At 44.8% G+C, this 144179-nt stretch overlaps 3 protein-coding genes across 3 annotated transcripts; 2 read left to right on the forward strand and 1 right to left on the reverse strand.

Annotated features, from left to right (window-relative positions):
• Nucleotides 1-15193: 15193 nt before the first annotated feature.
• On the reverse strand, nucleotides 15194-86467 carry TBC1D22B (TBC1 domain family member 22B). The gene is made up of 13 exons (XM_021684614.2): nucleotides 86356-86467; nucleotides 69760-69816; nucleotides 59929-60236; nucleotides 57538-57717; nucleotides 56928-56998; nucleotides 55418-55546; nucleotides 54151-54216; nucleotides 50374-50488; nucleotides 36082-36188; nucleotides 35314-35389; nucleotides 32608-32735; nucleotides 32227-32322; nucleotides 15194-15412 (listed from the first exon to the last, which is right to left on the reverse strand). Exons 1-13 carry the CDS (start codon nucleotides 86409-86411, stop codon nucleotides 15284-15286), a joined length of 1518 nt encoding a protein of 505 aa, XP_021540289.1. The 5' UTR covers nucleotides 86412-86467; the 3' UTR covers nucleotides 15194-15283.
• A 30710-nt stretch (nucleotides 86468-117177) lies between these two features.
• TMEM217 (transmembrane protein 217) lies at nucleotides 117178-117756 on the forward strand. The gene has a single exon (XM_021684644.1). It carries the CDS (start codon nucleotides 117178-117180, stop codon nucleotides 117754-117756), a length of 579 nt encoding a protein of 192 aa, XP_021540319.1.
• Nucleotides 117757-127955: 10199 nt separating this feature from the next.
• On the forward strand, nucleotides 127956-128510 carry LOC123325482 (transmembrane protein 217-like). Its single transcript, XM_044917221.1, has one exon. It carries the CDS (start codon nucleotides 127956-127958, stop codon nucleotides 128508-128510), a length of 555 nt encoding a protein of 184 aa, XP_044773156.1.
• Nucleotides 128511-144179: the final 15669 nt, after the last annotated feature.

Here is a 144179-nt window from a genome sequence, read left to right on the forward strand (position 1 = left end):
TTTAAAAAATTGATTTTACTTTATGACGAGTTCCATGTTACCTAAAACTATAACTTTTAAACAACTTTAAACTTGTGATTTTAAAATATGTTAAGTCTGGGGGCGCCTGGCTGGCTCAGTCAGTAGAGCATGAGACTCTTGATCTCGGGCTGTGAGTTCAAGTCCCACCTTGGGTGTAGAGCTTACTTTAAAAAAAAAAAAAAAAGAGGGGCGCCTGCGTGGCTCAGTCGTTAAGCGTCTGCCTTCGGCTCAGGTCATGATCCCGGGGGTCCTGGGGTGGAGCCCCGCATCGGGCTCCCTGCTCGGCAGGAAGCCTGCTTCTCCCTCTCCCACTCCCCCTGCTTGTGTTCCCTCTCTTGCTGTGTCTCTCTCTGTCAAATAAATAAATAAATAATCTTTAAAAAAAAAAGCGAGAAAGAGCACAAAATGTGTTGAGACTGTTCCTAAATAGCATCTGTTTTGCATGACCTTTTACTACTGAATTTTTCAAAACAGGAGACAAATCTATGGAGGCAGAAATCAGTTACCTGGGGCTAGGTGTGGGAGCCGGGACTAAACACAGACATGAAAGAATTTGGGGAGGTGATAGAAATGTTCTGAAACTGGATTGTGGTGATGATTGCACAATTGTGTACATTTACTGAAAAGTCACTGAAGCATTACATACACTTCCATTGGACAAATTTTATGGTATGTAGATTATCCTCAATAAAGCTATTAAAAACAACAACAATATCTGAAATTCTTTTCTTTGATCCTCCAGTATAGTGTGGTAGCCCTTCCCTGCAGTGAGTACATCGGTGATAACTCAACACCCCCTCTTGTCTTTTCCATTTTCCAATACCTGGTTACCAATTTTCTTAAATTCTGTCAGGGGAAAATATATACACTAAATGAATCATACCAAGCGCAACAGCACAGGGCTAACATTTATTGAGAACTAAGTGCCAAGTACTAGGCCAAGCACCCTACATACTTTATCCTGTATGCTCCTCACAAACACTATGATAGTGGTTATAATGATAATTCTTATTTTAAGCTTGATGAGAAAAGAGGCACAGAGAAGTTTAGCAATCTTCTCCAAGTAACAATTTCAATGGTAGGGTAGAATGCCAATTCAGTTCTAATTTCCTAACCACAGTTGCAACCCCAGCCTGGAGTTTTATCTGTGTGGCATGGTCAGATCAAGAATTTCGGCCTGAGGGGTGCTCAGTTGGTCAAGCGTCTGACTCTTGGTTTTGGCTCAGGTCAAGATCTCAGGCTCTCCGCACTGGCTCTGAGCTCAGCATGGAGTCTGCCTGTCCCTCCCCCTCCCCCTCTACTCCTCCTCCGCCACCCCCTCAAATAAATAAATAAATAAATAAAATCTTAAAAAAGAAAAAGCATTTCAGCCTGTGATGTAAAAGAGGGTCAGGAAAATGGGTGGGAGCCACAACTGTACTCATGCAGGTGCTTCCCCAGGCTTTGGATTATATGCATGTTGGTGCCTCCATCCTACCTTAGCATTCTGTGCTGGGAACAGCAAGGGCGTCTAGAGGCCATCCTGACATTTCCTTGGCATGTCCCCTTAAGCTCCTCTTGGCTGGGACAGTTTCTCAGACTTGCCTTGTTTTTGATGACCTTGACAGTTTTGAGGAGTACTGGCCAGGTATTTTGTAGAATGTCCCTAAATTGGGATTTGTCTGATGTTTTTCTCATGCTTAGACTGGGGCTATAGGTTTTAGGGAGGAAGACCAGAGAGGTAAAATGTCATTCTCATCATATCATAGTGAGGGTACATACTATCAACATGAATTATTACTGTTGATGTTAACCTTGATCATCTGGCTGAGGCAGTGTTTGTCAGGTTTCTCTTCTGTAAAGTTCCTCTCCCCTTTTGCAGACGGTGCCTCTTGGAAGGAAGTCACCCCGCACCACCTACACTTAAGGAGTGGGGAGTTATGCTCCACTTCCTTAAGAGAAGGGTATCTACATATATTGCTTATAATTCTTCTGCATGGGAGGGACACCTGGGTGGCTCAGCCAGTTAAAGCGTGTCTCACTCTTGGTTTCAACTCAGATCATGATCTCAGGGTTGAGATTGAGCCCTGTATCAAGCCCTGCATCAGGCTCCATGCTCTGAGGGGAGTCTTCTTCCCCTCTCCTTTTGCCCCTCCCCCCCACTCTCCCATTCTCTCTCTCTAAAATAAATAAATCTTAAAAAAAATAATTCTTCTGCATGGGAGATTTGTCTCTTCTCCCCCATTTATTTATTGAATCATTTATTCATATTGGTATGGACTCCTATTCATAGTGGTATGGACTCACTTATTTTATACTTTGCTTTATAATCCAATACCACTTTATTTTGTTGCTCAAATTGTTCCTACTTTGACGACATTGTCCCTTTGACATACTTCCATCACTGCGCTTTATAGAGCACATCCTTACTTTCTGGCACAAGATGCTCTAATCTAGAGTCAGCCAGTTCTCCAAGGAGCCCCGCTTCCTTTTATTGGGAAATGGTATTAGAAACCAAGACCTGGACACTAACTGTGCTTGTTGCAACTGTTACTGCTTCTAGGTTCTCTCAGCTGACAGGGAAGTAAATATGTGTATGAATACTAACTCCTCCATATCCCCATATCTATGAATATTAATAATGTATGTATGCACTTGTATGTATGTATGTACCATGTATGTAATAACACATATATCTCCATTGGTAAGCTGAACGTGTGCATAATGATGGCTTACAACTCGAATGCATTACCACCTGGCCCCTGGATCTTTCCAGTCATCCCCCGACCCTTGCTTATCTGTAACCTTCCACTCTAAAACTGAAAAGCCTGGCTCCTACCATATGCCATCCATTTATTTGATCGTCATTTCCAGTATACAGATAGTGTTCTCAGAATTGTTAACCCATATACCCGTGGGAAACACTTTATCAACTAGACTACACTACTTATGCACAAGTCTTTGACTTTTAGTCTTACAGACTTCACTCATTTCCAAAATTCCTTAGATCGGCACCCTTTTCCCCACCCCCTTCGAAGAGGTTATTTCATAGATGCTTTTGTCACAGTCTGTATTCTATCTAGGATCCCCTGACCTCCTATAATGATCTTTTATAATTCATAGACGTTAAGGCTCACTTCATAAAGTTCCATGAGTTTTGGCACATGCATAGTGCCATACATTATAGTATCACAGAGAATAGTTTCATCTCCCTACAAAGTCTCCTGTGCTTCATCTCTACTTGACCCCATACCTTGTTTGTTTTATTTTACAACATATCCTGGAGATCACTTCATAGCAGGATAGATCTATATTCCTCCTTCCTCTTTACAGCTGTGTATTAATCCATTGTGCAGATGTACCTTTGTTTCTTCAACCAGTCCTTGAATGATAACACAGTTTGGCTCTTTCCAGTCTTTAGTTATCACTAATGGCCCTACAGTGAATTAGTAGGTACCATTTATGAGTACCTATTTTATGCTTTTCATATATTATCTTACTTGATCCTCACTACCATGCTGCCAGATATCTCCACTTACCTATGAGGAACCTGAGACTGTTGGGTTGCTCAAGGTCTCCTCACCATGAGCTCCTTGAGAGTTATGTCTTGTTTTCAGTTGTATTCCTGACATTTTTACTGATTGAATAAATGTAACTCAACTAGTAAATGGCAGTGCTGGGAACTGAAGCCAGGGTTGTGAACTTGGACCTACCTAGCCCCAAAGGCTGTACTCATTACAGCCCAGCAGTGGTCTCTAAGGTGGAATGGCCATACCCCAGGGAGTACACAAGATGACCCATTTGCTTGTGGGAAAAATATTCGGATATCTACTTAGGTTTTTATCCAATCCTTCAAAAAAAAAAAGTCTACTTTTGTGGATATTTTATACTTACATAAAAGGACAACACAGAGGTTATACATAGACTTTATACAAATAAATATGCATATGCTGGGCTGTATCCTCAGCCCTTCTTTTGTTGCTAAGAGTGCATGGTCGAAACAGTTTGGAGATACTGACTTCTAAGATTTAGGAATTTTATTATCTCCATCTCCCCTGTTTATTCCCTTATAACAGTGAATCTCAACTGGGGGCAACCCCCCCCCCAGGACATTTAGCAATATCTGGGAGGATTTTTTGTTGTCCTGACAGGGGCAGGGGTGCTACTGGCATCTAGTGATTGATTAGAAGCCAGGGATGCTGCAAAACATCCTACAAATCACAGGACAGCCCCACAGCAATCATCATCCAGTCCAAAATGCCAGTAGTGGTAAGGTTGAGAAACCTTGCATTAAACCCATCTCCAGAGGGAAAAATGGAGGGGGATGAGAGAGCGGATGCAGAAAAGGAAGTAGGGTGTATCTGTATCTGTAGATCTGACACCTGTCTCATTACATATGCTCAATTAAACAGAATTGAAGGGGCGCCTGGGTGGCTCAGTCGTTAAGCGGCTGCCTTTGGCTCAGGTCATGACCCCAGGGTCCTGGGATCGAGTCCCACATCGGGCTCCCTGCTCCGCGGGAAGCCTGCTTCTCCCTCTCCCACTCCCCCTGCTTGTGTTCCTGCTCTCGCTATCTCTCTCTCTCTGTCAAATAAACAAATAAAATCTTTAAAAAAATAAAAAATAGAACAGAGCTAAGGAATGTTAGAAAGGGTTGACAGTGGAAAGGCTTGGGAAGTAGGAAAGGAAAACAAGAAGAGGAGGAGGAAGCACAGGGCAAGAGGAAGAAAGGGAAAGGGAGGAGAGATCTATGGAAAGGAAGTGGGGCAGACTGTTTTCCAAGATGATTATAAGATCTCCCATCCCACACACTCTTAAAACAGGACACTGACACTCCTCCCATTGAGAGATGGCACCGACATTTCCTCCCTTTGGAATCTAGGTGGGCATGCGACACCAGAAGAAGTGATGTCATGCCATAAAAGATAATACAGCTTCCACCCAGGCTTTTTGGGAAGCTCTTGGAACACAGTCCCCACAAGGAAGTGGAGAGAACAAACACATGAAGAGAGCACATGTAGATCTGGCCAACAGCTCCAACTGAGGTCCCAACTGATACCCAACATCAACTGCCAGACATGGGAATGAAGGTGCCCCTAGATGATAGTGGCCCCCAAGAGTGAGTCACCCCTAGCCTTTGAGTCTTTCCAGCCGAGGCCCCAGGCCTCATGGAATAGTGATCCCTGAATTGTCACCCCTGTTGTGCTCCACCCGAGTTCCTGCCCCAGAGTCTGTGAGCATAAAAAAATGGTTGTGCTAAACCACTTAGTTTTGGGGTAGTTTGTTCTACAGCAATGCAGAACTGGAACAGGAAAGGTGTGGGGGAGGGTGGTTGGACAGTCATGGGTTTCTCTGTTTCTGTATTAGGGTAACATACAAACCCCAAGTTTCAGTGGTTGAGCGCAATAGAAGTTTATTTCTTACTCACATAATTGTCCAATGCAGTGTTCCTGCTTGGTGGACAGGCTTTCATTGAGTCATTCAGGAGCTCAGACTTCTTTCATCCTGGAGGGCTGGGAGTCCTCTCTTCCCCAGGGCTTGGAGTCTTCTGCATCTACAAAGCAAACCAGGGGAAGAAGGATCAAGAAGGCACACCTGCTTCTTAACTGTCTTGTCCCCAGTGTGACATACATTTCCCTCTGCTCACACTTGTGTGGAGAGAACTGGTCACATGACCCCACCTAGCTCCAGGAAAGGTCGGGGAAATGTAATCCCTGGTTGAGCAGCCAGTTCCCAGAAACTACTCTATTCCATGGGAAGGGGAGCATGAATTTTGGTGGACAGCTAGCTGTCTCTGGCAGACTTTAGAACCCAAGCTTATGAACTAAAATGATGATCATGACAAAGCTTTCTCTTCCTCTCTCCCATTTCCTTTCTTTTTATCTCCCTGGAATAGCGGCGGGGTGAAAGGATGGAGTACAAGTGATCACATTTTGCCCACTCTGTGGCTTTTGTGTAAGGTCAGCCCTTAATTCAGTGGGAAACTTAGAGGCTACTTAGTGGCATGGTGGTGAGGCACGTGGAGTTCGGATGAGTTCAAATCCTAGCTCTGCTACTTGCCAGACGTGAGACCTTAGGCAGGTTACTTGACTTCTTCAAACCTCAGCTTCCCCATTTATAAGAGAAGGGTGATGATAAGGCTAACGCTCGACTTACAGGATTATTAGGAGGATTAATCCGGTGAATTCCTGTAAGACAGCTTTGCTTGGTACACAGTGAGTACCCAATCACCGCGAGCTACTATCGTGGAAGAATGGGGTGTCAGTGCTGCATAAGGTACTCCCAGCAGGTAGAAAGTCTCTCTCCCTGGGCCTTCTCTATGTTCTCTTGTCTAAAAGACCAGAAACAAGATGTCTTCTCCTCTTTAAATTGGTTTATTATAAAGTTAGAAATCCCTTCAATCAGTTTTAGACTTCTGTTACCCATCTCCAAGCAAGATGGGTGTTTTAAAACGTCTAAAGCAAATAGTTCCCTCTGGGAGCAAGGGTTGATCCATTCTGGAGACACAGCTCTGCCCACTGATTTGAAGCGTGGTTCCCCTCGGTGAGGTTCAATAAGGGTAAGGCTGAACTTTTTTTTATGTTTTCAAAAGATTGAGCAAAGAAAGGGGTCTTGATGTAGCATCTCAAGCGAAGTTCTGTGTTTCTTCTTCGGTACTCTCTGATCCTGAGATCACAGGCCAACATTTCAATAGACTGCTGCATTTAGTCATCTGTGTTCACTAGACTTGGAGGATTGCAGGGTGTCTGGGGGGAGGTGAGATCCCAGATGGAGTGATCCAGCCTTGGGGTGTGTGTGTCAGGAGTGGGGAGGTGGGGTTCTTGGCTCCACATTCTCACTCTTCCTTTTTTCTTACTCATTTATTCTACCATCTCTTCCCTGCCCACCCCCAGCTGTAAGACTCTATGCTGAAGGAATCAGGGAAAGATGCCTTTTATTTTTGAAAGGGAAATGTTTTAGAAAACCAGAAGTAAGTGAGGAGGGAAAAAGGGACCATCTGCTTTGGACAGCTTGTGTATTAAGTGCTATTTTGTGTAAACATGGCATTTTAAGTATACAATTGTTAAGATATTTCTGATACCTTTAATCAAGTTTATTATATTTTGGAAGTGTGTATAATGAGTCATCAAGTTTATTATATTCTGGAGGTACCTTAATCAGTAATTAAGGTGGGTGTTTCGGAGGTCTGTGAAAGTAGTTCTATAGGAAATTACCACATTCCTTTTTGGTTGGGGCTCCGGCTGTTTCTTTAAGCGTCCTCATCCTTTAACTTGCCAAGGATCAGTACCCACTTCAAATATTTATTACCCGTCTGATTTTATTGAGGGGGAGAGGGAGGGAGGAAAGGAGGAGGTAGGCAAGACAGAGGGAAAGAAGGCAGTGAGAATCAGGTATCAATAATTACTGCTTTGTTTTCTTCTCCTTACAGAGTTAGCTTCAGGCTGTTTATTTTGCAACTAATACATGGTATCAGGTGCCTAATATAAAATAGGCTTGGGGTGACTTACAATTGAATCCTATCACTCTGTGTTGGCTATTTTTGGACTACAAAAAAACTCAGAAATCCCTAATTCAATTCACCTTTGTCTAGGGTTGGGGAACGGGGAGAGGGAGTGGGAGTGTTCCTCACACGGAGAACCTTGAGTTCTATAATCCAAGGTTATAATGCAATTCTCATCACATTTTTTTTACTTACAAATTTATTGCATTATCAGCTGTGATATTTATTATTCAGGACTTGTTGAAACGTGCTCAAGTTTATTTCAGCTAGCAGCAGGCTTCTCTCTCCCATTTCAGTAGTCACATGCAGAGCTGTGTTTTTCAAATTCAAGTTAACACTCAGTAATGACTCTTGATCAGCATTTTTGAAAAATGAAATAAAAAATAGAACAGGTCATAGGCCATCACACATAGGAAGGGTACATACTGTTCGTGAAATGTTCATTATTTGTGTGTGTGTCTGTGTTTGTGTACTGGGCTCAACGTAAAATGTGTTTTTTACTGTAGGTTGTGGACGAAAACCTTTGGAGGATTTCTGGTGCTAGACAAGATGGCGTATGCCCATTGCAGTCTCTCTCTTCCACTTATGATGACTAAAAATGCTGGACAAAATAGAACTACCTGAGAACTCTGAAAAGTAAACAAGCAGGCAAATTAGGGAGGGAGTCAAAGCTTGAAGACGCTATCCGTAGGGGGTGAGTTTCTCAAAATTTTTCCATCTTTTCTCTCACAGCTTTGACCTGAGAGCCTCGAGGTCCCAGGTAAGGGGCCTCCCAGCAGCAGAGGCAGCAAAAACTGAGAGAAACCTAAAAGAAAACAGCTCTCGTTTCTTCTACTCTACTCGGCAACACTTCTGACACCAAATGTGTGGGGCTTTTTCCCACATCAAACAATTCTCCAGCTCTCTGGATGCCAACCGGTCCAACTGGCGTCCAATTGGACCAATTCTGACACCACCTGGAACTAGCACAGAACCCACAAGTTAAGGGCTCAGTCCCCAAAGACTGCTCCTACTTCAGACGTCAGTCATATGCCCCAGGTTGTCACTGGGATACTGACCAACTGGCTATAAATTGGGGGGTTCCCTTAACCCCTTCCTCGGGTTTGATAATTTGCCACAGTGGCTCACAGAACTCAGAGAAACACTTATTTATATTTATTGGTCTATCATAGAGGAACATCCAGATGAAGTACATAAGGTGAGGTCTGGAAGGGTCTTGAGTGCAGGTGCTTCTGTCCCTGTGGAAGTTGAGGTGCGTTACTCTTCCTGGTGCATGGATGTGTTCACCAGCCCAGAGGCTCTGTGAACCTTTTTGGTAAGGGTTTTTTTTTTTTTTTAAAGATTTTATTTATTTGAGAGAGAGCATGAGCAGGCGGAGGGGAAGAGGAAGAGGGAGAAGCAGACTCCCCACTGAGCAGGGAGCCCGACCGGAACTCGCTATCAGGACCCTGGGATTGTGACCTGACCGCCTGACAAAAAGCAGATGCTTAGACTGACTGAGCCACCCCGGCGCCCCTCTTTGGTAAGGCTTTTTAAGGGAGGTTTCATCACATACCATATACCATAATCATTAACTCAATCTCCAGCCCCTCTCCCCTGTCCCAGAGGATGGGGATGGGGCTGTAAGTTCCAAGCTGACAATGATGGCTTGGTCTTTCTGGTGACCAGCCCCCCATCCTGAAGCTATCCAGGAGATCACCATGAGTCACCTCAAAAGACGAGGTGAACAAAAGATGCTCCTATCACTCAGGAAATTCCAAGAATTTTAGGAGCTGTGTGTCAGGGACTGGGGGCAGGGACCAAATATATATTTCTTATGTCACAAACTACATCTCTCTGACCAGAGGACTTGGGAAAAGTGTCCCTGCGAGCTGGGGCGGGGGTGGGAGGGGGTGGGGGGGCGGAGATTACAATTAATTCTTTTTCTCTCTCTCCCAGACCTGCCCCAAGGGCAGGACTCAATTGTGTAGCAGTCAGCTCTAGTATGGCCAGCAGCAATTTCCAGAGAAACACTGTCATTCTGGCTAACTGACTAGGAAACAGAGCGCTGGTAAGCCAGAGAGTATAGGGGGAATCCTGGAAAGAAGCCATCTGGAGAAGGGGAGCCCAGTTCTGTGTATGAACTGGCACAAGTTTTGCATGGTCAAAACTAACCCAGCACAGCAAAGCCTCTGAAAAACTGAAATGACCTTGGAACAATGGCCCACAGATGAGAGAAAACTTGCAGCTTGGAACCTAACTGGGTAGATTGCCTACTAAACCGAAACAAAACAAAATGAAGTCAGTGTTTTCTAGAGCAGAGATTAGATAATTTTTTCCATAAAAGGCCAGATGGTAAATATTTTGGGCTCTGTGGGCCATACAGCCTATCATGACTACTCAACTCTGCCGTTGTGGTGTCAAAGCAGTCAAAGACAAGGTGTGAATGAATCAATATTGTGTTTCAATGAAACTTTATTCACAAAAAGAGGAAGAGGGTTGGATTTGGCCCACAAGCCATAGTCTGCTAACTCTTGCTCTAGAGGCTTTTAAGAAGACTGAGATTCTCACAGGTAATATTCAAAATGTCTAAGATATAATCTAAAATGACTCAACACCCAAAGACTTAGAAAAAGGTGATCCATTTTTAGAGGAAGGACATGAAAGATGCCAACCCCAAGATGACCCAGATGTTGGAATTGCCAGACAAAAATGTAAAACAGGTATTACAATTATGCTCCATGAGGTGAAAGTAAACACACTTTAAATGAAGGAAAATAATAGAAATTCTCAGTAGAGAAACAGAAACTATAAAAAGAATCAAATGGAAATGTTAGAACCCGAAACCACAATATCTGAAATAAAAATTCACTGTGTGGGCTTAATAGTAGAACGGAGATGACAGAAAAGGAGTCAATGAACTTAATGAGAGATGAAGAGAAAGTCCCTAATCTGAAGAACAGAAAGGAAAAAGAATGAATAAATAAAACACAATTTGAGGAACTATGAGTCCAACATTCATATCATTAGAGTCCCAAGGGAGGAGTGAGATTGGTGCAGAGAAATACATATATATTTGAAGAAATAATAGCTGAGAGCTTCTCAAATTTGGGGAAAGACATAAAATTACAGATTCAAGAAACTCAAACCCCTAGGGTGCCTGGGTGGCTCAGTCAGTTAAACGTCTGCCTCCGGCTCAGGTCATGATCCTGGAGTCCCGCATCAGAGTCCTTGCTCAGTGGGGAGCCTGCTTCTCCCTCTGCCCTCTGCCTGCCACTCCCCCTGCTTGTGTGCTCGCACTCTCTCTGTCAAATAAATAAATAAAATCTTAAAAAAAAAGAAGAAACTCAAACCCCAAACAAGATAAATGCAACAAAACAAAAAACCCGCCCAACTCCAAAAACAAAACCCACACTCAGATACACAATCAAACTTCTAAAACCCAAAGAAAAAGAAAAAAATCTTTAAAGCAGCCTGAGAAAAACCATGGTGGTTTCTCAGAATATCAAAAATAGAATTACCAGATGGCCCAGCAATTCTGCTTATGGGTATATACCCAAAAGAATTGAAAGCAAGGTCTCTAAGTGATATTTATTTATTTGATGTATTTATTTTAGAGAGAGAGAGAGAGAGTGAGCACAGGCAAGTGGGGGGAGAGGCAGAAGAAGAGAAATAGACTCCCTGCTGAGCACAAAGCCTGATGTAGGGTTCAATCCCAGGACCCTGAGATCATGAACTGAGCTGCCCAGGTGCCCCTCTAAGTGATGTTTATATACCCGTGTTCATAACAGCAGTATTCTCAAAAGCCAAAAAATGGAACTCATCTGACCATCAACAGATGGATGGAAACAAAATATGGGGTGCACATGCGCATGTGTGCACACGACGTAGTATTACTCAGCCTTAAAAAAATGGAAGGAAATTCTGGTATATGCTACAACATGGATGAACCTTGAGGACATTATGCTAAGTGAAATAAGCCAGTCCAATTGGCAAATACTGTATTGTTCCACTTATTTAAGTTACCTAGAATAGTGAAATTTCTAGAGACAGAAAGTAGAATGGTGGTTGCCAGGGGCCATATGGAGGAGGAAATGGGGAGCTGTTATTTCATGGGTACAGTTCCAGTTTTGCAAGATGAGATGAGTTCTGGAGATGGATGGTCGTGATGGTCGCACGACAACGGGAATGCACTTACCACTACTGAAATGTACACCTCAAAGTGATTAAGATGGCAAACTTTGTTATGTACATCTTGCCACAATTTTTTAAAAAGCAGTCTGAGAAAAATAATATAGAACAATGGGGCGCCTGGATGGCTCGGTCGGTGAAGCGTCTGCCTTTGGCTCAGGTCATGATCTCAGGGTCCTGGGATCGAGCCCCACGTCGGGCTCCCTGCTCAGCGGGAGCCTGCTTCTCCCTCTGCCTCTCACCTCGCTCTCATGCTCTCTCACTCTTTCTCTCTCAATTAAAGTCTTAAAAAAGTAAAAAAATGTATAGAACAATGATTTCAAGGACTGTGGAGTGCTCATCAGAAACTGTGGAAGAGAGAGCAGAACAACAGCTTTAAAGTGCCAAAAGAAAATAACTGTATCTAGGGAAAATATATTTGGGACTGAAGGCAAAACAAAGACCATTCTCAGATGAAGGAACACTAAGAGAACTGCTCAAGAGTTTTTCAGGCAGAAGGGAAATCAGTTTCAGAGGGGAAGCTGGAGCTGCAGGGATGAAGGAGAAACATACATGGTAAATGTCTCCTCTGAAGTTCTTTAAAATACATGTAACTGTCAAAGCACCTGGGTGGCTCAGTCGTGGGGCGTCTGCCTTTGGCTCGGGTCATGATGCCAGGGTCCCGGGATCAAGCCCTGCATCGGGCTCCCTGCTCAGTGGGAGGCCTGCTTCTCCCTCTCCCACTCCCCCTGCTTGGGTTCCCTCTCTTGCTATGTCTCTCTCTGTCAAATAAATAAAAATAAATAAATAAAATACACGTAACTGTCGAGAGCAACACTCGTTGATCTTGAGCCAGGCATATGGCTGCCTGGACCAGACTAATCCTCCAACCTCCCTAGCAACTAGGTGTGACCTACCAAGGGACTAAGTTCTGGTGAGTTGTATGTAAAAGGAGGTATTATGGGGCAGCTTTTTGGAACATTCCTTAAAACACTGCTGACACATTTCCTTCATTCTTTTTTCTTGGTCCCTTCTGTCCCATCCTATTGCTTGGAAGAGGACGCTGTGGCCGGAGGGCCAGCTGCCATCCCCCCATGAAAACCCAGAGGAGTCAGGTTCCTAAAGATTTTGTGAATCAGACCCATCTTTTGGGAGGCCTACTTTTGGATTTTCATGGGAGGGAGAAGTAAATTTCCTTGGTTTTCTTTTCTTTTTTTTTTTAAGATTTTATTTATTTGAGAGAGAGAGAGAGAGAGAAGCAGACTCCCCACTGAGCCCCATACAGGGCTCGATCCTGGGACACTGAGATCACGACATGGGCTGAATTCAGATGCTTCACCAACTGAGCCACCGCCCCGGCGCCCGGTAAATTCCCGTTGTGTAAGCCACAGTTATTTTTTGGCTCATGCAGCATGTTGCTGAATTTAATCCTAATCTAGCTCCTAATTACTGAAACCAAGCAACACTCTCAAATGAATCCTAGGAAGAAGTTCTGGGTGAAGAAACCACTCAAGTGTTTATCACAGGGCTTGCCTGGCACATGGTGAGGTGCTCTATAAATGTCTGGGGTTAGGCACCGTGTTCCTCATTTCTGTATTTCCCACAGGATCCATCACACAGTAGGGGCTCCATCCTCTGAGACTGCCTGCTGATTTTCTGTTGATGCCCCGCTTGCCCTACAGAAGATGTGTCCCCCATACTTACTAATACCAGCAAGAAAAAGCCGAGAAAGGGGGATGAGTTAGGTTCCAGGTTACACAAATCCATGGGAGAAAAATCAGCACTGGAGGAGGAAATACACTATTTATTTACAACTCTTTCACTTTATCCACAATTTCCATACAAACATAAAAACTAAAAAAATAAAACCACCACTTGGGAACACAAGTGTCTTTCTTTAATTAGTCCGGTTGAGGGGAGGGTCACAGCCCTCTCGCTCTGTGAAGGAGACTATTGAGGCACACTGAAGGGGAAGAGGAGGGGGTTAGGAAGAATGCCTGAGAAACAGCTCCAGATGAGAAATGGAACAGCGCGGTGGAGCTTCACCGGCAGAAACTCAAGGGCGTCACCCACCGGGGACACTGACCGGCTTCCCAGGAGAAGGGCAGCTCCTCGCCACCATCGCCCCCGCCCCTCCGCTATGGAACTCCCCAAATCCAACATGTCACCCATCTCATGAGCTGTGTGGGGTATGGTGGTGACAGTGGGGGACACTGGATACCTCTCTCTGAGAAGAGCGCCAAACCCCAGGGAGACACAGAAAACCCCTTTCCTTGGCACTGATGAGTCAGTCACAGCTTCTGGCTTCAATACGATGCTGACTTAAAGGGAAAAACAAAAGCTCTCCCCCAGCCTCCTGGGGAAAGGGAGGGGCTGAAAACATGCAGGAGGGCTTCTGCCTCTGGGGGGTGAGAGGTGGGGGGCTCTGTCTGCCCACCACGGGGAAGGAGTGGGGCAGATGCTCCACAAAGACCCCGGGCGGGGTGGGGAGGGGCGGGGAGGGAAGAGAGAAGACTCGGAGACACTGATGCTGGGACAGCTGCCACCAGTTGTCAAAGCAGGTCCATTTGCTCGGCGACACTCACTCTGGCAGACTCCCATCCTCCCCCTCACAGGAGGGCGCCCAGAAGCCAACCTGGAGATGCCAGACCCCCTGCCTGGCAACTTCATCTGAGCTAGTGACCGAGATTGCTTGCACACGTTGATGCACATTATAAATATAAAATCATATCTGCTACAAAGAGGACATATATTTGTACATCTTTACCCATATACATAATAACACAATTTACACATAATATCTTGGAGTGGGTCATCATAGGAAAAGGGCTTGGAGAGGTATAAAGCCCCTTCTCCCTCCCCTGCCCTGATCCTTCTCAAGGGACGCCTGTATACTTGGTCACCGGGGCCCTTCCCAGCTGGTGGTGACGGGGCTAGTCTGGACACATAAATTCAGACACATAACTAAATGCTGACGGGTGTGTATACCCACATACACACACAAACGCAGGCGCACATACAGACATCGGATGAGAAAAGGAAAAATAAAATTCCTAGCCCTTGGGTGTAGGCCTCTTCCCAGAGTTATAAGCATCAGTACCTCCTCCATCTGAGAACAACAGTCTCAAGCTGCTCCTCACTGGCTCAGACCAGGGCAGAAGGGGAAGGGCTAGGAACTGGGGGGAGGAAGGGCCAGGAGTCTTCTGAAAACATAAGGCGTTTTTTGACCTGTGATCAAATCAAACTATGTCACAAAAAGCAACGGCATCAGTTGGGGCCGGGAGGCGAGAGACAGTCAGTCCATGTAGGGACAATGTGAGTTGAGACCCTGAGCCTTCCCCTTCTTTTGTCCAGTTTCTTTGAAAGGGGCAGACAACCCTGTACCTCCTTTCCTGTCCTCTCCCAGAGCCGGGCCCATCCACATGTCATGGAATACTGATAGTGGTCCGAGAAACACATCCGGAGACATGGAGTGGTGGACAGGCACGCCAAAGAGTTAAGACCTGGGCGGCGGATGTGAGCTTTTTACAGCAGGAGTGGTTCCTGGCCGGAGTCCACGGCTCGCACAGTGGCCACAGTGATCAGATTGCCATCAGAGATGGGGACAGTCTGGGTCCCCCGGGGAGACAGCACCTATCGACGGTAGTGATTAGGGGCATCAGCAAACATGTACTTCAGTCTGTACGCCTCGGCAAGAAGCAGCCCGATCTCTTCGTTGCCCCAGTGTATCGTAGGTAGGTTTTGTAGCAGCATCAGGAGACCCTGGAATGCAAGAAAAGAAATTTTATCATCCCTGGACTACAGACCAAGGGACGAGCAGGGCCTGGAAGGGGGTCCCTTCGTCCTGGATCACACATCCCGTAGGGTCGGGCTCCCTCCTCCCAAGCAGCACTCAGCCCCCAGCTCCCAGTTCACTTTCAGGAAACCTTGAAAAGCCTCTGTTGATTCTCTCATATCCACTAACACCTGCCTCTTTTAAAAGTATTATAAACAGAAAATGACACCAACAAATAAAAACATTGAAAAAGAGAAAAATAATCACTCATCATCCAAATATACCTCTCTTTATTTCCAAGTTTTCCTTTTCAGTCTTTTCACATGCGTATTTCTTTAAATAGCTGTAATCATTATGATTTTTATATGCTTTTTAGTCATCCTCTTTTACTATAATTGTAGTGTTTTTCCATGCAGCCTTCAAAAATGACTATTCTCAGTGTTAGTATTCCATCATGTGGCTATACCCTAATTTACTCAACCATTTGCCTTTTGTTAGACACTTAATTTGCTTCAAGAAAAAGAAAACCTTTATTAAAAAAAAATCCCTTTCTTCATATTCATAAATGAATATCCTTTTTTATTTGCTGTATGTCTCCTAATGCCAGTGTTCACTTCTAATCACCGTATTTAGCCTCTGCCCTGTTCTCCAAAGACCATTCTCGACCTACCTGTCCAGCTTATTTCCTATGTTCCCAATGCACATGTCTCTCCAGCTAGGTCCATTTCAGCCAGATTTATTTGTGCCTCTGGGGTTTAATTTATGTTGTTCCTTTAACTTGGGAGACCTTCTCTTTTCTCCTCTACCTATCTCAGTCCTATTCAGTTCTCAAAACCCAGGTCCCTCAAACAGCTCCAGAGAGACAGTCTATATTAAAGAGGATATTAGAATAAAAAGAGAATGAGAGGTTGTCTCTGTAATTTAGTTCCCCATGCTGTTGCTGCTGCTTCGTGTTTTTATCTCTTCCTCTCCCCTCTTTTTTTAAGTCTACTTACTTATATTTATTTTTAAGTAATCTCTACCCCTGGGGGTGCCTGGGTGGCTCAGTCGGTTAAGTGTCTGCCTTCGACTCAGGTTGTGATCCCAGGGTCCTGGGATTGAGTCCCACATTGGGCCCCCTGCTCAGCAGGGAGCCTGCTTCTTCCTCTCCCTCTGTCCTCCACTCGTGCTTGCTCTCTCTCTCTAGTGCTCTTTCTCAAATAAATAAAAAATCTCTAATAAAAAAAAAGTAACCTCTACACCCAACATGGGGCTTGAACCCATAACCCTGAGATCAAGAGCCACACGCTCTACCGACCAAGCCAGCCAGGTGCCCCGTCTCTCTTCCTGAACTGGATATTCTTATTTTTCTGATTATAAAAATTATAATAGCAAGACAAAACCCAGGGACATAAGGAGACAGGCAGACTTTATTACATATAACTTCAATATGTCAAAAGGTGCCAAAAACCCGGTTAAAATCTAAGAAACTGACTATAAGAAAATATTTTGTAACACCTTCAAAAGACCAAATTCATAATCAAAATACTATCCATACTCTAATACTATCCATAATCAAAAAGGAGCACCTACTAATCAGTAAGAGATAAAGAAAACCACCAGAGAGAAAAACAGGTAATACGAATAGGTTATGTGCAGAAGGCCCATGGCCCACCCCCATGCTGGGAGGACTTTTAAAAAGCCTGCTTTGAGCTGGACACTCCAGCAGTGTTTTGTTGTTTTCAGTGGAAAGGTCTTGCAAAGCTGTTATGAGATTTCTTCCTCTAGAAACAGACACTTAGCTGTGCACACACAGCTGCCTGGGGCACATCACTGCTAAGGACGGCCAATAGGATTAAGATCCCAATTCTGGGACAGTGTAAGTTCCAGCTTCTGCCCTAGACCTCTCCTTCCCCACTTCGCAGAAAGTGCATATGGATGGAGGAGTGGACGCAGCCATCTCAGACCGTAAGATGAAAGCCATGTGTTGGAGACGGCAGAGCAAGACAGAAGAGAGCCGCGTCCCTGCCACTCTGGAGGCGGAATGTTAGCCCTGGACTGCTTACACTTAGACTAGGAATTAAACAACAAATAAACAACTATCTTGCTTTGAGCCACTGCTGTTCTAGGGTCTTGGTTACAGGAGACAAGTTTATGTCATCTTAACACACATAGGCTGTAACTATCAAAGTCAGAAATGCGCATGCGTCCCTGTCCTAAGGGAATATCCACAGTCCTGCGCAAAGGTTTTCGCCACATGCACCACGGCTTCAAATAGTGGGGAATCGTTAAGACAAACCGCGGTTATCCACATCATGAAATGCACGGAAGCACAGAGAACAAATGAAGTAGGACTACACGCACCGCGGTGGAAAGATAAGATATTTTTAGGAGTAAGAAAGAAAAGCATTGTAGAAAAAGACTTATAGTATGATCCCACTTAGGTAAATGAGAAAACACAATATATTTGTATATGTATATGCACATATGTATATAAAAAATTAAGAAGTTGAGGAGGTAAACTGTTAACAGTAGTTACCTTCGGGGATGAGAGATTTTCACTTTTCTCCCATTATACTTCTGTATCATTTGAGCTCCGTGTTTTCAATTTTTACAATAAAGTGTTTTTTTTTTTTTTTTTTTAAGATTTTACTTATTTATTTGACAGAGAGAGACACAGCGAGAGCAGGAACACAAGCAGGAGGAGTGGGAGAGGGAGAAGCAGCCTTCCCGCGGAGCAGGGAGCCCAATGCGGGGCTCGATCCCAGGACCGTGGGATCATGACCTGAGCTGAAGGGAGACGCTTAACGACTGAGCCACCCAGGCACCTCAGTGGCTTTTTATTTTTTATTTTTTTTAAGACTTATTCATTCATTCCAGATAGAGAATGAGGACATGGGGGGGGGGCAGAGGGAGAGAATCCCAAGCAGACTCCCTGATGAGTGCAGAGACAAGGGGAAGGGACACTATCTTAGGACCCTGAGATCATGAGCCAAAACCAAGAGCTGGATGCTCAACCAACTGGGCCACCCAGGTGCCCCAACAATAAAGATTTTATATATTACTTGTGTGGTGGAACTTTTTCTCCATAGTAATACACATTCTGTGGTAGTTTTGTTTAGTAAAAAGTAAAAAAGCAGAAAATAAATTACCTATAACTTCATAATCAAGAAGTCACTTTTAAACATTTTTCGCATATTTCCTTCCACTCCCTTTTCTGCACATTTTCCATAGTTGAAACGATTTCTCTATATAATTTTGAATCTATTTAGCATTTATCATAAGCATTTCCTCTAATAATAAAAACTCCTCATAGATACTTCCACGGCCAAACAATTTCTCATGATACAGACGTACCATAATTTACTTTCCATCTTCCTGTTTTGAGTAATTATTTGTTTTTTCATTATAATGAAATTATAATGAACAGCCTTGTGCATAGAGCCGTATTTTTTTTTTAAGTTTTTTTTTTTTTAATTTATTTGACAGAGAGAGACACAGCGAGAGAGGGAACACAAGCAGGGGGACTGTGAAAGGGAGAAGCAGGCTTCCTGCAGAGCAGAGAGCCCGATGCGGGGCTCGATCCCAGGACCCTGAGATCATGACCTGAGCTGAAGGCAGACGCTTAACGACTGAGCCACCCAGGCGCCCCTGCATAGAGCCATATTTTAGATGACCTCCTTGGGCTGAATTCCTAGGAATGAAATTACCGTGTCAAAGAACATGAACATTTTAAAGGTCCGTAACACTCATTCAGAAAATGCATTCCAGAAAAATGCTCATTTCCCTAGATCTCCACCAGCACTGAATACTCTTATCAGACAAATTTTGTTAATTGTAAACCTTTCCCCTGAGATCTCCAGGCCTGAGAACAGAACTCAAAAGCCTTAAGTCAAAATGGTGGTGAACTCCCAGGAAGAACACAATGAGAATCACGCTGTATGCTTTTCCCAAACCTGTAGGTAACCACCCCTTACCATCCCATCGTTGTCACTGAAATTCATTCAACCAGACCCATTACTCAACCAGTTACTGATACTCACTCAACCCACCCAGATGCTAACTTTGCTTTTGAAAGCCCCATTAGCTGATCTAAACATCTCTGGAGCGCTCTTTTCTCATGGTTAACAATTTTCCATGGGTTTCTTGGCCTCTGTTCTATGTATACCTTGTTTTTTTGTTTTTGTTTTTAATCTCAACTTAAAAAAAAATGTTGCCCTTGGAATACAATACCCTCCCCCATGAACTCCTGGCCTCTGGCCCCTCTGATTCTTCCCTCCTGCTTCCTATCCCTTCCCTCCAAGTGTCTCCATCCCCACTGGAACTGGAAATGGTACCCCATCTTTTTGCCAGCATCCTCCCCAGGGAGTCAACTTTTATTCTAATTCTGGCAGACTCTCTACGACAGAGGTCCTCACTTTTTCTGTACCTCAGACTCTTTGGCTACCTGGAGAAGCCTACGGATCCCTTCTCAGAATGATGGTTTTAAATACATAAAATACATACTGTCACAAAGAAGACCAGCTAAATTGAAACAGTCATCAAAATATTTGTAAACAAATTTATGATACCACCATAGATGTCCTTTATTAATATATTCTAGAACACCATCTAATGGCAGATTAAAGAACTACCATTATTTCAAAGTAGTAATGAATACAAACACCGTTTTGAGACATCTGTAACAACTTCATAGGATATGAAAACTTTAGTAATAAGTGACAAAGGAAGGTACTGCAAATATTACTGTGCTTTCTTGGCTACATCACTATTGTAGGAATTGCTAAGTTTGAGTTTGGGGTTATTGAAAATAAAACTGAAATTATGTTTCCATTCATTTCTAGGGATCCCCTGACTTATAAATGTAAGCCCTAAGTTAAAGTCCCTTGCTCCTATAGCTTGCCCTTCTCTTGATTCACACCACAGCCAACAAGAATTCTTATACTTCCGGGGCACCTGGGTGACTCAGTCAGTTGGGGGTCTGCTTCGGCTCAGGTCATGATCCCAGGGTCCTGTGATCAAGCCCGGCATGGGGCTGTTTGCTCAGCGGGGAGCCTGATTCTCCCTCTCCTGCTCCCCCTGCTTGTGCTTGCTCGCTCTGTCAAATAAATAAATTAAAAAAAATTTTTTTATACTTCCCTTTGGAGGGAAGTTTAACACCCAAGTATCCATATTAAAACTAATATTACATTTTTAATTACTTCATTCATTGGAAAACATTTTTCTTTTTTTTTTTTTTTTTTTTTGGTACAAATTGCTTTTGTCATTATAGAATTTCAGTCCCATTTTCAATCAACTTGCTGGGTGAGGTCAAATTGCTACCCTATTTCCTGAGGACATACTTCATTGACTCAGAACAACCCCTGCCTTCCACGGAGTTTCCATGGGAGCTGAAGGAATGGTACATGCTTAGCCTCATCCAGAACATAAGCAAGAAAATTCTCTGGGAACTTGGGAGTCTCAGTGAAACCCTTGGGTTTCAAGTGTTGGTCCTACCTGTCCAACCAGGCTGTAAAAGCTGAATCAACTGTAGGAACTCTCAGAAATACCTGGGCCCAAGCCTCATCCCTGGAGTTTTGGATTCTAAAAACCTGGGTGGGACCTGGCAACCACACTTCTACAAAAATTCCAGTAGGCAACCAGGTGTGGGGTTACCACTAGAGGGATTAAAAAGCTCTTCAAGGAATAAAAGCATTATTTGGGATGCAGGCCTAATAGTGAGATCCCAAGGAAGGAAATCCCTAGATGTTATGGAGACAGTGGCCTTTCATTAAATAAATTAAGGTAAATCTATAAAATAAAATACCCTTTTTAAAAAAGATTTATTTTATTTTTTTAAAGATTTTATTTATTTATTTGAGAGAGAGAGAGAGCACAAGCAGGGGGAGCAACAGGCTAAGGGAAAGGGAGAAGCAGGCTCCCCCCTGAGCAGAGAAACCAACATGAGGCTCAATTCCAGGACCTTGAGATCATGACCCGAGCCGAAGGCAGAGGCTCAACTGACTGAGCCACCCAGGCAACCCAAGATTTATTTATTTTAGAGACAGGGAGAGAGAGCACGGTAGGGAAGGGTGGAGGAAGAGAGAGAGAACCTCAAACAGACTCCATGCTGAGTGCGGAGACTGGTGTGGGGCTTGATCTCATGTCCCTGAGATCATGACCTGAGCTGAAATCAAGAGTCAGAAGATGCCCAACCAACTTGGCCACCCAGGTGCCCCTATAAAATAAAATATCCTGTAGCCAATTCATTATTTTAATGTTTTCACAATTTTTGTACAAGCATGTACTCATGCAACGTGTAAAAAGTACAAAAATGGGGGAAACACAGATTTACAGTTTTTGACATGATAGAACATCTACCATATTTTGTAAAGTCATAAAAAGAGGTCATAAAACAGAGCATATAAAATAGTTGCATTAATGGTTATACATACAGAGCACGTATTTATTTATGTAGATTTGCATGGCGAAATGTCTGGAAGGAACTCTATCACCTGTGTGTGGTAAGATTTCAGGTACTTGATTTTCTTTTTGCTTATTGATGTTTCTAAATTTTCTATAATGAATGCATATGTTTGCACAATTGATAACAAAGGAGTGATCTCTCTAGAAGACTCTCCTCTTCTTTGCTGGGATAGCATCTACCTATAATTGCCAGGTTCTCTAACCTTGCTAGAAACCTCCTGGAAGCCTTGAAATAATTCTAACCCTGGCCAAGGTAACATCCCTGTGTGCCCCCAGGCCGTGAGGTGTAGCGTGAGGAAGCACTCTGCCACCTAGTGGCTATTTCTAGGAACTGCATCCTTTATCATACTGCCGCAACAATGGGAAACCCTGCCTAATGCATTGATAAACTTGGGATAGTAGCAAAGAAGTAAAAACCAAATGGCTGTGGGAAGAAAGCGTTAATAAAAAATCAGGTGCTTTTATATAGGGATAGAGAAGAGATACCGTTGGGGCAGGGAATAACTGAAGATTTGTTACAAAGCCAGCTCATGGGAGCACTAGGCATGACATGCAGTTGGATGAAACACTATAGCGATGACAAGACAGCTCATGGGGCAAGCAGCAGAGAGCAGCTCCAAATTAATGAGAAAGGAGCAAAGAAAAGCTGGAAATGGCTAAAATCACAGGAAACAGCCTGACATAGGTACTGGCTGAGAATCCATAGATCCTAAAGGAAAAGGAATATGGCAGAAAAGGAACTGGAGGCATGGGGGTGGGAGAGACAACAATTAGGTAAGGGGTCCAAAGGAGAAGGGATAGAGGTTATAACTAAAGAAACTCTGTAAGGAAAAGGTACAGGGGAAACCCATTAGAGAATATTCAATAGATGGAGGAACTGAAGAGGGAGAACATCAAGGATAATAATCATTACAGTGATAGCTATCATTTATTGAGCACTTACTACATACCAGATAGGGCTCTAAGTGCTTTACATATGCTCTCTATTAACTCATTTAATCTTCACATCAACTCTATGAGATGCATAATATTCCCTCCATTTTACAGATGAGGAAATCGAGGCACAGAGATTAAGGAATTTGCCCCAGGGCCATAGGGCAGTGCTGGGCTGGAATGTGGACCCAGGCACTCTGGCTCATAACCACTGTAAAACATACTGCTTGCCCTGGAGCAAGAAGACAAGTGGGGCAGAACGCAATAGGAACAAAAAGAAAGGAAGTCACAGCAGAGGCCGTTTGAAGGAAAAGTGAAGAGTTGCTTGATTTTACTCAGTGATGAGAACCAAGCACAACCAAAGATAGGACGTGTAATGATTAACAGCAAAAGAACTTAAAGACCACATAAAATATACATCACTAACTAAGATACTGTGTGTAGAATCACTTAGCAATATTGGAACAACTTTGCAAATGTAAAGTGTATTCAGGCATGTAAAAATATTTTCTTAGTCAAATAAGTAGTACTTTAAAACAAATCCCAGTTTTGACAATCAATGAGGTAGCAAAACAATTCCCCTGGTTACAATATAAACTTTCCAAAACATGTCCCTGAATGTAAACTTTTTGAGAATCGAACTTATTCCTCGGTTTTCTCCCCAAGTGCATTTAGCAAGTTTCCCATCAGAGAAGTCCTGGCTAAGTCCCCCTTAATGGCTTGTTTTACGCCTGGGGACCGTGCCCTGTCTCACGCCAGCTTGCTTAGGGTGAAAGATCTTCAGTTCCCAGTGTTCCCTCTGAACCTTTCTTCTGGGCAGGATTCAAGCCGACAATTCATGGGATGTCTGTTAAAGATGGAGCCTGCGCTGGACAATGTTCCGAAAGCCTACATTTGAGTTCCTGCAGAAGTGGTGGGTGGATGCCATCGGGTTCAAGGGATTTACTTATGGTTAATTATTTAGGCCTGGGACACCTCGTAGGCTTAGTTAGCACTGCTGCACTGAACAACTCTGCCCTGCCTCCCACAAAGATACTTTCAGAATAGGAGTGTCTCCAAGGTTTTCTTCCACAGGATGAAAGCAGAAGATTCTCAGATCAGCCGCCACTTTGCTTTGCTGGCCCCACTGACTCCCTTACAGGTTCCCTTTTTATGTAAAGGAATTCTGATTATTAGCCCTTGCAGTCCCCCTGGCACGGTGCTTCTCGAAATCAGTTCGGAGCCATCTGAGGCCTTGTTGGCACCTGCCTGACATCTTGCAGGGTCCCATGCTCTTCTGGCCTCTCAGAGATGCTGCTTTTCCTGAGATGCCTTTTTAGACTATGGGGCGAGTGAACAGGCATTTATTTACTCAGGTGCCTGCCCTCTCGGGCACACACACTTTTCCTAGATACACTACTTACAGTGGAATAGTTTTCAGGCTTCCTGTGGGTTACTTTACTCAGTACAAATTTTTTTTCTTCCTTCCTTCCTTCCTTCCTCCCTCCCTTTTTCTTTCTCTTTCTTTCCTCCTCCCTCCCTTCTTTCTTTCTAATATAAATTAAGGGTTTATTACAAAATACAAAATGTTGGTTTCTCATTGTCAGGGATTCAAGAATCCGAGGCCATGAGCCCACCCTGGGAGGGGCTGGGGGCCAGAAGCCAGGCTCAGGAGCAGGCCAGAAGTCACTGGTGTACAAACCCCAGCAGATGGGTGCTCTCCAGGGTCGCTGCCACCTAGTTCTTATCTTACTGCCTGTACGCTGCGTGCTCCAAGGCATGGATCCCCAGTGTCATGTGCATGCCCCTCCTGAAATGCTGGGGTAGGGATCACAAAAGCCAGACCTTGACGGACAGGCCAATACGGGTAGCCGTGCTGCGGTGCGGGAGGGAGGGTATGAAGGCCACAGCCACCATGTTCTCAGGGTGGCTCACCTGATTCCGGGCTCACTCTACTACATTCCATTCTTCTAGGGGCTGTGGCAGCTCTGGGACATTGATGAAGCAAATCCGGTCAAAGACCCCATGTGCACACCCCTGCTGCTGGGAACCCGCTTGTCTTCTTTGTCCACAATCACCAGGTGTTCCCAGAGTGCTCACAGACGAGGAGGGGACCAGTCTCCAGTTCTCCAAGAAGCTGCCTCACCCCCTGCTGCCGGCCCGCACAAGCGTTCTGCACATACTTTTCCCCCCAAGTACCCGCAATTCAGCATAACTCATGTTCTTCCAAATGCACACTGAATTTTTGATTTTTGGAGGTGTTGCCCTTCTCCCCTGCAGCAGCCCCTTGTTTTGGTGTCACGATGTGGTGGTGTGCTGCCCCACACAGGGCCTGCCACACGTTCCCTCACTCACAGAACTCACTCGACCATCTCCTGTCCTTCTGGGTTTGACAGGTTACCCTGCTCTGGGAAGCCTCTCCTCAAGTCTGCCGCCCACGACCTGCCTGTCCTCTGCCACCGGGTGACCAAATTCTGAGGCTCTCCAGGCTCATGTAACATTCCAGGTTCAGCCTTGGCCAAGGGGCAGGAAAGTCTACTCTCACTGCTACGCTTCTGTCATTGAACAGTGCAGCATGCAGCCCTCGACTCCCCAGCTGACTCTGCTGGCCTTCTGGGGTGGGACCGAGGCGTCCGTCCTCATCCCGTCTCCACAAAGAGCTGGCAGCGCAACTGAATGCCCAGACATTCCCGGGCCAGGCTTTAGGGCTGGGGCTGTGGATACGACAAGGAAAGGGGGCCCAAGTCTCCCCGTGATCTCGGGTCAAGCGCAGTCTCCTCACAGGCTTCTCCAGAATCGGGTCTTGCAGCCCTATCCTCTCCCCTGTGACACTCCAGCCCCATTGCCTTCTCTCTGCCTCTTCCCTCCTCCAACACCTCAACCTCCGACCTCTGCAGGGCCTTTGCTCTGGCTGCTCCTTTGCCAGGAAAACTCTTCCACGGCAGATCTCTGCGTGGCTGGCCGCAGCTGCAACAGCATCTTGCTACCTCACCCCCAGGGAGACGGCACCCAGCAAAGTGCGGGCCAGTGCTAGGAAGGGCTGAGCAAGATGGCGGCCCTCCCAGCTCCCACCTGCTCACCTGGGGCCCCCGGACGGTCCCCTTTGCTCACCTCCTCCTTTGAAGGCCTGCGGTGGCAACAAGAGACCTCCACGGGCCTCCGTGGGCAGACAGAGCTCTCTCTAGGCTCACAGCTGGGGGGGAGAAGCACCCAGTCCCCCCGTCGGCAGGGCATGGCTGCACGGGGAGATCTGCCAGCTATGATGAGGGTGCTCACATCCACGGCAGACCTCACTCCCTCCAGCCACCACTGAACGGTGTGCCACCGTCACCACTCACGCCCCTGACACCCGGTGTCACACAGCCTCTTCTGCAGGCCACCGCCCTCACAGCGGCAGCCGTAAATCCTATGGTCACCCTTTTCCCTTCAAGCACCCAGGAGGCAAATAACATCAAGATCCTCAATTAATACCAAGATTCCTATGTGAGAAAGGAAGCATGTATCCATTTCGTTTGGGGTAATTTTTACATGGTCAACTGTCTATTTAGATTTTTTTTTTTTTTAAGATTTTATTTATTTGCGAGAGAGAGAATGAGAGACAGAGAGCATGAGAGGGAGGAGGGTCAGAGGGAGAAGCAGACTCCCTGCTGAGCAGGGAGCCCGATGTGGGACTCGATCCCGGGACTCCAGAATCATGACCTGAGCCGAAGGCAGTCGCTCAACCAACTGAGCCACCCAGGCGCCCTCAACTGTCTATTTAGTAGGCAGATTTTAGTGTTTGTGTGTTTTCCTCCATCATTTACTTTCCTCTCAACCTTTCAATGGTGGAATGGTGGCCTCCCAGCAAACTGAACCACGTGCCCTTCTCCTATCAAGCACTCTGCTGTTTTGTTTTGTTTTTTTTTTTACTTTTTCAGTGAGGCATAACTTGCATACAGTAACTACACAAATCTCAAGTGTACAGCTGGATGATTTTTACGTATGTTGCCACCACCCAGATCAAGATAAAGGACACTTCCTGGGCCCCAGAAGATTCATGTTCCTCCCCAGTCAATACTCCCTCCACAACCAGTGACCGGATATAAACCATGAAAAAGTCTGCCTCTTCTTGAACTTCACATACATGCTTTCCCACCATCTTATTACCAAAGTTATCATGATACCTCTGAATATTTTTGAGTGGCAAGATACTGGTTTAACCGGGGCTCTTTGGAGAATGGTTGATTCCAAGGTGGGGCAAAGAAAATACAAGCTGGGAACATGTCATGGCACCAGAAACTAAGGAACTGCTTTAAAAATGATGGGATCATGGCACCTGGAGGGCTTAGTCGGTTGTGTCGGACTCTTGATTTCAGCTCAGGTCGTGATCTCAGGGTCCTGAGATCAAGCCCTGCGTCAGGCTCTGTGCTCAGCATGAAGTCTGTTTGAGATTCTCTCTCTCCCTCTACCCCTCCCCCTGCTTACGTGCACTCTCTCTAAAATAAATAAAATCTTTTTAAAAGATTTTATTTATTTATTTGACAGAGAGAGAAAGCGAGAGCACAAGCAGGGGGAGTGGCAGGCAGAGGGAGAGGGAGAAGCAGGCTCCCTGTTGAGCAGAGAGCCCAACATGGGGCTTGATCCTAGGACGCTGGGATCATGACCCGAGCCAAATGCGGACACTTAACTGAGCCACCCAGGCACCCCTAAAATAAATAAAATCTTTAAAAAAATGATGGGGTCAAGAAGACAACTTTAAGGAGCACCCAAGGGCCAAAGCTGGGACAATCTGAATAGCAAAATAATGACAGTGTCAGATAACCCATGAAATAAAATAAACACCCATGAATCTATACTGATATAAATAAATACTTGAATAAATAAAAGGGAGAGCAGGGACTGCTCTCCCTTAGAGTAGAATGGCAATTAATAAATGCAGAAGAAGTGGTAAAAATAGAAAATCGCCATTAGGCAAACATCACAGTAATGACTGTTACAGGCAAGAACCATTAATGGATGTTAAGATTAGTGGGTGAAAGAATGATGAGAAACAATGGAATTATATAGTATCAAAGTGTTAATAGGTACCAGAAGGTACCTATTAATTACCAAAGGAGAAATAGTAACTTTACAGTGGGGAAGCCTGGTAGACCCACATAAGGCAAGTGATCGAAAGCATTGGGAATGAGACATGCTTACCTTGTACCTCCTGACAGGATATCCTGAGGACGTATCACCTCTGTGGTTTCTTCCCCAAAAGGCATGACCCTCAATTTCATAAGAAAACATAGGACAACCCCAAAGTAAAGGACATTCTATAAAATAACTAATTAGTACTCTTCAAAAGTTTTGAAAATTTTCTTTGTCAAGGAAGACAAAGACTGAGGAATTGTCCCAAATGAGGATCCTGAATTGGACCTTGGTCCAGAAAAAGAACATTAATGGGAAAACTGGTAAAATTTAAATAAGGCCTGTAGATTAGTAATATTTTATCAACTTGAAGTTCCTGGTTGGTTAATTATAGTATGGCATATAAGATGTAAACATTAAGTGCATATGGGTGGGCTATTTGGGAACTCGACTATTTTTGCAACATTTTATAAGCACAAAATTAGTTCAAAATAAAAGAGAGAGAACACGGGGCACCTGGGTGGCTCAGTTGGTTAAGCGACTGCCTTTGGCTCAGGTCATGATCCTAGAATCCTAGGATCAAGTCCCACATCGGGCTCCTGGCTCAGTAGGGAGCCTGCTTCTCCCTCTGACCCTCTCCCCTCTCATGCTGCTTCTCTCTCTGATAAATAAATGAGAGAGAGAGAACACTTTTTTCAAAACCTGGTTTGAGTGGGGTCCCTCCTCCCCAGCCCCTCCTGAGGCTGACATTCAGCCCCTAGAGTGCTGGTGGCTCTGAAGTCTGGCATCTCTCTCGGAGCCTGGGTGGGCTCCAGGACTTTGCAGACAGAAGCCCACACCCTCTGCCCCAGCAACTTGCACCCATGCCCAGAACTCCCTGTTGCCTTCAGGCCTGGTGGTCATTCGGGCCCTATATTTCCACAGAGACAAGAGTGGGTGGTTCTGAGCCCCAGGGAGGGAGGGCATGAAAAGGAATGAGGAGGTCACAGGTACTTCAGGCAGTAGAAGGAGAAAAACCCAGGAGCCAGAATAGTAGATCAAAAGGAGGACCCTGGAGCACTTGTTTCTCAGTCTTAAAACAACCAATTTTTTGTTAAACATTTACTTTGTGAGAAGAAAGTCTGCAAGGGATTGTCAGTGAAAGGTGAGGAGCGGTGGAGGGCAGAGGAAGCCCTGAGAGGTGGAGGGAGAGGAGGGGAAGGGGAAAGGGGAGGGGGAAGGGGGAGGCTTGGGAACGGTGGCAGACCCTTGCCTGGGATCCTTGAGTAGCTACTGTATGAATTCGGCTCAAGTGCCCCAGGAGGTGCCCGGCCAGGCTCCAAGGTAGAGGCAGCAGAGCGCAACGCATGTGTGTGATAAGGATTCTGGCTATCTACCACTTACTCCCTAGGTGACCAGAAGAGGGAGAGGGAGATTCTCAAGCAGACTCCTCGGTGAGCGCAGAGCCCGACGCGGGGCTCGATAACCCAGGACCCTGGCATCATGACCTGTGCTGAAACCAAGAGTCAGACGCCCAACTGACTGAGCCACCCAGGTGCGCCAAGTCATCGCAGTTTTTAGCCCTAAAACTTCTCTCATCCAGGCTGGGCCAGTCTGGCTTCCTGGGATCCCGGTATTCATTTCGAGAGGTCCCGTGGCAGTGACTTCGTTACAAGTGGCCCGTTAGCAGTCAGCCTTCGTCCGCCGCAGAGCTCACAGGCAGCCTCACACAATCTCGCACGATGCCCCTGCACCCTGCTCCTCCAACCTGCGCCATGCTTCTGTCCCCTAAGGGACACTGCCTGCCTATCTTAACACCACCAGGCACATGTTTTCTTTTCTTAGCCATGCAATTAGGGAACTGTGGGGCTAGGAGGCACTCTGCAGATCATCGAGTGTAACTGCCCATTCTGTTTTGTCTAAAAGGAAGAGGTGACACCCCTCCGGTAGGCCACCTGAGGTGTTAATACCTACGCAGCAGGCACAAATCCACACTGTCCTTCCGTGGGTTATGGCACAAAGACCTCAAATCAGTCAGATAATCAAATGTGCAACCCAGTGAAGAAGAACATCTCTGTGTCTAACATAGGTTTAAAGGCATCGACTATTATGGTCCTGTGCTCTGCCAATATTGTGAACCGCTAAGAGCCATTCCAGGAATCACCTCCACCTCTGTGAGCTAATCTGGGAAGCACTTTTATCACATATGACAAGGCCCTCTGAGCCTGGCTCATGAGAACTAAGTTAGACTTCATGCTCTTGATAGCCTGCTGCACCTCAACCACATGATCAAAACTGATAGCTTAGCCCAGCACATGGCCGTTCCAGCCCCCCGTGCTCATTTATCCTAGGACGCCGCACACACGGCTGGCTGGCAGAAGCCGTGGCTCTTCCTCAGCTGCCCGCGGCCTCCGCACCACAGCTAGTGTCTACTTCCAGAAGCCCACTCTGCCCTTTTCTGCCCGGAGCCCTAACGTGGGCAAGTGGGGTCCTGCCTCTCCATCCATCCGTGGACCAGACTCTGCACGGAAAGGCACAGCGCAGAGGCTCAGGGATCACGGGGAGCTGCTGCTCTTGAGAACACCTACGTTATTAGTTAGAGCTCAGAAGAACGTTCCACCTTCTCTGGCATCCCCCCCCCGCCTGCTCTTAAAAGACATATCTGCCCATTAAGAAAGAAAGAAAAAGGAAACCCCTCAGTTCAGAAACATGCAAAGCGGAGAAAGAAAAGCCCCCAGCTGTCCCCAGACAGAACGACCGTGAGCAGCTCCAGGCCTGTCCCTGCAGACTGCAGAGGCTCGCAGTCCATCTCCTCGATCCCCCAGTCCCCATTCCCCCCTTCCTGGGCCTCCTGGAGCAGCGGCCTGGCTGTCCACCACTAACACGTGCCCTCAGTCTTCTTCACATCCCCAGCCAAGGCTTCCAGGACAACACCCCACTCTCCCTGGCCGCCCCCTCGGCCTCCTCGCGAAGATGTGCCAGGGCTCAGGCCCGGGCCTCTCCTCTCTTCTGTCCACACCCACTTCTTTAGGGGGTTCACCTACTGTCCCGGCTTTAAGGACCGTCTAGCCAAAGGCTCCTCAACATACGTGTCCAGCCCAGACCTCTCTCTCTCTTTTGAGCTCCAGACTCGTTAACATTTATTTGCCTACCTAGATCTCCATTTGGGTGTCTAATGGCATTTCAAATTCGCCATGTCCAAAACTGAACTCCTGAAAGTCCTCCCTAAACCTGCTCCTCCTACAGCCTTCATAGAAACTCAGTCATCTTGACTCATGCCTTTCTGTCCTAAGCTACACCCAGTTCATCAGGAAATCCTGTTGGCTCTATTTACAAAATATATGCACGATCTACCCACTTGCCACACCTCCACTGCCACCATGCGGGTCCAAGCCACCCTCGTGTTTCCCCTGGAGGATTCTAACAGCCTCCCGCCTGGTCTCCCTGCTCCCACCTGTGTCCATACCCACCATCTCTGTAGAAAGCCAGAGTGAGCCTTTGAAAATATAAGTCAGATCACGTCCCTCCTCTGCTTAAGACCCTCTTAGGGCTCCCTGTCCACTCAGAGTAAAAGCCCAAGTGGCTACAAAGTCCTCTATGATCCGGGTCCCTTGTGACTCTCTGGCCTCACCTTTTCCTCTTCTTCGTCTGGTCCCCTGTGCTCCAGGCCACACTGGCCACCGCCATGATTCCGCAAGTAGCCCAGGCACACCACCGCCTTCAGGCCTTTGCACTGTCTGTTCCTTCTGCTTGGACACTCTTGCCCCAGATGTCCATGACTCACTCTCTCGCCTTCCCCGAGCCTTGGCTCAAATGTCACCTCAGTGAGCCTACCCTACTTTTTTTGGAATTGTAAACTGTCCCTTCCCTACCACCTAATAATCCCTTTATCCTGCTCTACTTTGGGGGGGAAAAAAAAATCACCTAACATCCTGTTTAATTTACTATGTTCTTGTTTATTGTTAAGTCTCTTTCCCAACTAGCATGTAAGCTCTGTGGGAATAGAGATCTCTGTCTGACTTACTTCTCAATATATGCTATGCCTTCAATAGTGCCCAGCACAGGGCAAGCATTCAGCAAATGCTTCTCAATGAATGAATGAAACATCTCTTAGGCCTGTCTACATGCTCTGCAGCATCTCTGGCCCTAAGACCCTTTTTCACACCGAAGAACTCTGGGGCCCGCTGACTTGGCCATTCTGCCAACCAGGAGGGGCAACCTCTTCTGAGCAGCCTGTCTGCTTCCCTCTTCCCGGCCACGTACCTGCCGTGGCCCCTTCTATCTGTACAGCCCCACGGACGGGATAACTCCCACTCTGATGCTCATCCTGGCCCAGGCTGGGCTCCTGGCCACTCACCTGAAAGTCCTCCTCATCCAAGATCTCTTTTCTCCACTTGATCAAGAAGGCTGCACACACGTAGAGATGAAAGTGGGAGAACCCTTCTGGTTCAGACTGGGAAGGGAAAGAACTGTTAGGTCTCCAAGCCCTGACAAAGAGCCAGCTCTAGGCCTCTCGGTTCCAATCCTGCTGCAAGGTGGGCACACAGCACAGCATTCCTTTCATGGCTGGGCACACAGAGGCCTGAGCAGATTCTGCAGCGGCCCTGCCCACGAGACTGAGGCAGACACAGAAATAGAAAGCGGGCGGGGGGGCTCTTGAGCAGTACACTCCAGCAGGGCGGGGAGCTGGGCGCCTCAGGGACAGCCTGGCATGGAGCGGGCAGGGGTCCCTTCATACCTGGTATGTGTCCCATAGGCGGATGGTGCAGCGAAGGGGAAGCTCCCGCATGAGCAGGTTGTTCATCCAACGAAAGGCAAACTGTAGGTATTCGACCTCGTACCTCCTGAAGTGATTATGTACCTGCTCTGAAACAGGAAGCGTCATTGGCCCCAAGGGTTCAACCTAGGGGACTGGTCCCTGAGAGAGTCACATGAGCCACAAAGGCAGTTTCCATCTCTTTCTCCCCCCTCTTCCTGGGGAAGCCAGGCATAGACGGGCCAAACAGGCATCTGGCCATCCTTTAGGCTTGCTTCCACCATCTCACAGCCACACTGCCTGGCTAACACAGCCCCACACGTAGTGAGACTATTTTAACATCCGTGGTGATGTTCTAGGTACCTTTCTTCCCTCACAGGCCTGCTCTCACCATAAAGCGGCAGACGTGAGGTCCACTTGGCTGCTTGACCCTATTAACTCTTGAGAGGAGGAGCCAGAATGGAAAAGAACCATGGGGGTCACCTTGGCCATCCTCCCCCCGGTGAGGACTTCCTCCTCAGCATCCCTGACAGATGGCAGCCAGCAGGGACTTAAACACTGCCGGAGAATGAGGTTCACTGACTCCAGCAAGGGCAGCCTCTCCCACTGATGTATTAAGTGATTCACCAGAAAGTGCTTCGCTGTATTCAATAGAAACTAGCTCCTTCCTGACTCCCACCCTCGGTGTTTGTGTGGTGCTCTGCAACAACCCCAAACCAACCGGATCCCTGTTCTACATGACAGCCCTTTAAACAGTGCTTACTAGCATTTTTAAAAAATTATTATCCTCCTCAGTCTCCTAATCTATAAAATGCAGATAATCATTCATACCTCAGAAGGTTTGGGGGAGGATAAAATGAGAAAACAAAAGTGCGTACAACAGCACCTGGCATGTGGTAAATATATAATTTTTTGAAAGAATAACTAATAACAATGGTTATTTCTGGGGAATAGAATTTAAGGAAGGGGAGGATGTTTATTTTTTATTTTGTGTTTTTCCAAATTGTTTTAATTTTTCTAATGCATATTATTTGTATAACTGAATGAAACAATAAGGCCACAGACATTTATAAATCCCCTATCCTCAAGTACTATGCCTTTACTGATCAGGTATTTGCGAGGGCAGAAAAAACAAGGATGACGCAGATGGTGGCAGAAACCGCAGCCTCTGCCCTCTGGAACCTGGGATGAGGGATGCAAGAGAGCTGCATGTGGGCCCCACACTGGGACTAACAGCTGGGTCAGGGCAATGAGACAGAGAGGAAAAAACATCCTACGGATGATGTGTCGGAAACCACTGTAAATCAGCAAACAAGATGGGAAGACTGAAATCCTAAGTCATAAAAGGAAGCTGGAATGAGTGGTACAAATCAGGGAAGGTTTTCAGGAAAAGAGAAGCTGGGGAAGAGAGAAAGACATGCAGTTTTGGGCCGGGGGGTGGGGGGGGGGGGGCCGGGGAAGGCATTGCTCTGGTGAAGCGCAAAATCCCTGATAAAAAGCCAGGAATGGGGCGCCTGGGTGGCTCAGTTGGTTGAGCGACTGCCTTCGGCTCAGGTCATGATCCTGGAGTCCCGGGATCGAGTCCCGCATCGGGCTCCCTGCTCGGCAGGGAGTCTGCTTCTCCCTCTGACCCTCCTCCCCTCTCATGCTCTCTGTCTCTCATTCTCTCTCTCTCAAATAAATAAATAAAATCTTTAAAAAAAAAAAAAAAAGCCAGAAATGAGATTTCTTAGTTGTGCAGTTTCTGGCGGAGTCCTAAAAAAGCTTTACAACTTAGCTGGTGCTACAGAGCCCACTTAGCAAAAGACTTCGCTGTGAAGTGCTAGGCTTTCTTTATGAAGCTTAATTCCGACGTCTCCTACTGGGTCTCAATTTCTTTATCAGTAAAAAGCAGGGCTTCCCGAGTTGCCTTTTAGTTCTAGAGTCTCGGGTCCCAAGCCAGAGCCGAGGAATGACTGCGAGGCTCCTGCTCCTCAAAGACATCCTGCTTTAGGAAGAGCCATGTCTCCCTCCTTGCCCCCCGCCTCCCTGCCCAAACAGGTCCCAGGGAACTGTAGAAAAGCCCTCCCGGGGTATCAGTCAGACCTGAGGACTGTGCATCAAGCCCAGGAGTCCCGAGTGACATCACCACGTCAAGGACAAGGTCGGACTACAGCTTGACGCTAAAAGCAATGGAGAGCCAGAGGAGGCTTCCGAGCAAGAGAGGGACGTGACCAGGACAGCGCTTTAGAACGATGCAGTTGAGCGACAGAAGGTTTGGAAGAGGAAAGAATATGGAGGAGGCAAGTCTTTCTAGAAGGAAGCTGCAGAAACCCAGGCATGGCTGGACCAGAGCTGTGGCTAGGGAAATGGAGCAGAAAGGGTGAATTTGAAAAGAAAAGAAAAGGGGGTGGTGGTTAAGGGAGAGGTAAAAAAGAAAAAAAAAGGTGAATGTGAAGGGAGACGCTGAAAGAGAATTGGTAGAACTTGGTGACAGAATGCAAAGGAGAAAGAAGAACTTGAGGTGCCAGCAAAGCTCTCCCCTCCCCTTCCTGCCAAGACGCCGAAGGACGTGGTGCAGTCAATGGCACAGAGTTGGAGAGGCTCGTGGCAAGGCAGGGGGCTGAGGAAAGGCCCCACCAGCACCCCTGGCTTGTGTCAGAATCATACTGTGCTTTATGCCAGAGAATTCCTCTTCCCTCCACCTACCATCAATCCGGCTAACAAGCTCTTCCAGCGCCTTGACCTTCTTCTGGATCCCTGGTTGTGCAAAGGTGTAGTTATCCTGCAAATGACAGAGAGCCCAGGATGAACACAGACTCCAAAGCTGTGCTACCGCTCTCAAGTTCACTGAAACACGTTTAAAAGCACAGGCGGTTTTGGGGCACCTGGATGGCTCAGTCATTAAGCGTCTGCCTTTGACTCAGGTCATGATCCTAGGGTCCTGGGATCGAGGCCCGCATCAGGCTCCCTGCTCCGCGGGAAGCCTGTTTCTCCCTCTCCCACTCCCCCTGCTTGTGTTCCCTCTCTCGCTGTGTCTCTCTCTGCCAAATAAATAAATTGAAATCTTAAAAAAAAAAAAAAAAAAAAAAAAGCACAGGCGGTTTTTCCAAAGCTGCTACCAGCATTCTAAGAAACAAAGGAATAAACAGAACAGCAGAGTGTGGGGAGAGTCTGACAGAGCCTTGCAATGTGGGGCACACCACCTGGCTCCGGGTGTCTAGTGGAAAGGAGCGGCACACTCTGAGGACAAAGCCAGGGGAACACAGAGACTTCCTTAGACTCCCGGGGATGCTGGACCACTGCCTTTGGAGGAAAACTGTAAAGTTAACAAAAGAGGTGAAGATGGATGGACCGAAACGAGGAAGAACCATGCTGGGTGGGGGACCCTGCATGATGCAGAAGGGCAGGAAGGGCCTCAAAGGCCTGCGGGGAGCCCCTGGACCCAGGCCACCCACAAGCGCAGATCTGGCTCACCTGGATCCCATCTAGCAGCTTGCTCATGCACCAAAAGCTGTCAGCTTCAATGCTTCGAAGCATGTCCTGAGACAAATTGGTCACATCAAAGTTCTCCACATCCTCTTCTGTAAAACAAAAGGAGAAGAAAGTCCAGAGGTCTTCTCTAAAAAATGGAGAAAGACAGAGTCTAGTAACTTCAACAGGGTCCTTAAGGCCAGGGGAGAGCCCAGCTAACCTGATCCCCAGGGACAAGGGCCTGCCCTCCTCCTCCCCTGGTCAGGTGGGCAAGCGTGTCCCAGGAAAGTGCTTGAGGACCTCATTACAACACGGAACAGGCCATTTCTCACGCCAATTCCCCTGGGTCCAACATACCCTTCTCTTCTGCATTTGTCATTCAGTTTTAGAAAAAGGTATTTCAGGCCTCATGCTCAGTGAGCTTTACCCAGACCCTCGGAGATGGTCTGGAAAAATTCTTTGATTTCAGAAATTCAGTAAGCTGTCTGGCACACTCACACTTGTATGTAGTGAGAAAGCTGGGGCCAAATGGCCCCCATGGTTCATTTTAAAGACCGAATCTCCATATTCTGACAAGGCAGACCCATGGTCTTACCACTCAGAAGTGAATATGAGCACGTGAGGGCAGATGGGCCAAAGCTGTAGGGGCCTCTGGGATTTAGTTTCACCAAGTTGGTAGTTCCTAAACAAGGTTCCATAAAACATCAAAACGATAGGATACTCCAAAAGAAGGGGGTTCCATAGACGAATAGGGTTGAGAAATGGTGCCTCACATATCTTCATCATGGAGATTCACAAAGATCATAGCATACAGAAGGACACGAGGAGTTATAACGAATTCTGCATTAAGTACATCTGTCCCCTATTTATCCAGCACTTTCCAGGCTTCTTTAGCCACAGGACCTCTTTTAAAGAGGATCATCTATTAGCTTCTCATGGAAACCCCGCACTAAGTAACAGTAGTGAGAGGTAGTCTATCTGGTCGGAGATCCAAGTGGGGACAACATCGAGAGTCTTCTAGAACCCTGAAGAAGGAAAAGGCCATGGGAGGTTTCCTTCCTGCCACAGAAGTGGAAGTACTAAGAAAGGCTCTCCTTGGCCGACACGATGGGCCGCCTCAACCCACAGACCCCTGTGTGCTCGGCCGAGGCCACAGGAGGAAATGTTCAGGCTTGAGTTCTGTGACAGAGGCGGCTTTTCTCTTTAGACCCAGAGCCCTATTTTGAAAACAGGACGTTCACTGCAGTCCCTGGTGCTGCAGAGACACAGGTACCCGACAAAACATATTCAGAATCCAGCCCTTTCATTTATGAGAATTATTACTAAGACCTGCAAGTGAACCCCCTTGGGGCAACGTGTAACAACTCTCGGATTTTCATCCTGTATAAACTGCATTTTTAAATGGACATCAAGGGCTAGAAAAACCTTTTTGGGGAGGGTGGGGTGCTTTGTCAGAAAAACTATAATGCTAGAAACAACCTAAAAGTCTGACTCGAAGTACGGCCACAGGTAATCCATGCCAAGTGCTAACAACGGTGCCTGGCACGCAGTAGGTACAACACAGTTTCTTTCAGATGAAGTTTATTAAGAATTTGTAATGACACAGGAAAGTCACAGTTTTAAGGGAAAAGAGCAAGATACAAAATTATTTATGGTATACTCCCAGCTACTGTACATACAATATTTATGTGTGCTTATATAAGCACAGAGGAAAGACAAAATATATCACAAGGTTTACAGTGTTTATTCCCTAGGTAGTAGGGATAAAAGATTATTTTCTTCAAGCTTTACGAGACTTTTCAAAATTTCTACAATAAACGTAATTTTTACAGTCAGGAAAAAAATGCACATTATTTTAGGAAAAAAGGGGCTACAATTGACTACACCTGCCTTTTATCACTAAAAAGGAATAAGGATTTTGTAAACTAACACTAAGCTTGCAGAAACTAAGACTTCAGATAACATATAAAGGTCCACTTGAGAAATCACATTAAAAAAAAAACCTTCCAAGAAATATCATCTTCCCCTCCACCGCCCCCCTGCCGCCAACTTCAACACTTACTATGTAACATACACATACTATGGATTTAGTTAAATACTACTGAGCTCTAAGTCCCAGTTCAGAATCTTCCTTTTTCTCTTGGCCTCCGTATTACATTTCTGAGATGCTCCCGTGGTGCACCACACGCACCCCCACCACGTTACATATCCGCCCCTCCCCTCCCCGGGGGTGGATTCCCGGTCACCTCCAACTCCCACCACCACAGACAACCTGACCCACAGGCTCCGCCAGCCCACTCTCCAGGGCCGGGCCAGCAGTACGGGAGGACAGTGCCATTTCCTTGAGTGACCACAGCTGCTCCACCCTGTCCTAGGCAGCAGCCCCCTGTCTGAGAGAAGAGGCTTCTAAGAAAACTGTGAAACCCACGAGAAAGGCTCCAGACAAAAACCACCCCTGGTACTCCCACACACATTTCCCAAATGAACATCCAGAACTCCCTAAGAATTTGAGGAGTCTTTCCCAACTCGGGCACTCTACAATTCCAGAACACTGCAGTGGAAATGTAACTGGTAAGGGTAACAAGGGAGAAAGAGTCTGGGTCCCCGAGAACACTGAGGATTGGCCCTGGCAGCCTGTGGGTTTTTTGTCAGACAGAATAGCATGGGGCTGAGAGTAGAGACTCTGGAGCCAGACTCAGATCCTGGCTCTGTCACTCACTAGGTATGTGGCTTCGGGCAAATGACTTCACTTGGGTGCCTCAATGCCTCCTTGGTTAAGGTGGTAATACCCTACCAGTCCGTTAATGCATGAAAGGTGCGAACAACCCTGCCTGGCACAAAATTAGCATTATGTAAATGTTAGCTAGTGTCATTGTCATTAAATGAGGAACAAATAACCTTCTATCTCTTCTGAAGCCTCTGTTGTTCTGGATCTCTTATTTGCAGCCAAATTTAACCTAATCCCAACACATACCTTAAAAATAAGTCAATTTTCAAAGCCTTCCATTTCCACCATTCGGTCTAAAGGAGGAAAACCTAACAACACGAGGTCTTAAGTCGGTAAGATGCCACTCTCAGTAACTGTACCAATTCCAAACCTTGAGCTGTCCAGGGAGCAAAGGAACCAACAGACAAGATGCTGAGCCCTCCCCGGGGGCTCTCGTCTCCCCATGTGCTGCCCCGATGCCTGGCCTGCCCATTAGCCCTTTGCTTTCACAGGCAGCGAGTTCAGCAGCCTTTCAGGGAGTGGGAGGAGAGTTTAGTTCTAGCGTTCTGCCTGCTGGGAGGATAAAATTCACACATTCAGTCAAAAACTGTGAGCTGAGTGCACCAGCAAAAAGCAGCAGAGAAAGGGAGGCCCAAATGCTCTCTGAAGAACTTCATTCAGCATAAACAGTCTGTTCAGAAGGATCATTAAACATTCCACTTGAGAAAATTCAACATATAATTGAAGTTGGAATGGGAAACCATGCCAGCAATGCAGTCTCGAATGAGGGCAGCGTCTTCGGTTGTCATTATGGAGCATACGACAGCCAGGACTCAGACTGGAGGCAATGAGATTTTAAGGATATTTTATGGCTATTTTAAAAGGCAAAGCATCCAAAAAGAGGAAGCCCAAAAGCTCTTTATAAGAATCAAATTGCCCGCTCTGGGCTTGACGAGAACATGCCCATTTATTAGCAGATAAAATGTACTTGAGTGGTGACTCCAGTCAAGTGTTTATTTTTCTGAGAACTCCAAGTCCTGGGCCTGAAATCAGGCTTGTATATGCTTCAAATACTCCCCTACAGCTCTGGGAAGAACTGGTTCTGCTTAAACTGACAAGAGTAACTTGTCTCTTTGCTGCTCTAGGCACTTCCCAGGAACCATCTGTGATTGCACGGCAATTTCTAGATTTTGTGATCTGTTGGGTCAGAATGATTCAGCCCAACTGGCAGACAGGAGAAGGTTTGAAGCATCAGAATTCAGACAGCCTTTCTATTTCCCAAAGCCTCTGGTTTACCTGATTCCTGTTTTTATTTTTTTAAGACCAGACGCATAAGAATACCTTACGTAATGTTTTCTGAACACAAAAGTAAACTGACAAAAGGAAAAAAGTAAAATTGGGGTCATACATCTAAAGAACCTCATAAAATAAGAACTTAAATATTTCATCCAGGAAAACACCAATTTAAGAAAAGGGTCAAGGAATTCATCTGATCACCTGTATGTAATCATTCTTAAGTGCTATATAAACGTATTATTGGGGGCGCCGCGTGGCTCAGTCAGTTGGATGTCTGCCTTCGGCTCAGGTCATGATCTCAGGGTCCTGGGATCCAGCCTGGTCTCGGGCTCCCTGCTCACTGGGGAGTCTGCTTCTCGCTCTATCTCTGCCCCTCCCCACAGCTTAGGATTTCTCTCTCTCGCTCGCTCGCTCTCTCAAATAAATAAATAAATATTATTGGGCACTATTCATCTGGCATTTTCAGGTAAGCATATGATGGCAGTAGCTGGGACAAGGATGCCACCACAAAACCTAGTATGGAGAGGGTGGAGGGGCCCCCGGCTAATCCCTGGAAGGTCAAATGACCTGACAGAGAAAGAAGAGTAAGGAGAGCTGGTCTCGTCCAGGGAGAAGGTCAGAGGAAAGACTTCTTCTGAGGCTCCTACAGAGCAGAGACACGCAGGGAGACGGTTCTGTTTCATGAGGACTGCATTACGGTTCGTGAGAAGGGAGGCATGCTGTCTCAAAGATGCAGAGAAGCAGCTGACCAGGGAGCCCCTCCCGACACTGTGCTTGTCAGTCAGTGAGGTGACTAAAAGGTAAGGATGAACTCAGAACGATACATGATCTCTGGCTGTACCCAACTCAGCGTGGAGTAGCCTGAGTATACGTGTGTCATGATACCCCAGTTAAAATTAATTTTAAAAACAGCATACTGCCACATTTTCTCAATTTTCCTCAGGTTCCTGTATTACTTTTACTTCGCAAACATTCGTGACTGCTGGTTAACTCAGCCTCTTGGCACAGGCTCTAGGACCCCGGATCGTATAAACACAGACCATACGAGTATTCAGGCGAAAGGGGCCAAAGAAGGGCCCAGTCCAGCATACTTACTCTTCTAGGACCTGCCCAGAGACCACTCACAGGGACAGGCAGCATGTCACCAAGACACCATGACGTGAACAGGCTCTGGGGAGTCCAGGGCCCCCAATGTCAGCTGCTCAGAGGCTTTTCATCTAGGCTCAAACATCTTGCATATGTTAGCTATCACAATCTCTCCTCGGTTACAATTTCTCACTTATTCTGGGTCAGATGCCAGAGAGACAGAGCCAGCAGGCAGGCACGCACGTGCCACTCAGCTCACTGCCAGGGAGAGGGCAGGCGAGGTCTGAAAGTCCCAGAGATGATAAGCCACAATTTGCCCTTGGAGAACTTCCCTCCTCTGAGACAGGAAATCCAGCCCTGGACATCCCACCAAATGCACACACCGCTCTCAAGCGTCAGCTCCAAGTGGTTCAGCTCAGCCCTCTGGCTGTGTGTTGCTGGGAAGAGCCTCCCATAGTCCTCAACTGCCTGGCACATACAAGGCTACTTACTTCATCTCTGAAGACGGGGCCAGGAGGCATCTTGAGGAAAGCGTCTAAATAAGGCGGGCGCTAAAAACTTCAGCATCAACCACACTCCCCAACTCCCTCCAAACCAAGAGCATTAAGATAGAAAATGGAATACTGTTACTACATGATTTAATTTATAGAAAGTTTAGAAACAGGCAAAACTGATCGGGGTGTTAGAAGTCAGTGAAGCAGTTACCTCTGAGGGGTAGGGACTAGAAGGGAACACAGGGGCATTTCGGCAGTGCTGGAAATGTTCCATGACTTGACACGGGTGCTGGCTAGTTAGAGGAAATGTATCGAGCTGTGCATGTATGAGATATGTGTTTTTTAAAAAGTGTATTATTCTTCAATATAAAGTTTATGCTTTAAAAGAAAACAAGAGGGGGTGCCTGGGTGGCTCAGTTGGTTAAGTGACTGCCTTCTGCTCAGGTCATGATCCCAGAGTCCTAGGATTGAGCCCCGCATCAGGCTCCCTGACTGACAGGGGGCCTGCTTCTCCCTCCCCCTCCGCTGCCCCCCCTACTTGTGCTCTCCGACTCCCCCCCTGCCAAATAAACAAAAAAAAAAAATCTTTAAAAAAAAAAAAAAGCAAACAAGGAATGTCCTTTTAAGCCCGTAATGAAAACCCACCATTACTACAGAAGTCCGTCCGGTTTCATCTTTGGCCTCCACACATCACGAGACAGGGAGGAACAGGATGGGCAGGGTGGGTATCACACGCAGAGAGTCGGAGATGAGGGGGAGAAGGAAGCCTCCCGGGAACCGAGAGCACGGGCTGGGGTTTAACCCCCAACAGCCTGGGACCAGGACCTGGCGGCAGAGTCCATGGTGCCTGAGTACGTGGGGGGTTCTTACCAACAAGCCCTTTTCTCTGAAAATCTGCGTGCCAACTATCAAAAAAGTAACTGCACATTTCGCCCCTCACCTCCTTCAGGACTTAGCACCAATGTCCTCTCCTCAGTGTGACCCTGGCTCACTGCCCTGTTTGAAACCTGTTGCCGTCACCACTCTTGCCAACACGGCATCAACCCCGCTTCAGTTTTCTCCACAGCACTCGTCACAACCCGGCAAAAAATACCTGCTTTTCTATTCATTGTCCGTGTCTGCTCATCAGAAGTTAGGCTCTGTGAAGCGATTTCTTTTTACGTGTAATTTACATACAGTAGACTACACGTAAGTGCACAGTCCCCCCCCCCCTTTTTTTGAAAGCAAGAGATCATGTGTGCAAGTGGGGAGGCGGGGAGGGGATAGAGGGAGAGAGGGAGAATCTCAAGCAGACTCCATGCTCAGCACAGAGCCTGACAGGAGGCTCGGTCTCACGACCCTGAGATCACGACCTGAGAGGAAATCATAGGCGGACACTTAACCGACTGAGCACCCAGGCGCCCCCACAGTTCCATTCTGACGCATGTATACATCTGTGTAAAAGATACCTCAGTCCAAATAGAGAACATTTCCAGCACCCCAGAAATTTCCTCATGCCTCTTCCCAATCTCCAACCACAGTCAACCACTGCCTTGATTTCTGTTGCCATGGATTATTTCTGAATTCCATTTAAATGGAATCACACGATGTGTACTTTTTTGGTTTCTGACTACTTTTGTTCAACATAGTGATTTTGGGATGGTTTCTTCCATGTTGTTGCGTTTACTAATAGTTCATTTTTTTTATTGCTTAGTACGAATCCATTGAATTTTCCTGTATCAGATTATTTAGGTTGGTTCCAGTTTTTGTCTATAAGAATAAAATTGCTATGAATATTCTTATACAGTCTTTTGGAAACTGTAAGCTTTCATTTTCCTTGAATAAATAAAAGTAAAAGCCAGTGATTTTTGTCTACTTGATTTACTTATGATTCACATCCCCAGTGCCCAGTACAGACGCTCAATGAATACATGCTGTCCATCCCTTAGAAGAGAGAAAACTGGCTAACTCAGCACAGCACCAAAATATTGTAATCCACTGCCCTCTGGTGGCCAAGCGTAGCAAAGCCATACCAATCCCCAAATGTCTTGGACAAAGTTATAGTGACATTTTCATTCTGTCATTCATCTAGACACGTGTGAAAGGCCTATTTTGGACATCAAAATGAAAGCAATGGGAATATAAGATATTTAAAATAGTCTCTGGTCTCAAAGGATCCTACAATCTGGTGGCAGAGAGCAGGAAGACAATACAAACGATAACCAGTGTGGTAAAGTGCTACAAAAGAAACGTACAGGGTCATGGAAAGAGCACTATTGGGGTGACGTGGGCAAGGGGAGGGTGAGGGGCAGGCTTCCTTCTGTAAAGGATGCACGAGGATTAGCCCAGGGAAGAAGGAGGAGATGGTGCAGGACAGGCTTTAGATGACAAATGTCAATTTGGGAGGGCTGAGTTGAAGGGGTGAGGAGGAAGCAGATCCCACAGGGCCTTGCACGAGCTAGATAACCCGGCCACTTGAACCTGTACGTGACGGGATGTTACCAAAGGGCTTTAAGCAGAGGAGCTGCATGGGCCGGTGTGTGTCTGAACGGCGTGTAAGGTAGATTTGAAAGGGGGATAAAACCAGAGAAGGGAAAACATGATTGGCCATTTCAGCAATCCAGGCCTGACCTAGGGCGGTCACAGGAGAATGGAGAGGGAGGCAGATTCCAGAAACACTGAGAAAATCATCAGAGCTTTGTAACTCACTGGATATAGAAGGCTGAGACTCATGCCCAATTCTTAGCATTTCTGACTTTGGAGTCAGGAAATGCTGCCAACTGAGACAAAAGTGTGGCCGGGTGTGGGGAGAAAAGGAGTCAGTGAAACATGGCGGCTGCGGAGCCTCAGGGTAGCAAAAATTGCAGGCTGTCCACAAATAACTGTTTCCCTTTACTTCTTGGTGAAGGGACCCCTAAAGGGTACTGGCACCCGGGCTTCCAGCCTCATCTGCAGCTAGCTATAGCCATATGACTAAGTGCAGACAGAAGAGATTCAAACCCAAGCACTATATACAACTTTTGGAAGTGTGCTTAAATGGAAGGAGTATGCCTTTCTTCCTTTCTTCCTCCATACTGGATGGAATCCAGACATGATGGCTGGAGCACAAATAACTGTCTTGGATCACAAGAAGGAAACCAGAGGCTGAATGAAAATGGTAGAACAATAAGAGAGAGGAGCCTGGGTCCCTGATATCTTAGGGCAGCATACAAGCCCTGGACTACTGACCTCTTGACTTTTCATGTGAGAGAAATAAGCTTTTCTATCTTAAGATACTATTATTTGGGGTTCCCAGTCACATGTAGCCACGCTAGCCCTAATCTGATCATCTACAACATATCCAAGTGGAAATGTCACATGGGGAACTGGACTCCTAAGTCAGAGGCCTGGGAAAGACTTCCCTTCTGGGGGTTCCATGGCTGTGATGCTTCTGAAAACTTCACGCTTCAAGTAAAACTTGAAATGAAAATCCTACTATACGGCTTCCTGCAGAAGAGAAGAGGGAGAGTGATTTAATACTGTTTCTTTTTGTACCAACAGAAACCAGCAGACACCACTCTGTTTTTGAAAACAAGATCATGAACTCTGCTCTTCTGAAGGATTTCTTCATATGTATCCCTTAAATAGTTGCCATTAAGCAATTTATTTTGATGATGACCACACTATCAGTTATACTGGACCTTAATATGTTCATAACTAGATCAATAATATCATCTGAGCCCAGAAGTTCTCATAGATGAGAGTCTGGAGGTCATCTGCAGTCCCGGGGGTCACAGGCCGGAGACTCCGTCTCCTTTAGCACCGTCACCCTGGGCCCAGACACAGCTGCCTTATCCACAGGTGACCCACCTCCACATGAGCAGCTGGCTTCAGCAGATAAAGCTGCTGCCTGGGGGCCAGGCTAGCTAGAGACAACTTCTCTGTCAGCTCAGAGGGAGTCACTTTTACAACAAATATGACACACCATGAAGTAGGATCAGGTGCTAATTTATAGAAGGGACAGCGGTGGGAAAGAGATCAGGGAGGAGATATAGGAGAAGCTCTGATAGAGCAGATCCTCCACGCTAGAGTTCAGTGAGATGGGGCAGTGGGGGAAGGCTACCTGGTGGGACCTGCCCAGGCGAAGCAGCCCAAGTGTCCACCGACAGATGAATTTATAAAGATGATATACACAATGGAATATTATTCAGCCCTAAGAAAGAATGAAATCTTGCCATTTGCAATGACGTGGATGGAGCTAGAGGGTATTATGCTAAGCAAAATAAGTCAGAGAAAGACTAATACCATATGATTTTACTCATAGGTGGAATTTAAGAAACAAACGAGCAAAGGGGAAAAAAAAGAGAGAGAGAAAGGGGGGCAAACCAAGAAACAGACTCTTTTTTTTTTTTTTAAGATTTTATTTATTTATTTGAGAGAGAGAGAGTGAGAGAGAGCATGAGAGGGGAGAGGGTCAGAGGGAGAAGCAGACTCCCTGCCGAGCAGGGAGCCCGATGCGGGACTCGATCCAGGGACTCCAGGATCACGACCTGAGCCGAAGGCAGTCGCTTAACCAACTGAGCCACCCAGGCGCCCCGAAGAAACAGACTCTTAACTACAGAGAACAAACTGATGGTGACCAGAGGGGAGAAGGTGGGGGGGGATGAATGAAACAGGTGATGGGGACTGAACAGAGCACTTGTGATGAGCATCAGATGATGTGTGGAAGTGTTGAATCACTATATTGTGCACCTGAAACTAATATTACACTGTATGTTAACTACCTGGAATTTAAAATGAAAACTTGAAAAAAAGAAAAAGGTAGAAACATAAAGTTCATATGGAAGTAGAGCCACGACAATTTTTTAAAAAGGATGAGGAAAGGGCCCTGGAATAATGATAAAAACACATAATAAAGCTCAAAACCCCAAGCTGTGTGCTGCTTGCATAGAAATGGAGATAAATGGAACAGAATAAAGAAGTAGAGCCATGTAAATAAAGGAATTAGTATTATATCATGAAAAGGGATGTCACAGCAGCGAAGAAAGGATGGTTATTTATAAAAGGTTGCTGAAATAATGAACCACTGGGTTGCACGGGAACTTTAATCTCAACCCTCACCATACGGGAAAGCAAATTAATAATGAAATTTAAAAAGCTAAATGCAAAAACAAACCCACAAGAGAAGAAAACACGGGAGGGTATTTTCATAATATTGGAGTGGGGAAGGAAAGACTTCCTAAGCAAGATACTGAATCCCAAAACCACGAAGGAGGAGCAGTCTCCTTCGGGTCCTCAGCACGGTTTTTGAGCACCTCCACTAGAGAGCAGGGCCCGCGCCTGTCGGCTCAGCCCCTCTATCTCCGGGCACGTAACACAAGCTCATAAACACCTGCCGAATGGGCAGATTTGACTACGTAAAAATTAGGAAGTTCTACATAAGGAGACACAACAAACAAAGTTAAAAGACAAGTGATGGTCTTGGAGAAAAACAATATTAGGTTGAGCCATATAAAATTCCCATTTTGGGGGGGGGTACAGGGGTAAAAATGGCTGAATATTAGCAATTTCATGTGGTGGGACCTAGTATTTTTAACACATACCAGATAAAGGATGAATCTATCTAATTTACAAAAAGTCCTTACAGAACAACAAGACCAGCAATCCAACAGGAAAAAATGGTAAAGAATTTGAACAAGCAGATCACAAAGACAGAAATGCTAATATGTACCCCTCACTCCAGAGCAAGTGAAGCAAAAACTGAAACACAGACCACGGTTAATTTACCAGGCTGCAGAAATAGGATTAGATTGACATATCTAGTTTTGCTAAGGATTCAAAGAAAAGTGCACCCACACATTAGTGGTTGCAGTATAAACTGGTATAAACTTCTCTGGAATGTGATTTAGTAGTACCTGTTTGGCATGCTCTTAGGACTACCAATCTCACTTCTGGGACTCTCTTTCAGAGAAATATGTATTTTTTAAAATATTTTATTTATTTATTAGAGAGAGAGCACAAGCAGGGGGAGCGGCAGGCAGAGGAAGAAGCAGGCGCCCGTTTTGATTTTTTTAATGAGCATGTACTTCTACCGCAATTTTTTTTTTTTTTTTAAAGGCAAGGTGCAGTAAGAAAGGTACTGCCCTCTTTGGGGCACAGAATGGAGTAGAGGGAGCCATTAGAAGTCCAAGAACAGGAATCTAAGTTGAAACACCACCAAATCATATAAAGAGGACAGGTATTAAGGTCAAAAGACCTGGGTCTGAGTCTGGAAAGCTCATTAAATCTTTGAGCCTTGGATTTCTCACCTGTAAACTGAGTTGATACACCTACCTTAAAGAAATACTGGGGCCTACTGAATGAAATACAGTATGTCAAAGTGCTTTGCAAAATGGTAAAGTGCTTTAAGAATCAGGTTGTTATCACCGGCTGGCACGGCAAAGCCCCAGGTTGAAAACTGGAAAAACAAGGTGCTAAAGCTACAGAATCCTAAGGGGAAAAGAGGGATGGGAACTGATGGAATGAGAGAGATTTAAGAGACACACCAACCAATTAGAACGTGTGGACCCAATCTGCACCCTGATTCAAATAAACTATTAGACATGTTTATGAGAATGAGAAAAATGTGGATGCTGATTGTATATTAGATTATACTCAGAAGCTATTATAACTTTTTAGCTGTTAATAGGGCATTTATGGCTGTGGGTTTCTTTAATCATTGTCTTCTAGAGGTACATATAAAAATATTTATGGATGAAACGATATGATATCTGATATTGCTTCCAAATAATTCACAAAGAGGAAAGGGTGGAAAATGGCCAGAGGCAGGGATGGAACAAGACTGGCTGGTGAAGGTGGGTGAGAGATAAGATTTGTGGCATGCTATTTTTCTACTTTTACAAATGTTTGAAACTTAACCTAATTAAAGTTTTTATAAAAAATGAATGGACCCCACCTTCCTCCGTCTAGGAGGAGGTACCAAGACCCTTCTGAAGTCTGTTGCAGAAGTAAAACTGGGTAGAGCCTCACCAAGACTGGCCCCAAGGAAGGGTGGAGAAGCCCACGCTTTATTGCGTAAACACTGCGGGTGAGCAGGTGGTGCTGACAAATACCAAGATCAGAATGCAGTCACATCTATCAAAGAAAGGCACAGTGCTTGGTGGGACCCACAGCGTTGTGCCTACAGAAAGAAAAGGAAAATTTGGTACAAAATATAAGTGGCAGCTAACAGGATAATTAAACATCCAATTATAACTGCAGCTGCTGCGGATTATTTCAAACTGGCTTAATACTGCTACCAAGATTTCACGCCAGCGTTTACACTCCAAATGTCGATTAGTGAATGGCTTAATACCTTTCTAGGCTCATCCTTTAATACTATTTCAGAAAAGTGCTATTGCAAGAAACTACCCCCAAATCCCAACAGATCAGCTGCACTGCTCTTAATAAAGTTAAACACAGAGAATTAAGCTGCCTCCGAAAGCTGACCTATTAATGTGAAGGGAAAATGAAAAGTCCTATAGCAAAAGCTTTATTTATATGCTTTTGGTAGCTACATTTTAACTTATCTTTCTTTTGCTTGGGATCCCCTGGTTGAGTGAGCAAGGGTGACCTTACTCCCAGTTCTGCCCTGGTTGCTGCCACTAAGGGGGACTAGGGATGGTGTCATTCAGTTGCCTTACTTTTCAGAGACTGCCTCATTCATAAAAGACCAAAACGCCATCCGTTGAGGCCCACCAGAAAACAATGAGATGGATCAAGTGAGACATTTTTACGCCCTTACCTTCCAAGGGGCTCTACTCTGGTCTATTTCTCATTACCTTCCTCCCCCCCTGCACTGGCTTCCTCCAAAACCCACAATAACCCACCGCCTCCAGAGCCTAAAGAAAAGGGTTCTAGTCCTCGCTCTGCCACCAATGAGGAGGCAGGGCATCTCACGACCCATCGGTGAAATGAGGGGATCACACGGATGGTGTTCTGAGACCCCTCCAACGTTCTTATTTCCTCATGAGCTCCCCCTTAACTGGCTGAGAGAACCAACATGACAGATAGGTTTTCCTGTGAATCTCTAAGCACAAGAGGTTGAGGAAACCAAAAGGAGAAGGGGAGGATCCTTAACCCCTTTTAAGACTCTGCCTAATTCAGGCCTGGCCAGAGGAGGAGGCTGGAGTTAAGTTAAGAAAACTGAACTGCCGCCATGATATCCACTCCTTCTATCCAAAGTGACAAACACCTAATGGGGCAAGAGGCGAAGGAGGAAGGGAGAAATCAAGGTCCTGGAGCTCTCCTCGGCCCCTTCCGTTACCTCCAACGTGAGCTCGATTCTGGTGCCCCCAGCTTTCCTCCTCTACACGGCCACATCCTGCTGCTAAGATACAGCATGTGAACTCAAGTGTGAAGGCCTCATGTACAATCTAAAATTCCAGCTTTCATGGAGGATGGCCTTTGAGACAAGTTCAAAACAATCCCAAAATGACCTCAAATAAAGCTTCGAACCATCTGTGTATGGCAGAACATAAAGGTATCCATTTGGTCCTTCTGTGCAGGTCGTTTCCAGGTGAGAACTGTGGCCATCTCAAGAGAGAAACTAACTCCAGGTTGCTACTGCTGTCAAAACAGGGTTAGCTGTGTATTCGAGGGCCACGATCTCTTTTTTAGCAAGACATGCCTACTGGCTGCACTCTTGGGAAAAACAAACACACCGCAGATAAGAAACAGCAATCGTTTGTTCAACTTGGTACTCATGCTTCTTACCCACATATTCTGAGAGGAAGACGACAAAGAACGGGGTGACCAGGTCATTAATTCCCTGGACATACCCACTGGCAGGGTGTCGGATGGCCCAGATAAATAGAATTCTTTCGAAGATCTAGGAAAATGAGAAAGAAGACATGACTGTTAATCATAGGGCTACGCTCCCTCCCTGCACTTACCCACCTCACAATGTACCTCGGGGATGCGGCCGAACTTTTATTAAATTCTAAAACTACTGTGGGACAAAGGAAGTATATAAAAATGCAGAAAGTTCCTAAGAAGCTGGTTGTTTTTAAGCAGGGGTGGACAGTTCTTGCCCTCTGTCTCTCTTTGCAGTAGGCAGTCACTGTGATGTAAAGGTGGAAGAAGGGCAGGACAGTGACACAGATGGCTGAGGAGAAGGTCTGCTATGGACGGCACTGACCGGGCCCCCACACTCTCATTTGTAGACGACTGGTTCTCCAGCTCCAGAAGCAAGATGGTAGAACACCTTAGCTCTGATACCTTTTCTAAATCTTTTTCATCATCACAGGAAGTGAAGAGGAAACACCCTCTGCACCACGCTCCTTCTCCCCACGGAGACGGAAAGAAACATAGACCTAGATGTACTTCTAGCCCCGCCTGACTGGGAGCCAGGGACAGACTGTCAATGCAGGAAGTCACTTCGTGTATCAGGACGCAACCCGGACATTCGCTGGGGACAGGAAGTCAAATAAACCTAATCCTACAGCTGGGACCTTGAGAACAGAGAAATCAGCCCGGAACTCCATGGGAAAGCTGCTGGGGTTAAGTATATTGGCCACAAGAGGCCAGAGACCTACAGTGGGGAGAAAGAAAAGATTTTGGGGGTCCCTCTGCCTTCATTAGGCCCTCTCAATCCTCCCTCCGCCTCCTGCCCCATCTTCTCTGATGCTGCTTATCTCCTGGCTTCATCCTGGTGACCGCCAACTCCCCAGTTCAACAAATTCTTTACACTGGCTTTGACTGGGCTGCCTCATGTCTCTAGGAGCCACACCAGAGGAATGGCAGAGCTGATGGTGACCGCGGACGGGGGTACGGGAGATGAGTGGGCCCCCACAGCGCATGGGCTCTGGGGAAGACTGCAGAGGCCTTCTCAGAGGTCAGGTGCAAGGGAGAACCACCCCCACCGCCAGGGAGAACAATAGCAAGGAAATGCTTGTATGGTTTTGGAGTTGGTGAGCTAGCATAGGAGAGAAGTAGAGAATCTAGAGACACAATAAAGGATGTTTCACAGCCCCCATGTTGCGTCTGCCTTCCAGCTGGCAGAGGGAGCTGAGAAACACACCCATTGTCTACACTCCTGCCCTTACAGGCAATGAGAACAAAGCCCGGCCTGGAAGCGAGGTGGCCTCTCTGCCTCCACTAGACTTGCCCACTTGCTCTCTGGGGCCGAGGGAAGGGTGTGGCATCCTCACCTGTGTTAGGCCCAATATGCTAATGGAGAACCTTTTAAATTCTTTCCTACCTCCCTTGGAACAGAAGCTCAAGCTAGACCCACCATGCTCAGAAAGATCTCAAGTAGCCCCTGCCCGGTGGCCTATATCTGTCTGGGCGTCTCTGTTAGTTCTGAAGGACTCACCAGGGCTTCTACTCCACGCTATCAGCTCCTTGTGAATACACAAATCCCAACTGACTGGTTTTAACAATGGCCAAGTGCCTGGAAGCTAGCGGTTCATGGTCAGGAGACTTGTGAGAGTCCCTCTCCGGTCAGGATGGGACAATGCAGGGGCACCTGGGTGGCTCAGTCATTAAGCGTCTGCCTTCGGCTCAGGTCATGATCCCAGGGTCCTGCGATCGAGCCCTGCATCGGGCTCCCTGCTCAGCGGGAAGCCTGCTTCTCCCTCTCCCACTCCCCCTGCTTGTGTTTCCTCTCTTGCTGTCTGTCAAATAAATAAATAAATAAATTCTTTAAAAAAAAAAAAAAAAAGGATGGGACAATGCAGACGCACAAACACTGTACAAGTGAAGATGCTGAAGACATGGAAATTGAAGAGCACCAGGCCTGGTTACCAGGGGAGACCAGGGAATCTTCATGACAGAGAAACAGTCTGGGATAATCTTGCCTTGTAGAGAGGAGCAAAGAGGATAATCCCTAAAGGTTTTTCTTGTACCTCTTGTACTTGTGCGGGTAATTCTGACTTATTATAGTCAATTCTCAAGTATCTTTCAGATATGCAAAGCAAGTCTTTCAATATTCAGTGTTAGTTCCCTGCTCCTTGGTTGGCATTTTAAGGATTAAGTAATACTCTTTGACTATAGCCTGCTAGATGTAAAGATGATTCAAGAAAAAATGGAAAGAATATACTTTGAGTTTCCTTCTTTGTACTCATGTTCCACTACTAGGAAAAGCATTTTCAACAAACTACTTTCCCTGTCTCAAAGTTTAGAGTCAGCATGCACAGGTAAAAGAGAAGTTGCTGAACATCTCCAAGTTAAAGTGAGGAATAAGCAGGGCTGAGCTGTGGAAACAATGAGAGACACAAAGGGATCCTCAGTGGATTTTTAGCTTCCTCTGAGCTGAATCTTAGAGGTAAAATAATGGTGTCACCCTCAAAATCGTCTTTAAGCTATTGGTAAGTTATGAGGGGTCCCACCAATAAAATTATGAATATAATCTAAAGTCAAATAGAAATTATCTTGAGCCATGTTATCACCACCCCTCTCTATATGAGGATAACTGAAAACAGAGTTCAGAAAGCACTTACACTCAGTGTCCTAGCTACTGTGAAGCTGCTAAGGAAATCCCTAATCTCAAGATGGTTATAATTACTGCTTGGGTCAAAAAATAATAGTCCCACTGAGACCTTCCATGTGCTTCACTAGCCTGTTAGGTCTCCCGATATCACTACTAATTCAGCCTCTGGGCGTATACCCAAAAGGATTTAAACCAGGGACTCAAACAGGTATGTACAGACCCATGTTCACAGCAGTGTTATTCACAATACCCCAAAGGGGGAAGCAACCCAACTGCCCATGGATGGACGACTGGATTAACAACATGTGTTATACACACACAAGGACTATAACTCAGTTTTAAAAGGAAGGAAATTATGACACCTGCTACAGCATAGATGGAACTCTGAAGACATTCTGCCAAGTGAAATAAGCCAGTAACACAAGGACAAACATGATAGGATCCTACTTATTTGAAGTACCCGAAATATTCAAATTCACAGAGACAGAAAGTAGGATGGTGGTTGCTGGGGAACGAAGGATTATTGTTTAATAGGTGCAGAGTTTCAGGTTGGGAAGATGGAAAGAAGTCCTCATGATGGGTGGTGGTGACGGCTGTCCAAGTGTGAATGTACTTAATGGCACTGAAACTGTACACTTGAAAACGGTTAAAATGGTACCTTTCATGTTATGTATACTTATTGCAATAAAAACCAAACACCGCCCCAGCGTGATAAAGTAGAGCAAACACAGGACTAGGAATTCTAAGGTGTGGGTTCTAGTCTTCATTCTGTTCCCAGGTAACTGTAAGACTCCGGGTAAGTCCCTTAACTTCTCAAAGCGCTACCTGGCCCCTAGGTTTGTTAAGAAGAGCAGATGAGAAAGCCCAAGAATGCGCTCTGCAGGGACCACAGCTCCACATCTGAACATGAGGCACTTCCACGATCGGCCGTCAACCTGCCCACGGTTGGAGGGAGGCCTAGGGCACGGCCGTGCGGAACAGGCACTGCAGGGGTTACCGCGGGGCAGAGGGGGCTGAGGGGGCTGGGGAGAAGGGCCCAGAACGTCAAGTACTTCCCTCACCTCCTGTACAAGTGGCTGCTGGAACAACGGAATGAGCGGGTTTGTCCTTGGAATGTCAATGTGAATCTGAAAAAGAGAAGTCAGGTCTAAAAACACAAATGCCAGTTTGTTCTTTTGAGAAGTTGTTTTCTTAGGAACTGGGAATCCAGGGAGTAAGAGTGAGAGCACATTTTATATTTAGAAAGAAGTGACAGACACACCAAAAAAGTCTAGTGAAACCCACCTGTCCATCTGGAATACATTTCCATGAGAGCGAGAGCTTACTGAAAGTGAGGAAACCTCCCCAAATAAACCCCTCACATCGACTAGCAATAGGCTTCACAACCTAAGAGGATCAACCGCTTTTTCCTCTTGCTCTGGAGTCTGTTTCACTCTGGGCTGGCACTTACTCAACAGGTATGATCAAAATGGGTACCCCTCCTTCAGAATCTTCCTCCTCAACAGTCGCCAAGGACTGGAAGGGCTCTGACGGCTGCATTCATGTGCCAGGACGGGGAGCCCAAGGGAGCTGGCACTGGAAGTCCTCACTTCTGTTACCAAAGAGATCACTATGGTTGGTTTCAGCTTCAGGATGTCTCAGCACCCAGTCTGACGACCCTAAGGACTGTGTCGGCGGCAGCAGAGGCTACTTCAGTTCCCGAGGCTTGCTGAGGTCTTCCCCCTCCCCTTCTTGTCCCTCCCCTCCTCTTTCAGCAGGCTGCAGGGACAGCTGTGAGGATGACAGGACACTCCCTGCCGAGCCTGCTGGTAACTACTGTTCCTGCAGACAGACGGACAGACGGGGGCCCTGCGCTACGGCTGCCAGAAGGACATACTAATGTCACACGGTCCAGAGGGACTGCACCACTCCTGGGCGAGCTCATCTTTCACTCTGTGCCCCATGATCCTTACTACTTGCCATCTGGGGACCAGTAGCACCATCACCATCTGAGAGTTTGTTTGAAGTGAAGGTCTCACCCTAGACCCACTGAATCAGAATCTGCATTTTATCATAATCCTTAGGTGGGCTTTTATCAAGATCCTAGGTGATTTGTACGCACATTAAAGTCTGAGAAGCACTGCAGTGATTAATGCCAAAAAAAAAAAAAATCTATTTAAAATGGCTAAAATCAGAGCTATTCATTAGAAAGAGGGGAAGCAGTTCTAGGAATAAATGTAATTCCTAACCAGCACATCAGAGCCGGAAGACTTGGAAATCCTGCACCATGACAGTACTCCCAGGAGACAAACCATTATGACTAGTAATCGAAAAGGGTGACGACTGTACCTGTCGGTAGGTATCCTGGTGATGTTCCTCATTTCGAGAGTCATAATACTGCTCAATGAAGCCAAAATATTCCTCCCGCTTCCGCTGCAGGGTCAACTTCCTCCTCTCGGTGTTTGCTGGGAGATAGCCCTACAGACAGGACTGCTGGTCAGATGGGGACACACGTTGGTTGGATGAATCCTTAATTTTCTATTTTAGCCTGAGGAGTGGCTTATAAACTGTGGAAGGAATGGAAGGACGACTGCCAAGAGGACAAGAGTCATCCCTTCTTGGGTCTGGGCCACCCAGTGCTTGCGCTCTCCTCCTTCAACGAGCCCCACATGTGGGCAGATGAAGCAAGGCCCGCTTTCCCGGGGTTACTTACACCCGTGGCCCCACACCGCATGGGGTGCGCATTCTGCGGGCCTGCGCTCCAGAGCTCTGGGAGTTGGCTCGGCAGAACAGTGAATGTAGGTCAACGGGAAGGAACTGGACCCAAGTTGGGGCCTCTGAGGGCTGCATGTGTGCAAGGTAATACGTCCAAGAATCCCAGCAATACGGCCACCTCGATGACGCATCTCAGTGGTGGGCCATGTACGTCCGGGCCAGTCACATAATCTTTTCCGCGGTAACAGTCAGAATTCCCAGCTTAGGAAGCTGAATGGAATCTGGGACATAGCAGCGACAATGCGCAGACACAGAACTCCTGGCAGGGGCCTGCTGCCTCGCCAAACTCCAGGCCAACTTCCCTCCTCACCCCTGGTCTAGATCCCACTCTCCATTCTTGCAACTCCTGCTCCCCTTCCGTTCTCACCAAATCTACTCTTCACTGCACCTGCCCTTCCTGGAAGTGGCCCAGGCACTGATAACACGGTTGTGGGACTGGGGAGCGGGGAGCATTCAGGAAGAGAGGCCCTTCCTCTAGCAGACATTTATGTACTACATCCCACGGCCAGTGCCTGGAGAGCGGGGACTGTGCTTTATTCATGGCCACCTATCCGTGCCCGGCAAACAGCAGGCCCTTAATCATTCCTGACTAGATGGATGAATGAATGTGACCGGCTCAGGAAATCCTAGTGTCCCTATCCCAGGGGCTGGCCCAGTGCTCTGTCCTTAGGGCAAGCAGGACTAGTGCAGGCTTCTGAGGGAGGCCCATTTCTCAGCCCTTCACGGCTGCAGAGTGGCTCTCCCCCACTCTGGTTATTCCTACTGGAAAAGGAGGCAAGTCCAGGGAACGTGGGAGCTGGCCCAAACAAGTGCCGGGATCCCCATCTCACTACACTCTTTCTCCCTGGTGTTGAGAACATGAGATTGTGACCACAGGGAAAAGCGGTGCTCCTCTATACGTGTGTGAGTAAGCTTGCAAGAGTGTTTCTTCATGCACAGAAATAAGAGGACAGTCCCACAGATCTGCTGTACCCATTCGGACTGGAGAAGTCTATGCAGTAAGATGAACGTGTCCAGACTAACCTCATCAGGTAAGAAGGGCTGTGTGAGGCTCACGCTTCTCTACACAGTGGGCAGAACTCACCGACAGGAGTCTCCAGGTTACAGGTCGAACCTCCCTGGGAACCCCTGGCCAGCTACACTTCCTCAGTTCATCTGCAAACAGATAACAGCTGTGTTGGATTAGCTCTTCCCACCAAGGCCCTAAGACGAACCTCAGCCGGCACTGCCTGATTCCTCCCACCGTTCAAGAAAGACCACCAGCACCAGCACCAGCAGCGGCTACCGACAAGCACAGGGAAGAAGCCCCGAACAGCAGCCCTGAGCAGCAGAGTGGCCAAGACACGGCTCGGCGGTGGTGATGCAGTCAGCTCGGAGAGCAGACGTAGAGGGGAAAAGGCAGACCAGTGAGTGTGGGTTTCAGTCAGAACTGCCTCGAGGTAGGGGAGACGGAAGCCAGAAGAGTTGCACTATGGTCTACAGGCCACAGAATCCAGTCCCACCTAATTTGGTCCCTAATTTCTAGTAACGTACTTCTGACTTAATACCAGCATGTCACTGCAATGGGCATCAGATCAGGTGATGCTGGAAAAGTAAAAGAAGGAAGAATAAAGAGCAATAGCTTCCAGGTCTCTCTGTGAGAATTCCAGTCACCAAGAGCTCCTACCTTGCCCAGGGGGCTCACGGGGACTCACCTAAGTCAGTGTTGTGGCTGGAGAGAAGCTGACGGAATTTTTCTAGGCGGGTTTTCTCCCGGACGGTCATCGGGGGCGCCCCGGACGCATTCTGGTCCGAGATGCGGGCAACCAGGGGGATGATGGGTCGGAGAGGGAGTGACTGCTGTTTGTGGAGTGGGTTCCTCAGGCATGTATCACCTGCGAGAGTGAAAAGGAGACTGGGCGGCGTGTGGAGCACGGCCTCGGAGGAGCCCCACGCTGGCTGCCCAGCACCAGCCCCGCCGCCAGAAGCGTGTCTGTGCCGCAGGCGGGGTGCCTGAAGGTGCCCGCTGAGGGGCAGCTGGCGACACAAAGCCAGCTGCGCCCCACGCATCTGCCCGGAGGAAGGGCTGCGTTGTGATCACATCCTCCCAAGGCGCCTTCCGTGCTCACAGAGACTCCGGATGCCGTAGCAACTCTGAGCACTTTTTTGGCCACTCCGGAGGGAAACCAAATGTTTCCATTCTACCCCAACTTAGAACGTTCCTTCATGCCTAATACTGAGTTTGGGGGCAGCAGAGCCTAAGGCAGCGTATGCCTTCCCTTTCCACATCACAGAGCACGTGCGCCATGACGACACAGGAGAGCGTGTGTGATAAAAACAGGTGGCTGCTGGCCTGAGACCCCAGGCCCCACGCGGCAGCCCCAAGGGCTGGAGGATCAAGAGCCACGGCACAATCCTGTTTGGGGAGGCTAAAGTTCCTCTGTGCTCCCACATTTCCCACCAAGAGGAACCAGCTTTTAATCCTGCTGGGATATGACTGAAATAACAGGAATACAGACTTGAGCAGAGCCATACGTCTGGTTCTAGACATTTCTAACCTAGATGGTAGGCAGGAGAAAAGAGTGGTGACGGACTGACATTTATTGAGCTCTTACTATGTCTAAGACATCAGGCGGGTCACATTTACCTAGGATCTCTCATTTGATTCTCACAACATACGGTAGGGATTTGGTACTCCTTTACGGAGGACGAAACTGCAGCTCAGAGAGGTTAATGGTGATTTGCTAGTGAGATCTGAGATGCCACCTTAGGTCTATCTGCCTCCAAAACCCTTATTTATTTTACTACTCCAAAGAAAACTCAGTTTTAAATTCTGACTGTCCTTCCATGGCTGTTTCATATTCTTCAATTGTCTGGGCCTTAAAAAGCAGTAGTCACGACAAGAATTAAATGATGAACACTCCGCAACCCGCACAACTAGAGGGCTGACGGAAACGCCTGCCACAGGGTATTCGGCTGGGGTGCCTCGTGACACGTGGGGCCTAGAGAGCGATGTGCACCTCTGATACCCAGATTAACGGATGATGCTCACAGAAGGGACCCTCATACAGGGAATGTTCTGGACGGTCCTGGCTGCACAAGGGCAACACCTTCATTAGAGGCTGTGGCGGGGGCCTCCCTCACAATGGGACCCTTGGAGACCCTCAGTCACAGCACACAGACACTTCCAAGAGCCTACAGCTATGGCCACTCCGTCCACCAACAGCGAATGCCCATGTGGGCATGGCCCTGAGTCCGTGATGGAAAGTGGCCGTGGAATAATTTTAAAGGCATTAGGGCCTAATTTCACGACCATGTGCTTATTCTGAAACTGGAGAAGTTGTTCCCTTAGAACACAAGTTGGGACACACTCCAGGGCTCTGCCGTTCCTCCGCTTCCTTTTCACCCTTTCCCAGTCAGCTGTTCTAACTTTCACTGGAATGATGACACTTCCCTCTCCAGCTCAGAATAACTGGCTTCCATAAAACCCCTTAGAGCAACATTACATACAGCCATGGATGCTAAAAAGAGTACACTGACGGTCCCCAAACATCGGATAAAGCCACCATCACCTTGACCAATTGCTGAAAAAAAGAAACAGGAGGAGTGTCTCCTCCCGCCCCTCCCACCTGATGGGCAAGGAGCGAAGACACAGGGCCTGCAGGCCCACGTTGCTCCATCCCTCGGGAGCAGGAAAAAGCCAGCCCGATGCTAGCGGGTGCTCCCCAGGGCTGAGGAGGCCAGCCAACAGTGCCAAACGTTTGTGGAATTCAGCCACCACCAGCTTTACATACACCAGTCAATATTCTTATTCCTGACCACGTCTAAAGCAAAGTGAAGCAACCAAACTGCAAAAGTCTGGGAAAGGAAGAAGAGAATGGCAGGCAACGCTGGGCGTCAGGAACTGAAGCCCCAGGGAGCCATCAAGGTGGGAGGAGTAAGTACAGCCTATGACCCATCAGGTCACTGATGTTGTACGACAGGCTTGAGCTTTCACATTTATCATCCAGTGAAAGATCTGAGTGATGCCTTAAAGAAAAACTGTGTATTTAGAATGCACTCTGCTGAAAAGGCTGAGGCTATAGAGGGGAACAGGATGGACTTACTGGAATTTCTGGACAGCTGAGCGTCACTGCTGGACTTTATGACCTTGTAGCTGGCAGGAACATCGGATGTTGTTGACTGGGAGCGTTCTGGTTTCACCCTCAGCTTGCTGTGGTTTTCCAGGACTTGGGCTGCAGTTGCCAGAGCAACTTTTGAGTTTAGAGTTTGGAAAGAAGGGGAGGAAAAGTCCTCTTCTTCATCATCACCAATGTCCCAAGCATCACTGGTATTCCGGGCAAACTCATGGAAACTGGAGGCCTTCTTACTCTTCAAAGGAACTGCGTTGACTTTGGACCGTTCTTTGATGAAGCTTTAATAAAGGAGACATTGTTACCAAGGAATGATCTGATACGTCTGACCACGTTCACTTGCTTAATATTACCAGTATGACAAATTACCTCATACACAGTCTTTACTTTTTCAAACAAAAAAAACCATTCATATCCATTCCTCATCTAGACACATCTGGACCAGCACTATGCTACAGATACAGATGTAGTAAAGATTGCAATGCACCCAAATATCCCATGTGCTCCTCTCTATTTCCAGCCCCCTCGTACTTAGGTGAGGCCAGATGACTAGTTCCAGCCAATGGTCTGAGGAGAGAAGTGAGGCTAATCACTGCCAAGCCAAAGCAGACAAGAAAGGTGTGAGTTCTCTCTATAAGCTTTCTTCTACCTTGGTAACTGGCGGGGAGCCAGAGGGTGGCACCTCCCTCACCTGGGAAACAGAGTGGCTGCGTGGAGCAGGGCCTGCCCCCCTCTCCCACTCAACTCAACTTTGGACATGTAGCATGAGCAAGGAAGAAACCTTTGTTGTGTCAATCCACTGAGATTCCAGAGTTAATCTCTTACGGCAACATAACCTATTCCTTAGAGTAGAACATAAAGCACTGGCAGAACCAGAGATAATTTTAGGTAGTCCATATGCAGCATTAAACACTGAGTTCCAGAATGAACGAGCTGTTCCTTTTCCATTCTTTTTTTTTTTTTTAAGATTTTATTTATTTATTTGAGAGAGAGAGAATGAGAGACAGAGAGCATGAGAGGGAGGAGGGTCAGAGGGAGAAGCAGACTCCCTGCCGAGCAGGGAGCCCGATGCGGGACTCGATCCCGGGACTCCAGGATCATGACCCGAGCCGAAGGCAGTTGCCTAACCAACTGAGCCACCCAGGCGCCCCCCTTTTCCATTCTGTTAAAGCCCTTCTGCTAGCCGAGAGGAGGCGGTCTCATTTGGTGCTACTCAGTCTTTAAGACTATTTTTTAACAAAGAGAGGGCAGCCTCAGGATCAACACATTTACAAGCAATATCGGCTGGCTTAGAATTTTATTAATAAGATTGCTTTGGGGGCGCTTGGGTGGCTCAGTTGGTTAAGCGACTGCCTTTGACTCAGGTCATGATCCCGGAGTCCTGGGATCAGGGAGCCCGCTTCTCCCTCTCCCTCCGCCTGCCGCTCCCCCTGCTGGTGCTCTCTCTCTCTCTGACAAATAAATAAAATCTAAATTAAAAAAAAAAAAGATTGTTTTGTTTCTCGCTGTATTTATTTTTTAAAGTTACTTTCCATTTTTGGCAAATGATAATTGGCTTTCTACTTTTAATTTATAGAAGTGATAGGTTTACTTTAAAATATAAATCTGGGGCGCCTGGCTGGCTCAGTTGGTGGGGCATGTGACTCTTGATCTCAGGGTTGTTAGAGCCCCACATTGGGTGTAGCGATTACTTAAAAATAAAATACTTAAAAAAATAATAAAATATAAATATAACTGAGTTTTTTAAAAAGTTCATTTTTTAAAATGCATTTGGTAAATAATAGTACAGACTGTGGCAAAAAACTGTAAAGATGGTACATGACTGAAGTCTGGGAAATACCAGATTAATTCACTGATGAAAGAGAGCCTAGTTCTAAGAGTCATGCAGACCATTCCTACTTTCCTGACTTTTTCCTCTTTGTCTCCCCATTAACATCTACGGGCCCTTATTCTGGATCCAGGGGACTATGTAATTGGGACAGTCCTTTTTTTTTTTTTTTTTAAGGATTTATTTATTTTTTTTAGAAACAGAGAAAGAGAGAGAGAGAGCACATGTGCACGCACACGTACACGTCAGAGGCAGAGGGAGACAGAATCTTAAGCAGACTCCATGCTGACCCAGAGCCTAACTTGGGGCTCTATCTCATGACCCTAAGATCATGACCTAAAACCAAGAGTTGGATGCTGGTTGGGACATTTCTAACTCAGTCTCGTCCAACACCCCTTGAACCCCAAACCTCATATAAATTTACACCCCGGGACTGGAATGCACTGGAGTAAAGACATCATTAAATGCCTGTTTCCTCCAGCAACATACAGTGACCCTAGCAGGGAAACAAGGCTCTGCCAGAAGAGCAGAAGTTCCCCCATTTCCAGGAGCTGTCTCTTCCTCTTGGGCAGAGGTGGGCGGTCTAATAACCCATCTCATCTCCCTAGAGGAGTCCAATGCTTATTCTGAGAGATAATGGTTATTAACATGGATGAATACAGTCTGACAACTCATACAGCTCATCAGAACGTCCCTACTATTAGCATCAGAAAAGGAATAAGATTTCCTGAGGCGTTACTTTCAAACACTGGTCTCATACAGCGTAAAGGAAGAAAAGACATCACACAAAATGTGTGATGAGAGAAAACCAGATTACAAGATGTAGCAGTTCAAATGTGTTGGAAACAAAATACCATTTCCCACCTGCTCAGTTAGCAAAGATCTAAAGGGTGTTTCTCAGTGTTGACCAAGATGCAGGGGGACCTCCATCTGATACTGGGGGGGGGGCGCGGAGAGGGGGATGTAATACTGTACAGCCTTCTGGAAAACAATCTGGCAACATACATACCATAATCTCTGACCCTAACAGAATAACCAGAGGGTCAAAGAGGCTCTAAGGCAGTTTATCATGGTGTTACTTATTTTGGTTAAAAACTGAAAACAACATAAACATCTAGAAATTGGAAATGATGAAATAAATTACAGTTCAGCCACCAGACGAAATGTTATAATGCCAATGAAAAGCACATCTTACAGGCTATTTAATAACACTAGCAAATGATCTCAATAAAGTGAAAACTGGAACCAAAAAATATATTTTTATAATATCTGTATTAAAAAAAAAAGCAGGGGCACCTGGGTGGCTCAGTCATTAAGCGTCTGCCTTCGGCTCAGGTCATGGTCCCAGGATCCTGGGATCCAGCCCCACAGTGGGCTCCCTGCTCCCACTCCCCCTACTTCTGTTCCTGCTCTCACTATCTCTCTGTCAAATAAATAAATAAAATCTTAAAAAAAAAAAATATATATGCATAGAAAAGACCAGAAAGAAAATACATCAAAATGTTAACAGTGCTTATCATTAGGCTGTGGAATTATAGGTGATATTTGATTTCATTTTTATAGGTCTCTGAATTATTCATGTTTTCTACAGTGAGCATATTATTTTTATTAATCAGTGGATAAGGTTGTTGGCTTTCAGCAATCCCCAAAGTAAGAGTACTTATAAACTTACTGAACAAACAATCAGAAATGAACAAGAGCTCAAATCAAAGAAAATAAAACTGGGCCAACACATTGTGAGTATCTGCTGTCAAAAATCCATCCATGAGCCAGAAGAGGCAAGTTACTCCTCCACGGACCTGGTGAGGCTGCATGTTCTGGACTCGTCACCATGCCCGCTTCTCCTTTGTCGAGGGGGATGTAGCACTCACTGCCTGCAGTACACACCTCAGAGGGTCCACTGTCAAGAACAAATGGGCAGGGGGCACCCAGGTGGCTCAATCGGTTAAGCGTCTGCCTTCGGCTCAGGTCATGATCTCAGAGTCCTGGGATCCAGCCCCACAGTGGGCTCCCTGCTCCGCAGGGAACCTGCTTCTCCCTCTGTCTGCTGCTCCCCCTGCTTATGCGCTCTCTCTCTCTCTGTGTCAAATAAATAAATAAAATCTTTAAAAAAAATAAAGTGAATAAATCTTTAAAAAAAAGAACAAATAGGCAGATGTGTAAGATCTGTCATCAATAAAATACTGCATTGGAGTCCATGGTTATTGTTGTTTTCCTCTTTGAAGGCAATGTTTACCTCAAGATTGCACATGATGAACCCAACAGCGATATGGAGTGGGTTCACTACTGTTTTTTTTCTGGTTGATGTTTCCTAAATACTCTTTTTTTTTTATTTTTATTTGTTTATTTATAATTATTATATTTTTTTGAGAGAGAGAGAGAGAGAGAGAGAGAGAGCATGCATATGTGCCTGTTGGGGGGGGGTAGGGGTTGGGAGAGGGGCGGAGAGAACTCAAGCAGACTCCCTGCTGAACATGGAGCCCATCACAGGGCTTGATCTCACAACCCCAAGATCATGACCTGAGCCAAAATCAAGAGTCAGATGCCTAACTGACTGAGCCACCCATGTGCCCACCCCCCTTTTTAAGTAGGCTCCACACCCAACATGGGGCTTGAATTCACAACCCTGAGATCAAGAGTTGCATGCTCTACTGACTGAGCCAGCCAGGTGCCCATCCTAAATACTCTCTTGATATTTTGAGGATTTTTTAAAAATAAGCCATCAAATCAAGAAGCTGAATTTTAACTCTGGTGAAAGAATTGGCTGGATGCTGAATTAACACTGGCTGAAGCACATGCACACCCTGGAGTGGATTAAAACACTACACCAAGAGACGGGCCGTGCTGAGCATCAGGCTCTAACTGACGCTGAGCTTTCTATATAAATGAAGGAGGTAAATCATCTGAGTGGTGGGTACATGAGGGTTTGTTACATTTTTCTTTACACCTTTTTATGCATTTTAAGTATTTCATTATATTTTTTGAAACAGATAAAGATTCAGTGTAAGTCAACTATTGAGATTAAGAATTGGAATTTCCTCAGATGAAGACTTTTGCAAATAGAAATTGGAAGGACATATTCCAACACATTAAGAGCAAAGAAGGGAGGAAAGAATGTCATTCCCTTCAACAGAAAAACAGACAGTCAAAGCAGACCATTTTGAGGCTGCTAGAAATCATTTTAGGGTTACCTATTCCACAAAGCCCAAAACTCAACCAACCAGTTAAAAAAGTCAGCTCTGTTCTTAGGAAATAGGCCTTCATGGAGGAGGGGGTTCATACCCCTAAAGAGGTAGGAGTCTGAGGACAGAAGGTTGGTGAGAACCACTCACAGAACCAAAGAGGCATGTCAGAGTGAAAAGGTACCTGGGTTGCCACTGAGAGAAAGCAGTAAAATCTACAGACCAGCAACAATGGGGGGAAGATTTAAAGCTGAAGCGTTTCCATGTTTATTCATTCTGTTCTCTCCAGAGGAGATAATATAAATTTACACATACCCAAAAGTTAACATGGATTGGCTATTTACTGGGTGCCAGGTTCTGTGCTGCTATATACACCCATTTTCTGATTAATGCTCATTCATAAGGCTATGAGGTACTATTATCATCATTATTATTATTATTATTTCCATTTGCAGATAAGGAAATTGAGGCTTACTGAGGTTATGAGCAGGCAGCAAAGTCTGGGCTCAAACCTAGGTCTACCTGACCTGAGAGCCTGCATACACTCTTTTTAACTGATCTCCTAGAAAAAGAGGTCTAGTAAGATCCGTGGCCTGGGTAGAGTTGTTGCCAAGTGAACCGAGCATGTGACACCACAGCTTTAATTTCCCAACTGTGCACAGCTGGGAGCCCCAACGTTCTCACCTTGTAGCAATCACTTCTTGTCTACACGGAACAGGCTGTGTATGTTGGTGGCCAGAATGGGAAGAAGCCACATCCAGGAATACAGTCATTGGAGAAGTCTCTCTCTTCCCTTTTGACATCAGCAGTCACAGTCAAAAAACCAATCCAGGTAATCCTAGCTGGGGGTACCTCTGGATTATAGGCTGCCTCATTTTAACATGATCCCAACTAATTAATAACCAACCCAAGGCATCCTAATACAGTGTGGCTCGAAGTTTAGCCAAGATTGTTTGAACAGATCTATATCAAACTCACAACCAGGCTGGCCTCTCACAGAGACCTTCATCACACCTCCTTGCAACTAAATGCCAAATTATCATTTAAAAAGCACTTCTGAGGGCGCCTGGCTGGCTCAGTCAGTGGAGTGTGCAACTCCTGATCTTGGGGACATAAGCTTAAGCCCCGTGTTGGGTGTAGACATTACATAAAGATAAAATCTAAAAAAAAATTAACAATTAAAAATAAAAGGCACTTTCGCAAAGACCTCATTTAATCCTCACAACAACTCTGACATGAGTCTTATTATTTCTCTTTTATGGATGAAGGAACTAAGGCTCAGAGAGGTCAAGTAATTTGCCCTAGACCATGGAGCTAGAAAGTGGTGAAGAAAAAGAGACTCAAGAAGTGCACAAAACGTAATAAAAAATAAACGGCACATCTGAGAGAAACTTAGTTGTTTGGTAAATGGTAACTTGTTAAATGGGGAACACAAACCCCAAAGGATATTTTGAACAAGAGTGGTTGCAGGCTCTGCTGGTTAGGAAACAAAGGATTGATCACTCTGTAATTTGATGGATACGACACTGTTTTGCTGATAGGGCTGCTCACTTAATAGAAACAGGACACGAATTTATTTAGAAAAATAACGTCTGACACTGGTAAGGGGCAGGAAGCAAGTGGGGGCATTCAGTAACGTTCAAATAAACCCAGTCATTGCAATAACCAGGGTGGCTTCCTGTGAACTAGCTTTGCAACCCGGAACTAGGACCTATCATATTTTAGTATCAACTCAGAAAATAATAAATTTAGAAGCTTGTCATACCATCCAGTGGCCAATGGGGCCACTCTGCAGTAAGACTAGTTTTATCTGAGCTGTAAAAATTATTGCAGGCAATATTATCATTAATGGTAATAATCTGGCAAATTGAAGTCACTATATCCAGACAGGGAACGGTGTACTCTGCTCATGCAGTTTAGATGATTGAAGACCCAGCGTAAAGGCTTCTGCTGTGATGGGGATTAACCACGCAGTAATTAATGGCAGTCTGAAGTGGAACGATAATCATGTAGCGGAGAAAGTAATAAAAATGTCCCAACAAAGGTACTAAAATAAGGGCAATAAATGTTTTATAGTAACAATCTGGAATTGTGAAATGGTCCGTGCAGACCTAGATGCTGTTCCATGTTGCAGAGTACTAATAACAGACCTCCATGTGCATGTAAAGGGGAAGCAATTTATTCAGTGACAATTATATTCCTCCCAAATCACAGAGCTAAGTGATTACTTCTATTGGAAGTATGATTGCAACTCTGCTGAATGATCAGAGAGAACATTCGTGATTTTATATAACTAATAGGTGGGAAAACAAAAGTGGATAAAATGTGTCTTGGTAGTCTGGGGTATGGCAATATTCCTCAAGACCTGTCCTTAATAGAGAATCAGGGAAAACTCACTCAGTAACGGATGCAGACAAGGTGTGGTGAGTCTGACACGAACATAAAACAAGGCAGCACACTCTGCTGCCTTATGTGTGAGTGGGTGGACTGATTTCTAGGTTAGCTCTGTTTTTATCAAAGGCCATTATAAAATACACTGGAATGGACCTACTACCAATCAACAAATCCTGGACATGAACAGAACTGGCTACAAGGAACAGAATACTCAACTACGATGCTTAAATTGTCAAGACCATGATGTCAAGGCACTTGGGCAGGTGTCTCTGTAGGTCTCTTGGCCTTTCCCTCACGTTACAAGGTAGCTGCTAAAGCTTCCAGCATCTCATTTTCCCACTACCACATTCAAAAGCAGGAAACGTGAGTGGAGACAAAAAGAGGCTCTCTTCACAAAATGATCTCTCTGGTCGAACCAGAAAATCTTTCCCAGTACCTTCCTTCAGGAGACTTTTACATCTCACTGGCCAGAACCAATGAGATAAGCCCACAGTAGGCCAGTCACTGAGATTACCAAGAAATTATTATAAAAGGCTTAAACTAATACGGATACCTGCTCTAAGTACATTTCACCGGCTCAAAAGCTGAATAAAATTACGGTTCTTGAGCAAGAAGCAGCAGGGGCAGGGAAGACTGTTGAGGAGTGCCTGCTACGCTGGCCAACAGACCAGATAGTCTCTTATTGGTAAAACCAAGAAACAGAATGCATTTACTTAATGGGAATGTCACAGAAAACATGCTCCCCCCGCCCCCCAAAGAAGAGCAAGGTACGAACTAAGAAGCACTGAAGTAAAGCCCACTGACTAAGTAAATGCAGTGATCTCACTCTTCCATTCCATAAATGTTTACCCAGTGCCTACTGGGTGCCACATGCTGTTCCAGGGACTAAGGGCACAGTGGTGAATAAAACAAAGTCCCTGCCCTCAAAGAGCTTATACTCTAGTGGTTTCTGATATAAAACCCGTGCATTACAGAAAAGAACAGGAGTCACACTTCCACAGTCATTCAGAAGCCCATACCTTCCACATACTGGCCAAATTGCAAAAAGAATGAGTTTGGGGGGGCGACCGGGTGGCTCAGTCATTAAGAGTCTGCCTTCGGCTCAGGTCATGATACCAGGGTCCGGGGATCGAGTCCCACATCGGACTCCCTGCTCAGCCTCTCCCTCTGCCCCTTCCCCCTACCACTCATGTTCTCTCTCTCAAATTAAATCTTTAAAAAAAAAAAATGAGTTGATAGAATTACAGAAAGTTCACCACATATTCAGCTAAGTTACTTTTTTTTTTTAAGGATTTTATTTATGTATTTGACAGAGAGAGAGCACAAGTAGGCAGAGCAGCAGGCTGAGGGAGAGGGAGAAGCAGGCTTCCCACTGAGCAGGGAGCCCGAAGTGGGACTCAATCCCAGGACCCTGGGATCATGACCTGAGCCTAAGGCAGATGCTTAACCCACTGGGACGCCTGGCCCTGCTTTTTTAAATATTAAAATACTGATAATGTACATCTGACGGAGCATTTTTGTAGGTATTCAAAATATTTTAATATACATTATCTTTACTCCCTCCTTGACTGTGAAGGGAGGAAGGGTAGATATTATTACACAGGCCCCAGAAGGATGAAAACCTAGGCCTCCCGTACCTCTTAAATCATTCAGCTTTCACTACAAACTACAGCTTTCCTAGAAATAAGTCTCTAAGATTAGCATACCCAGAGACAGAACCCAAAGTTCTTAGAAAATCTAAGAGGACCCATCTCCTCATTTAAATTCACTGTGGCTGAATGATGGCCCATGAGAGAAAGGAGTGATAAAGTGATAATTGGGGGTATGAATACACACCCACACATCTCGGATTTAACCAGCATTTCTATTGTGTTTGAAAATAATTTATTAGAATTTTACTAGAGAAATAACCTCCAGGGAGCTTTTAACTCTACTATCTGGCTGGATTTCTTTAAGGGTGTCCGAGAAAAAGAGAACCTGAAGAATGCCAGACCTACAGTTATATTCTATTTGCCCTCATTCTCATAAAACATAAGTAAGGAAAAGGTAGCAGACCTATATATGTTCAGAAGCAATGAACCCCAGAAACCAGAGGAAGGTCATCAATCGTCCAATTTGGGGACCATATTTAATCAATAAAGATCCTTCCACCACAACACAGTCCAACACCAAACCCTGCATAAACCAGCTTCTGATGTAGGAAAACCAAAATCTCTGATGTGAGTTAGTTTCCCACTTAGTAATAGACTGTTTAGAGGTAAGAAGATTGCTTATCTTCTGATCCAAAATAGAGGAGGGAAGAAGCTAGAAAAGATCAAAGTAGAAACTGTCATTTCAACAAAGTAGGGGAATGCTCATTAAAAGAAGTACATGCATGAATGGAAAAATATCTTGACTTACTTTTTGGTGAGTCGAGGGTCCAGAGGAGGGTGTTGTGCTCCATACACAGGCTGGATGCTAAAAGCAAGAAAAAAGAAAAAGCAGCAAGTTGTCAGGAAGCTAAACATGTTGGGTAAGTACCATCTGCATTACAAAATCAGAACGGACTTTGAGAAACAGGTTACCTCCAAGAACAACTATATCCACACCAAAGGATAGCAACCTGCTCTTTATTTTTTTTTTTTAAGATTTTATTTATGTGACAGAGAGAGAGATGGTGAGAGCAGGAACACAAGCAGGGGGAGTGGGAGAGGGAGAAGCAGGCTTCCCACCGAGCAAGGAGCCTGATGTAGGGCTCGATCCCAGGACCCTGGAATCATGACCTGAGCCGAAGGCAGAGGCTTAACCAACTGAGCCACCCAGGCGCCCCACAACCTGCTCTTTAAAAAAAAAAAAAAAAAAAAAGAAGGCTCACCCAGCTGGCTCAGTCGGTAAAGCGTGCAACTCTTGATCTCAGGGTCGTGAATTCGAGCCCCACATTGGGTGCACAGATTGCTTAAATAAATAAACTTTAAAAATAATTAAAAATGAATCAATAAAGTCTCTGGAGAATGTTCATCTTCCACTGGGGCTTCAGCACCCTACATACCTGACCGTTGGAAGTCCTATCTGTAAAGAAGGCAGTGTGGAAAGATAACAGGCTTTGGAGCTAGAGAGAGCACAGTTTGAATGCCAATTCTGGCATCCACCATCTCTGTAACCTGGCACTGAATTACATGACCACGTTGACCCTGTCTTCTCATCTGTAAAATGGGAGCATCACCTACCCCAAAGGATCACTTGGACTAAAAGACAGCGAAGCAACAGCAGATATCAAGGGAAGGATGACCCAAGTGACTCGACTCATGGCTGGTGGGGGTATTAAGTGATACAACTCACTTCCAAAAACAGTTTGGCCATATCCAGGAAGAAATAAATATGCATGCCCTAAGGCCCAGTATTTTCACTCTCAAATCTGTGTCTTTTTTTTTTTTTTTTTGATGGGCAGCAAAACAAGGTTTATTGAATGATGGTAAAGTGATAGTACAAAGCTCTTGAAGAGGGAGGGGACCTGAGAGGGTTGCCCTCAAATCTGTAGCTTAAGAGAAATACGTATGTGTGTCACGAGAAATATACAAAACTATTTATAGCATTATAGTTCCTTTTAGCATAAAACTAGAAATAACCCAAGTGTCCAACAGAAAATAAACTGTGATATGTTCATATCATAGAATATTATACAGCAACGTAAACATACGAAGTAGGGCTGGAAGTAACAATGTGCATGAATCTTCCAAATGTTATGTTGAGCAAAACAAGCAAATAATACAAGAGTAAATACTGTATGATTCTACTTATATACACTTCAAAAACTGGCAAAAAGGATTTATATCATCTAGGGATGCAGCCATAGTAGAAACATCATAAAGCAAGGAAGAATTAACATAAAAGGACGTGGTTATTTTGGAAGGAAGGAGAGAGGTGTGATTGAGAACAGACACAAGGAGGCTTCTGAGGTGCTCACTTCTAGGGGGTTCACTTTGTGATATTCTTCAAGTTATCATACCGCATAGTTGTTTCATGTAATAGGTCACAATAAATAAAAAAAAAAAAAGAAGAGTGACTATCCAGCCGAACTGTTGTTCAAATACGAAGGTGACAGAAAAACATGTTGCAACATGTAAGAACTCAGGAAATATGGTTTCCCTGACTCCTTCCTGAAGAAATTACGAGAAGAAAAACTTAATGAACAATGAGCTAAATGGAGAAACTACAACTAAAGGAGTGGTGCAGAGCATTTAATGGATTTAGTCTGATGACTAACTCCTAAATTTGAGGTGTTATGGTTAGAGAAGAGAATGTAAAAACAATGTAATTGGCAAAGGTTAAAATGGGACAGAGAGTGAATAAGTATATTGATTTCCTCGTCTTTCACTGATAAAGCTTAAAAGAGGGTTCTAGAGGGGAGAGGGGTGGGGGGATGGGTTAGCCTGGTGATGGGTATTAAAGAGGGCACGTATTGAATGGAGCACTGGGTGCAAACAATGAATCATGGAACACTACATCAAAAAAAAAAAGAGATACTTAAAGCTGATAGCTCAAGGGAGGTGGGTTGGGGGGATGGGGCAACTGGGTGATGGGCATGAAGGAGGGCACGTGAAGTAATGAGCGCTGGGTTTCATATGCAACTGTTGAATCACTGAATTCTACCTCTGAAGCTAATAATACACTATATGTCAATTAAACTAAATTTAAATAAAAACATTTTTTTAAAAGCTGATCTCTCGAGTAATAGAGGCATAAGCATGTTTTAGGATACAAGATAAAACTAAAAAATAATATAATCAACTAAAAGCAGGTAAGGAAAGGGCAGGAAATATAACTACTAATTCCATCACTGATCATGGTAAGCAGTCAATAGATGTCTCAAGAAATATGGTATAAAATTATACTTACAAATGCAATCACTAGAATAAAATAAAAATAAAAAGAACAAACTTCCCCAATTATCAGAATAGACACATGAACACCCAACTCCCAAAGCAAGTACAGTCCTTACGGTGAAAGATTTTTCTTTTAAAGAAAACATTAAAAACAGAACTAGAATCAAATATACAGTCATTCCAATAAATCTAAAAGGGCTGAACTTGCCTATTAAAAGAAAAAGGATTGTTACTAAGAGGGGACTGGTTAATTATGGTACATCTGTTAAAAAGAATGAAGCCATTCTATACCCACTGACATGAAACAAACTCTAAAAAAACATTAATAAAAGATGCAGAACTGTATGCATAACATGTCATCATTTTTGTGGAAAACCTTTAAAATAAAACATATCCTCATACTTACACACGCTTAGAGTATCTCTGAGAGAATACACAAGACACCAATAGCAAGGGTTTGTTAGAGGAACTGGAGGACTGGAGGACCCAGCAGCAGAGAGACTGCTTTTTTGTGCCTTACGAACTTTTCTGTGCCCTTCCGAATTAGTATCATGTACATGTACCACCTTTTTTTTTTTTTAAAAGATTTTTTATTTATTTATTTTAGAGACAGAGCACAAGAGGGGGGAGCGGGAGAAGGAGAAGCAGACGCCCTGCTGAGCAGGGAGCCCGATGCGGGACTTGATCCTGGGACTCCAGGATCATGACCTGAGCCGAAGGCAGTTGCTTAACCAACTGAGCCACCCAGGCGCCCCCATGTACCACCTTTTTAAGAAATAAATTAAGTGATCTTAAGTGGGTTGGGAGGTTTAAACGAGACAGTGTGTAAAAAGCCCTTTAGCACAATTCCTGGCAGGTAGTAATAGTAGCAGGTAATGAGGTAAATTTGCAAACATCAGAATGCTACCTGGCACACACTCAGTGTCCAAGAAATGTTGGCTTTCTTCCTCCCTCCCATTTGGTAATTTATTCCTTACCCAACACTTAGGAAGTAGAACAAGGTTATCAAGTACTTTGTTCGACGTAACAAATGTGATCCTGAAGTTGCTTTTAAATAAAAATGCAGCCAATTCAATCATTTTCACATTGATTTCTACTAAGATTCCAGAGAGAATGTTCTTTGTACAATCGTTATGGATATAACTCTGACCTTTTTAGCAATTAAGAATCTCTAACTCCCCAAACTTTTCTAAAAGGTTATTCAATAATTTGTAAACAAACCATTACATATACTACAGAGATACAAATAATACAACTTTAACACGTTTACAGAGTTTACTGAGTTTCGTAGGCAGAGGAAAAGGAGAAAGAAAATAAGAGGGATCAAAGAATAATGGGAGAGTATGATTTACAGAGAGAAAGCTGAAACAAAACAAAGATGAAAACACAAACAAACAAACAAAACAAAAGGCATAGATCAGTGGAACAGAATAGAAAACCCAGAAATAAACCCACAACAATTCTACGGTCAATTAATCTTTGACAAAGCAGGAAAGAATATCCAATGGGAAAAGGACAGTCTCCTCAGCAAATGGTGTTGGGAAAACCAGATGGCAACGTGCAAAAGAAAGAAACTAGACCACTTTCTCACACCATACACAAAAATAAATCCCAAATGGATTAAAGACCTAAATGTGAGACCTGAAACCATAAAAATCCAAGAATAGAACACAGAACTCTGACATTGGCCGTAGCAACTTCTTTCTAGATATGTCCCCTGAGACAAGGGAAACAAAAGCAAAAATACATTATTGGGACTTCATCACAATTAAAAGGTTCTGCACAGGGAAGGAAACAATCAACAAAACTAAAGGCAACCTATGGGATGGGAGAAGATATTTGCAAATGACATATCTGATAAAGGGTTAGTATCTAAAATATATAAAGAACTTCTACAACTTAACACCCCAAAACCAAATAATCCAATTTAAAAACGGTCGGAACACATGAACAGACATTTCTCCAAAGAAGACATACAGATGGCCAACAGACACATGAAAAGATGCCCAACATCACTGATCATTAGGGAAATGCAAATCAAAACTACAATGAGATATCACCTCATACCTGTCAGAATGACTAAAATCAACAACACAAGGGGCACTTGGGTGGCTCAGTCAGTTGAGCGTCTGACTCTTGGTTTCAGCTCAGGTCATGATCTCAGGGCCCTGGGATTGAGCCTTGCATCAGGCTCCATGCTCAGTGTGAAGTCTGTTTGAGATTCTCTCTCCCTCTCCCTCTGCTCCTCCCACTCAAATAAATAAATAAATCTTTAAAAAAATAATAAAATGAAATAAAATCAACAACACACGAAACAACAGATGTTGAGGATGTGGAGAAGAAGGAATACTGGTGCACTGTTGATGGGAATGCAAACTGGTGCAACCACTGGAAAACAGTTTGGAGGTTCCTCAGAAAGTTAATAGGGGCACCTGGCTGGCTCAGTTGAAGAGCATGTGACTCTTGATCTTGGGGTTGTGAGTTCAAGCCCCATGTTGGGCGTAGAGATTACTAAAAACAATAAATAAAAACTTTTGTAAAAAAGTTAAAAATAGAGGGTGCCTGGGTGGCTCAGTTGGTTAAGCGACTGCCTTCGGCTCAGGTCATGATCCTGGAGTCCCGGGATCGAGTCCGGCATCGGGCTCCCTGCTTGGCGGGGAGCCTGCTTCTCCCTCTGACCCTCCCCCCTCTCATGTGCTCTGTCTCATTCTCTCTCTCTCAAATAAATAAATAAAATCTTTAAAAAAAAAAAAAAAGTTAAAAATAGAACTACCCTATGATCCAGCAATCACACCACTGGGTATTTACCCAAAGAATACAAAAACACTAATTCAAAGAGATACATGCACCTCTATTTTTTCAGCAGCATTATTTATAATAGTCAAGATATGGAAGCAACCCAAGTACCATCAGTTGATGAATGGATAAAGAAGATGTGGTACATATATACCATGGATTATTATTTAGCCATAAAAAAGAATGAAATCTTGCCATTTGCAACCACATGGATGGAGCTAGAGAGTATAATGCTAAGCAAAATAAGTCAGTCCAAGAGAGACAAATACCATATGATTTCACTCATATGTAGAATTTAACAAACAAAACAAACGAGCAAACGGGGAAAAAGAGAGAGAGACAAACCAAAAAACAGATTCTTAATTATACAGAACTGATGGTTACCAGAAGGGAGGGAGAAGGGGGGGGATGAGTTAAATAGATGATGGGGATTAAGGAGTGCATTGATGTGATACGCACCAGGTGATGTGGGGAATTACTGAATCACTATATTGTACACCTCAAACTAATATAACACTGTGTTAACTAACTGGAATTAAAATAAAAACTTTTTTAAAAGGGTCACTGATTTGTATTTTAATGTTTGCAAATACTCTAAGATGACTACACTTGAGCTCTCCAAGTCCACAAACCTCTTTATAGCAAAATATAAAGATCAGGGATAAACTCTGCAGGAAGATTTCAAAGGGCTGGTTAGGTGAATGGGGAGAAAAAAAAGAGAGGGTCCTTAGATTCTCTCTTTTAAAAGAGTATTACCACCTGCCAGTAATCCAGGCAGAAAAAAAGCAAACCTAATTGTGCAGGCTTAAAGGCCAAAGGCCATTAATTACTATCCAGGTAGGGGATCTTAAAATCACAGTAGACTGTTTCTTAAATATGTCAACCCCAATGTGCTGGCACAGCCAGAAAGGCCAAGATCGTGATGGACTTCCTCAGCAAAGGTATCAGAGCCCAAGTTGAATTTGTTAACATATTCTTGAACTAAACCATGATGTATCTATACCTGAAACACTTTAATTAATCAGTTTATTGAATCTCAAAAAGGAGAGGCAAGACATTAGAAGAGAAACCAAGGGGTCGCCTGGGTAGCTCAGTTGGTTAAGCGTCTGCCTTCGGCTCAGGTCATGATCCCAGGGTCCTGAGATGGAGCCCCACATCGGGATCCCTGCTCAGCCAGGAGCCTGCTTCTTCCTCTCCCACTCCCCCGGCTTGTGTTCCCTCTCTCGCTGTCTCTCTCTCTGTCAAATAAATAAATAAAATCTTTAAAAAAAAAAAAAAAAGAAGAGAAACCAAGATGATCACAGAGATGAAATGAAGAGAGACTGAAGCCTGGTGATGAAGGTGCTTAATTTCCTGGCATTTATAATTCACCTGTCAGTCTGAACCATCCCTACTCCTCCCAAACCACACTCAACTCCAGAGCAGACTGGTCTCCACTCTGCCTTCCAAACATATCTTAGCTACTAAATCAGGCTCTTCTCCCATTTCAGTATCATATTCAATCTGAAACATCCCCTTCAAGATCTATACCCTCCCCCACCATGAGATCTTCCCTGATGCTAGCCCCCAGCATCCACTACCCCATGCCTTCTCTGATTCCCTAAAATACATAAATCAGGGCTTATATTGCTTTTAATAAGTAAATAATTTTTAAAAATAAACTCAATTTAGATCATAATATAAGGCACACCCAGGTCAGTGTTCAACTCATACATACATACGAAAAAAGACATTATGGAGTTCAAACGCTGCACACCCCTCCCTCCTGCCCTTGGAAATCACTTTATTGCATCCGCCATTTTTCACCCTCATCTTTGTTTTTATGTTATTTTCCATGTTTGTATCCCTAAACAATTTATAGTATTGTTTTCCATGTTTTTAAAACTTTATATAGGGGTGCCTGGGTGGCTCAGTTGGTTAAGCATCTGCGTTTAGCTCAGGTCATAATCCCAGGGTCCTGGGATTAAGCCCCGCACTGGGCTCCCTGCTCCTTAGGGAGTCTGCTTCTCCCTCTCCCTGCCCCCACCCCACCCCCAGGCTCATGCTCTCGCTATCTATCTCTCTCTCTCAAATATTTAAAAAAACACATTATATAAATGGTACCACACTATACATATGACTTATTTTGACTAGTAATCATAAATGCTACTTTTTTTTAAAGTAGGCTCCACATCCAGCATGGAGCCCAATGTGGGGCCTGAACTCACGACCCTGAGATCAAGACTTGAGCTGAGATCAAGAGTCAGACGCTTAACCGACTGAGCCACCCAGGCATCCCTAAATACTACTTTAAATATTACTTAATTTCATGGCTGGCTAACTGGTCTCTCCAAGACAAAATTTAAAAAACATTTGCTCCAGGGGCACCTGGGTGGTTTAGTCAGTTAAGCATCCGACTTTTTTTTTTTTTTTTAAGATTTTATTTATTTGAGAGAGAGAGCACAAGCAGGCAGAGGTAGAGGGAGAAGCAGACTCCCCGCGGAGCAGGGGCTCGATCCCAAGACTCTGGGATCAGGACCTGAGCCAAAGGCAGCTGCTCAATTGACTGAGCCACCCAGACGCCCCTAAGCATCTGACTCTTGATTTTGGCTCACGTCATGATCTCAGCGTTCTGAGATCAAGCCCGGCTTTGGGCTCTGTGCTGGGCGCGGTGCCTGCTTAAGATTCTCTCTCTCCCTCTCTCTCTGCCCTTCCCTGCCCCTCTCTAAACAAAACAAAACATTTGCTCCACACAAGTGTAGAAAGCACATTTTCAAATTTTCAAATGAAAAGAAAAATATAGAGAAAAATTAACAAACATCCAGGAACCCATCACTCTGATTTAACAAATGTTAGTATGTGTCACATTTCTTTAAGAAAATAAAGCATTAGGGAGACTACTGAAGTCCTAATTGCAGTCCCCAGTCCTGTTCCTCTTTCTCCCCAGGAGATAACCACTATCCTGAAGGGTGTATGAAATCCGTCCCATCTGTTTCTGTACTTTTACACACATTCCCGTACACATAAACACCATACAATATTGTTTTGTTTTAAAACTGTACACAAAAGATTGCACACTACTTATCTTTCCACATCTTGCTTTTCTCACTCACTCCTGTGTTTTCACCCAGCTGCACTTTGCAGTTTTGTTCTGATTACAAAGTAACATATGTGTAGTGGAGACACCAGAGAGTCAATGATACGCCACATCCTCACCAGGGGAAGCCACAGCGGCGCCGAGCAGATTTTCAGCTTCTAGAGAACAGTGGTGACGCCATGTCTTTTTCTGCAGTCCCCTCACCACCTGGCAGAGTGCAACACACCCCAGCAGGCAATTAACAACAGTTAGCGAAGACAGGAACTCTACAAACCCCAGGCCTCTGCTTAAGCGGGCTAGTGGCTCGTTAGACCTCAACACTAGAAGCAAAGCCCATATCTTGGAGAAATCACACGGCACATGCAAAGAAATGAATGCCACAGCAGATGCCACAACAGAGACAAAACAGCAAAACTCCTGGTCAACCTCCAACATTCTCCTTAATAAAACCAACACCATGGGGTGTATCGGCATAGCTTGTCTGCACAGTTGCAACAGTGTAGAACCCTCGGTAGGAAAAACCAACAGGTGTTTGTTTAGCGCTGACAAAGGAGCGAAAGCAAATATGGGAACAGACCTATCCGATTTAAAGCAAACATGTTGGCAACTGATTCGGGTTCACACACTCATTTGATGAAGTCTTCCAGAGCTGGGGCTCTATGCTGTTTCGGGATCATTTAGTACCTTCGAATCACTTACTTTATCAGTAAAACATTTCCAAGTTAAGAATAGGTTGTAATATAATGTACCTGCCCAGACTGGGAGCATAACACTGAGTCCATGTTATGGAAAATAATCAAATGACAGAGGTTTTAGTTGGAAATCTACAGGCTCCTAAGTGATTAGACACTTTCTCAACTTCATGTAATGCTAAAGAGAGCTTCTTAACTTTAACAATAAACAATTTTGGGGCGCCCCGCTGGCTCAGTCGGAGGAGTGTGTGACTCAATCTTGGGATCATGAGCTTGCCCCATGTTGGGTGTAGAGATTAAATAAATAAAACTTAAAAAACAAAAACAAAAACACTTTCGCTTAAAAAGGAGAAGCCCAGGGCACCTGGGTGGCTCAGATGGTTAAGCGTCTGCCTTCGGCTCAGGTCATGATCTCAGGGTCCTGGGATCGAGTCCCGCATCGGGCTCCCTGCTCTGCTGGAAGCCTGCTTCTCCCTCTGCCTCTCTCTCTCTCTCTCTCTCTCTCTCTCGGTCTCTCATGAATAAATAAATAAAATCTTAAAAAAAAAAAAAAAAAAAGGAGAAGCCCAAGCAGAGACACCTGGGTGGCTCAGTCGGTTAAGTGTCTGCCTTCGGCTCAGGCCATGACTCCGGGGTCCTGGCATTGAGCCCCAAGTTGGGCTCCCTGCTCAGTGGGGAGTCTGCTTGTCCCTCTGCCTCTGCCCCTCCCCCCTGCTTGTGCGCTCACTCTCGCTCTCTCTCTCAAATAAATAAAATCTTAAAGGGGCGCCTGGGTGGCTCAGTCGTTGGGCATCTGCCTTCAGCTCGGGTCCCTGGACCCCAGGACCCTGGGATCAATAAATAAATAAAATCTAAAAAAAAAAGTAAAGTTACCAGCTTCAACTCACATCAGTGGATATTTCTCTTTGTCACTCACAGCAGGCATGACTGATAGGTAGGAGTAGATGGTGTGGGGGGCACTGAAGGTGGGCTTTTCTATCTTGTGCTTTTGGAAGTAGGGAGTTGCTGGCCCCATGAACATCTGAGTGTCATGAAATTGTAGAATGTTAGAATTTGACTCTAAGGCCACTGCAAGTAAGGAAACTGAAGGCAGAGAGGGAAAGTGACTTGCCCCAAATCACATTGCAGAACTGCAGATTTCTTGACTCTAAGTCTACTGCTCTTTCAGTGCTTCTTCTGCCTTCCCTCAGTCTCTGCTAAGATTAGGACACCTGTTGAAGCACCTCATCCAGTCCAGGGGTGTGGGTGCTTCCAGGGAAAAGATGTAGATAAGACCTGGAATGGGAGAGACAAATGTGAGCCAAAGCCCAGCTTGTTTCCCACATTCTGACTTCCAATCCTTCTGGGAAGGCCTTACCAACCCCCTTTTCTTTTTTAAGATTTTTTTTTTTTTTTTAAGATTTTATTTATTTGGGGCACCTGGGTGGCTCAGTTGGTTAAGTGACTGCCTTCGGCTCAGGTCATGATCCTGGAGTCCCTGGATCGAGTCCCGCATCGGGCTCCCTGCTCGGCAGGGAGCCTGCTTCTCCCTCTGACCCTCCCCCCTCTCATGTGCTCTCTCTCTCTCTCATTCTCTCTGTCTCAAATAAATAAATAAAATCTTTAAAAAAAAAGATTTTATTTATTTGACAGAGAGAGATGCAGCGAGAGAGAGAACACAAGCAGGAGGAGAGGCAGAGGGAGAAGCAGACTCCCCGCTGAGCAGAGAGCCCGACATGGGGCTCAATCCCAGAGACTCTGGGATCATGACCTGAGCCAAAGGCAGACACTTAACTGACTGAGCCACCCAGTTGCCCTAAAGCCACTAACTTTAAACTGAACACTCAACTTCAGCCTTAGAGGTCACTGAATCCAAAATTCTCATTTCATAGATAAGGAAATTGAACATGGAGTATTTAAGTACTTTGTCCTAAAACTTGGCTTTTTCTCTGAGTCTATGACATCACAATCCTACCTGACCACCTAAGTCAGAGACCTGGGAGTAGCAACTCCTTGGTTCCTAACTTTTCCCTCACTCCCCAAATCTAATGGTTTACCAAGTCCCATCAATATTCTTAACTTGACCTCTACTTGCCATTGCCGTAGTCCAAGTCATCATCACCTCTCCTTCTATTGACTGCAGTGGCCACCTAACTATACTCACCCCGATCCCCAGTGGGAGTCAGAGGTGGGTGGTGGCTGGAGTGTTTGGAAAGGTGTATGTTCGAAGGGTGTTTGTCCTAATAACTGGTGGGTCTTCCTGGCATTTAGTGGGCAAGGGCCAAGGATGTTAAACATCCCAGAATCCAGTAGAGCTCTGATTAACCCACCCAAAACACCAACTGTATGTTCCCCACCCCTAACTGTTGAAAACACTGGTCCAAACTATTTTCCTCAGGGCAGCCAGAATATCTTTTTTAATTCTTTTTTTTTTTTAAGATTTTATTTATTTGACAGAGAGAGAGAGCACAAGTGGGGGAAGCAGCAGGCAGAGGGAGAGGGAGAAGCAGGCTTCCCGCAGAGCAGGGAGCCCGATGCGGGGCTGGATCCCAGGACCCTGTGATCATGACCTGAGCCGAAGGTAGACGCTTAATCGACTAAGCCACCCAGGCACCCCAGGGCAGCCAGAATATTTTAATAAATGGGAACGTGATCGTGTCACAGCCCCCACCAACCTTTTAATGGCATCCCACTGCTCTTGGGATAAATATCAAAGTCCTTAGCTTGGCCTCTCTTTCCAACATGAAGGGCCTGGAAGACTTAGAGAGTTTGGATTTCATTCTAATCACAAATGAAAGTGAGGTCTGCAGAGGGGCAAGAAGAGAAGCAGGAAGCTATAGCAGTAGTTCTGGCAAGAGAGGACTCGGTCTGATCCATGGCAGTCAAGGTGGAGGTGGTGAGAACGACTCAGTTTCAGGGTATATTATGAGCAGCCAACAGGACTTGCTTTCGAACTGGGTGTGGCAGGAAGGGAAAGAGAAGAATCAAATGTTAGGATTTTTGGTCCGAGGAACCTGGTGAACGGTGGGACCGTTAAGTGAAACTAAATGAATGGATTTGCAGGAGAGGGCAGATGTGGAAATCAAGAATTCTGTGTGGCTCAGTCGTTAAGCATCTGCCTTCGGCTCAGGTCATGATCCCAGGGTCCTGGGATGGAGCCCCGCATCGGGCTCCCTGCTCAGCGGGAAGCCTGCTTCTCCCTCTCCCACTCCCCCTGCTTGTGTTCCCTCTCGCTGTCTCTCTCTCGCTGTAAAATAAATAAAATCTTTAAAAAGAAAAAAAAGAATTCTTTGTGAATGTGTTAAGTGTGAGATGCCTATCAGACAGCCAAGCGGAGATGCATTCATTGTTCAAGATCCACATGGCAAGAGCTCCCAACATTGGGACTCAGGTTTCTCTCATTTTAATTCAGGGTTCTAATCCCAGTGGTTCCCAAAGTGCAGCCCCCAGGTTAGCAGCAGCACTATCACTTGAGAACTTCTAGAAGCTCAACTCCTCAGGTCCCACCTCAGACCTACTGAGTCAGAAACTCTGGATATGGGGCTGGCAATCTATGTTTCAACAAGCCCTCCAGGTGACTCACTAAAGTTCGAGGACCACTGCTCATCAATAATGAACACCTGATAGCCACAGCCGCCCTGCATTAGGCTTCTCTGTGCCTCTGTAAACCCTCGGCCTAATGAACAATAGGTGGTGCTTTGTTTTCTGGTTTTTTAACCCAAGACTCACTGGGGGCTCCAGACACATCACTGATCAAAGTTTTTGAATTCCAGTTTCAGAAACTAAAGCAAGGGGGAGAAACTAAAAATAAAAATAAGAAAATAAAGGAAAATAAAAAAGGAACTACTACAATCACAACTATTGCGTTCATAATAATATTGAGCACCTCGTATGCACTTTCTATGCATTATCTCATTAACCCTCCAAACAGCCTTATGGGGTAGGTACTCTGATAAGGAGATAGGAGATGAGGCACAGAGAGGTTACATAACTTGCCCAGGGTCACACAGCTAGAAAGTAGCAGAGCTGGGATTTGAACCCAGGCAGTCAGGTTCCAAACCCTGCATTCTTTTTTTTTTTTAAGATATAATTGACATATAACATTGTGTAAGTTTAAAGTGTACAATGTGCTTACCATCTTAGCATTAGCTAGCACTTCTATCAAGTCACATAATTATCATTTCTTTTTTGTGGTGAGAACAATTAAGACCCAGTCTCTTAGCAACTTTGAAGTTTATAATACAGTGCTGTTAACTATAATCACTATGTTGTGCATGAGATCCCCAGAACTTATCTACTAGTTTTGAGTTTCCAGAGCCTGCATTCTTAACCACATGGTATATAGTGTCCCCTATCTTTCTAGACATCTATACAAGAACCATTTGATGTAATAAGCACATGAGGTTCCCACGAATAACTGAGAGAACTTTAAAAGATGTTTAATTCCATCAAGTTACCAGCAATTCCACTACTACAATAACTCAAAAGAATGAAAAACACATCCAACAAAAACCTACACATGAACTTCATAACGTTGTTTAGAATAGCCAAAAAGTGGAAACAACCCAACTGTTATCAACTGATGAATGGATAAACAAAATGAGGTATAGTAACATAATGGAATATTATTTAGACATAAAAAGGAATAAAATATTGATGCATGCTACAACATGGATGAGCCTTGAAAACATTATGGTTCATAAAAGAAGCCAATCACAAAAGGCCTCTTTTCACATTATTCCATTTATATGAAATAGATTTACCAGAATAGGTAGATCCATACATACATACATAATGACAGATTAGTGGTTGCCAGGGGCTGAGGTGAGGGGATGGATACAAGGTTTCTTTCTGGGGTGATGAAATGTACCTAAATTAGTGGTGATGGTTACATGGAACCACCTATACTTTAAATGAATATACAAAATACCCCTGAATTGTACACTTTAAAAGGGTGCATTTTTATAGTATGTGAATTATCTCAATAAAGCTGTTATTTTTTTTTAAAGATTTTATTTATTTATTTGACAGAGAGATAGAAGAGCACAAGCAAAGGGAATGGCAGAGGGAGAAGGAGAAGCAGGCTCTGCACTGAGCAGGGAGCCCGATGCGGGACTCGATCCCAGGACCCTGGGATCATGACCTGAGCCGAAGGCAGACGCTTAACCATCTGAGCCACCCAGGCGCCAAAACTGTTATTTTTTAAAAGGATGTTTAATTCATTTTAAACAGGCTAATTTACTAAATAAAATTCCTACTTGTTGTCATTAAGGTTGCTAGACCACAATCAAAGAAACTGAAAGTAACTGCCATCACTTTGATTTTTTACCTTTCAATCTGCAGAGAAAACTAGTTTCACTTCTAGGTTGCCATGGACCCAGAAACAGCCATCTATGTCATTTCCCTCCCCAGGAGAAAGTTTTTCTTCACCAACATTGAAAGAGTGTAAATGAAAAAGTTCTATGCTTGAGAAAATGCCCTAATCTTTTCCTTAAATCAAAGCACTTTCTATCTAAAAAAAACTTTAATTTTCTCCCATAACCAGCAGCTGCTAGGGCTCCGCACTAAAAGCACCCAGCTAGACAACAGTTCTCTTCAACCAGCAAGGTACTAAAAACTGTTATGAACTGTGGCAACATTTTAATGCCTTAAGATAAACAATGAACATAAATACCTAGTACTGGAGTAAGGATCTGAGAAACATTCTTTTAAATGTTTACTTGCTCTAATAATAACAGGAATCCTCATAACTAGTATTTATCAAGCAACTATAATGCACCAAATAAACACGGTCTTGGGTTCTTCACAAATAAGATGTCTAATTTGGTCCTCACAGTAACCCCGAGGAAGGTCTTTTTCTTCTCATTTCATAGATAAAGAAACTGAGGCCCAGAGCTATTGAATAAATCATTTGTCATTGATCACCCAGGTATGAGAGTCCAAATAATAACTCGTCTTTCTGAAATCAAATGTTCTCTATTCCTCAATATTCCTCTTCAAAATGAAAAAGGAAGCCAGAAACATGAAGAAACTGAAAAGACTCCTCTTCCTCTCACAAAAGTAATGCTCTAAAAAAAGTTGACTCTTCCTAGAGTCCAAAACAGGAAATACAGAAAACAAAAAATTGTTAATAACAACCAGCAGTCAGCAGGCACAAAAGACCATGCCATGTCCCGCATTTCAAATACTGCTTCCTGATTTAAGTTTTCCCACTGATTCTGATTACAACCTTAGGAGGTCAAAATTTAATGATTTCACCATGGAAAACCCCAGAGAACAGCAGTTGTGAGACTGGAGAGAGAGCTCACTAGACCAGGAAGGAAAAGGAATCAGTTGCCAGGAAGTGGTGCCTATCTAAAAACATAGAAGTCTTCAGCATTAATATTAACACTGTCATTCCACAGCTCTTTAATCTGAAGCTATTTCTGCATTCCCTTGCATTATTTTAATACTGTATTACTAAAAGCTGATTCCCATTCTCCATGTCTAATAGAATCCTAAGTAAAATAAGACTGCTTATAGCCACCACTGACCCTAATTTCTGCCTTGCTATTAAAAACAAAACAAAACCACACACACACATACACACACACAAATTCAAAGGATTATCCCTAAAGGAAAAGACCTTAATCAATTAAGAAAGGTAGCATGTGGGGCAGAACCAAACATGAATTTCATCACCAAGTAGACTGTGGCTGGCAGAAATCTTAAATTCACGACTGAAATACACATTCCTTATACTTCTCAGGGCTCCGGCCAAAACACACTGAAACTATAAACCAACAGCGGACTGATGGATGACCAAATGCTAAGCTCTCAACATACATCAAGAAGGGAAGGGGGGCAAGTAGCTTAGAAGGTCTGCTCTCCAACTAAACAACTGAAGAATGAAAGCATTTGCACAAGAAGAGCTTGACAACGGGGGGGGGGGGTAAGAGGTCACTTGGGGTTGAACAAATTCACAGAAAATGTTAAAGAAATAACCTCGATTCTTGAGTCACTCTGTAATCATTTCTAATGGGAAGTGGCCAACTCAAGATAAAGTAAGGTCGAGCTTGAGAATTTTCCTCACTTTTCCTATCCCCCTGGATACAATTCCAAGCTCCCACCAGAACCTTTTGGGAGTCCAAGAGAGAGATTCTCATGTACTGACCTGGAGGGAGCAAGGGAAGGGGCCATCCTTATGCAAACAACCACCCGTGCGTGGTGGAGACCCCCAAGAAGGAGTTCTATTTAAAGTGAGAGGCAGCTTTGGTGATGACCCTCCAAACCCAGGATGGACACTGGCTACTCAGCCAACTCCACTGTCCCTTATGCCAGACTGCGGCCACCTCCCGGCTAAGGGCAGCCGCTCCAGCGCCCTCCGCCCCCAGATCCTGGTCTGCTCCCACACCCAGCCATTCCCAAAGCTCGCTGCTCGCTCCTTTGCCCGACAGCTGACCCGCCGCCACCAGGCAATCCCAGCTCCCTCAGTCCAGGTTCCCCAAACCAGCCTTTCGGGGTCACTGAAGCCCCAGGGCCGCGGGATTTAAGGCTTAGGATCTGGAGGGTTTGGTCCAATCTCCTCTTCCTTTCGGCGTCCTGGGCTTACCTTCCCGGCAGCTTGGCGCTCCTCTTCCAAAACTGCTTGCTGTTCTCGGCGGCCATTGCTCTGGCCGGGGAAGGCCTTGTAGGCGGGCCAGGGGGGTACCCGGCGAGATGCCCCCAGGACCCCGCAATCGGAGGGCCAACCCAGGCCGCTTCCCCGCCGCCGGTCACCCGCTCCCAGCTCCTGGGGGCGCCATCTTGGATGTGGGCACCCCCCAACCCAGCGCCGCTGCCATTGGTGGTTGCGCAGGCCGTGGTCAGACGGACCAATAGGAAGCCGGAATCCTGCAGGCCACTGAAGCCTAACGGTAACGTCAGGGACTGGGCACACAGGTGGACCGGGAAGGCGGAGCTTGGACAAGCAGGGAGGCGGGGCTGAAAGTTCCCTAACCCCAGGAGTGGAAGAAGCAGGTAAAGAAAAGGACCCATGGGAAGGAAGAAAGGGTACTGTTTTTTGGGGGGGTGGGGGGAGGGAGAATGAGGTTCCTGAGCCTAATATTTTTTTGGAAAGAGAGAGCATATGTATTTAGGTACATAAATCTTTGACCTAAAAATAAGGGCCCATGTGTTGGTTGCAGCCCATTTTTAACATCTTCTCAATCAACGACACTAGTTATTATCCTCCCCACACTTCCCCGTTCCGTTTGGGGTCCGATTTTTTTTTTTAATCTATGAAGGAAGATCAGTACGGATCCAGTAGACCCGGGTTGCTAACTGTTCAACACGTGAGTAACGGTTGTTTCATAAGGGTCTCCCACTCCTCTGGTAATCGATCACATTAAAGGATTTGTGTGCTGTGGGTAAAATTCAAATGATTTAATCTCTGTTTCACCATTAACTGCCACTTTCTGACTATGACAACCCAGATACTGAGAGTGTTAAGGTATGTTCTTATTTTATCCATCCAATTCAGACTACCAAGTAACATTTCTTGCGAGGACATAGCATATCTCCAAGGCGCGAATCACGAAGATTAGATATACCCCCAAACATCTTTAATGTACTCTATCACCCTTGAATTTATTTTCAATCTAGTTTTACTCAGAATGAGATTTGATATAGCCTTTTGAATCTTTTGAATGTTTTGTTGGTGTTTTTGTTCTTTTTGAGTTTCCGTGATTGTATACCGCAGTGATTGCGGTGGGAGGGGTGAAGGGGGGGCAGGGAGTACCCAGTCCAGAGTAGTTTTTGTCCGAACAAAGAACTGTTGAGGTGGGCTCCTGTCCTCCATCTCTGCTTTGGTTTAGGGCTGCAACACGCCCTTCCACATATTGGAAAACATCTGAGGACGCCCTGTCCAAAAACGAACATATGCCCTCAAATGTCCATTTACTATGTAGACATTACCCTCATTTCAAGCTTCTTTTACACCCTAATTTTACAACCATGATATTGTATGAAACGGGCTGTTTTTACTTTCTATTAATTTTTTCAAACTTCCATAGACTTTCATCGTCTCAGATAGTCACTTTCACGGGCATTTAATCCATCAAACAAAAGCCCGTCTAGTCTTTTAATCGTTTTATCTACCTTTCTTTGGCTCTTCTTTTTCTTAGAATGCAGTAACCAGCACTGCTCCCTGAGCTCCAGGAAAAGTTTCCTGAGGTTTTTGTTGAAGCTGATGTTTTGTCTTTAATCTGAACAGCCAGAACTTTTGCTGGCATTTTGGACTTTACAAGAGCTGACATCTCGAAGAAATCGTGTGCAGCAACTTCTAGATCCCTTTCTTTGGTGGCAACTGGCAGGCAGTTCAGAGTTCTTTATCTTTAAGGAATCATCTGAATTGTCTCCCCCTATGTGAGCTGCCTCACACTTGTCCACGTGGCAAGTCACCCGCCACTTTCCAGCCTACTCACATCACTTTAGAAATGTTCCAGAAGATGCTCCCCATTGACTTGACATTTCACTGTGTGGAAAGCAGAGTATAATTTGTGTACCTAGAAATGTCTCCAAGTATTGCTTTTTCTTAATCATTTGTGAAATCTTAAATAACACAGATTCCCAGGGGATGCTGTTAACATTGTTTGATCTGGAGAAGCTCTATTATTCCTACTCTTTTTCTTCTACATCGAAGACAAATTCTCATCCAAAGCAAAAAAAAAAAGAAAAATATTTCCCTGTAGTCATCTGATAACTTTTTAAATGGTCTTTATTAAGGAAGTTGAGGTGGTTGGGCCCTCTCTCACCACTGCCATCATCATCACCAGAATCTAAACCAACCACATTTTTATAGCAGCCTCCTACCAGTCCTTCCTGCTTACACTCTTGCCCCCTTAGAGTCTATTCCCCACACAGCATCCAGAGTGAGCCTTTTAAAATGTCAGTTGGATTGTGTCATCTCTCTGCTCAATACCATGACTCCATCACACTTGGCATAAAATGCAAGCTCCTCAGCGAACCTAAATGACTTGGTTCTACTCTCTTTCTTGCTTCATCTGCTCCAACCACACTTATTGGCCTTTTTCCTGCTTCTTGAGTACTCCAAGTACATTCCCACTCAAGGCCTTTGTATTAGCCACTTCCTCTGCTTGAAATTCTCTCCCCCCCAAATATTTAGATGGTTTGCTCCCTTGTCTCATTCAGACATATTCCTAAGAGTCTTCACATGGGGGGGGCGGGTGCCGTCCGTGACCACTCATCTTTTTTTTAACTTTTAAAAGATTTTATTTATTTATTTGAGAGAGAGAGCGTGCACAGAGGAAAGGGCAGAGGGAGAGAATCTTTAAGCAGACTCCCCACTGAGCACCGAGCCTGACACAGGCTCAATCTCACGACCCATGGGATCATGACCTGAGCTGAAACCAAGAGTCGGACCCTCAACTGACTGAGACACCCAGGTGCCCCCCTAACCACTCATCTTAAACAACAGTCTCCACCACTCTATTTTTGTTGTCTATCTCCATCTCCTAGAATGTAACCTCCACTGAGGCAAGGATTTTGTCTGTTTTGTTCTCTGCTCTTGTCACCTAGAATACCACTTGGCACATAGTGCACAAACACCTAATATGTACTAAGTAAGAGAATGAAAAGTATAAATTGTTCTTGTCTTTTGGTCCTCTGTTGTTCATAAACATTTTTTTTGTTGGAAAAGATGATAGAAACCATGTTTTCTAACAGCTAGTAGGATGTGTCCACCTTACCAAAGTTTCTATAAGCTTTCCTGTGCTCTTGGTTGAAGAGCAATCTTCCTATCTTGGGAAAGATTGTCCTCTTCAAACTCTTTTAGCTTCAGAGAAATGAAGCTGTACCTAAAATGATGAGGGAGGGAGGCCACCCACCTAGCCAAGAGATGAATTGAATCAACCCTGTCCATCAAAGGGGTGATAGCTGTGGGAGCCAAATTATCTTCACAGCAAACTTTGCCCAACTGGAGGTGAAAATCATTGGTTTGAGGTTCCCAAGGGGTCCCTGGAGCACTTTTGATGGAGCCTCAATGCAGATACTTGCTGGCTCACTAAGTCCTCTCAAACCTCAGTTGTACGTGTGATTATGTTAAAAGCCTAGATTCTGATTCAGCAGGTCTGGGCTAGAGTCTACAGTTCTGCATTTCTAATAGCCCCCAGGTGACACTGATGCTGCTGATTTGTGGACCTCACTTTGTAGATCTGTTTCTAGCACAGTATGACCTGTGACCCTTGAATTTATTCCAAAGATTTGATTATTTTTTTAAAATTTATCTTTTAAAATTATCTCTACTACACCCAGTGTGGGGCTGGACCTCACGACCCAGAGATCAAGAGTCTCATGCTCTATTGACTGAGTCAGCCAGGTGCCCCGGATTTGATTATTTTGAAAATGTAAATAGAAGACTCTCAATGTTATCTGCCTGCAAGTGTTTAACTTTTCCCTCCTTAACTTCATCTTCATTCAGAGAGTAAAACAACTTAATTGGGGGCAAAGTAAAGTTAAGGGAATGAGCCACATGTGGGTTGCATGTGGATTCAAAAGAGGTGGGTGTATCACAATCCTTAGAGTAAGTTCTGTGGAAGAGATAAGCTCTGAGTAGAGACGTGCAGGGAAAAAAAAGAGAGAGAGAGAAAGGCTTGAAGAACCGTAGAAAGGAGCTTGATTGGGGAAGATAAAAATCCTTTGGACTTAGTTACGAAGAGATCGCTGGCAGACTTTAACCTCAGCAAAGGAGTGGAGTGGACACTATGGTGAGAGGCAGGGTTAAGACAGGTGAGCAAGAGGGGCGCCTGGGTGGCTCAGTTGGTTAAGCGACTGCCTTCGGCTCAGGTCACGATCCTGGAGTCCCAGGATCGAGTCCCGCATCGGGCTCCCTGCTCAGCGGGGAGTCTGCCTCTCCCTCTGACCCTCCCCCTTCTCATGTGCTCTCTCTCTCTCTCAAATAAATAAATAAAATCTTTAAAAAAAAAAAAAAAGACAGGTGAGCAAGAAGCAGCTGTCACGGGGCGCCTGGGCGGCTCAGTTGGTTAGTCGTCTGCCTTTGGCTTAGGTCATGATCTGGAGATCTCGGTATTGAGCCCCATGTTGGGCTCCCTGCTCAGCGGGGAGTCTTGCTTGTCCCTTTCCCTCTGCCCCTTCCCTCCACTCGTGCTCTCTCCCAAATAAATGAAAATCTTAAAGAAAAAAAAAAGGAAGAAAAAGAAGCAGCTCTCACAATGCACCACAGAATGTTGTGTTGGGTTACCAAAGGGATGGTGAAGTCAATCTGGAATCTAAAGGCAACAGAGGTGTCTCGGTACCTAAACATCCTCTAGAAAGAACAAAATGAGAGAGATCAATTATATTAGAGAAAGCAAAGGGATAAGCAAAGTGGCTGAAGAAGCAAGAGGTTATTGGAATAAAGAGAGGAAGAGTGGTTACAGTTTGGGGGGTGGAGGGAAGATTAAGAATTTCATTCCTAGGAATTTGTTCTAAGAAAGTCAAAAGGAGTGGGGGAAAGCTCTGTGTACGAAGATGATCTTTGCCTTGTAACCAATAATAAAGAGGGGGGAGAATGAAAAGAATATAAAGGTTTAAATATGAGATGGTAGTTACACAAAGTATGATGTGTGGTTTGTAAACTGAACCATCCTATGTCATTAAGTCGTGCAAATTTGAATGCCTCATAGCACATCAAAAAAGTTTATGAAATGATGTACAGCAGGGAAAAAGCAAATGCAAGAATGTCTTTGCCTGATTTCAATTAGAAAAGATGGGTTTTGTCAAAGACTGAAGAAAACATGGGAAAATTAAGGAAATTTTGGTAGATGGTGGGATTATACATCTTTTTATTTCCAGAATTTTTCTTTAATGCTACCATGTCTTTTGTTATTTTGAAATATATATTGGAGGGACACCTGGGTGGCTCAGTCGGTTAAGCATCCAACTCTTGATTGCGGCTCAGATCATGATCTCAGGGTCGTGAGATCCAGCCCTGGGTCAGCTCCATGCGTGGCACAGAGTCGGCTTGAGATTCTCTCTCTCCCTCCGCCCCTCCCCCCACTCATGCTCTCTCTCTGAATAAATATATAAAATCTTAGAAAGAAATATATGTTGGATACTTAACTAGGGGTAGGTAAACTTTTTCTATAAAGGGCCAGACTGTAAATATTTTTGGCTTTTCTGACAATACAATCTCTGTTGCAGCTTCTCAACTCTGTCCTGTAGCATGAAAACAGCCACCAACAATATGAAAATAAACTAGTTGTAGATGTGCTCCCACAAAACTTTATTTGTGGACACAAAAATATGAATGTTATGTAATTTTCACAACATAAAATATTATTCTTACAATTTTTTTTCAACAACTTAAAAATGTAAAAACCAGGGGTGCCTGGGTGGCTCAGTCAGATAAGCGTCTGCCTTCAGCTCAGGTCATGATCCCAGAATCCTGGGCTTGAGTCCCGAGTCAGGGTCCCTGCTCAGCAGAGAGCCTGCTTCTCCCTCTCCCTCTGCCTGTTGCTCTGCCTACTTGTGCTCTGTCTCTGTCTCTGTCTCTGTCTCTGTCAAATAAAGAAATAAAATCTTTAAAAAAAATTAAAATAAAAAAAATGTAAAAACCATTCTTAGCTCACAGGCCATACAAAAAAAGCCTGCCAGATTTGGCTCATGGGTGGTAGTTTGCCAACTCCTGCAATAAAGAATAAAGAATAGGGGCTCTTGGGTGGCTCGGTCAGTTGAGCTTCGGATTCATGATTTCAGCTCAGGTCATGGTCTCAGGGTTGTGGGATCGAGCCCCCCATGGAGCCCCAACTCGAGCCCCGTGTAGGGTCCTGCGCTCAGTGGGGAGTCTGCTTGGGTTTCTCTCCCTCTGCCCCTCCCCCCCCACTTGCTCTCTCTCCCTCTCTCTCTCTGGGATAAATAGATAAATCTTTTTAAAAAAGAATAAAGAATAAATAACATAAGAACAAGGTTAAGAAACAACAAAAAAAACCACTTTACAATAAAATTTAAGTCCTCTTTTTTGTCTCTCCTTGATCCCATTCCCCTCCCTCTCTCCACTGGAAACCACAATCTTGAGTTCTGTGTTCAGCTTTCTATGCATGTTGCAAATTTTAACGTATATGTATCCATAAACATGTTTTTCACATTTTGAAACTTTATAAATATCACTGCACTGTACATAAGCTTCAGCCACTAGCTTTTTTCACTCAGTATTCTCTTGATAAATGGAGCTCCAGCTTATTTATCTGAGCTGCAATATTGTGTTCCACTCTATGAATATTCCTCAATTGTTCTCCCCAATTTTTTTAATTTTGAACAGTGCTCAATGAACATTCTTTTACATATTACCATGTGCAAAATTCTCTCTAGTACAGTATTTTTCAAATTAGTCTGTGAACTGTTAGTGAGTTAAAATGAATTTAAAGTTTGGGACCTTTAATGAAATAGAATGGACAAGAACAGTTATACCTTAAACTTACACAATGTTATATGTCAGTTATATCTCAATTTTTAAGAAGAATAGATGGGATTAGAAAAGATCAGAGTGTGCTGCATGTAATGAGGATAGGCATTGTCTTGCAAAATTGTTGTTTCAACTTTATACACACTTATACATACATGTGTTTGTGTGCGTATGTGTCTGCTTGATTGTAATGTCAAATGTATTTCTTAATTACAGGTGATTGTCAGAAAGTTTGAAAACTACTGCTTTAAGGTCCATAGGGAATACCTGTGAGAGGCACTGCTAGATCACAGAATATGTACAACTTCTACTTTACTATAAATTGCAAATGCTCTCCAAAATGGTTTTTCCAATTTATATTCAACCTAGAGCAATGAGTAAGTTTTCATTGCTCCCCATCCTCACCTACAGTAGGTCTTTCTCATGGGATGTTAAATATAGCATATACACAAGAGAATGTATAAAACTAATACGTACAGTTCAATAAATAATAACATTTGCACTCATGGACCCACTCCCCACACTATGCAATAGGACATCACCAGTACCTTAAAAGCCTCTTGCATGGGGGTGGGTGGGTCGGTCCCTTCCTATAGGCATTCCCCTCACTCCAGGTACAACCACTGTGCAGAATGTTGTATTGACCTCGGGGCACCTGGGTGGCTCAGTCAGTTGTGCGTCGGACTCTTGATTTTGGCTCAGGTCATGATCTCAGGGTCCTGGGATCAAGCCCCTGCTCAGGCTCCACGCTCAGCGGGGAGTCTGCTTTTCTCCCTCTCTCTCTACCCCTCCTCCTGCTCGTGCACTCGCTCTCTCTAAGATAAATAAATAAATCCTTTTAAAAAAGAATTTTGTAGGGGCGCCTGGGTGGCTCATTCATTAAGCGTCTGCCTTCAGCTCAGGTCATGATCCCAGGGTCCTGGGATCGAGGCCCGCATCGGGCTCCCTGCTCCATGGGAAGCCTGCTTCTCCTTCTCCCACTCCCCCTGCTTGTGGTCCCTCTCTCGCTATCTCTCTCACTGTCAAATAAATAAATAAAATCTTAAAAAAAAAAGAATTTTGTATCATCCTCTTGTTTTCTTTATACTTTTCCACTTATGTTTGTAACCTTAAATAATATATTGTTTGTAGTAATGGTATTGTATCTATTCTTCTGTTGTGTGCTGCTATTAGCAGTAGGGTTTTGAGATTTAGTTATTGTTTGTGTTGAGGAGTGTAGCTAGAGTTCGCTCATTTTCACTGTTGTATAATATTCCTTTTTAAAAAAAAGATTTTATTTATTTGACAGAGAGAGTGAGAGAGCACAAGCAGGGGGAACAGTAGAGGGAGAGGGAGAAGCAGGCTCCCCGCCAAGAGGGGAGCCTGATGCGGGGCTTGATCCCAGGACCCTGGGATCATGACTTGAGATGAAGGCAGACGCTTAATCATCTGAGCCACCCAGGCGCCCCTATTATTCCATTTTATCAATAGCACAGTTTATCTGTGCTACTACAGATTAGCATTCAGTTGCTTCATATTTTGTGCTACTGTGAACTCTGCTGTTATGAACAGTCTTATCCATGTCTCCTGAATAAGTGGACAAGTGGAAGGGTTTCTCTAGGAGATCAAGGTAGGAGTGGGAGTGCTGGTCTGGAGTGTGTGCATATGTTCAGTTTTGCAAAATAATTTTCAATTGTGTTTCAAAGTGGTTGTCCTACTTTATACTTCTACCTGCTTGGGTAAGAGTTCCATTTTCATTTCCTATAACATGGTTTCAACAGTAAATAAAAAATGGGGGGAGAAAGATAGATCAAAGCCAGATCCTTCAAAATTGGATTGAACTGGAAGCAGAAAAATAGAAATCTTAATATCTGTTTAGTCACATAAATCTTTTTTCTTTTCCTTTCTTCTTTCCTTTTTCTGTTCAGTCACATAATATCTGTTCAGTCACATAAATCCTCTTCTTTTTCTTTCTTATTTCCTTTTTCTCCCCACTCTCTTGTGTTGAAATTTGTACTGAAAGCAAATGTTTTGCTGATTGAAATGATGGAGATTTCCTGAAAAGAAATCATGGACATGGGAGTTATTGGGTTTGTGATCAATAATGGGAGTGGACCACCTTCGTTTGAACTATTAGGAACCCTAGAAAAAAATCTCCTATGATTCTGTCAATGGAGTCCTTCTTTGTCTCCTTCCTTCCTTTTTTCTTTCCTTCTTTCTTTTCTTCAAATTGTACATGTTACCAATTCAAAACGTGCAAATAGGTATGTAGTAGATTGAATGGTGGCCTCCCAAAAGATATGTCCACATCCAAATACCTGAAACCTGTGAATGTTATCTTATTTGGAAAAAGGGTCTTTGTGGAAATAATAAAGTTAAGAATTTTGAGATGAAATCATCTTCCTCTATTTGGTTGGGTCCTAAACCCAATGACAAATGTTCTAAACCCCTGACGAGAAGACACGGACAGAAGAGGGGAAAGTGACGGGACTATGGTAGCAGAGATTGGAGTCAGCCAGGACCCAGAAGAGGCAAGGAAGGATTCCTCCTGAAATCTTCAGAGATGCATGGCCCTGACAACCCTTTAAATTTGCTCTTCCAGCCCCTAGAACTGTGAGAGAAAAACTTGTGTTGTTTTATGCCCCCAAATCTGTGGTACCTCGTTGTAGCGGTTCTAAGAAACTAACACAGGATAGAGAAAGAGAAAGTTGGTCTCCCTCACATCCTTGACCCTTAGCCACCCATTCATCCTTCCCAGCAGCAATAACTCTTGACAGTTCCTTGTGTGTCATCCTTCTAGAGATATTCTTACAGAGCCCCTTCATAGGTGGCAAGACATTCAAGATCACTTTACAGATGAGGAGTCTGAAGCTCAGAGGAAGAAACTTGCCCAAGGACCTCCAAATCAGTCAGTGCCAAAGAACAGGAACTCAGGTTTCCTATCTCTTGGTTCTATCCTCCTTTGATATAAAAGAAGTATGAGGAGCAGATTTTGATGTCAGGACAGGGAGAGAGAAGAGGAGGATATTAGGTGAATGAAGGAAGGGTAAAGTCATGGAGATGATAAGGGAGCACAAAAAGTGTTATTATTTAACCTCAGGTTGACCACAGTTCAATGTAGCACTCCACCAGATCCTTGCCAGACTCTGTCTGTAGATAGAAATTAGTCCTTCCATCCAGATAGCTTTTATTGAGCATCTACTATATTCCAGGCACCAAACTATATTAAGAGCTGTGAAATACAGCTCCCGCCCTTAACAAATGTATTATCTAGTAGGAGAGCAGTCTCCTACGTAAAGCAGTCTGATAAGTGATAAAAATAGAGGTGTGTACTAATGTCCTAAGAAAACAGAGTGGGATGTGGTCCTCTCTGTTTAGGAAGATGGGAAAGGTCTTGAAGGATGCATAGGAGTTTAGCAGGCAGAGAGGGAGGGAAAAGCATCCTAGGCAGAAGAACAAAACATTTATGGAACTATGGGAGTACAAGAGAAGTTGCATTTGGGAAACCACATAGGAAACACTGTCAGTACCTCACCCATATTCCTCAACCTCTCTATATGCTCTCTTTGCCCAAAGGCTCTTCTTTCAGCTCCCAAAAACTGTAAAACAAAACAAAACAAAAAAACATACTGCCCATACTCATGGTGTGCTATTAGTGCCTAGGAGTTAACTCCTCCTGGGAGTAGCCCTCAACCAATGACTCTCAGGAGTTGGTGTATAAATTCCCCCAGCTCCTTCATTCCTCGGATGGGATAATTCTGAGGCATGTGTTCCCCAGTTTCTTAACAGGATTAAGCTCCTGTCATTCACTGCGGTAGTTGGCTTAATAGCTCTTCCTTTGTGGGCTGTCTTCCTTCCCTGTGTCACTTTCTATCTCTTCTCCATTGGTGTTTTCATCACCTCCCAAATAAGCTACTTGCTCTTAAGTCCTTGTCTCAGGATCGCTCCTGGGAGAGTCAAAACTGAAATGAAACCTAAGTAGCACTACCTGGTAATAATAAAGAGTGCAAAGAATGGGGTGCAGTGATAGTAGACATTGGAGCAAGAGCCTACCTATCATGGTGGACTTCCAACGCCATATGAGAGTTGTGGGACCTTTTCCTGAGACAATGGGACATTCAATGAAAGTTCAAGTAGGGGCATGGCACGACCAGATTTGCATTGTAGAAAGGCCACCTAGTCACCTATCCAATCATTAAATGGCTTTCACTACACTTAGAATGAAATCCAAACTCCTAACCATGCCCGAAAAGGTACTGCATGACCAGGTACGTGCCTGCTCCCCCCTCCTCTGAAAACTCTCTATTTGATTTGGCAATTGTAGAGTTCTTATGGACCCAAATGGCTCAGCTGGACTACTGTTCTCAGTTCTTTACTCCCTCTTGTTATGTGACCTTGCAGTGCATGAGGGTGGATGATGGAGTCTGGTTCCCTGCTAGACTTCTTCTGACCAATGGAATGTGAGCAAAAATAACAGTGTGCCTTAAGAGACATCACAGATTTCTGTGCACCCTGCTGCACTTCTACCATTCACCATCCTAACATACCCTGGGGGCTGCTGGTCCAAGGAGGATAAGAGGCATGTGTAGCAGACAAAAACCCAAACTGAAGCCTGGAACTAAACCTAGCCAACATGCAGCCTGAAGCATGAGTGAGAAAAATAAGTGCTAGTGGTTGTAAACCAGTGGATTTTGCATCATTAGGGTGGTAATACTTGATTACGACAGGAGTGAAATGGAAGAGAAGTAGATGAGAAAAGTGAGCCAGGCGTACTCTTTCCAGAACTTCAGGTGTGACATGTGCTGTGGGGGGCGTCTGGGTGGCTCAGTCGGTTGAGCGTCCGACTCTTGATTTCAGTTCAGGTTGTGATTAGGGTTGTTGGATCAAGCCCTGCATCAGGCTCCGCGCTCAGCAGGGGGTCTGCTTCAGATTCTTCCCTCCCCTTCTGCCCCTCCCCCACCAAATAAAATAAATAAATCTTAAAAAAAAAAAGGTTTAGCTGTGAAGGGGATAAGAGGCTAGTATCCTCCTCTCTCTCCTCATCCTCCTCATTGTTGTTGTTCTGTTTTGGTTCTTTAGCTGCCCGGGACATAAGCCCCTTTCCCACATAGAGAGGATTTTCCACTATATGAAACTTCACAGGAAGCAAAGCCCATCTCCCGGGACCGGGACCGTCGCTCAAAACGCCAGCTGCTCACTTTCCCATCCTTCCCTGTGAACTGAGTCACGTGCGTGTGTCATAGGCTCTGAGGATAAACTCCGCCCAACCTAGACTTTGAATGAGGAGGCGCTTGTGGTGTAAAGAAACACCAGCAGAAAAGATCCCATGCTCTTGGTGGGCGGCACCAGTTGTGACAGCAGCGCCTGGTTTGGGGGAGCAGCCATGGCGGCGGCGACAGCGCCCAGCGTCGGTACCACGGGCTCTCTCGGTGTAACTAGAGCATCAAACGCTCAGCAGCAGCACTAGCAGTGTCTGTAGCGGACTGGCCCTGTGCTCTGCTGCTGGCTACCACCCGTGAGCGAGACCTCTGAACGTGGGTGGTAGCTTGATGACGTTAATGGCCTCTCCCTGCATGCATGCTGTCCCGTCGGACCTTCCCTCTCTGAGTCTGAGTCTGGACGCACCCCTGTGACTTACTTCGGTCAACAGATGTTAGCAAATGTTATACAAGAAGAGGCTTGAGAAGCCCTGGTGTGATTGTGCTTGCTCTCTGCCTTAGCCTGTTCGGGTGGCTATAACAAAATACCACAGACTAGTGGCTTATAGACAACAGGAATTGATTTCTCACCGTTCTGGCGGCTGGAAGTCCAGGACCAGGTGCCAGCATGGTTGGGTCTTGTAAAAGCCCTCTTCCAGATTGCAGCCTGCCCACGTCTTTCTGCGTCCTTATGTGGTGAAAGAAGCGAGGGTCTCTCCGGGACCTCTTCTATAAAGGCACTAATTCCTTCATGAACGTGGAGCCCCACCCGATCACTTCCCAAGGCCCCAACTTCTAATACCATGACCTTGGGCATTAAGTCTTCAACCCCTGAATTCTGGGGGGCTATAAGCATTCATTCTGCAGCACTGTCACTGTTGTCCCCAGCACTGCTGTTAGAATAGGTCTAGGCCAGCCTGTTGGATGATGAGAGACATACGGCACTCGGCCGAGTCTCCCTGAGTTATCCCAGCTGAGGCCATCCTAGATGAGCCAACAACCGGTTGAGCCTCAGCCATGGGAATGAGCTCGGCCAAAATCAACAGAACTATCCAGCCAACCAACAGTTGGCCCCAGACACTTCAGGGAATTCAGCTGAGAAAGCCCAGCTCAGCCCAGCCCCAGATAAGCCAAACCCCATGGACTTTTGAACTAAGTACTGTTCATTGTTAATATGCCACTGGGGTTCTGTGGTTGTTTGTGTGACATTATTGTGGCAATAGATAACTAACTGATGGTTCTCTGGCCCTCTCCACAATCTATGAGCTATGCCTTTTCTGCTTAAATCAGGCAACGGTTGGTATCTGTTGCTTTTTCTAACACAGGGAAAGACTGAATGTAAATCAGTCTTTGATTTACAAGGGGTCAAGGAAGAGATTGAGGTGGGGGAGATTTTAGCATGCTTTCAGGCAGAGGATTGGAGGCAGTTGTATTTATTAGGATATAAGTATGCCTGCAAAATAACAGTGCTTTAAACCTGAGAGAAGTTTACAGGTTTTCTCTCTCATGTAAAAGTCTAAGCTAGTGTGGTAGCTGTGTTCTGTGAAATCCTCAGAAGCCTAGGCTCCCTCTCTCTACGCTCCACTATGTCCTTGCCCAGTGAGTCCAAGATGACTCCCAACCACATCCGTGTTCTAACCACTGGGAAAGGGAAAGGAAAAACATGACTTTCTCCTTACCATCTGGTGCTTAATTTCTTCCCCTTTTGGGGGCGTGTGGCTGGCTCAGTCCGTGGAGTGTGTGACTCTTGATCTCAGAGTTGTGAGTCAAGCCTCACACTGGATATAGAGATTACTTTAAAAAAAAAAAATCCTTTTTTTTTAAAGATTTTATTTATTTATTTGAGAGAGAGAGAATGAGAGAGAGCGAGCACATGAGAGGGGGAGGGTCAGAGGGAGAAGCAGACTCCCTGCCGAGCAGGGAGCCCGATGCGGGACTCGATCCGGGGACTCCAGGATCATGACCTGAGCCGAAGGCAGTCGCTTAACCAACTGAGCCACCCAGGCGCCCTCCCCCCAAAAAAATCTTAAAAAAATTATATTCATTTCTTCCCCTTTCAACTCATTCTTAGGAATTGGTCACATGACCACACTCAGCTACAAGGAAAGCTGGGAAAAGCAAACCTTATTCCGGCCAACCATGTGTATACCTAAAAATTCTGCTTCTCTGGAAGAAGGGGCAAATAGATAGCAGTGTTTCCTCCCATGTCAGTGGAGAAGAAAAGTAATTAATGGAGCAAGATCTCTGTGGTAGACTTATTAGCCATTTCCTTCCTTCTCCTTGCTAAGGGGACTCATGTTTTGGAGGGGTGGGGTAACTGTGTTCTCAGTCTGGGCATCAGTCACGATATGGCTAAACCAGTTATGGCAATCCTACTCCGTTTTGCCAGGAACTGGCTTCCCCAGCCTCCCTTGCAACTATGGGTGGCCATGTGACCCCGTTCTGACCAGTGAGCCATGAAGGGCAGGCTGCTGGGAGGTTCCCGGAAATGCTTTCCTTCCTATGAAAGAGACAAACGTAAAGACAGCTTACTGGCACAGTCCTGCTTGGGATACTGGTGCGAGGCACCTGGCAGTCGGTTTATGGCCATAAAAGAAAGGCTAAGAGAACTAAGATGCTAACCTACAGCCTGACACCTTTTGCAGATTCAAATGACCTTGAGAGATGAGAGGAGATGAGCCAGGCGGATAAAGATATTTGAGGAAGTGAGTGCATTAAATACATGAGAAGAAATGCTCAGAGATGCCCCTGGAGAGTTGGATGGGAGTCAGATTGTGAGGACTTTGTATGTAGCAGTGTGATTTGTCAGCATTACCTCATTCAGTGTTGGGGCTGGTTTCCTTGCTTGCTGGCTGCTTCACCACCGAAATATGACACAGGCATTTTCTCTTTGTAGGTTTAAGAGTACTGCCCATCTCGGGCGCCTGGGTGGCTCAGTTGGTTAAGCGACTGCCTTCGGCTCAGGTGATGATCCTGGAGTCCCGGGATCGAGTCCCGTATCGGGCTCCCTGCTCAGCGGGGAGTCTGCTTCTCCCTCTGACCCTCGCCCCTCTCATGTGCTTTCTCTCTCTCATTCTCTCTCTCTCAAATAAATAAATCTTAAAAAAAAAAAAAAGAGTACTGCCCATCTCTTTCCCCACTGGAGGGTTGAAGGACTTTTGTTTTGGAAACTACACTCTCAAAGGCAGAGACCTAGGTTATGAGGGTCGGTAGGGGATGCTGATTTGAAAAGTTGAGGAAGATGGGAGCCAGTGGGATTTCCCTACCCTTGGGAGGATGGAGAGGTGTCTGGTTCTGCTCACCATGCGGCCTATGTTTGACTCCCTCCCAGACCCTGGAGTGACAGGATGTCTGATGGGTTGGCTGTGAGGACCACAGGCTGGGAACTAAGCTCTAAGCCATAGCCTTCAGGACTATGAGCAGTGGGACCACTGAGGCTTGAACATCAAACCTCCACAGTAACCATACCAGCCTGAAGTCCAGAGCCTTTCCCTGAGATTCTAGGATTGGGTGAACTTGGGAGTTAGTTCTATATGACTCCAGCAAGGGACAGGGGAGGAGGGAGTGAAAAAAACACCAAAAACTGATTGAGATAGAATTTTTCCCTAACACCTTGAGGAAGAGGGCTGAGTCAGATTTTATATTATTTAAAAAAAATAAAATAATAGGGGCGCCTGTGTGTCCCAGTCGTTAAACATCTGCCTTCGGCTCAGGTCATGATCCCAGGGTCCTGGGATCAAGCCCCACATCCAGCTCCCTGCTCCACGGGAAGCCTGCTTCTCCCTCTCCCACTCTCCCTGTTTGTGTTCCCTCTCTCGTTGTGTCTCTCTCTCTGTCAAACAAATAAATAAAATCTTTAAAAAAATAAAATAATAAGGCTACTTCTTACATTAGAGTGTTCAATTATGGTATAAATTAATTCTGTGGTATATAAAGCCAAGGGAAAGGGAATGAGAAGAGATCATAAATTATCTCCATAGCTTTTTTTTAAAATTGATAGTTTTTTTTTTTTACAAGAATGTATGGATGTGTCTCTAGGAACTCAAGTTCATATATACAAAGCATCCATTTTCATTTTTAAAAAATCTAATTAAATTGGCCTGATACTGCCAGGCTAGAAGAAAATCCAATCTGTACCACTGGGGATCCTCTGGCTCTCAGGGATGCCTCAGATTCCAAGTGTAAAACCTGGTGCCAGAAATAGGGGCCAGCCTCTTACTGGCAGCCATCATGAGGGGTGCTGACAGGCACCTCACACAAGCCCACAGAATGGAGCCTTGAAGCCCACCAGCTCCTGATCCGAGCCCCACGTGAGATATAGACATCTTCACTGAGGTGTTGAAAAAAGTTTTCACAACACTTCTGAAAGACTGTAAGGATGACTTCATCCAAGAGGGACCACTTGCCATGGAGGTTTTGTAGTAAGAGAGAGAGAGGGGGCCCAGCTCTAAGTACAACAAGGACCAGTGGAGATTTATAGCTAAGTAGCAGGGTGGGCTCGGTGGATGGAAAATTACCAAGGCGAAACATCAAGGCTAGGGGTATTTTTGCCAAAGGCAGGACATCGTGATCAGATGCCAAGGATGGAGAATTCTTACTCAACTCACGTGGCAGCATTCTTACTAAAACTGGACCTAGCAGGTCAAGGACAGAGCCTAAGGTCAGGGCCTAGTCAAAAAGAGGACTCAGGAGGGGCACCTGAGTGGCTCAGTTGGTTGAGCGTCTCAGTCTTGGTTTCTGCTCAGGTCATGATCTCAGGGTCATGATCTCAGGGTCGTGATCTCACAGTCGTGAGATCAAGTCCTGAGTGGGCTCTGCACTTGGTGTGGAGTCTTCTTGAGATTCTTTCCCCCTTCCTCCCCCTCTGCTCCTCCCCCTGCTTGCGGTCTCTCTTTCTCTCTAAAATAAATAATAAAATAAATAAATAAAATCTTAACAACAACAAAAAAAGAAGACTCAAGAGACTGACTCAAGTTTGGTAAAGGGGGGAGTTCTTAGTCCTCGAGGCCTCGTTCCGCCCCAGATACAATATCCGGACATGCATCTTGAGGTCCTGCTCCCAGCCTGCAGCTCTACCACTGAGGATTGCAGGGTCTCAACAGCTACCCACCTCCTACATGTTTTTTTAAAAAACAGTAATACCTTTATCATATAAAGAATTCATACAAATTTTTAAAAATAGCATCTTTTTTTTTAAAGATTTTATTTATTTATTTGAGACAGAGAGAATGAGATAGAGAGAGCATGAGAGGGAGGAGGGTCAGAGGGAGAAGCAGACTCCCTGCCGAGCGGGGAGCCCGATGCGGGACTCGATCCCGGGACTCCAGGATCATGACTGAGCCGAAGGCAGTCGCTTAACCGACTGAGCCACCCAGGCACCCTAAAAATAGCATCTTAACACATGAAAGTATTAGGTAAAGGACATAAATAACTGGTAAAAAGTAATACAAATGCTTAATGAATACTTTTAAAATATTCAAACTGAAGAGTAAAAAATTTTAAATATGAATTTTCACCTACTATATAGATTGAATGGAAAGAATAAGTTAAAAAAAAGAATTTTTAAATAACAATAACAAAAAATAAAATAAATAAATAAATAAAACCAAATTATGGGTCACCTGGCTGGCTCAGTCAGTGGAGCATGCAACTCTTGATCTCAGGGTCATGAGTTCAAGCCCCATGTTGGGTGTAGAGATTACCTAAATAAATAAAACTTTAAATAATAATAATACCAAATTATGGCAAATATGTCCTAAAACAAGTATACATATGTATTTTTGGTGGAAGAGTGAGTTAGTAACAATCTTTTGGTATTTTGTTTATATCTAGTGTTTTTGTAATTGTTTACTTTCTTGTTTTAAATTAACCTTATGCTTTTCACACACACACACAGTTGTGGTAGGCACTCCAAGTTGGCCCTCAGTAATTTCTGCCCCCTCATCCAAATCAGCAAAGAAGAAGTCAAACTCTTACTTTTCACAGATGACATGATACTCTATGTGGAAAACCCAAAAGGCTCCACCCCAAAATTGCTAGAACTCATACAGGAATTCAGCAACATGGCAAGATATAAAATCAACGCACAGAAATCAGTTGCATATCTATACACTAACAATGAAACAGAAAAAACAGAAATTAAGGAATCAATCCCATTTACAATTGCACCAAAACCCATAAAATACCTAAGAATAAACCTAACCAGAGAGGTAAAGGATCGGTACTCAGAAAACTATAGAACACTTACGAAAGAAATTGAGGAAGACACAAAGAAATGGAAAAACATTCCATGCTCATGGATTGGAAGAACAAATATTGTTAAAATGTCTATGCTACCCAGAGCAATCTACACATTCAGTGCAAACCCTATCAAAATACCATCATCATTTTTCACAGAGCTGGAACAAATAATCCTAAAATTTGTATGGAACCAGAAAAGACCCCAAATAGCCAGAGGAATGTTGAAAAAGAAAACTGAAGCTGGGGGCATCACAATGCCAGACTTCAAGCTCTATTACAAAGCTGTCATCATCAAGACAGTATGGTACTGGGTGCCTGGGTGGTTCAGTTGGTTAAGCGACTGCCTTCGGCTCAGGTCATGATCCCAGGGTCCTAGGATCGAGTCCCGCATCGGGCTCCCGGCTCAGCAGGAAGCCTGCTTCTCCCTCTCCCACTCCCCCTGCTTGTGTTCCTGCTCTCGCTGTCTCTGTCTCTGTCAAATAAATAAATAAAATCTTAAAAAAAAAAAAAAGACAGTATGGTACTGGCACAAAAACAGACACATAGATCAATGGAACAGAATAGAAAGCCCAGAAGTGGACCCTCAACTCTGTGGTCAACTAATCTTTGACAAAGCAGGAAAGAATGTCCAATGGAAAAAAGACAGTCTTCAACAAATGGTGTTGGGAAAATTGGACAGCCACATGCAGAAGAATGAAACTGGACCATTTCCTCACACCACACACAAAAATAGACTCAAAATGGATGAAAGACCTAAATGTGAGACAGGAATCCATCAAAATCCTAGAGGAGAACACAGGTAGCAATCTCTGTGACCTTGGCTGCAGCAACTTCTTGCTAGACACATCACCAAAGACAAGGGGAACAAAGGCAAAAATGAACTGTTAGGACTTCATCAAGATAAAAAGCTCTTGTACAGCAAAGGAAACAGTCAACAAAACCAAAAGACAATCTACAGAATGGGAGAAGGTATTTGTAAATGTCTTATCAGATAAAGGGCTAGTATCCAAAATCTATAAAGAACTCATCAAACTCAACACTCCAAAGACAAATAACCCGGTCAAGAAATGGACGGAAGACATGAACAGACATTTCCCCCCAAAAAACATACAAATGGCTACCAGACACGTGAAAAAATGTTAAACATCACTTGGCATGAGGGAAATACAAATCCAAACCACAATGAGATACCACCTCACACCAGTCAGAGTGGCTAAAAGTAACAGGTCAGGAAATGACAGATGTTGGCGAGGATGCGGAGAACGGGGAACCCTCCCACACTGTTGGTTGGAATGCAAGCTGGTGCAGCCACTCTGGAAAACAGTATGGAGGGTCCTCATAAAGTTAAAAATAGAGCTACCCTATGACCCAGTAATTGCACTACTAGGTATCTACCGAAAGGATACAAATATAGTGATCCAAAGGGGCACCTGTACCCCAATGTTTATAGCAGCAATGTCCACAATAGCCAAACTATGGAAAGAGTCCAGATGTCCATCAACAGATGAATGGATAAAGAAGATGTTATATATACACACAATGGAATATTACTCAGCCATCAAAAAATGAAATCTTACCATTTGCAACAATGTGGATGGAACTAGATGGTATTATGCTAAGCAAAGTAAGTCAGTCAGAGAAAGACAATTATCATATGACTTCGCTCATATGTGGAATTTAAGAAACAAAAGAGAGGATCACGGGAGAAGGGAGGGAAAATAAGACAAGATGAAATCAGAGAGGGAGACAAGCATAAGAGACTCTAACTATAGGAAACTGAAGGTTGCTGGAGGGGAGGGGAGCGTGGGGATGGGGTAACTGGGTGATGGACATTAAGGAGGGCACGTGATGTAATGAGCCCTGGGTGTTATATACAACTGATGAATCCCTGACCTCTACCTCTCTGAAACAAATAATACACTGTATGTTAATTTAAATTAAATTTAATTAAAAAAAATAATCCCTGCCTCCTGCTATTTATACCGTTGTGGAGCCCCTTCCCCATACTCTCCTCCAGGGTTGGTGTGTGAGACTGATTGAATGCAGCTGAAATGATAGATGTCACTCCTGACATTAGGCAATAAAAGGTATTGCAGCTTCTATTTTGCTCTCTCTCTCTTCCTCTCTGTCATCGCTTGCTCTGGGTGAGGCCAGCTGCCATGTTTTGAGGACACTTGGCAGCCTATAGAAAGGCCCACAGGTGAGGAACTGAGGTCCCTGACCAACAGCCAGCAGAAAACTGAGACTTCCTGCCAACAGCCCAAAGAGTGAGCTTGGACAAGGAATCTCCTCCCCACGCCAAGCCTTTAGAGGATCATGGCTCCAGCCAACCGCTGGATTGCAAATGCAGGAGACACCCTGAGCCAGAACCACCCAGCTAAGCCACTTGCACATCCCTGACTCACAGAAATTATGAGATAACAAATATGTGTTACCATAAGCTTCTAAGGTTTGAGGTAATTAGTTACAAAGAAATAGATAACTAATACAGGGGCGCCTGGGTGGCTCAGTCGGTTAGGGGTTGTCTGCCTTTGGCTCAGGTCATGATCTCGGGGTCCTGGGATCCAGCTCTGCATCAGGTTCCCTACTCAGTGGGGAGTCTGTTTCTCCCTTTCCCTCTGCCCCTCCCCCTGTTTGTGCTCTCTCTCTGTCAAATAAGTAAATAAAATATTTTTTAAAAAAAGAAATAGATAACTAATACAATAGTTGGGGGCAGGGGAATAGTAAAATACACTTAAAGAGTTAAAAAAAAGTGTTCTATCCTACCTCTCATTAGCCACCCAGACATGCCCCTCAGAGGCCAATGACCAAAGCCCGATTCAGCTACCAGCCTTTTTTGTTATGAAAAGAAAGTGAATCTCTATTTGTTTCAACTACTATTGTTTGAATCTCTGTTCTCTACAGTCAAATGTACTCTTAACTGATACAGGTGCCTTAGGCTGTAAAGCCGTCTAAAGGTGCTCCTTGGGGCCCCTGGGTGGCTCAGTCTGTTAGGTGTCTGCCTTCAGCTCAGGGGTGATCTCGGGGTCCTGGGATTGAGCCCCTCGTCAGGCTCCCTGCCTGCTTCTCCTTCTCCCCTGCTCCCCGCTTGTGTTCTCTCTAGCTATCTCTCTCTCTCTCAAATGAATCAATTTAAAAATCTTAAAAAAAAAAAATAAAGGTGCTCCTTGTCACTGTTATTTTCCTCCCCCTGACCCAATAACGCAAGAGATTCAGCTGGAAGGAGTTAGTAGCAATGTCTTCTGCTGGGATCACAAGTCAAACAATGAGAGGAACAGAAAATATAAAATTCTTACCATCACTGAGAAAATCTAAAATGCCATCAACTGCAAGATGCACTTTTATTTCAGGTACCACTGGCGGGAACAATACTATGAATTAAATTATGTCTCAATGCTTTCTTATCACTTTGAATTTTTATTTTCTACTCATCAGAATAATTGTTGCGGTGGCTGGGGGCTCAGTCGGCTAAGTGTCCGACTCCTGATTTCAGCTCAGGTCTAGATTTCAGGGTCATGAGTTCAAGTGCCACATCGGACTCCATGCTGGGCATGGAGCCTACTTTAAAAAAAAGATTTTCTAGACTTATTTAGACAGATTTTAAAATCAGTTATCAATACCTAGAAGAATGCTCAACTTTAGGGGTAAGCAATAAAATGCAAAAAGACTTTCTTTCAGTGTTGATATGCCTAGAAGATCTGCTTTTGTCTTCATGCCTGTTGCCTCGTAGTAACAAAAGAGCTGCAGAGACTCTAGGCACCACACCACATTCAAGTTAAGAAAAAGAGAAACTGGGGCACCTGGCTGGCTCAGTCTGTAGAACATACGGCTCTTGATCTTGGGGTCGTGAGTTTGAGCCCCACCTGTGCAGAGATTACTTAAAAAAACAAAATATAAAAAAAATAAGAAAAAGAAAAAGGAAGAGGTAGGTAGGAATGGTATCAGCCACATTACCCTCTTTTATCAGAAAAAGCAGAAGTCTTCCTAGAGCCCAGTGGATTTCTGCTTGTATGTCATTTGCTATAACTGTGTCCCATACAAGTAAATATCTAGAGAAGCAAATATTTCGCCTGTGTCTAGGTTAATTGCCATTCCGAACAAAACCAGACTTCTATTAGTAAAGAAGAAGGAACTGGGTATTGGGAATGAAGCTAATGGTGTCTGCTGCAACACTGTTTAATAAATAGTAGTTTTACATACATAATAAAAAGGAGTTACTGCTTGGCATAAAACAAAAAATAATGATAGCAAAAATACTTACATAGTACGATGCTTACTAGGTTCCAGGCACTGTTCTGAGTGTTTTAAATATATTAACTGAGTGTTTTAAATATATTAACTTAGGGGCGCCTGGGTGGCTCAGTCGTTGAGCGTCTGCCTTCAGCTCAGGTCATGGTCCCAGGGTCCTGGGATCGAGCCCCGCATCGGGCTCCCTGCTCTGCGGGAAGCCTGCTTCTCCCTCTCCCACTCCCCCTGCTTGTGTTCCCTATCTCGCTGTGTCTCTCTCTGTCAAATAAACAAATTTAAAAATTAATTAATTAACTAATTAACTCATTTAATCCTCACAGTAACTTTGAGGTAAATGGTGTTATTATCCTTGTTTTATGTAAGTATTTTTTATCATGCCTCATATACTCACAGTTAGACTTACCATAATCCTTGGTTCATGATGTATTCCTCATTGGTCCAGTCATGGCTCTTTTATTTACTTTTTAAATATTATTTTTAATCATGTGATAGGTACCCTCAAATCCTCCAACCAAAATAAAATTAGGATCTTGTCAGTAATTCGGATCTGACTGCCCGGTCTGCCCAAACCATTTTGCTGCCTCCCCTGACCTGAGGTGACCATCATCTAGAATCCTAAATTCATCATTCCTCTGCTTTCCTTATATAGTTTTCTTAGACAGTTTTATAGTTTTATTGCACCTATATATACAGTCATAAAATGTATGTGTGCATGTGTTATATATCTAAAGTTTTGTTTTTTTTAAGATTTTATTTATTTATGAGAGAGAGTGAGTGAGAGAGAGTGAGAGTACAAGCCAGGGAGGGGCAGAGGGGCAGAGGGGCAGAGGGAGAGGGAGAAGCAGGATCCCCATGCCAGGACCCTGGGGATCATGACCTGAGCAAAAGGCAGAGGCTTAACCGACTGAGCCACCCAGGCGCCCCTCTGTAACTGTTCTTTTTGTTCTTTTTTTAAGATTTTACTTATTTATTTGACAGAGAGAGACACAGCGAGAGAGGGAACACAAGCAGGGAGAGTGGGAGAGGGAGAAGCAGGCTTCCCGTGGAGCAGGGAGCCCAATATGGGGCTCGATCCCAGGACCCTGAGATCACGACCCGAGCCGAAGGCAGACGCCCAACAACTGAGCCACCAAGGCACCCCCTTCTATAACTGTTCTTAACTGTGTATCTTCTTTTGCTACTTTTCCCGGTTACTGTTACATTGCTAGGATTCCTTCATATTGTGCGTTGCTATAGTCATTCATTTTGATGACCACTTAACATCCCATTGTATAAATATATAGCAGTTGTAGTCATCCTCAAACCATTCTTTATTGGAGTACCTTTTACATGCTTATAGATTTTTTTCTTTTGTGGGTATTAACTGGTCTAACTCTGTCACATCCATTCACTAGTAGTTTTGTGGGATTTGAGCAATTTTTCTACATCCTTTTTATGGCTGCATAAAATCCTGCCTCTTTTGCAAGACTTGCAATCATGCTTTGCAAATGATTTGCCTTGTGTTGTCAGTTGTTTGCATTGGGCTACCAGAGAGAAGCTGACCAATAAAGACTTTGATTTGATGGGCTTAGCACACAGAGCCCTTAGTTTCATTCAAGTGGAATGTTGGGCGGTGGGGAAAGGTGAAGAATGTTAGTCCACTGGTGAATATTTCTTTGTTATGATCACTTTTGCTTCCCTGGGCAACCTGGCAAATCTGAGAATTTGTACTATGAGCACTGGGATAATGGAATCCCCTGTACCTGGGCAAATTCTTTAACATTCCTCCCGTAAGAGGCAGAATCTAATTCCCCTTCTTTTGAATACAGGCCAGCCTGGTGACTCTAAAGAATAAAGTTCGGTAGAAACTATGCCATGGGACTTACAAGGCCCAGTTAAGAAAAGCTGATATAGGGAGGGACGCTTGGGTGGCTCAGTCGGTTAAGCGTCTGCCTTCGGCTCAGGTCATGATCTCAGGATCCTGGGATCGAACCCCGCATCGGGCTCCCTGCTCAGCAGGGAGTCTGCTTCTCCCTCTCCCGCTACTGCTCCCCTTGCTTGTGCTCTCTCTCTCTCTGATAAATAAATAAAATCTTAAAAAAAAAAAAGAAGCCCAAATGAGCCCACACAGAGAGACCTCATGGAGGGGAACTGAGGCCCCCAACTGACAGCCCACAGCAATTGTCAGACATGTGAGTGAATGAGTCTTCAGGAAGAGGCTCCCCCACCCCCGCCAAATTTGCAAGTGGTGTGAAGTCATCCTGGTTGTCCCCTGTCCAAATTCCTCATCACACACAATGTTAAGCTAACCCTATATTATGCCCAAAACCTTCATCCACAGAATCCATGAGTATAATAAGTGGTTGTCTTGTGCTATTAAGTTTTAGGGTAATTTTTAATGCAAACTAGTAAAATTAGTAAAAAAAAAAATAAAAATAGGAACTAATACACCCTATTTAAAGATGTAGAAGCTGGGGATGCCTGACTGGCTCAATTGGAAGAGCATGTGACTGTTGATCTCGGGGTTGTGAGTTCAAGCCCCTCACTGGGTGCAGAGATTACTAAAAATAATAATAATGAATTTTATTTTTTATTTTTATTTTTTTTTTTAAGATTTCATTTATTTATTTGACAGAGAGGGACACAGCGAGAGAGGGAACACAAGGAGGGGAAACGGGAGAGGGAGAAGCAGGCTTCCCTCCGAGCAGGGAGCCTGATGCAGAGCTCAGTCCCAGGACCCTGGGATCATGACCTGAGCCAAAGAAGGATGCTTAACAACTGAGCCACCCAGGCACCCCAATAATAATGAATTTTAAAAAAAAGATGTGGGGGGCGCCTGGGTGGCTCAGTCGTTAAGCGTCTGCCTTCGGCTCAGGTCATGATCCCAGGGTCCTGGGATCGAGCCCCGCATCGGGCTCCCTGCTCAGCAGGAAGCCTGCTCCTCCCTCTCCCACTCCCCCTGCTTGTGTTCCCTCTCTCGCTGTGTCTCTCTCTGTCAAATAAATAAAATCTTTAAAAAAAAAAAAAAGATGTGGAAACTGAGTCCTGGAGAGGATAAGTATACAGTAAATGGAAAAGTCAAGATCTGAACTTTGACCATTTGACTTGAAAATTTGCTGTTCTTAACCTTGATGCCCCCCCTTACAAATTGTAAAGCTATTTTTTTAAAGGATTTTATTTATTTATTTGACAGAGAGAGACACAGCGAGAGAGGGAACAATAGCAGGGGGAGTAAGAGAGGGAGAAGCAGGCTTCCCGCTGAGCAGGGAGCCTGCCTGATGCGGGCCTCAATCCCAGGACCCTCGGATCATGACCTGAGCCTTTTAACGACTGAGCCAACCAGGTGCCCCAAAGCTATTTCTTCCCTTGCGATTTTCACGATACCCTTGATGGTTCAGAATGTGATTAATTAACTTGCTCCCCCAACCCTGGGATTGAACCTGGGAGAGCAGTGCTCCCCAAAAAATATACTTGCTGATGTCCTAGATATAGACCACTCAGAAAAAACTAGACTGATCTGCAGGTTGTCAAATGAGACCCACTCAAGTAAGATAAAAGTTTACTTCAGGGCCTAAAAATGAAAAATATTTTTAAACAAACATTATAAATGTTAATCAGTTAAAAAAGGATAATGTTAGATGAAGTGGAAGGATAAAAGTAAACTCTTTTACAATATTCTGTCATAGTAATCATTTTTTATTTTTCTAGTGTATAGTTCATTTAAAAATCAATGTAGACATATCTTTCATTTAAAAGCATTTCAAATGTCAATATTCGAGGTGCTTGGCTGGCTCAGTCAGTAGAGCATGTGACCCTTGATCTCAGGGTCATGAGTTCAAGCCCCACTGGGCGTGGAGCCTACTTTAAAAAAAAATGTGGGTGCACTTGGGTGGCTCAGTTGCTGACTCTTGATTTCCGCTCAGGTCATGATCTCAGGGTCATGAGATCAAGCCTGCATCAGGCACTGTACTCACTGTGGAGTCTGCTGGGATTCTCTCTCTCCTTCCACTCCTCCCCCCCCCTTTCTTTTCGCTCTCTCTCTCAAATAAATCTTTTTTGTTTAATGTCAATATTCAAAGGTGGAATCAGAATCACTTCTAGTGGTGTACTTAGTTGAAATAATGTATTATTTTCAGAACATTTCACAAATAAAAAAGACTTGCACAGTTATCAACTACTTTTCTTTTTTTTTAAGATTTTATTTGAGAGAGAGTGCACGTGCACAAGCAGTGGGGATGGGTAGAGGGAACAGACTCGTTAACATGACAAAAGACACCTTTATCCTTCTCAACACTTAGGAAGTGTCAAGGGTTCGGGGAACTATAAGCCAGGACCAGGGATGAAGACCAAATATATATTTCTTTTCTTTTTTTTAAGATTTATTCATTCATTATTTTGGTGGGAGGGGCAGAGGGAGAGGGAGAGAGAGAATCTTAAGCAGACTCCACACTGAGCGTGGAGCCCAACACAGAGCTCAATCTCACAACCCTGATATCATGACCTGAGCCAAAACCAAGAGTCCAAGTGTTGGACGCTTAACCAACTGAGCCACCCGGGCACCCCAAATATATATTTCTTATAATAAATCACAATATCACACTCAGCTGTTATCTCTTCAAATATACTACCCTATTCTTCTCTCTCCTCCCTTCCTCCTCTTCCTTCCTCCTCCTCTTTTTCTCCTTCTCCTCCTCCTCCTCCTCCTCCTCCTCCCCTACCTCCTTCTTCTCTTTCTCTCTCTCCCTTTCTCTCTCCCTCTCTTTCTCTCATCAGACCATCTTATTATATTCTTCATGTCTCTTAACTTCTCATACATATTTTCCATCTTTTTGTCTTTCTGTACTACAGTCTGGATAATGTCTTCTGACCTATCTTCTGGTTAACTCATTATCACTTCATCGTGTCTAATCTGCTACCAATATGCCCACCAAAATTTTAATTTCAGGTCTTAAGTTTTTCATCTCTAGGAATTCTATCTGATTCTCTTTCAAATCTGCTAGGTTATTTTCTATGGTTTCAGGTTTCCACATATATTTTCAATATTGTCTTTTATTTATATAAATGTTATAATCAAAGGGAATTCTGATACAAGCTACAACATAGATGAACCTTGAAAAAATTATGCTAAGTAGGGGTGCCTGGGTGGCTCAGTCATTAAGCGTCTGCCTTCAGCTCAGGTCATGATCCCAGGGTCCTGGGATTGAGCCCCACATCAGGCTCCCTGCTAAGCATGGAGCCTGGTTCTCCCTCTCCCTCTACTGCTCCCCCTGCTTGTGCTCTCTTGTTCTCTCTGTCAAATAAATAAATAAAATGTTTTTAAAAAAATCTTTAAAAACATTACACTAAGTAAAATAAGTTAGAAACAAAAAAACAAATACGGTATCATTCCACTTTACTACTCTGAATATATCACATCCAGGTATATTATATATTATATCCAGAGTAGTAAAATCACAGAAACAAAAAGTAGATGGGGTACTTGGCTGGCTCAGTCAGTAAAGCATGGAACTTTTTTTTTTAAGATTTTATTTATTTATTTGAGCCAGAGCGGGAGAATGAGAGTGAGAGAGACAAAGAGAGAGAAAGCACAACAGGGGAGGGTGGGGCAGAGGGAGAAGGAGAAGCAGGCTCCCTGCTGAGCAGGGAGCCCTGGGATCATGACCTGAGCTGAAAGCAGATGCTTAACCGAGCCACCTAGGCGCCCCAAAGCATGCGACTCTTAATCTCAGGGTCATGAGTTCAAGCCCCACATTGGGTGTGGAGCCTACTTAAAAGGAAAATAAAGTAGGGGCGCCTGGGTGGCTCAGTCGTTAAGCATCTGCTTTCGGCTCAGGTCATGATCCCGGGGTCCTGGGATTGAGCCCTGCATCGGGCTCCCTGCTCGGCGGGAAGCCTGCTTCTCCCTCTCCCACTTCCCCTGCTTGTGCTCCCTCTCTCGCTGTCTCTCTCTGTCAAATAAAAAATAAAATCTTTAAAAAAAAAAGGAAAATCAAGTAGAATTATGGTTGCCAGAGGTTGTGGGAGAGGGGAAATAGGGAGTTGTTTAATGGGTAGAAAGTTTCAGTTTTGCAAAATGAAAAAGTTCTAGAGATTGGCTGCACGACAATGTGAATATAGTTAACACTGTTGGACTGTACACAGGGCACCTGGGTAGTTCAGTCGGTTAAACATCTGACTCTTGATTTTGGTTCAGGTCATGGTCTTGGGGTCATGGGATTGAGCCCAGCATCAGGCTCCACACTCAGTGGGGAGTATGCTTCTCTCTCTCTTCCCACCTCTCCCTCTGTGCCACCCCACCCCTGCTTCGGCTCTCTCTCTCTAAAATAAATAAATAAATCTTTTTTTAAAAAGTGGTTAAGATGGTGGGGCACCAGCCTGGTTCAGTTGAAAGAGCATGCAACTCTTGATCTCTGGGTCATGAGTTCAGGCCCCTCATTGGGAGTAGAGATTACTAAAATAAATAAGTAAACTTAAAAAATGGTTAAGATGGTACATTTTATGTGTATTTTACCATAATCAAAAATAAAATTAAAATTTTAATGCAAAAAAATGTAGTAACTATAATTGTTTCATAATTTCATATTTTTGCAGTTCTGTTTCTTCTGTTATTTCTGCTGGTTCTCATTTGCAGTGCCTTGTTCCTTGTGTGCTAGGTTCTTCTTTACTGTGTAGTAGTCATTGTCCCTGAAGATGCACTGATGGAGATTCTTTGAGGACCAGCACAAAGATGCATTCCTCCAGAGAAGATTTGAGTTTGTTTCTGCTAGGAACTTAGAGATAATTCCAGCTCAGGACTACTTTAAACTAGATTTGCAACTTAAAAGCTTTTTTTTTTTAGATTTTATATATTTATTTATTTAAGAGAGAGAGAGCGCGCAAGTGGCAGAGGGGGAGGGAAAGGAACAAGCAGACTCTGTGGTGAGCAGGGAGTCCCAACGCGGGGCTGGATCCCATGACCCTGAGCAGAAACCAAGAGTCAGACCCTTAACCAACAGAGCCACCCAGGTGCCCCTTATAAGCTTTTTTGAATACTTCATATAATTTGGATTACAAATCGACAAAAAGTCTAGCTACGGTTACAAAGTCCCGAGGAGAGTTTCTCCCCTTATGTTCAGTGTCGTACTAAGTTCTCTTTCTTGGAGTCTCTTGAGAGAAAGATGTGGGTCAGGTTTACTTCTGATTCACCTTTAATGACAGCCCTTTGGGGAGCCATGACTAATACAAGGAAGGCTTTCTAATAGACTACCCACCTTGGTAAACCCTGAGCTTTGACTTCATTCATCCTTAGCCTACAGAGTTTGCTCAGATTGGTAAATATCCTCAGTGCAAAATTGCCTCCCATGCTTGCTTACCTCTCCCCATTTCTGAACTCCTCGAGATTGGCTTCCTACCTCGTACTTTGCCAGCCCTTCTATGCTTTTAAGAATATTTAAAAACTATTTTATCCAGTATTTAAGTTGTTTTAAGGCTGACCCCCATAACCCAATCAGAAATCCCTCTACTTTCCTTTTCAATGATTTCTGCCCTTCTTTTTATTTTTTTCTCCTATTTTTTGTTGTTCTTATTGTTGTGTTGGGTTTTTTCCTTAAATCTTTTAGCTGAACACACAGCTCATTATTGCTTTTTCTTTTCTATTATTAGGCTATTCCATCCTTGAAGCTGTAAATTTCCCTTCAAGCACACCTTTCTTTGTAGTCTTTAAGTTTTGATATGTAGTGCAGGAGCGATTGCTGAAAGCCTGTTGGTGCCCACCTGTTTTCATCAACTCCTCACACCAGCAGGGCTATTGTACTGCTGATTTTTCTCCTGAGACACCTGCTCTCAAGGTCTGGCAAGTGCTGCCAATTTCCCCCCTCAGGGGGGCAGGAATGGTTGCCTAAGGCAACGCCGGGAAAGATAAGAGCATAATTAAACCACCTTTTCTACTCGGGGTTTTCCAAGACTGGCTACGTATGGAAATCACTAGAAAGTTTTGAAAAATACCGATCTCTAGGTGGAACTCAGAGAATGTTCTCATTGGTCTGGGGTGGAGCCTGAGCATGGGTACTTGCAGGATTCGAATGCGAAGCCAGGGCTAGGAACCACTTCTCTCATTTATCTGCTCCTGGCCACCAGCCCCAGACTGCATCCTCCCTCCTCCCCACTCCCACTCCCAAGCGACTTTAGAGTCTAATGTCTTCCCAAAGCTGTAATTTCCTGGTTTCAGTCTCTCTCTCTATTGGTTTTCCAGGGTGGATTGGGGGCAGGGAGCAGAAACCCTGGTCATTTACCACATTGGCAGGAACCAGGATTGTCCTGCATCCTGTTTGTCTTCACAGGAGGTCTCAGCATGAGAGAACAGCACTGGTTTGGGATGACTGCCAGGATGGGCACCGCGTTATCAGGGGTCTTCACCATCATGGCCACCAACATGTACCTCATCTTCGAACAGAAGTACATAAAGAGCAGCGACTGCACTGAGAATTACGTACAGACCAAGAGCGCCGGCGTCCTGGTAAAGCAGCTCATCATCTGCTGGACTTCCAGTGTTGTCTTCTTCCTGTCTTTCATTACCATCATCATCAGCTGCTTCCTCCTATACTCGGTATATGCCCAAATATACCAGGGCTTGGTGATCTACATCATCTGGATCATTTTCCATGAAATTGTAAACATTGTAGTTCAAATCCTTACCAACAATGACTCTGTCATTGAAGAGGTCAGGGTCGTGCGCTGGTTTGGCTTGCTGTCCCGTATATTCATGCACTGTTTCTGGATGTTCTATATCATCTCCTATGCCCACATGATCTATAAAAGTCAAAGCCAGGGCAATATAATCTCCTACAACAGACGTATTTCTACAGGCAATGGAGAGTTCCCACGACGGAAATCAAAGATCATCAACTCTACCCGCCACTATAGTGGATAATGTTTACCCTTGTCTCTCCCCTCCACAGGCAAAAATCCCAGGTTCTGATGGTAGTTGTAGCTCCATCTCTTTCACTTTTGCTGATCTGTTCGGCTGTAGAGCCCCTACTGCCACCTTTTGGGGGGAACGTGGAGAGAAATGTCATTATAATCACAACTGGGACCACCTGCTCACTGAAGGCATTTGGTGAAAGGACATGGTTCTATTTCAAGCACTCCTTGAGTTCCTCCTTCCTTTGTCGGTCAGCACCACCTTAGAGGTCAAAATAAAGACAGCAAGGGAATGAAACGAAGCTGACTTGCAGTCTGGCAATCCTTTCACCTTGGTGCTTGTCTTCACATCAGCCTTCAACCCACAGCTCTCTAATCCAACCCTAGGACAGGCAGACCTGTATCTATATCTCAGGTAGCTGTGGCATAAGGGGTAGAGGTGGTGCCTTGGGGTAGGTTTGTGCCATGGTCTTTCTCCTTATGTCCTCTATGCTATATTCCAGATAAGTAGAAGAATAAAAAATAGAGAAAATCATTCTTCGTTTTCTGTCTTGAGTCCCCCCTCCCCCAGATTTGTCAAAAACCACAAACCGCACTTGGTTCACCAAAAGATATTTGTTAAACTTTTCTGTCTGTCACTATGCTGGACTTCGTGGGAGGATACAAAAAAGTTCAAGGTACAAGGCCTGACCTTGAGGATTTTGCAGTTCAGTGGAAGAAACGAAATCACTGTTGATGACTTAATAAGCCAGTCATATAAGACAACACAAGACTATACATTACCATAGATCAACAAACGTCACTTTGCATTCAGTTTCAGAAACTGTCAGAAGTTTGAGCCAGGATGGAAGACAAATTGAGCAAATTTCTACTTCAAGTAGAGAGAGAGCAAGCACAAGGGGGGTGCAGAGTGGGAGGGAGAAGCAGGCTTCCCACTGAGCAGGGAGCCTGATGCGGGGCTCGATCCCAGGACCCTGAGACCATGACCCGACGCTCTACCGACTGAGCCACCCAGGCACCCCATTAGGCATTATGTGAAGTGTTTGTTTATTTAATAGCTTTCTTGAGGTATAATTAACATATAATAAATTGCATATGTTTAAAATATATAATTTGATAAGTTTTGATGTAAGTATATCCCAGTAAAACCATCACAACTGAATTCCTAAACATATCTCCCCCAAAAGTTTCCTCTTAATACCTGTCCCCTCCCCTTCTTGCACCCCCCCACCATCTCAAGGGCAGTGATTTGCTGTCATTATATATTAGTTTGCATTTTCTAGAATTTTACATAAATGGAGTCATATAGTATGCACTCTTTTTTGGTCTGGCTTCTTTCACTCAGACTAATGCCTTTAAGATTCATCCATGTTGTGGGGTCAGTACATGGCTCAGTCTGTTAGGCGTCTGACTCTTGATTTTGGCTCAGGTTATGATCTCAGGGTCATAGGATCGAGCCCTCCTCCCCTGTCAACCTCCGTGTGCTCAGCACGGAGTCTGCTTTTACCTCTCCCTCTGCTCCTTCCCCTGCTCACACACACACGTGCTCTCTCTCTCTCTCAAATAAATAAACAGAATCTTAAAAAAAGGGTGCCTGGGTGGCTCAGTTGGTTGAGCGACTGCCTTCGGCTCAGGTCATGATCCTGGAGTCCCGGGATCGAGTCCCACATCGGGCTCCCTGCTCAGCGGGGGTCTGCTTCTCCCTCTGACCCTCTTCCCTCTCGTGCTCTCTGTCTCTCATTCTCTCTCTCTCAAATAAATAAATAAAATCTTTAAAAAAAAAAAAAGAATCTTAAAAAAAAAAAGATTCAGGGACGCCTGGGTGGCTCAGTTGGTGAAGCGTCTGCCTTTGGCTCAGGTCATGATCCCGGGGTCCTGGGATTGGGCCCCACGTTGGGCTCTCTGCTCAATGGGGAGCCTGCTTCTCCCTCTCCCTGCTGCTCCCCATGCTTGTACTCTGTCAAATAAATAAATTAAATCTTTAAAAAAAAAGCCTTTAAAAAATAAAAAATAAATAAACCAAACATGAATATTCCTGGAATAAACTCTACTTGGTCATGCTGTATAATCTTTTTTATATATTGTGGAATTAGATTTTTTCAATTTTGTTTAGAATTTTTGAATCTATGTTCATAGGGGATATTTGTCTGTAGTTTTCTTATAATGTCTTCATCAGATTGTGGTATCAGAGTAATGCTTACTTCATAGAAAGGAGTATTTCTTCCTTTTCAATTTTCTTTAAGAGTTTATATACAATTGATATTTATTTCTTCCTTAAATGCTTGGTGGGATTCAGCAGTAAAGTCATCTGGACCTGGAATTTTCTTTGTGGGAAGTATTAAACTACAAATTCAATTAAAAAAAAAGATATAAGGATTACTGGGGTTATCTATTTCTTCTTGAGTAAGCTTTAGAAGTTTGCATCTTTCTGGTACCTGGGTGGCTCAGTTGGTTAAGTGACTGCCTTCGGCTCAGGTCATGATCCTGGAATCCCGGGATCGAGTCCCGCATCGGGCTCCCTCCTCGGCAGGGAGTCTGCTTCTTCCTCTGACCCTCCTCCCTCTCATGCTCTCTGTCTCTCATTCTCTCTCTCTCAAATAAACAAATAAAATCTTAAAAAAAAAAAAAAAGAAGTTTGCATCTTTCTTTTTTTTTAAGATTTTATTTATTTGACAGAGAGAGAGAGAGCGCACCAGTGAGGGGAGGGGCAGAGGGAGAAGCAGACTCCCCGCTGAGCAGGGAGGGCAACACGGGGCTCCATTCCAGGACCCTGGGATCACGACCTAAGCCGAAGGCAGACGCTTAATTGACTGAGTCACCCAGGTGCCCCTAGTTTGTGTCTTTTAATTTGCCCGTTTTGTCTAAGTTGTCAAGTTTATTGCCATAAAGCTGTTCATAATATTCCCTTATTATCCTTTTAACATCTGTAGAATGTGCAGTGAAGTCACTGCTCTCATTCCTGATATTGTTAATTTTTTTCTCTTTTTCTTTTTCTGATCAGCCTGACTAGAGGTTTTAAGTTTTTAATGACACCAGCTTTTTGTTTCATTGATTTTTATCTCTTCCTTATGTCTTATGTCTCATTGATTTCCACTGTGATCTTTATTCTTCTCCTTCTTCTACTTACTTTGAATTTAATTTTTTCTTCTTTTTATACTTTTCTTAAAGTAGAAGCTGAGGCCATTAATTGAAGACCTTACTTATTTTCTAAGATAGGCACTTGGTACTATAAAATTTCCCCCAAGTGCTACCTTAATGGCTTCACACAAAATTTTTATGTTGTATTTCATTTTTAGTCAGTTAAAAATATTTTCTAATTTCCTTTTGATTTTTTTCTTTGATCTATGGGTTATTATAAGTGTGCTACTTTGTTTCAATATTTGGCCTCAAACTCACAGCCCTGCAATCAAGAGTTGCATACTCAGGACACCTTTGTGGCTCAGTCCGTCAAGCATCTGGCTTGGGCTCAGGTCATCATCCCAGGCTCCTGGGATTGAGCCCCACATTGGGCTCCTTGCTCAGCGGGGAGCCTGCTTCTCCCTCTCCCTCTGCCTGCAGCTCTGCCTACTTGTGATCTTTCTCTCTCTCTGTCAAATAAATAAATAAAATCTTTAAAAAAGGGGGGGGGGGTGGTTTGCATACTCTACTGACTGAGCCAGCCAGGTATCCCTGGGTCTTCCTTTTTAATCCAATCTAACAACCTCTACTTTTTTGTTGGAGTATTTAGATCTTTTACATTTAGTGGCCATCTTGTTATTTGTTTTATTTTTGTCTCATCTATTCTCTGTTTCTTTTTCCTTTTTTTTTTAACCTTCTTTTGGATTAATTTGATGTTTCTATGGCTTCATTTTATCTCCTTTGCCAATTTATATCTATGTGTAATTCTTTGTTGTGCATTTTAGTGGTTGTTTAAGAGTTTATGGTAAAGAGCTTTAACCTACCACAGTCTACCTTCAGGTGATATAAAGCCTCTTCACATATAGTATAAGAACCTTATAACACTATACTTCCAATTTTCCTCTCTTATTTGTGCTATCATTATCATACTTTTTACTTTTATAAACCTCATCATATATTGTTATTATCTTTGCTTGAATTGTCTTTCAAAGAGCTTTAAATAACAAGGAAAAAAATCTTTATTTTCTATTTTTATATTCACCCATATTGTTAGCATTCCCAGGGTTATTCATTCCTTTGTACAGATCCAGATTTCTACAGGTATCATTTTTCTTCGGCCAGGACTTCCTTTAACATTTTTTGTAGTGCAGATCTGCTGATGATTAATTCTTTCGGCTTTTCTATACCTAAAAAAGATTATTATGTTTTCATTTCTTAAGATTTAAATAATTTTAATTTTTTAAATTGTAGTAAAATATACATAACATAAAATTTACCATCATAGCCATTTTTAAGTGTAGAGTTCAATGATGTTATGTCCATTCACATTGTTGTGCAACAGATCTCCAGCACTCTTTTTATCTTGCAAAACTGAAATTCTATAACCATTAAACAATAGCTCCCCATCCTCTCCCTGCCCCAGCCCCTGGCAACCAATATTCTACTTTCTGTCTCTATGACTTGACTAGTCTAGCTATCTCATGTAAGGGGAATTAAACAACCTTTATCCTTTTTTGACTGGCTTATTTCACTTAGCATAATTTCCTCAAGGTTCATCCATGTTGTAGCATGGGTCAGAATTTTCTTCCTTTTTAAGGCTGAGTAATATTCCATTGTATGTGTATACCACATTTTGTTTATCCAGATCTCTTCCCTCCTGAACAGAGCACTCAGCTCCTAATGCAGGAATGTCACTAAGACAGAAGCATGTAATTGTCCCCACTTGCCATTCCAGGGCTGTGGCTCAGATATTTTGTCTAGGACAGGGGAGAAGTAAGCCATAAAACAGATTGTTCATAATCTCTTCCCAAAGGAACTGGACTCATTTACAACAGAGCATGGAGAGGTTTAAATCTAAAGACACTCTTTAAAACAGTAAAGACAGGGCACCTGGGTGGCTCAGTCACTGGGCGTCTGCCTTCGGCTCGGGTTGTGATCCCAGGGTCCTGGGATCAAGCCCCAGATGGGCTCCCTGCTCTGCAGGAAGCCTGCTTCTCCCTCTCCCACACCCCCTGCTCTCTCACTGTGTCGCTCTCTGTCAAATAGAAATAAATAAATAAAATAAAATAAAATAAAATAAAATAAACAGTAAAGACTGTGGCAAAAGGCACTTGGTAGGAGAGATGTAAATCCAATGAAGATACAGCCTAAACTGTAGGCTAGCTAGTTTTCAGGAGAGAACTGGAGAAAGAAATAACTAGGAGAAACCCTCCTGAGGTCAGAAAAAATATCAAACACTGACTTCTGAAACTACTCCTTCAAAAGAGCCTGAATTTGATTGGATTCGTCTGTAGAGCAATTTATGTCCTAGGGCATTATTGAAAACAATCGAGCAATCAGCCAGCGATTAGTAAACCTTAACAGCTGAGGTATGATTAGGAAAAGAGAGAAGAGTTCTTCCAAAACCACTCCATCCTAGAGCGACTGTGGGCACACCCTAAGCTGCACCTCCCTGACAAGCAGCATCAGAAGCTTCACACCATGGGGCACCTGGCTGGCTCAGTCAGTAGAGCATGCGACTCTTGATCTTGGGGTTTAAGTCTGAGCCCCACTTTGGGTGTAGAGATTACTTTAAAAAAAAGCTTCACCTTTTGGGGGGTTGAGGTGCAAGGGAGAAGAATATCATTTACCAAAATAATCCAGCCAGTCACTAAACAAGAAGCAAATAACAAGCTTAGTGGAGGGTTGCAGGTGTTCCCTCGCCTAGAATTGCTATAATATATTGTCCAAAATGTCCAGTTTCCAACAAAAAAAGAATATAAGACATGTAAAGAAACAGGAAAGTTTGACTCATATATCAGAAAAAAAATCAGGGAACAGAAATTCCCTGTGAGGGGCGCCTGGGTGGCTCAGTCAGTTAAGCGTCTGCCTTCGGCTCAGGTCATGGTCCCAGGGTCCTGGGATCGAGCCCCACATCAGGCTCCCTGCTCAGCAGGAAGTCTGCTTCTTCCTCTCCCACTCCCCCTGCTTGTGTTCCCTCTCTCACTGTGTCTCTCTCTGTCAAAATAAATAAGTAAAATCTTTAAAAAAAAAAAAAAAAAAGAAATTCCCTGTGAGAGTGACAAGATCAGATTTAACAGAAAAAGTCTCCAAAGTAGTCATTATAAATATGTTTAAAGAACTAAAGAAAACCATGATTAAAGGAGTAAAGGAAAAGTATGATGGCAATGTCACATCAAATACAGAATATCAATAAATATCAATAAAAGAGATAAAAGTTATAAAAAAGAACCAAATGGGGACATCTGGGTGGCTCAGTCAGTTAAGTGTCTGCCTTTGGCTCAGATCATGATCCCAGGGTCCTGGGATCAAGTCCCTGCTGAGCAGGGAGCCTGCTTCTCCCTCTGCCTGCTGCTCCCCCTGCTTGCGCTCAGTCTCTCTCTCTCTAACAAGTAAATAAATAAATAATCTTAAAAAAAAAAAAAGAACCAAATGGAAATTCTGGAGTTGAAAAGTACAATAACTGAAGTGAAAAAATTCACTAGAGAGGTTCAGGAGTAGATTTTAACTGACAGAAGAAAAAATTAGTGAACTTGAAGATAGCTGCTAGAGATTATGCAATCTGAAGAACAGAGAGAAAAAAATGTGAAGAAAAATAAGCAGAGCGTCAGAAAAATGTGAGAATCATACCAACCAACATATGCATAATGGTGGTATTAGAAGGACAGGAGAGGGGCGCCTGGGTGGCTCAGCAGTGTTAAGTGACCGACTCTTAATTCGATTCAGGTCATGATCCATGGGTAATGAGATGGAGGCCCACATCAGGCTCCACAATGGGCATGGAGCCTGCTTAAGATTCTCTCTCTCACGGCGCCTGGGTGGCACAGTCAGTTAAGTGTCCAACTCTTGGTTTCGGCTCAGGTCATGATCTCTGGGTCAAGGGATCAGACCCTATGTTGGGCTCTGTGCTCAGTGTGGAGTCTGCTTAAGATGCTCTCTCTTCCTCTGCCCCTCCCTCCCCCGCTCTCGTGCACACGAACACGCGCTCTCTCTCTCTCTTAAAAAAAAGAGAGAGAGAGAAAAGAACAGAAAAAATATTTAAAGAAATAATGCCTGAAAACTTTTCAAATTTATTGAAAAACACTAACCTACACACCCAGGAAGCTCAAAGAATTCCAATCAGGATAAATTCAAAGAGATCACAGACACTGCATAGTAAATGCTCAAGTCAAAGACAAGGAGACCATCTTGAAAGCAGCAAGAGAAAAATGATTCAACACTTAGAAGGGAATCCCAATAAGATTAGCACCTGATTTCTCAGCAGAAACAATGGAGGCCAGATGGTGGTGAGATAGCGTATTCAAAATATGCCCCCCTCCCAAACACTGTTAACCAAGAATCCTGTATCCAGCAAAGCTGTATTTCAGAAATGCTCAGATTTCTTTCTGAGTTCCAGGTTGATGGAGGTCACTTCATAATAGACATGTCTATTTGGATGTCCCAGGGGAACACAGATCTACCTCCTCCTCATCCTTCCCACGCCCATCCTAAGTGCGCTCCCCACCTCATTGAATGGGCCAACCTTTACCCAGGTGCTCATCCCAGACCCCTCCCACAACCCCAGGCCCCCAACACCTCATGTTGCCTTGCTTCACCATTTCCTTTAAGTCTCTCAACTGCTCTGCCTACCTCCATTCCAGCCTCCTTTCTGACCCATGGTCCCCAAACTAGCAATGAAAGGTTTTTCTAAAATGCAAATCAGATCATCACATACACACACACACACACACGCAAATCAGATCGTCACACACACACACACACACACATCCGTAAGATGCTTCCAGTTCTCTTGCTGCCTTCCAGAGAAACTTCCAAATGGCTGGTAAGTCCCCTTTCTTTTCCGGCCCCTGCCATCCCCTGTAGCCTACCCCTCTGCTCAAGCCACACCAAATTTGCTGTTTCCCAAATGGCTTTTGCCTGTCCCTGTGCCTACCTGGGTGTTGTCCATTTTGCCAGAGGTGAAGTCCTTCCCTTTTCCACCCAGTTATTGGCCACATCCTCTAAGACACAAGCTTAATGATTGCCTCCACCAGAAAGCCTCCCCTGATTCTCATTCTGGATCAGATCTTTTTTTTAAGTTTGTAATTTAATTCCACTTAATTAACATAGAGTGTTCTATTAGTTTCAGGTGTACAAGATAGTGATTCTGGATTAGATCTTTCTACATCTTGAGGGCATTGGACCATCTCCTCCACAGCACTTATCACAATGCATTGTAAATTTTCTTTTCCTTAAAAAAAAGTTAAAAACACTTTATTTGCTTTTTTTGTTGTTTTTGTCTAGCTTCCTCACCAGGACGTTTCTCTGTGCATTTCTAGTACCACACTCAGTATCCAGCACATAGTTAATGCTCCTTAGATGTCTGCTGAGTGAATGCTGAGTGACTAGAATGTACCAGAGGAACATGACTGGAGGCAGAAAGAGAAGTGAGGCAGTTTTTACAGTGACCAGGAGGGCGGCGTTAAAGGCTAAAACCAAGGCTGGGGCAGGAGGGACAAAGAGCCAATGGGATTTGTAAATAAAATGGCTTGAAATCTGCAAAACAGTCTTAAACCAAGGAATAAGCCTGTGTGGTTTGGGGCCCTCATTTTGAGTGGTGCAGGAGAGTATACCGTGGGACGTGGCTGCTCTGGAAGTTGTTCTGTGAGCAGGGACACAGTGCAGTTTGCTTGGTGGGGACAGGGAAGGTTCAATGCAGCTTTCTACCAGCCAACACACAGCTTCTTCCCTCCCCCCTCCCCCCGACCTGGGAGCCTCCAGAGCCTGAAGTGCAGCAAGAGGTTTGTGTATCAAAGACTGAACTCTGGAGTCACACAGAGTTGCAACGATAGTGGGGAATGAGGTATAAGGATATTGGGGACAGCCTGGGTGTCTCAGTAAGTTAAGCGTCCTACTGTTGGGTTCGGCTCAGGTGCTGATCTCAGGGGTCGTGGGATGGAGTCCTGTGTCAGGCTCTGCGCTCAGCAGGGAGTCTGCTTGAAGAGTCTTTCCCTCTGCCCCTCCTCCCACTTGTGCACCGCGCCCCCCCAAATAAGTAAATAAATCTTTCAAAGAGTTATTTGGGATGAACTTGAAAAATATTATGCTAAATGAAAGAAGCTGGGCACAAAAGGACAAATACTGTATGATTGCACTTAGATGAGGTACCAAGAGTAGTGAAATTTGTGGAGACAGAAGGTAGAATGGTGGTGAACAAGGGCTGGGGAGAGGGGCGCGGGGAGTTAGCATTTGATAGGTACAGGATTTTTTCTTGGGGAATATAAAAAAATCTGGAGATGGTTGGTGGGGATGGTTGCACAACAGTGTGAAGGTATTTAATGCCACTGGACTAAAATGGTACAAATTTATGTTATGTATATTTTACCACAGTAAAACAATTGCTACTGACAAAAAAAAAAAAAAATGCAGGGATGATTCCAGGCCCTTGAGGAGCCATGCTAGTTTTCTTTCTTTCTTTTTTTTTTTAAAGATGTTATTTATTTATTTATTTGACAGAGAGAGACACGGTGAGAGAGGGAACACAAGCAGGAGGTAGTGGGAGAGGGAGAAGCAGACTTCCCGCTGAGCAGAGAGCCCGATGCGGGGCTTGATCCCAGGACCCTGGGATCATGACCTGAGCTGAAGGCAGACGCTTAACGACTGAGCCACCCAGGCGCCCCCATGCTAGTTTTCTGACTTCAGAGAGACAATTATCCCAGGGAAGAATCCAGAACTGATTCCATCATTATTCTAGATATAGGAGCTTCTTAATTCCCACCAGCCAGGCACCAAGAGGAACACACTTTTTGCCACTTTAAAGCACAGCTGCCCCTGAAACAGCAGAGCTGGGAGCTACCTAAGGAGTGTCCTGGGCCAATGAGGCCCTCACTTGCCAGTGACGTGGTCACCTATAGCTCATTAGGTCAGAGCCGGGGCCAGACGCCATGTCCCTTGACCCTGGGCCCGTTGCCTATCCATATACCAACTTACTCTTAGCTCTCCCATTTACATCAGTGGCTCGAGGAATTTGTCGAGGGCTAACTCTACCATCTTGTGATGCATCTCCATTTCTTTTTTTCCCTGCAGTGGATGCTGTGGTGAAACACGTATAAAATGAACGACAGGACGATCTGCCTCGTGGTGGGCATCTTCTCTGTCCTCAACACCATCCAGTTCCTCATCTTTGACCTGAACCACATTACAGCTGTTGGCTACGAGGACCAAGTCAACATCTATATGGAAACCAAATCTGAGGTAGTGTCTTGGATGATGACCCACAAGAAGAGCATCAGCGTTGTCTTATCCACCATCACCATCATGTTCAGCCTGTTGCTTCTCTACAGCATCCGCTGGAACAAGTACATGGGGCTGCTGTGCTACGGCATGTGGGTCATCACCTATGAGCTCATCAGTTTCTCCATGGTCGTGCGCATCAACGGGATCATCAAAGAGCAGTTCAAGGAGCTGAGTTACCTGTACTTGATCTTCCAAATCTCCCGTATGCTCTTGCACTTCCTCTGTCTGCCTTTCCTCACCAAGCATACCTACACTCTTTACAAGGACCCCAAGATCTTAAGTAAAACAGGCCGCCGCAGGCATTCCTCCATCAGTATGGTCGATTCGTGGCCCCCTGTTGGGATGGGAACGTTGTACCGCAAGTTGAACTGAACCGTGCCAGGAAGAAGAGAAAGAGAGGTGCTCCCCAGCAATAGCTCCCCTTCTCCCTAGCCTGCCTTCTGTTGATTCTGCTCACCTTCTTAGGGTTCTTGAGTTCTATGCGCTGAAGAGTATTCTTGGGGGAGGGTGGGTTGCCTGGATCAGTTACTGTGCATGTGTTTGTAACCTGTTTTCGCCTTTTATTGTATACCTCCTTTGTTCTTAACCAGCTCATGGGTGTATGCTGTTACTTCTCATGATTTCCCCCACTCCCTGCACATCCTTAGTTTCTCATTTTTCTTTTGGGGATTGTCCCACCAATGCCTGGTTCTGCTGAGCCCTTGTGGAGCAATGCTTGTCCTGTAGAACTTTCTGTGCTGATGAAAATGTCCTGTATCTGTGCTGTCCACTAGTCACCTATAGCTACGGAACACTTGGAAGGTGGCTATTACAACCCAGGGATCAATAAAAAACTTTTTTTCCATTTTAAGTAATTTCAATTTCAGTAGCCACATATGGCCGGCTCATGGCTACCATATGGGAGAGCACGGTAATCTGGAGCCTCATTTTGCTCCTGCGTATAATCGTACAAGGAATCTCTTTCCAGCTTCATATATCACTCTGCACTCTCGTATTTTTCCGATAGGTATGGTCCTATTGGTCCATAACATGGCAAGAAGATCCGCATTTAAGAAAGCTCCAGGATTTTTTTCAGTTTAAGGACTATTGACATTTTGGATGGGATAATTCTGTCCTGTAGGGGGCTGTTCCCTGCATTAGAGGATGTTTAGCAGCATCTGTGACTTCTACCCACTGGACGCCAGTAGCATCCCCTCACCCTTGTGACAACCAAAAATATCTCCAGACATTGCTAAATGTTCCCTGGGAGGACAAAATGGCCTCCAGTTGAGAACCACTACTTTATTTACTTTTTAAGTTTATTCATTATTTTTTAGTAATCTCTACACCGAATGTGGGGCTCGAACCCATGACCTTGAGATCAAGAGTCGCACACTCTTCCAACGGAGCCAGCCAGGTGCCCTGAAAACCACTACGTTAGAGCAAATAATGTGTCCCTTGACTTCACTTCCAACAGTTTTTGAATGAAAAGGAAGTATCCTAAAAGAAGGTCCCTCTTTTTTTTTTATCTTGATAAGGATAAGAGTGCTTCAGCGAACCAAGTAGGATATTGTGTATACACGTTGAGAGACGATACCATCTACTATTAACTAAAGGAGAGCATCTTTTACTCTCCTTTATCTTTACTCTCTTTTATTCTAATGCTCCCATTTTATGGCTTGGTGAAACGGAGACTCAGGGCACTTAAGTGATTTGATTGAGGTCACACAGTAGCAAAAGCAGGATTTGAATCTAGATCATCTGACTGTATACACAATATCCTACTTGGTTCCCTGAAGCACTCTTATCTTTACCAAGATAAAAAAAAAAAAAAAAGAGGGACCTCCTTTTAGGATATTTCCTTTTCATTCAAGAACTGTTGGAAGTGACGTCAAGGGACACATTTATTTTAACCACATTCCTCCAAACCGCGAGCATAATGACAGTAGCCCACTTTTACCAAACACTTGATAAGTGCCTGGTGCTATTCTAACAATTCACTCAACTCTTCGCACCACCCCGCGAGTCCCAGATTTGGACCCAGGCCAGTTCCTAAAATGACCACCAGGTGGCAGTCAGCAATAAGCTTTTGCTTAGCGCTGTTCGCCTTCCCAACCAGATCCTCTAGGGGTGGCTGAGGAGGGATTTAGGGAGCCTCAAGCTGATGACTGAGGACTAACAGTGTGCGTCCCCGCCCTAGTCTCACAAGGCGTGCCTTGACTGGTACCAGAAACAAAAAATAAAACATGGGCTGACTTCAGGCTCTAATCCCCCTTCTCAGCTGGGGTACCGATGGGGAGGTTGGGAGACCAGAGACCTGTGTACAGAAGAGATGGAGAGGGAAGCAGAGTTCCAAGAATCAGCTCAGCTAAGAGTTACCTGACGCCGGGAAACTTAAGATGATCAGATACAAGGCTGTGCGCCCCTCTACACTAGGACTCCTCAAAGTATTGTCTGTCTGTCGGCCTCCCCATCCCAGCTTCCCGTTCTCTCTAGAACCCGGTGCTCCACTCCACCGAGTCTGCTCTTGGTAAGGTGGTCTCCACATTGCCCCGTCCTGAACTCAGCTTTCTCTAGCGTGCCAGACTGCTCCATGGCTTTTGACCTCCCTGACCTGCAAACAGCGCTCTCTCTTTTGGTCTTGGGACACCAGGGCCATCACTCTCCATTTGCTATCTGCCTCATTGGCCCTTCTCATCTCCCTGACCTCCAGACATTGGAAATGCTCCCTGTCATCCCTCTGATCTCCCTTCTGACTGCTCTCTGCCCTCCCTCTGCTCCAGCCAGACTGGCCTCCCTGCTGTTCCTCCCCCACACCCAGCACATGCCAGCCTCAGGGCCTTTGCACCTGTTTTTCCTTCAGTCTGGAACGTTCTCACTCCAGATCGCCTGGCTTCCTCTCTTGTTTCTTTCAGATATCTGCTCAAAATTCATGGGAGAGGCTCTCCCTACCAGCCTATATGAACCCAGCCCCTCCCCACTCCCTCTGTAACCCACTTTGCCTGCTTTATTTTTTTCATAACACGTATTATCACCTGACTTACTATACATAGTTACCTCCTCTACCCCCCAAAATATAAGCACCATATTTTCTTCATTGCTGTTTTCCCAGCACCTAGAACAACACCTGGCACATAGCATGTGCTCGATCAATATTTGTGGAATGAATGGACACAGACCTTCGGCAGAATAGAAAGAGCGACTGTCGCCCGTGTTCCACCTGGTCATTATGGTAGACACAGGCAAAGTCCTACAGCTCTTCAGCCTCCTCTTCCTTCTCCTTTTTTCTCTCACTTCTGGAGTCTGCAGAAAGTTACAGGTGGGAAATATTCGCAAGGGATACAATTTCAGCTTCCTTATCCCTCCCCTCCTTCCCTAACTCTTTTCCTTTGCACCAGCTGCTGACACTAGAAATACCTCATCTTGCAGCTCAACCTCACCAAGCCTAAAACAAGCCTTTCCCAAACAGTGCAGGTGTCCCTGGGAAGGGCATATTCCGAGAGCTGTCACCGCCACGCCCTCCCCTCCCAGGGCCGTGAAGATCTCTGGCCTTCTGTCCTCCCTTGCTTCGCTAGGTTTGCTGAGTGTCTGCTGTGTCGCAGGCCCTGAGATAGGAACTGGGGAATATCTAGAAAGTAAGACACAGGCTGCATTTCAAGAAGCTCCCAGCCTAAGGAGAGCTGAGTCACTCAGGACCTTTTGGACCCATATGATGGGTGTTGAGGGAAGCACTGGGGGCCATAGGAGGAGTCCTAACTCTTGAAGAATGGAGAGTCAGGGAAGTCTTCTTGGAGGAAGAGACATTTAAGCTGTAGCCGAAAGAGCCGTGAGAAGAGAGGAGAGGAAACAGAAGGGTGGCAGCCTGAGAAGGTGCAGATAGCCCTGGGATAGCAGAGCTACCTCAGGGTGAAGGAAGCGGATCTGTGTAGGGGACGATAGTGTCAAGAGGAAGCAAGCAGACACGAACTTCCCCAGAGAGAAGAGGGTCTCCCCTTTTCCCACGGCCTCTGCTGGCTGCTCCCAGAAGGTGTTTGCTCTTAAGCACACAACCACTAAATATTTCTAAACATCTTCTCCGCCTCACTGCTATCACCCATAACTCCAAGTTTCTCCTAGCAGCCACGTCTTGAGGACAGACTTCATTCTGGGTTCACTTCTCCCCGCCGGTTTCAAGATGTGTCAAATGTTTCCATCTGTTTTACTTCTTTGTTCTCAGGGCCTAGGTCCCCATTCCCCCTGCCTCCTTTCTCCCAGAACTGCCCACATCAATTGCTACTATCATCAGCCCTCGAAGCCCTCTATCTCTCTCTCTTTTTTTTTTTTAAGATTTTATTTATTTATTTGACAGAGAGAGAGACACAGCGAGAGAGGGAACACAAGCAGGGGGAGTGGGAGAGGGAGAAGCAGGCTCCCCGCTGAGCAGGGGGCCCGACGTGGGGCTCGATCCCAGGACCCTGGGATCATGACCTGAGCTGAAGGCAGACACTTAACCGACTGAGCCACCCAGGCGTCCCTCAAAGCCACTCTCTTTCCCTTTCTTTGGTCTCTCCCAACCACCAGTCTCTACCCATGGCCTGATGCTTTGCTGATTTTTCCAATCCATTGGCCCACCCGATAAGAGATTAATAAAGGCCTCTGAGAGCCAGCCCCTGACTCTTGAGACAGCCTTTCACGTGGGTAAGCTGCTCAGTGAGACCCTCCCCAGCGTCCTTTCCCTTCCCTGCCATCCCCTCACCAGTTGTTAGTAAAATAGGAGCTTGTTTAAATGGTTAAATATGGGCGCCTGGCTGGGTCAGTCAGAGGAGGGTGTGACTCTTGATCTTGGGGTTGTGAGTTCGAACCCTAAAAAAATGCTCACAGGGGCAGCCGGGTGTCTCAGTAGGTGAAGCCTCTGCCTTCAGCTCAGGTCACGATCTCAGGGTCCTGGGATCAAGCCCCGCATCGGGCTCCCTGCTCAGTGGGGGGCCTGCTCCTCCCTCTCCCTCTGCCTCCTCGCCCCTGCTCATGCTCTGTCTCTGTCTCTCTCTCTCAAATAAATAAATAAAATCTTTAAAAATAAATAAATAAAGTAAAAATTAAAAAATGCTTACTTTTTTTTTCCTAAATGAATTATGATTTTCTTCCCTGGACATAGGTTTTACAAATGCCTTCTGACCATATTAATTTTCACAAACAAGGGCTTTCTGTGTATGTGTTTGTGCATGTGAATGTGTGTGCTTGTTTACCTGTGTTTGTGTATGTGAATGTTCGGGTGTGTTTGTATATGTTGTGGTTTGTGTGTGTGCATATTTATGTATTTGTGTTTATGACATGTTGTCTGTGTGTTTGTGTATATGTAAAAGGCTGAGTCAAACAATTATCTGGTGATTGTCAGAAATAACTTACATTTCTTTTTAGAGGGGGATGGGAGGGGCAGAGGGAGAAGGAGAGAGAGAATCTTCAGCAGGCTCCACGCCCAGTGTGGAGCCCATTTAGGGGCTCGATCTCACAACCCTGAGATCATGACCTGAGCAGAAATCAAGAGTTGAATGCTTAACCAACTGAGCCACCCAGGTGCCGCAGAAATAACTTACACATTAAAGATATAAAAAGGTTTGGGGCGCCTGGCTGGCTGAGTCGGTGGAGCATGCAACTCTTGATCTTGGGGTTGTGAGTTCAGGCCCCATGTTGGGTGTAGAGATTACTTTAAAAAATAAAATAAAAAAATAAAAATAAAGATATAAAAAGGTAAAAAAAGAATGCTCAGGCTTTATGCTTTTCTAACAGTTGCTTCTGCCTCCTATCAAGGCTGCCTTTCCTCTTCAGAAATAATTCCCAAAAGGGGCAACACCAGACAGCATCTTCTGTAAAAGTTGTTTGGGGGCACCTGGCTGGCTCAGTCAGTGGAGCATGTGAGTCTTGATCTCAGGTTTGTGAGTTCAAGTTGGGTATAGAGATTATTTAAAAATAAAACCTTTAAATAAATAAATAAATAAATAAATAAGATCTTTTATAAATAAACAAATATAAAATAAAATAAAAGGGGATGTTTGGTTTTTCTCTTGCCCCAACAATGTAACACTGACAAGACATAGTCTATGAATGACGTGGAGACTGGAATTTGAGCCATCCTGCTTCTCAGAGTTTTAGGGAAACAAATGATCCCTTTCAGAGGGATTGGGAGAAAGCAGTTGTAAAAAGTGCCCAAGCAACTAGAAGTCCTCTCAGTTCTGCAAGTAGACAGTTTGCGACTCCTGGCCAAGCATCCCCAGTTCTTTCCATCTTCCTTCCTCAGCCCAGGCTAGGCTCCTGCCAGCCAAGCTGACCTTGGCCCAACCCCACCTGCTTCACCCTCTGATCTGAGGATCTCTTGCATTTTCTGAACTGAGATGATTTTTTTTAAAAGATTTATTTATTTATTTATTTGAGAGCGAGAGAGCGGCGGTGGGGGAGGGGCAGAGGGAGAGAATGTTCAAGCAGCCTCCCCACTGAGCTCGGAGTCCAACAAGGGGCTCCATCCCACGACCCTGTGATCACAGCCTGAGCCAAAACCAAGAGTCGGATGCTCAACCAACTGAGCCACCCAGATGCCCCTAATTGAGACGATTTTATTTATCATTGTATCACCTTTGTAAAATAACCACTCTCCTTCTCCACCCTCGGACATCCTGGGACACACTTATGCTCCCTAAACATGTGCATTCATGCTTTCTCTCTCTCTCTTTCTTTCTTCTTTTATTCATTCATCAAAACGCATGGTTTGCCAACTGTATGCTGGGCTTTGTGCCAAGAACTGAGGCAAAAATAAAAAAGGAGATGCAGTCCTAGCCCTGAATCAAGAAGGGGAACATGTGAGGAAGTAATTACGATATGATATGATAAATCAGGTAATGGAGGTGAGTGCAAAGTGTTATGTTATCTCTATTCTCAGCGGTTCATTCAACAAATGCTTACTAATCACATGCTGCACATCAGGCTCTGTTCTAGATGTTGGAGCTTCAGGGGAGAGGAAAACAAAGTTCTTGCTCTCATGAAACTTCTAAGGAGGGAAGACAAGTGATAAGCAAGGGAACGTGTAAGTATATACAATAATTTCAGGGGCACCTGACTGGCTCAGCCAGAAGAGTGTATGACTCTTGATCTCAGGGTTGTGAGTTCAAGCCCCACTTTGGGTGTAGAGATTACTTTAAAAAAAAAAAAATCTTGAAAAAAAAAATAATAATTTCAGCTAGTGATGGGTACTAAGAAGAAAATGAAACAAGGTGATAAAATAGCCCTTCATCCCAGATAGTGAGATTTCACCAGTCCTAGTAATTACTGCCTCTTGTGATTGTCTCCAGAACAGCCCTGAGACCCAGTGGAGAGGGGCATCTAGGAGGCCTTTGGACAAGGAATGTCCTTCTGGAGAGGCGAAGTTTAACAGGACTGGGAAGATCTGTGGGAAGGACATTCCAACCACAGGGAACAGCAAATGCGAAGTTCTAAGCAGCAGGAACAAGGTTAGTGCCTTCAAAGACCAGTCAGAAGGCCAGTGAATGGAGCATAGTGCATGAGGGCCTGGAGGGATAAGGTGGCTCAACTAGTCTTGTGTTCCTTTCAACCGCTCCGATGTGCCTTCAGAGTGGAACCCCCAAACCCGATGTTCCAGACTCCCTTGCAGCTACAGTCCTGGAGACTGGACATGGAGTGTGGTCTTGGGAAGGTAGAAGCAAGACAAAGGGATGGTGGGATGGACAAAAGGGTGAAGGGGAGTGGGAGGTACAGGCTTGCAGTTGTGGAATGAATAAGTCATAGGTAGAAAAGGGCACAGAACAAGGAAGATAATCAGTGATATTGTCAGAGCAATGTATGGTGATGCTCACTCATGGTGAGCATAGCATAATAGAAAACGTGTCGGATCCCTATATTGTACCCCTGAAACTAATATAACATTGTGTGTCAACTATACTCAGATTTCTTTAATTAATTGAGTAATTGGTTAATTAATTAATAAAAGGAGGGAGGCAGAGGCTACATTCCTATTGCCTTTGATTTTGCTGCCGGCCAACAAGACTGTGGAGTAACCAACCCTGTTTCTAAGCAGCCACCTTCCAGTGTTTGGTCACTAGCTTTGCTGTCTGCTGGAACCTCCCGGTCCCTGGGTTGCATTTGTGGTGTTTTCTGGAAATCAACAGGTCCAAGGGTGGCCTCCTGATCCCCACTTTCCTGAGGGGGCAGCAGCAGCTGATCCCTTGGCAAGTGGTTTGGCAGGGTGATGCCATGGGTTACCCCAGAGGCCCAGCACCAAACCTCTTGTGCCCGTCCGCAGATTGTGAAGGAACCAATTCCTTATGTGCAATCCCTTTCTGCCTCAGTGTAGTGGTCTTTGGTTTCCTGCAGCTGGTCCTGAGTGATCTGGGGGTTTGGGAGACCAGCGCTCACCTGGGGGAGATCCCAGGTGACAAAACACGTCCTTGTAACAAAACACGTCCCCTCACTACCTCAGGGTAGTTCAAACTTGGTCAAAGAATTGTTGGCAGTCTTTTCTTTTTTTTAAGATTTTTATTTATTTATTTGAGAGAGCACAAGCAGGGGGAGGAGTATACAGAGAGGGAGAAGGCGACTCCCCGCTGACCGGGGAGCCCGGCGCTGGACTCGATCCCAGGACCCTGGGATCATGACCCGAGCCGAAGGCAGACGCTTAACCGACTGAGCCACCCAGGGGCCCAATTGTTGGCGGTCTTAATAAACAAGTCCACAAGTTTCCTTTTGTTTGCCATCCTTGTTGAATTGCTTAAAAAAAAAAAGTGTGAGTAGATGTGACAGGCTTGGTTTCCTCTGGCTGTCTTTGCCTGAGTAGGTTATATGTGGCTAGATGTTCACTGACCTGCCTTTTATTACAATTCCCACAGGCTAACCAGATATGGAAATGATACTGCTCTGAATTTCCAGGTGACTTGCCAATTAAAGTCAACACTCCCGGGGTGTTACTATAAGCAAGCCTGTACAAAAAGCACCAAGGGAGATGCAAAGCTTCCCTCCAGGTGCCGAGAGTCTAGTAAGGAGAAATGCAGACAGACCAAATACCGAATGCTGGGAGAGGGTCTCCGAGGCACTCCTCCAAATGCATGAACTAACTTAAGTCTTACAACGATGCTCTGAAATAAGTCCTATTGTTTGCCCCATCTTACAGGTGAGAAAACTAAGGCCCGGGAAGGGTAAGTCACTCTTCCAGAGTCACACGTCGAGTGCACTGCCAGGATTTGAACCCAGGCAACCTGGCTCCAGAGCCTCTGCAGCTAATCGCATCCAGGCAATGTGTGAGTCTCCATGACAGTGTTAGGGGAGCAAAGTGAAGACAGAAGTCATTCAGCCTGAGGGGATCAGGGCAGGCTTCCCCTCCTCTGAAAGAAATCTTGCATCTTCTGTCAATTCGGCAAATGTGCATTGGACCTGGATTTTGTGCTGGTCCTTGAGAAGCGTGCGGGGTGTAGAAAGGTGAAGGAGACCTGTCTTCCTGCCCTTGACGGGCTCCTAGGTAGGAGGGGAAGCTGACAGCTAAGAACATTAATTGTGATGTGGGATAAGAAGGGCTTCCAAGTAGGCGGAATCAGAGATAGCCCAAGGGGTGTATCAACCCTGCAGGGGACTTCCTGGTAAGAAAAGTCTTCTTAGAGGAGGGGACATACGAGTGGGGCTTTGAACAATGATGACGGTTTGCCAGGCTGACAGTTTGGGTGGGGTTGGCGTGGGCGCAGATTGAGGGAAGGGCAGAAGGCATCCCAGACGGAGGGAACAGCAAGTGCAAAGACAAGGAGGTGGGGAACACGAAGATGTGTCTGAGGGTGTGGGAGCTCAGCTGGGCTGCCACAGTGCTAGCGGCAGCTGCTAGAAGGGAGGCTGCAGAGGGAGGGGCAGCCATGTCTCGAAGAGACCACCGCACTGTGCCAAGGGGTTTGCGCTTTTGTGCCCCGGGGAAGCGTTGTTCACAATGAGGGCTGTAACCCATTTGAGGATGTGAAATCGATTTAGTAGGTCAAGACCAGTATTGTTAAAAAGGAAAAGAAAATTGAATGGAATAGACAGGAATAAATAGATACAATACTTTTGGTATTAAGAGTAAGTACCAGGAGCGCCTGGGTGGCTCAGTCGGTGAAGCGTCCGACTTTTGGTTTTGGCTCAGGTCATGATCTCAGGGTGGTGAGATAGAGCCCTGTGTCCGGGCTCCGCACTGGGTGTGAAGCCTGCTTAAGATTCTCTCTCTCCCTCTCCCTCTGCCTCTCTCCCCACTCCTCTCTCTCTCTAAAAATAGCAATAAAAAGAGTAAGTACCAAAAAAAAGTTTAAAAAAGTAAGTACCATTTTAGGGGTGCCTGGTTGCCTCAGTTAGGAGAGCATGCGACCCTTGGTCTTGGGGTCGTGAGTTTGAGCCCCATGTTGGGGACAGAGTTTACTTAAAAAAAATAAATAAAGGGGGCATTTTAAAAAATGTTTAAAAAGAGTAAGTATCGTTTTGTGAAAATGTTATTTCAGTTATATACAGGGTAGCAGATACTGCAAGCTTTCCATCAATCCATTCTCCTCTTTGAATTTTAATATCGGATCCTCAAGTGTTGACACTTGCTTGCCCAGACTACATTTTCCAGCCTCTTTTGCTGTCAGGCGTGGCCATGTTAGTAAGTTCTGGCCAATGCAGCATGCTCCTTAAAATAATCGACTTCTTTGTGTCTTTCCCTTTTCCCACTGGCTGGGACACAGATGTGATGGTAGGAACTGGAGCAGTCACCTTGGGCCCAGAGTTAGAACCTCTGCATTGAGTGTGTTAAGTCCTTGAAAGGCACAACACCCCCAGACTATAAAAGAAGAGTCAAGTTACATGAAAGAGAAGTTAACATCTATCTTATTTAAGGCACGCTAACATTTATATTACATTATCTCAGACCAATCCCTAGTGCACATATGTGTGTGTATGCATGTATGCACGTGTTCATATAGGTATATGTGTTTACACACACACACCCCAGGCCATATTGTATATTATACTCATTACTATGGATTGTGGTAAGAGAGAGAGAGAAAGAGAGAGAAACTGCCTGTCCTTAAAAGCTGTTTTAAGCAAGTGAGAAATGTGGTAAGTTTGTGTTCCCAAGCTGAAAAGAATCTTAAGGATCACTTAGCCCACTTACTCCCTCTTCTAACTGATAGGGAAACTTAGGCCCCTAGGGGTTAGGTAACTGATTCAAGGTCCTGGAGCTAAGTGGCAGGAGCTGGTCCTTGAACTCTGATCTCTTTATCCAAGACTGGGCCCCTTCAGACTTTTTTTTTTTTTTTTTTTAAGTTAGCTCCACAACCGAGGTGGGGCTTGAACTCATGACCTTGAGATCAAGAGTCACATACTCTACCCACTGAGCCAACCAGGCGCCCCCAGACTAGGCCCCTTCAATGTCGCCAGTCAAAAAGATTCATTTACCTTGCTCTCGCTTTCAATCTTCAAACATTTTTCTGCATCACATTATTCTCTAATCATCTAACTCAATTCAAATCAGAAAATATTTGTTGTAAACCTACCATATACTGGATTGTAAAGACAGGAATGACCTTCCTGAAAAGCTCCTTAACTGGCATCATAGATAGACACAGAAGTAAGTATGGCTCTGTGTCCATGCGCGGATGAGTACGCGTCCGCGTGTTTCCGAGCTCTGACGCCTAAGAGGCTATAAGAAGCTGTTGACGCCCCAGTCACAGTGGAGCACATCCAAGGCCCAGACTGGTTTTAAATACCTTTCTTCAGTGAAAGAAACCAAGGTTCCTTGGAGCAGTGATTGATTCCAGGACTGGGAAGGGAAAGCCCCAGATGAGCCTGGAGCATCTTGTGGTGGCAGAAAGTAAGAAAGTGCTTAGGAGGGGCACCTGGGTAGCTCAGCTGGTGAAGCGTCTGCCTTCGGCTCACGTCAGATCCCAGCGTCCTGGGATCGAGTCCCGCGTCGGGCTCCCTGCTCAGCGGGGAGCCTGCTTCTCCCTCTGCCTGCCGCTCTCCCTGATTGTGCTCTCGCTCTCTCTCTCTCTGACAAAGAAATAAATAAAATCTTTAAAATAAAATAAAATAAAAAAGTCAATCATTGCAGAAACAAATGACCTCCTCAACTGAGGATCTAGATGACTGGACATATAAAGATTTCAAACTTCAGTTGGGTGGGCTTGAATAATGACAGTGGTAACTGAAACCAAAACCCACTTGTAGTGGACAAGTCCTAGAACAGAAGGGTACTAGTCTTATCTCTGCCACTTAAGTCTTGTCACCCTAAACCTTTATAACATGGGGATAAGACTGTTTCCCTTGGGGCGCCTGGCTGGCTCAGGCTGTGGAGCGTGTGACTCTGGATCTCAGGATCATGAGTTCGAGCCTCATGTTGTGTGCAGCGATTACTTAAAAAAGAAAAAAGAGGGGGCGCCTGGGTGGCTCAGCTGGTTAAGCGACTGCCTTCGGCTCAGGTCATGATCCCAGGGTCCTGGGATCGAGTCCCGCATCGGGCTCCCTGCTCAGCGAGGAGCCTGCTTCTCCCTCTGACCCTCCCCCCTCTCATGTACTCTCTCTCTCTCATTCTCGCTCTCTCAAATAAATAAATAAATCTTTAAAAAAAAAAGAAAAAAGAAAAAGAAAACAAACAAACAAACAAAAGACCATTTCCCTTGCCTACCTCACGTTTTTCCAAAGAAACAAAACATATGAAAGAAAGGTTAAATGCAAAAAAAACCCCACAAAAACCAGTACTTGTGACATATTTAGTGCTGTGTTTTTCACATTTTTGTGCTTTGTATTGGTGACTTTGCTGTTTAAAACTGCCCCCACTGGGGTGGTGCAGTGTCCCTAAGTGACACGCCTCACGGAGAAAACACATGTGTTAGATAAGCTTCCCTCAGACATGACTTATAAGGCTTTTGGCCATGAGTTCAATGTGAATGAGTTAATATTTTTTTAAATCAGATGTCTTTAAACAGAAACACGTATGGAATGTTGGTGACCAGAGGCTCACAGGAACCTAACCCTGTATTCACCTAGGAGTGCTGGTTCAGTGTTCAACAGCAACTTCACAGAACACAGCTACTATGAAAAGTGAGAACTGACAGCATTTAGTGGTGCCTTCTGTATGTCTGGCCCACCCTATGCCTTCTTTGACATGGTCTCAAATACTCCTTACAACATCCTAGTAAAAAGATTTTTGTGAAACCAGAGAGGGAGACAAACCATAAGACTCTTAATCCTAGGAAACAAATGGAGGGTTGCTGGAGGGGAGAGGGGTGGGGGGATGGGGTAACTGGGTGATGGACATCGGGGAGGGTATGTGTTTTAATGAGCACTGGGTGTTATATAAGAATGATGAATCACAGACCTGTACCCCTGAAACAAATAATACATTGTATGTTAATTAATTGAATTTAAAAAATAAATTTAAAAAAAAGGTTTTTGTCTTGAGTTTCTACTAGTCATGTAAGTGTTGAAGTTGGCTGGCTTTTCTGCCATGTTCTCACCCCGACAGATGTCTGATTAGCTGGGTAATTTGTGGTCACATTTTTTTCAAGGAGGCCAATAATTTTCCCCGATGACTAGATTCCGTCCTTGCCAATTTCAAAGAGAAAATACTTACTGAAAATACTTACTCACTTGAAATTTGTTCCCAAATTTCCTACAACTTTTTATGATGAAAAGGTCAATCTACAGAAAAGTTGAAAAAACAGTAGAATGAACAATTCCTAAACTCTTTGAAGATTTGTCATATGAGAAAGTGATCAGATTCATGCAGAGTCTAAGAACGGAGCTAGGACCAAGGTGGGGAAGGTAGCAGAAGACAAACTTCAGCTTGAAAAAAGGAAGAATGCTCTGTCTTGCTGGGAGGGGGTGGGGGGGTGGCCCCAGCTAAGGTAGAATGCGTACGGACAGGGACGTGGTGGAGCAGATCCCTAGACCAGATAGGACGAAGGTCTAGACAACAGCTCAAGTCTACAAGGCTGCAAGCCACTGTTTTGTCTGAGTTCTAGAATCGGCCCGGCATTGTTTTCAGAGCGGTTGTGTGGTATTTTGGCCACTTCATGTGTTAACTCAGCATTTAAGGGTGGATCTGAGTGCCCAACATCCATTTGTAATGGGGTTTCTCTGGGAAGATGGGTTGAATTTCAAATACACGATACACAAACAAACTTCTGAAACATGACCCTATAGAAGGTGGAGAATTGTCCGTTCTTCTTTTTCCTTGCCCTTAAACTCCTTGGAGTGTCCCAGCTGCCCTCCTCCTGCCACTGTTCTGGGATTTGGGGACGAGGTCTGTGTTTGCCTTATTAAATGATGATTTTCTAGGGGCGCCTGGGTGGCTCAGTTGGTTAAGCGACTGCCTTCGGCTCAAGTCATGATCCTGGAGTCCCTGGATCAGTCCCGCATTGGGCTCCCTGCTCGGCAGGGAGTCTGCTTCTCCCTCTGGCCCTCCCCCCTCTCATGTGCTCTCTCTCATTCTCTCTCTCTCAAATAAATAAATAAAATCTTTATTTAAAAAATGATGATTTTCTAAACTTCGGATTCCAACATGGGTTTGACCAGACAGGAAAGAAGAAGACCCGAGATCTGCCCCCCACCCCCTCACCCCCACTGGAGTCAGATTTGCCCAGTTCAGCTCCGTGATTTTGTCTGAAGTAAATGCCTAGGGTGATAATAATCCTGCCTCACGGAGAGCCTGACCTGACACCTTTAGCCCACATTCTCTTCTTAGGCCTCCAGTAGCTATTTGTATCTGTACAGTGCAGACAACATATTTGTGGTGCTTGGTTACAATTTATTTCATCATTTGGTTATGCATCTTCTTGTCTGTTCTCCAGATGTTCCGCGCGTGCCTTGCTCTTGCTTTTTCAGAAGATGGTAAACCTTGACCTTACATCTGCCCCTAATATACTCCTCTTTTAGGATCTCTGGAAAACCAAGGGCAGTGGCAATGTGGTATATAAGGAAAGGCCCTAAACTTGGAGACAGATAAACTTAGAATTCTACTCTCTGCCATTTCCCAGCCATGTGACCTTGGTAAATTATTTAATCCCTGAGTCTTGGTTTTCTCATTTCTGAAAGGGAAATGATTATACACTTGTCAAGTGTCTGTCACGTGCTAGGCACCCAATAAATGGTCATCCTCACAAATGAGCCCATGCGTATGACACCATTTAAATGGAATTCTGGAACAGGCAAAACTAATCTATAGTGACAGAAAGTAGATCAGTGGTTGCCTGGGGCTGGTGGCGGTGGGATGGACAGATTGACTGCAAAGGACCAAGGGAACATTTGAGGGTGGTGGAAGTGTTCTATAGCTTGATTGTGATAGTGTTTACACAGGTGCGTACCTTTGTCAAAATACATCCAATCACGCACTTAAAATGGATGCTATTGGGGCGCCTGGTCACCTCAGTCGGTTCAGTGGGGATCGAGCCCCACATTGGGCTCCCTGCTCAGCAGGGGAGTCCGCTTCTCCCTCTCCTTCTGCACCGCTCATGCTCTCTCTCTCTAATAAATAAAATCTTTAAAAAAATAAAATAAAATAAAAAGGGTGCAATTTAGTGTTTGTAAATGATTCCTCAGTAAAGTTGGCTTATTTATTTATTTTTTTAAAGATTTTATTTATTTATTTGACAGAGAGACACAGCAAGAGAGGGAACACAAGCAGGGGGAGTGGGAGAGGGAGAAGCAGGCTTCCCGCCGAGCAGGGAGCCCGATGCGGGACTCGATCCCAGGACCCAGGATCATGACCTGAGCTGAAGGCAGACGCCCAACGACTGAGCCACCCAGGCGCCCCTAAAGTTGGTTTAAAAAAAAAGAAAAGTTCTGGGGCACCTGGGTGGCTCAGTTGGTCAAGTGTCAAACTCTTGATTTGTGATCTCAGGGTCATGGGATCAAGCCCCGCATCAAGCTCTGCACTCAGCAGAGTTTGCTTGTCTCTCTCCCTCTGCTCCTTCCCTCACTCGTGTTCTGTCTCTCTCTCTCTCTAAAATAAACAAATACATAACATTTTTTTTTTTAACTTCATTCCTTTCCTTTCTCCATCAATGAAAATGGGTTAGATTAAGGAACACG

This window comes from Neomonachus schauinslandi, chromosome 8 (genome assembly GCF_002201575.2).
Source record: "Neomonachus schauinslandi chromosome 8, ASM220157v2, whole genome shotgun sequence".
In the NCBI taxonomy this organism is placed as follows: domain Eukaryota; kingdom Metazoa; phylum Chordata; class Mammalia; order Carnivora; family Phocidae; genus Neomonachus; species Neomonachus schauinslandi.

Bases quoted from the DNA above. Each gene is read 5' to 3' on its own strand.
- LOC123325482 (XM_044917221.1), top strand. From the start codon at position 127,956: ATGAACGACAGGACGATCTGCCTCGTGGTGGGCATCTTCTCTGTCCTC.
- TBC1D22B (XM_021684614.2), bottom strand. From the start codon at position 86,411: ATGGCCGCCGAGAACAGCAAGCAGTTTTGGAAGAGGAGCGCCAAGCTG. The intron at 50,489-54,150 runs GTGAGGGAAGTA...TCATTTTCCTAG, and splicing joins AGCAGCCACTTGTACAGGAG to ATCTTCGAAAGAATTCTATT. The intron at 35,390-36,081 runs GTGAGCCAGATC...TGTCATTTGCAG, and splicing joins AGCTGCTAGATGGGATCCAG to GATAACTACACCTTTGCACA.
- TMEM217 (XM_021684644.1), top strand. From the start codon at position 117,178: ATGAGAGAACAGCACTGGTTTGGGATGACTGCCAGGATGGGCACCGCG.